The sequence below is a fragment of the Pelobates fuscus genome, chromosome 9 (assembly GCF_036172605.1).
Source record: "Pelobates fuscus isolate aPelFus1 chromosome 9, aPelFus1.pri, whole genome shotgun sequence".
NCBI classification, from domain to species: Eukaryota; Metazoa; Chordata; class Amphibia; order Anura; family Pelobatidae; genus Pelobates; species Pelobates fuscus.
The window spans coordinates 24,488,559-24,632,737 of NC_086325.1; the positions used below are offsets into that span (position 1 = coordinate 24,488,559).

At 42.8% G+C, this 144,179-nt stretch overlaps 3 protein-coding genes across 7 annotated transcripts; 2 read left to right on the forward strand and 1 right to left on the reverse strand.

Annotated features, from left to right (window-relative positions):
• Window positions 1-219: 219 nt before the first annotated feature.
• Window positions 220-36,278, reverse strand: RXRB (retinoid X receptor beta). Of its 4 annotated transcripts, none has more exons than XM_063431560.1 (10): window positions 36,245-36,278; window positions 12,351-12,589; window positions 10,282-10,435; window positions 9,388-9,567; window positions 4,668-4,834; window positions 4,089-4,218; window positions 3,865-3,997; window positions 3,040-3,131; window positions 2,117-2,222; window positions 220-2,010 (listed from the first exon to the last, which is right to left on the reverse strand). In XM_063431560.1, the coding sequence occupies exons 2-10, from the start codon at window positions 12,492-12,494 to the stop codon at window positions 1,863-1,865; spliced, it is 1,254 nt and encodes a 417-aa protein (XP_063287630.1). In that variant the 5' UTR covers window positions 12,495-12,589; window positions 36,245-36,278; the 3' UTR covers window positions 220-1,862. The 4 variants fall into 4 exon arrangements, with proteins under 4 accessions (XP_063287630.1, XP_063287631.1, XP_063287629.1 ...); XM_063431561.1 differs by lacking the exon at window positions 36,245-36,278 and adding an exon at window positions 13,318-13,416; XM_063431559.1 differs by lacking the exon at window positions 36,245-36,278 and adding an exon at window positions 13,070-13,310 and having other exon boundaries at window positions 4,668-4,819.
• Window positions 36,279-59,655: 23,377 nt separating this feature from the next.
• LOC134572541 (protein SPT2 homolog) lies at window positions 59,656-108,418 on the forward strand. The gene is made up of 10 exons (XM_063431564.1): window positions 59,656-59,758; window positions 70,954-71,082; window positions 89,543-89,671; window positions 94,070-94,240; window positions 95,637-95,807; window positions 98,811-98,963; window positions 102,946-103,041; window positions 103,200-103,346; window positions 106,529-106,666; window positions 107,991-108,418. Exons 2-10 carry the CDS (start codon window positions 70,960-70,962, stop codon window positions 108,054-108,056), a joined length of 1,194 nt encoding a protein of 397 aa, XP_063287634.1. The 5' UTR covers window positions 59,656-59,758; window positions 70,954-70,959; the 3' UTR covers window positions 108,057-108,418.
• A 16,857-nt stretch (window positions 108,419-125,275) lies between these two features.
• Window positions 125,276-142,685, forward strand: KIFC1 (kinesin family member C1). Of its 2 annotated transcripts, none has more exons than XM_063433286.1 (17): window positions 125,276-125,403; window positions 130,349-130,480; window positions 130,892-131,009; window positions 131,096-131,155; window positions 132,629-132,661; window positions 134,605-134,824; window positions 135,613-135,790; window positions 135,989-136,156; window positions 136,331-136,453; window positions 136,869-136,985; window positions 137,124-137,297; window positions 138,864-139,031; window positions 139,870-140,008; window positions 140,338-140,477; window positions 140,768-140,841; window positions 142,233-142,308; window positions 142,577-142,685. In XM_063433286.1, exons 2-17 carry the CDS (start codon window positions 130,349-130,351, stop codon window positions 142,619-142,621), a joined length of 1,965 nt encoding a protein of 654 aa, XP_063289356.1. In that variant the 5' UTR covers window positions 125,276-125,403; the 3' UTR covers window positions 142,622-142,685. The 2 variants fall into 2 exon arrangements, with proteins under 2 accessions (XP_063289356.1, XP_063289357.1); XM_063433287.1 differs by having other exon boundaries at window positions 125,277-125,403; window positions 130,349-130,465.
• Window positions 142,686-144,179: the final 1,494 nt, after the last annotated feature.

Sequence of the window (144,179 nt, forward strand, 5' to 3'; positions counted from 1 at the left end):
ATTAAGGGGAATGGGGGGAGGGGGAGAAAGAGTTCCTACCGTACATATTAATATACACACACACACTGCATTACTCTCACTGCATCCAGCCTGAAAGTTCACAGATTATCGGTATCGGCTCTTAGAAAAAATCAATATTGGTCGATCCCCAATAAAATATATCTATATGGGTGTTTGGTTGGTTTGTTTTTTTTAATAAAAATGCCAAAGGCCACAAGATTGAGCTAAATTCTCTTTAATGTTCATTCCAAGCAACGGGAATAATGAAGGAACGCAGATAATGGGACGGGGCAGCGGGAGTCAGGGTGTGGAAGGGGTCTGAAACCCTTCCCACAAGGTGCTTCCCCCGCAGTGTACTTAGCCAGGTGAGGGTGAGCCAGGTGCTGATGCAGTGCTCTCCATTTGTTAGGCATATGGCATTGGGATTTATACAGAAAGGGGCAAAATGTGATACATAAAAAACAAAAAACAAACACATTGTAGATTGGTAAATGGGAAAGAGGTCAAAGGGATGGGGTGGGGAGTTTGAAGAAGACTTTACCCATCACCTACTTTAATGATCATGACAGAGAATCAGAGGAGAAGGTGGTAGGCAGACATTTTAAACAGTTCTAGCAGCAGAAATTTATCTGGGGTGTGCGGGTATGGATTTTAACACCCACAAAAAACCTCACCATAAAGAGACACCCCATTTAAAATTTGAAGGGAAAGGCTTGATGAAACCGTTTTTTGCAACATCACATTCAGCAGGCATAAAAACCCACACAATCTGAGACCACTGGCAGAAAACATTAAAACGGAGGGAGGTGTACACATATTCCCTCCAGTACGCAAATTCTGTGCAATACGTTCACTGTTCCAATAAAACCAAAATCTTATTAAAACAGAGCAAAACAAGGGGAAAAAGGCAGTCATCCCAAGCCTACGGTCACCCTCACCCCCCTAGAGAACAATAGGGCTGAGAGGACCCTATTTTTCTTCAAGGCACCCCAAAAAAGCGGAACAGTCCAAACCCCAAAGAGGTTAATGAGTGTACCCAAGAGATTTAGAGTTCTCTGTTCTGATTACAATGAACTCTACAGCTTTTTTTTTTTTTCTTTTCGTTAAACAAGTGCAGTAATTAAATAGGGCACCACAAAATCAGGGAGAATGGGAAAGAAAATCACCCCATTAATAATGTCCACTGATTAAATAGGACTCATTACATGTAAATCAAAATTCAGAAGCCTACCCACCAGCTCCCCTTATACATCCCACAGTTTAACATGCTCTCTTGCATGGCTGCTTGAGCAGTCTCTTCCCAGCTCATCTCACAACAAACTTGTTTTGCCTGCCAATAGATACATATTGCTCTCCTTCATAAAGTCCAACCCTCTCAGAAGAGTTTTCCTATTTCCCAAATTTTATCTTGAAGGCAGGCAAACATGGCAAAAGTGTGTATGCATCTATAGATGGAGGGAGCTCTCTGGATACATCCAGCAAGGTCAATTGTCTCCTTAAACATAGCCTCAGCCCCTGGATCAGATTCATGGATATTGCATAGGAGTTTCTCTCAAAATGAAACAATATATCTCTCGCCCACGTCAGATTTTAAAAATGGAAGCCATGTCTTGATCGGTGGAGGCCGCCATCTAAACAGTTTTGGACAATCATCGCTGTGCCTGCAAGAGTGCACCTTCCATCTTTATAAGAAAGCTTAAGAGGGTTTATAAAGAAATGCCTCAGAGAATTGAAGGGGTTGTGTCTAGGCATCTGCTCTGTTCAATCTAACATCCCCATAAGGAGGCGGTCTACAGGAGTGTGTGATCCAGGATTTGTCCTTGAGGGTGGAGAAACAGTTTTTAGTTGACTCAAGCGGTCTCTCAGGATAGCTGGTGAGGTGCCTCCAACATCTCCATCAAAAAGGTGTCAATTGGAGTGTCTCCAATAAGTTTGAAGAAGAAGAGATGCTCTAGGCATTTGAGACCGATGGACCGCAGGGCAGGGAGACGGAGGAGCAACTTCGCAAACCTTAATGGACAGAAAGACATAGGTAAAGGGCACAAAAACATAAGACACTCCTACCTCAGCCCATACACTAAACTCCACTTTAAACAGACTTTTCCACTACTCTCACCTCCCCTGCTGGTCTGGGTATTTCTGTTTGCAATAGGATTCCAATGATGCATAAACCTTCTCTCTCAAAACCTCCACATCTCCTGGATTAGACAACCCCTTGGCATCTGAAAGGAAACAAATGGGTTAGCTCTGATCACACCTGTTTCACATGCAAAGTTTCCACACAGAAGACTTTGTTCAATCACATACATACACCCATTGTAACAAAGATGATAATACAGTGATGCAACTGGCTGAGTGTTCTCAGTTATAACATCACAGAGGTCCCATACATTCCACGTTTATGACATTGGAACATTTTCTAGCCTTTCCTGGTGCAGACACGGACTCAAAAATTTTTTTATTTTTTTTTAAATAAATAACTTGGCAAGGAATGTCCATAACTCAAATTCTGTGTATCTCACTAACCTTTAAACAAAAGGCAGGGCATGCACAGTCTCTCATATGGACCGTATGCTCTTAGATCAAACAGCAAAACTTTGTATTCCCATCTTTAAACACATGTGAGGTTGCATGAGGTAAAATATTCTCAGGTATTATCAAGCCACTGACTATTGTGTGTAACATGTTTCAGTTTACAAAACCAAACTGTGTACAAAATACTTCTATTTTGTGTGATCATATGGTTTTAATATGTGATGCTGTACAGTCTGGATCTACAATGATATACATCTGACCTTGTATGTGATATTATACACTCTGATATCACTATCACAATTCCAGAGAGCTCCATTTCTTCTGTATTTCACACTTTGACACGCTCACACATTCAATCCTACAAAGTCTGGACATTTTTCATAACCCTGATATCCTGTGCATAGGTGTTAAATAGCCTGGTCTGCTGTGTTACATCCCTGAATTTCCTCACATACCTCATCTAGCTCACACAATAAACCTGCTATACAATATTTGTAATGATACCTGGATTAAACAAAATGATTGCTCGCAGACAACCCAGCTCAGTTTTATCCATGCGCATGTCTCTCATCTTAGATACAAGTTCAGTCAGGACCCTGCAACAAACACAAAACATCATCTACACAGCAAGGTGGTGGAAAGGACATATAGGTTATAAATAAATGCAAACAGAATGTATAACGTTAGAGTGGAATGTACACTACTGGTAATTTTCAGGCAGTAAAAGCTATTTTTGTGTGAACTGTCCCAATTTACGTATTCTACTGCATACAAACCTGTGTTCACAGAATATTGTTGCAAAGAAAAATAATGTTCAATGGATTTGTGATCCAAGTTTATTCTAGCGCAGATCAAAGATATTCTTTACTGCCATCACAATCTGAACTTGTGCCAATATGGCACATCCTGCTTAATCAGCATCAACAGCTCAATGGAGCCCAAATGTCACCTAAAGAGTCCACTTACAAATAGTATTTTTTTTTTTTTTTTTTAAAGCACAGATTTTTGCGATTGCACCACAGACAATGATTTGATCATTAAGAAATTAAAGTCTATATGCCACCATAAAACATCATTTACGGTTAATAAATTCTATTTCAGATTAGCATTATTTAAGTCAGATGGGGATAACGACATGGAACCTCATTATGGTTACTATAGAGTCCAGGGATAGTCACAGGGGTCATTTCACTCCCCTCCATCCCATAAGTTTAGAGAATTTGCTTGGCACCTAATACCATGCTGTTTGCACTGTAGTAAGGTCTTATGTGGATGTTTTGTAGTGCATCACATTATCCACCAACCAGTGTGCACTGTGTATTTTATTACCGGTCAAAAATGGCTCCAACCCCAGCGCTGTGTGCACTGTTGCGATGAACATGCAGACCAGTAGCCAGAAGAATCCCATCTTTGACAGAGATGGAGCGGTGAGAGAAGGAAGCTATGAGAAGTTCGTTCCATCCTGAAGGAGAATAAAAAATATGAATGAAAGATCTGGGGAACTAGTGGGGAAAATAATCCTATTCATAAATTGACATGAAACTGCTACTTACCAGCTCTAAGTAGAATAACCTGATCATCCAGCAGCAGCTCAGAGAAGTGAGGGATTCTCTTGGCCCATTCGACAAGAGTGAATAGTTGTTTGTCTGCAGCTTGACAGATGTTGGTAACTGGATCACTGGGCTAGAGTGGGGAAGATAGAAAAAGTGGGGATAAAACAGGGAGGGGAAAAAAAACTGCCAAAGATAAACAATGCAATATAGAAGTGAATCCTCAAGCTGTTGGGTGATTTCCAGTTGTTCCTCAGAGATCTGCCCTAGGAGTACCATTTGCTATATATAAGATGTGGAAGGAGAAGGCAGTAATAATTCCAGTTGTGATCGGAGCAGTCGGGGCTGTAAACTAGGAGAATGGATTAAACAAAATCCAGGTGCGACATCTAAGATCTCTGTTAAGAAGAGTGACGTTCCAGGAACAACTAAGATACTATGCAGAAACCTCACAGTACAATGTATAGACTGGATATTTCCAAACAATTTGCAGAACCCTGCAGTAGCTTCACTTCTGTAGAATTGGACTGATGTGGACTTCTATCCAACTCCATACTTAAAAGGACATGGGTAATTACTCACTGATCCTCCACCCTCTAGGCTCTGGTCGCTCTTCTGTTCCACTGCTAGCTCTGCCTCCAAGATTTTCTCAACAGGCATCTCTTCATTAATAGCCCCACTATATTCCGCCTCTCCTTCACGTTCCCGTCCCCTCTGTCGTTCCTCTTGCACGGCTGGAACATAAATAGCTGGAATTCATTAAGTGGACACAGATGTACAAACAGGACACAATTTGAACCATTTCATGGCAGAATACAGACAAAAAGGAGCAACCGGGGACACAAAGGGAAACAGAAGCAAAAGCTTCACTACAATCATAGATATCGTGTGGAAATGCCATACCCATGTCGGTTTACAAAATACAAGCTCTCTAGCAGGAGACAAACCGATGCACAATGTGGGCAACAGCACTACTAACTGTGTACGGTATGTCCTAAACCATCTGAGCAGGATCTGAGATTGCCCATGACCTGTGATTTGACCTTTGTATTCAAATTGTATTTGATATTCACAAGGATCTGGTTGCAATTAGAATACTGTAAATGATGCAATTGTATGGACAACAGTCTGTACACAAGATCTTTGTTTGCTCATTTGTTTATGTGCTTGCTATGCATCAAGTTTCAGGTTAATTTACTGCTATGTTTTACTAAAGCAAAAACAAACCATCTTCACAGTGAATGAGAAACTATTTGCTTATTTATAGCTCTCTCTTCAAAGGTAAAAAACAAAAAAGGGAACATTACACTGATACTTGCCTGTGTGCAATTCTTGTGAAATATGTAGGCAGGATCAACGCTGGTCACTTCATGTAAATGACTTTCATGTATTGAATCAGCAAATATCAAGACCTGTGATTGCACTACTGTTCTTCTAGAACACACTTTTATATAGCAGTGCCCTGAGCTGTATAGACCACTTTTCATCAGTTTTAAATTGGATACCAAAATTCAAAAATAAATAAAATATTGAATTACTGGTCATATGCGACAGCCTTTTATGTAGCACTGGAAAAGTCTTGTTTTGATGAGCTAGTTAAGGATCACAGTTCCAGAATTCACGGATAACATTGTATGGTGCATGTAGCGGACAGTAACACTGTCAGTTTACTGACCTAGAGCTTGGAGACCAAAACAACTCCAACGTTTTGGTCCTTGACCTTTCTCAAGGGCGATCTCCCTTGAGAAAGGTCAAGGACAGAAACATTGGGATTGTTTTGATCTCCAAGCTTTAGGTCAGTAAACCTTGTTTATATTTTATGGGTTTTTGGTAAAAGCACTTTATGTCTTAAGCACTTTAACAAGCATGCAGATTTGAACATTTAATAGTATTATCTGTATCTCGGTTTTGCACTTTTCCATTAAATATATCTTTAATAAAATTATCTTTGGTGTGCTTGGGAATTATTTGTATTATATGAATGTTCAGTACCTGGTGAGGGAACAGGTTTTTCCTTTTAGGCACCCTGTTTGTTTCTTTCTCATTGCCACACCAAAAATGACCCATACTGGTTGAGCTTTTACTATAATATTTTGTATGCATTATCTTTGAAACAGGCCAATATCCTTAACTGTGTGAGCATACGGATGTTTATTGCATTAAATGACAATGTATCAAAACGGGCTGGCAGCAAGTTCCAACAAAACCCACAAAGCATGGGTGCAGAAAAAGCCATTTCACTGGGAGTCTCAAATTGAAAAATATATTGGGACACAATGTCAGGCATACAATGTAAGTCATAGGATAGTGTGGCTGAAATGGTCAAGCATCCAGTGTGACAAGTCAACTTTTGATATTTAAGATTTTCAGTTTTTAAGTAAGATTTTTACAAAAGTACTATTTTTTAGTGTTGACCACTAGAGCATTTTACTTTTTTTAAACGGTCTATGCCCAATAGCTAGCATGCCTCTGGATTTACACATGAAAGTACCCGGGCCCAGAGTGAAATAGCATTGCTAGACAGAATAAAACACAACTAGGCATTTACACTGGGAAGGGAAGACTCTAGATGAAATTAAGAAAATAAGGAGGTACTTCGCAATAGCGACTTTGCCACGGCCAGCAGGTAATATTAGGTAAACACACTATTGTGGAATGCAGACATACCGGAGAGTGCAAAGGGGAGGGAGTCGATAGCAGGACAGCGTGGGTTATAAATAACAGCATGCAATATATTTAAAAAGTGGATGACACTAGATGTCTAAAAGATATTAAACACTTATATGAATGTGCAAAGATAAGGAGATCTTTAAAGAGTAACAAATGAAGTGTTTTTTTTCTCTTTGGTCAAAGCCCTATACTAAGGGAAATAAAAATAAAAAAAATAAAAACCCACACCCTTGTGATCTACCACAGAATTTCATAATAGTCAGGTTGTGTCTGGTAAACACTGCGGGCTGCTAGACTTTACTTCCCATCGCAGCCTTTAAAAAAACTATAGGTTAATTAAGGTTACAAAAATCTCAAGACTGCTTATTTTACACATGTGTAGTACTATTAACCAGTGGTGGTCACCTCCTGGAGTTCTGGCATTTAAATGGAAAACAGAAATATAGTCTACAACAGCTGATGTACTTAAATGTAGCAATCATGAAGTGCTAGAATAGAACAGATAGGCCATCACCACTTATTAGTGTGAACTACAAAACAATCGAGGCAGGAGGGGTTGGCATGAGATATGTAATCGCACACCATAGAATAAATCTCAGTAACAAGAAGATTATACAGCTAGGGGAGGATACGGAGAGTTGAAATCTACCACATTCATATTTTAAATTTAATAGACTCAAACAGACTAAGAAAATATTTGTTTGGATTGTGCAACTTTACTCTTTGCTGATGTCACCAAATCAATCATTCTCCTGTTAACCAGAGACACTCCCACATTCTAAAAGTACAGTCTGTACTTTAAAGGGACAGGCACACCAACACAAGGCACTGTAGCAGTTTTGTATACTGATCAATGCATTCCCACGAAACATCACAATTCTAATGTCTTGTCACAGTTGTGTACATGTAATGAATACATGTTGAAGTTAGGGGTGGACTGAGACAGGTAGCTCTGTAGAATATAATAAAAGACCTATTAAATAGCAAATGAATAAAGAGCTCTAATGTGTGTATCTCACACACACACGCACACACGATAACCTGCTGCTAAGGCCAAACAGCATTGCACAATAGCAAACACAAGATACTGCCATTTCCAATTAATAAACGTTTTTATTAAAATCACCTCTGCTCCAATCTCTTTGCATTTTCTTTATACCCATCAAGACAGAAAGACAGACACACACCAAGAGGGGTTTAGGCACTAAAACATAATCGTGAAGCAGTTTTGGTGTATAGATTATGCCACTGCAGTCTCACTGCTCAATTCTCTGCCATTTAGGAGTTAAATCACCTTTGTTACTGAAGCCCTAGCCACACACACCCTAGCTGTGACACTTACAAGAATATAACGGGCCTTAGTAGATATGCCTCTTTTTCCTGTACAGGTAAAGTTTATAGTTTGAATTTTCCTCCTTTTCTTCTCCCCCCCTTTATTCTATCTTACTATGTCTTTCACTCATAGGTCTTTTTTTGGAGGGGGGTTGATAGATTTTCTCTGATTGTGAGCAATTAGTTTGGGAATTCCTATTATTATACAATTCCTCTATAAATGTATCAGTATATGCTACTCGTGGTCTTTTTGGGGTTGATTGGTTTGCTCCTTTGTGAGCAACTTGGTTTGAGAATACCTATTACTATACAATTCCTATATATACGTGTCATTATTGATCAGGTGCTACCAGGAACTTATGTGATTATTCCACTGGAGGGCATATATTCTGCATTCAAAAGACATGAGACTACAGTCTTGATAAAGTCTCAAGAGGAGACGAAACGCATAGACTCTCCGGGCGTGTTTTTACCAATTTGAGATATTTGACATTGCTCCATTAAGGTGGCCGCGGCTTACCACACAACTCGAGCTTAGCGTGCTGTTCTGCTTGTGCAGCAGTTAGGCGTGCCTGTCGTACAATGGACACCTTACTATATCTGTGCGCTGCAGCGCCTGCTGGATACCATTGGGATCACCTCTGCATGGCATATATCCAGACTACAGCATCCTTTCAGACATGTGGAGGGACGCCCCACGGATAAGTACCAATTTTTGCTATTGACTATAGATAAGATTTTTTTTTTTTACTTATTGTCTGCAGACTTAGGTGGTTCTTATTGAGCTGTGGTTTACTTTCGGATCACACAGTTTTTAGTTTTTTTGCTCATTGTTATTTCACGGTTTAGGTGATCCTACCCAATTATGGGTGAAAGTTAAAATTTATAGCATTCTGTTTCCTTAAATTGTCTCAGTGGTTTGCCACACTTTGACAATTTTGGGACCAGTGTTATATCTCTGTTGCAGTTGTTTTTACAGCATTGCAACTAGACAGATACCACTCTGATCGCCTGTTTTCATAACCAGCGTTTACTGATCCTTTTAGAGTGGAATTATCTCTTGTCTGTGTTTTCTCTGTTATTTTAAACATTAAAATAGTGTTTGTTCTATATTATCCCTGTGTATTTATAGGGGCACTCGCACTACTCTATATTCAGTATTCTCGGTTTCAAGTCGCTTGTTTGTGTGTGAAGCAGCCCCCGGTTATCCATTATTTTTTTAGATCATATTTATATTACAGATGACCTACTATATTTTAGTTTTCTTCCACTGAAATATATGGACAACATAAAAACATACCCTCTCTTTTCATGCCGGTAGCGAGGCACTTCTGATATCTGCAGTATTGGCAGCGATTTCTCTGCCTCTTGTCTACTACACAGTCCTTGTTGTCTCGACAAGTATAGGTCAGGTCCTTCCGGATTGTACGTTTGAAGAATCCCTTGCAGCCCTCACAACTATAAACGCCATAATGCTTCCCTAAAAAAGGAATAGGTGAGAGACAAACAAACAGTTTAATATTTGGAAACATATCGCTGCTGCAAAATACTTTAAAAGCCTGACATGGGCCATAACTTCACTCACACTGAATTTTAAAACATGAAAAGATACAACGGTCCTAGCAGTATCACCCAAACATGTTACTGCACACAGCAGATTCCACTAACTGCTCCTGTCAAACAGGAAATTTAATTCTCACCTTAGTAATGAGGAATAGACTAAACAATGTAAATATTACATATTTCACCTGAACACTTAAGGGTCAATGGCATGCCTGGAATGCAAAGATACAAAGAGATACAAAACCTTACAAAGAAGCATCTTAAACCGACTAGGCCATTGTGCCTTACATCTGACCCTAGGACATATCAGCAGGCCAGCATTTAAACAAAACCTTTGCTTTAATAAGGTGTTCTAAACCAGTAACTAACACACTCACTAAACTCTGAGTTTCCAGGAATTAAATTAGACATGAATCAAGAGGAGGAAATAAATAATAGCAGATGTGGAGAAATTCTTATGAAAATTCGGAATTTAGTAGATAATCCTGATATTCTGTCATTCTTATTTAGACACTTGAAAACTGGCAGATATATCCTAAAATTCTGGTCTCTTGCTGTGTACAGAAGAGAGTTTTGAAGTGCATTGTGCTAAACCCTGTGTATACCAAATACTTTTGTTCTGGTATCTCACCTGATGAGCGGTCCCCACATATCGCACACAGACGCTTCCCACTGACTGCCCCTCCATTGGGATGACCTGGCATTCCTCTCATGCCCAGTGGAGGCTTCACATCTTCTGAAGAGCTAACATTATGTAGACCAGAAAGGTTTACTGTGGAATTTATCTGTAAAAGAGTATATTCAAAAATTAATTCAGTGTGAAATTTGCACAAAAAAAAACACATTACACAAACCATGTCATGATTGGAATATATCTGGAATTTTTTCATCGAGAGGATATAGTAAGAAGAAGAAAAAAAAAAAAAACCCAAAGCTTTGGGAAAACATTAAATAAAAGCATAGAACAGGGCTCAACAAACCCAAACGCCAGGAATTTTGTCCTGGTGCTTGAGATTTGTTGGCCATTCAGCCCCTAAGGCTACCGGCTGACAGAGGAAATGGGCGGCTGGGCTGGCTGACCAAGCAGCCTGCTCAGAGAGAGCCAGGGAGCTGTCATGTCCCTGCTCTGCTCCCTCGCGCACCCTCTAGGGATGCTGGAAGCCAGAATATGAGGTCTCTCCGGCCAAGGCATCACTAAACCAAAAGGAAGAGATGCTGGGTGGACACACATACATACATGGGTGAGGGAATGTCTAGGTAACATGCCCCCTCCAATCACATGGGAAAGATATTTTTATTCTTTTTTTTTTCACGCCGTACCTCTGTAACCGCAGCTGGCCCCGCCTCCAGATCAGCTACCGTGATAATCTCAGCCAATCCAATGCTTTCCCATAGGAAGTCATTGGAAGGCTATTGCGCATGCAGTGAATCAATAGATCTCTATGGAAAACATTCAGTACCTCAATGCAGAGCGTGGAGATGTTGAATTGAGGTGCTGCACACTGTAAAGCACTGACCCAGAACGCACCTCTAGAGGCTGTCTGAGTGACTGTCACTAGAAAACAATGTAGTCAGTGTTTACATTGAAAAGTGTACTGGGGCAGGCTAGAGGCACCAGAACAGATGTTGTGGTTCTGGTGACTATAGTGTCCCTTTAAGAATTGTATTTATGGCATTGAAAAACTGTCCCCTAACTTTTTTAGCTGGCTGCTATATTCCAAGCAAATTTGTCATCCTCTGGCATAGTACAGTGACCCAACTGCACATACCATTCTGGATTAGAAAGAAAAAGGTAAACAGCTGCAAGTTTACTTTTGACTACACTGGACTAGTGATGACATCTGCAATACGTAAACCATGTAGCCACGCCATATTGCTACCAAGCCAGTCTCTCATCCCCACTGGTCAGCATTTATGCATTATCTGTATTTTTTTTAAAGATTAAGTTTCCTTTGCATTAAACTATGATAATTTAAATATCTGTACTACTGTCACCCCAACATTTTATTTCCAATTTAAAGGGACACTCTGGACCTCTAAAGCATTTTAGCTTGATGAAATGCTTTATATATTTTTCAAATAGATAACAGGTCCCATTACTTCCTGGTTGGTCTAGCTCAGATGAGTTACAGTCAAGAGGCAACAATTACCCAGAGCACCTGCCTTGCAAAAACTTTTCATTAAGCTGCAGTGGGAAGTCTGTAACTGGACAGTCACAAGACATCTGGGTTGGGGAAGGAGGGGAGGGCTTGCAAAGGCAATAGGAAAGAGAACTGCAGCTTTTGCAAGCTGTTTATAGATATACAACTTCCAAGCAAAATGCATAATTAAATGCATTTGGGGATATCTGCTAAACATGGATTTTTTTTTTATTTCTTTTGTATTTGGGCTGTGGAGTGTCACTTTAAGGCCGTAAGCCTCCTTTTCAATGCTATTTATTGGAAATAAAATGCCGCAGTATGTAAACACCATTCATATAAGAAACACTCATGAATACTCCCTATTAACTGGAACCAAGGATATTGATGGGCATAATTCTACAACAATTGGCAACAATAAGGAAATCTTACCCCAATATTTTATTTTTAAACTGCTGTAGACACACATTGTACATATAAAATATTAGAATCTAAAATATGCAGACCTTTACAAGCTGACATTAGCTCCATATACGCATAGTATTACATTACGATATATTACCTGCGGACTGCTGACTGGCCCATATCCTATAGATGGTGTACCTGGTATACCAGGTGAACCCACAGAACAGTTTATAACAGGGAAAGGAGAGCCCAGACTCCCAAGGGGAGAATTCACAGACGAGGTCATTGCAGATCCAATCATTGAAGGGTGCAGGGGAGCAGAAGGAGGAGGAGGGGTGCCGCTGAGTGAACGACCCAAGGGTGGGCTGAGAGATGAAGTGTCAGGGCTCTGGCACACTGTGGAGATAGACAGTATAAACAGATTAGAAATATTTGTACAAACCGTGCATAAATAGAGAAAAACACAAATCCTGGTGAAATGTCTAAACTGAGACCACAAACTGTTACTAAACTAACAGGAACTCCCCTGATGTTTTGACAGCCATGAAGCTGGCCGAGAGTTGTGGGAGTTGTGGATCTCCAGCTATTGTTGTCGTCCCCCCATAGACAGCCATGAAGCTGGCTGAGCATTGTGGGAGTTGTGGATCTCCAGCTATTGTTGTTCTAGGTTTGCCCCCCTCCCCCCATAGACAGCCATGAAGCTGGCTGAGCATTGTGGGAGTTGTTGATCTCCAGCTATTGAAGCTGGCTGGGCGTTGTGGGAGTTGTGGATCTCCCTCCCCCCGGCAGGCTGTGTCTCAGATCTGCATTACACACTTGCCCCGGTCACGGCCTATCAGAGGCAGGCTGTATGGGGATGTCTGTAAACACACTCACCCCGGCTGTCTCCCATCCCGTCCAGGCCTTCACTCTGGCTCTATAGAGTACAGTAAGGACACTCCCCGGGGCCCCACGCACGGTATACCGGGCTCTACTCGCCGGCCTCAGCTCATTATGCTAATAAGGCTGCATACTGATGAGGCGCCGCCGCCAGTGACGCAGTTTCCGGGGTCTCCTACGGTCACCCCGCATCGGACCCGCTGCTACCAGCTCTCCCAGCGGCCCCCGCGGCCCCAGACACTTACGGAAGCGGAAACGCCGCCATACTGCTACACCCAGAGGCCACTTCGTGTTGCAATCCCGCGTCACTTCCGGCGGTATCGGGGCTACGCGTGCGCACTGGCACATTTGTCTTGTGGTGAAAGCTGGTGGACGCGAGTCCTCAGCACCCGGAAGTGGCCTGTGTAGCCGTCAGGTAGAGAGTCTGCCGGGCACGCGCATGGCCGCCTTGTCCGGTCAGTAGCCGGGCTGCGTATTGTCCTGTCAGTAGCCGGGCTGCGTATTGTCCGGTCAGTATCCGGGCTGCGTATTGTCCGGTCAGTATCCGGGCTGCGTATTGACCGGTCAGTATCCGGGCTGCGTATTGGCCTGTCAGTAGCCGGGCTGCGTATTGTCCGGTCAGTAGCCGGGCTGCGTATTGTCCGGTCAGTAGCCGGGCTGCGTATTGTCCGGTCAGTAGCCGGGCTGCGTATTGTCCGGTCAGTAGCCGGGCTGCGTATTGTCCGGTCAGTAGCCGGGCGGCGTATTGTCCGGTCAGTATCCGGGCTGCGTATTGTCCGGTCAGTAGCCGGGCTGCGTATTGTCCGGTCAGTATCCGAGCTGCGTATTGTCCGGTCAGTAGCCGGGCTGCGTATTGTCCGGTCAGTATCCGGGCTGCGTATTGTCCGGTCAGTATCCGGGCTGCGTATTGACCGGTCAGTATCCGGGCTGCGTATTGTCCTGTCAGTATCCGGGCTGCGTATTGTCCTGTCAGTAGCCGGGCTGCGTATTGTCCGGTCAGTAGCCGGGCTGCGTATTGTCCGGTCAGTAGCCGGGCTGCGTATTGTCCGGTCAGTAGCCGGGCTGCGTATTGTCCGGTCAGTAGCCGGCAGGTAGGGAGTCTGACGGCCGCCTTGTCCGGTCAGTAGCCGGCCGGTAGGGAGTCTGTCGGCCGCCTTGTCCGGTCAGTAACCGGCTGGTAGGATAGTCTGCCGGATGTGCTGCCGGCTGGCCGGCTGTAGACGGGCTGCTTGTGATGTTCTGTCTTAGTAACCCAGTGGGTGTATGGCCGCAGCCGGGCCGAGCAGAGATTATCCCGCATTGCTCGGGGCACGCACTGGTCTGGGTGCAGCGCCCTATAAAGCCATTACCCATGGTAGACAGCCACCAGCCCACTGATGGAAAACCTTTTTGAGCCTGAGTGCCCAAACCGCAATACATGACAACTATATTTACCTCACAGTGGCAACACGGCAATAAACCTGAGTACACATAGACTGCTGAATACATACACACAAACACACACACAGACTGCTGAATACATACACAGACACAGACTGCTAAATACATACATACACAGACTGCTAAATACATACAAACACAGACACGGACTGCTAAATACATACAGACACAGACTGCTAAATACATACAAACACACAGACTGCTAAATACATACAAACACACACAGACTGCTGAATACATACACACACACACACACAGACTGCTGAATACACACACACACAGACTGCTGAATACACACACACAGACTGCTAAATACATACAAACACACACAGACTGCTGAATACATACACACACACAGACTGCTGAATACATACACACACACACACACCGACTGCTGAATACACACACAGACAGACTGCTGAATACACACACACACACAGACTGCTGAATACACACACACACACAGACTGCTGAATACACACACACACACAGACTGCTGAATACACACACACACACAGACTGCTGAATACACACACACACACAGACTGCTGAATACATACACACACACACAGACTGCTGAATACATACACACACACACAGACTGCTGAATACATACACACACAGACTGCTGAATACATACACACACACACAGACTGCTGAATACACACACACACAGACTGCTGAATACATACACACACACAGACTGCTGAATACACACACACACAGAGACTGCTGAATACACACACACACAGAGACTGCTGAATACACACACACACAGAGACTGCTGAATACACACACACAGACTGCTGAATACACACACACACACAGACTGCTGAATACACACACACAAACAGACTGCTGAATACACACACAGACTGCTGAATACACACACAGACTGCTGAATACACACACACACAGACTGCTGAATACACACACACACACAGACTGCTGAATACACACACACACACAGACTGCTGAATACATACACACACACACAGACGGCTGAATACATACACACACACACAGACGGCTGAATACATACACACACACACACAGACTGCTGAATACATACACACACACACACAGACTGCTGAATACATACACACACACACAGACTGCTGAATACATACACACACACACAGACTGCTGAATACATACACACACACAGACTGCTGAATACATACACACACACAGACTGCTGAATACACACACACACACAGACTGCTGAATACACACACACACAGAGACTGCTGAATACACACACACACACAGACTGCTGAATACACACACACAGACTGCTGAATACACACACACAGACTGCTGAATACACACACACACAGACTGCTGAATACACACACACACACACACACAGACTGCTGAATACATACACACACACAGACTGCTGAATACATACACACACACAGACTGCTGAATACATACACACACACACAGACTGCTGAATACATACACACACAGACTGCTGAATACATACACACACACACACACACACAGACTGCTGAATACATACACACACACAGACTGCTGAATACATACACACACACACACACACACACACAGACTGCTGAATACACACACACACACAGACTGCTGAATACACACACACACAGAGACTGCTGAATACACACACAGAGACTGCTGAATACACACACACAGACTGCTGAATACACACACACAGACTGCTGAATACACACACACACAGAGACTGCTGAATACACACACACAAACAGACTGCTGAATACACACACACAAACAGACTGCTGAATACATACACACACAGACTGCTGAATACATACACACACATACAGACTGCTGAATACATACACACACAGACTGCTGAATACATACACACACTGCTGAATACATACACACACTGCTGACTACATACACACACACTGCTGAATACATACACACAAACACACACACACACAGACTGCTAAATACATACACACACACACAGACTGCTGAATACACACACACACACAGACTGCTGAATACACACAGACTGCTGAATACACACAAACACAGACTGCTGAATACACACAGACTGCTGAATACACACACACACACAGACTGCTGAATACACACACACACACAAACTGCTAAATACATACACACAGACAGACTGCTGAATACACTGTGTGCAGAATTATTAGGCAAATGAGTATTTTGACCACATCATCCTCTTTATGCATGTTGTCTTACTCCAAGCTGTATAGGCTCGAAAGCCTACTACCAATTAAGCATATTAGGTGATGTGCATCTCTGTAATGAGAAGGGGTGTGGTCTAATGACATCAACACCCTATATCAGGTGTGCATAATTATTAGGCAACTTCCTTTCCTTTGGCAAAATGGGTCAAAAGAAGGACTTGACAGGCTCAGAAAAGTCAAAAATAGTGAGATATCTTGCAGAGGGATGCAGCACTCTTAAAATTGCAAAGCTTCTGAAGCGTGATCATCGAACAATCAAGCGTTTCATTCAAAATAGTCAACAGGGTCGCAAGAAGCGTGTGGAGAAACCAAGGCGCAAAATAACTGCCCATGAACTGAGAAAAGTCAAGCGTGCAGCTGCCAAGATGCCACTTGCCACCAGTTTGGCCATATTTCAGAGCTGCAACAACACTGGAGTGCCCGAAAGCACAAGGTGTGCAATACTCAGAGACATGGCCAAGGTAAGAAAGGCTGAAAGACGACCACCACTGAACAAGACACACAAGCTGAAACGTCAAGACTGGGCCAAGAAATATCTCAAGACTGATTTTCTAAGGTTTTATGTACTGATGAAATGAGAGTGAGTCTTGATGGGCCAGATGGATGGATTGGTAAAGGGCAGAGAGCTCCAGTCCGACTCAGACGCCAGCAAGGTGGAGGTGGAGTACTGGTTTGGGCTGGTATCATCAAAGATGAGCTTGTGGGGCCTTTTCGGGTTGAGGATGGAGTCAAGCTCAACTCCCAGTTTCTGGAAGACACCTTCTTCAAGCAGTGGTACAGGAAGAAGTCTGCATCCTTCAAGAAAAACATGATTTTCATGCAGGACAATGCTCCATCACACGCGTCCAAGTACTCCACAGCGTGGCTGGCAAGAAAGGGTATAAAAGAAGAAAATCTAATGACATGGCCTCCTTGTTCACCTGATCTGAACCCCATTGAGAACCTGTGGTCCATCATCAAATGTGAGATTTACAAGGAGGGAAAACAGTACACCTCTCTGAACAGTGTCTGGGAGGCTGTGGTTGCTGCTGCACGCAATGTTGATGGTGAACAGATCAAAACACTGACAGAATCCATGGATGGCAGACTTTTGAGTGTCCTTGCAAAGAAAGGTGGCTATATTGGTCACTGATTTGTTTTTGTTATGTTTTTGAATGTCAGAAATTTATATTTGTGAATGTTGAGATGTTATATTGGTTTCACTGGTAAAAATAAATAATTGAAATGGGTATATATTTGTTTTTTGTTAAGTTGCCTAATAATTATGCACAGTAATAGTCACCTGTACACACAGATATCCCCCTAAAATAGCTATAACTAAAAACAAACTAAAAACTACTTCCAAAAATATTCAGATTTGATATTAATGAGTTTTTTTGGTTCATTGAGAACATGGTTGTTGTTCAATAATAAAATTAATCCTCAAAAATACAACTTGCCTAATAATTCTGCACTCCCTGTACACACACACAGACTGCTGAATACACACACACAGACTGCTGAATACACAGACTGCTAAATACATACATACATACACACACACACACACAGACTGCTGAATACATACACACAAACTGCTGAATACATACACACAAACTGATGAGTACACACAAACCGCTGAATACATGCACACAGACTACTGAGTATACACAGACCGTTGAATACATGCACACAGACTGCTAAATACACACACAGAGACTGCTGAGTACACACAGACCGCCGAATACATACACACACAGTCCGCTGAATACATACACACAGACTGTGTATTTAGCAGTCTGTTTGTACTCAGCATTCTGTGTGTATGTATTCAGCGGACTGTGTGTATGTATTGTAGCGGTCTGTTTGTACTCAGCACACAGTGTGAATACAAGCACACACACAGACTGCTGAGTACACACAGACTGCTGAGTACACACAGACTGCTGAGTACACACAGATTGCTGCGTACACACAGACTGCTGCAACGACGGGAACGACGGCCGACCTGAACCAGCACAGAGGGGCATTAGCTCGGGACCCAGGTAATTGACAGAAGGAGTTTTTAACCCATTCTGAACCCAAAGGGTTTCCTGGCTATTGTGCCAGGAAAACAAGTTTGTTTTCTAGGCACTATAGTTTCCCTTTAAATTTTACTAAAATAAGACTGATAGTTATTTGTCCCATTACTCTGGTGACCTTCCATGAAAGTCCCTGCCATCCCCCCATCCCTCTGGTAAACCCTTCGCTGTCAGTCCCCGCTATCCCCCAATCCCTCCGGTAAACTCTTCCCTGTCAGTCTGGCTATGTTATTGCCATATGTATGATGACACAGTTTGCAGAGTGATTTGTTGCATCGTACAGAAGTACGTCAATTTATTAAATAGCTACAACCATTAATTTCAGATGAACCCACTTTTAAAAAAAATATTTCCTGAACCCGTACTAGCATTAAAAAAAAAAAAAACGCCTAACCTGAGACAGAGATTGGTCCGCAGCAAATTGACCACAGAACAGGAGCTCACACAGAATGGCACTGTATGATGCAACAAATCACTCTGCAAACTGTGTCAACATTTATGTGGCAATAACCACAGCCAGACACAGTAACAAATCATACAACATTAAGGGATCATATTCGTGCACATCTGCGAATATGGTGCTCATGATACAGTGTACAGTGTGTGACAAAGGTTGCTACATTGGAGAAACTGGCCTTACACGCATCTCAAAATGAACCTGCACAGACACTCAATCAAGAACCACAAGGAAAATGGATATTATACCCCTGTTGGTCATCACTTCACCCAGACTGGTCACTCCATCCAAAACCTCAGGATTAAAGTTCTTAAAGGGAACTTCAAAAACTCTCATGAACGAAAGACATTTGTGATGAAAATTATCACACATTTCAACACCAGAAATGAAGGACCTAATGTAGACTCTGGCTTTCTCACACACTACCAAAACTTTATATAAACACACATCTTAATGTCTTCCTTAGTTATTTTTCAATATTCTCGCTTCACCTTTATTATATCAATTTATATACATACATATATGCATCCATATACTTGCATGCCCTGCACTGCTGTTTTCTTGTTTTTTGTGGGTTTTTTTGTTTGTTTTTTAACTAGCTTATTGACTAGCCTCTGTTTATTTACTTTTTCTGACTATTCTTAGCCAACCTGCACCTTTCACTTTCAGGCACATCTTCTGCTATTTATGACACCTCACTCACCCCCTTTCCCTCCCCTTCTCTAACATCAGTTGTTTTAAGTGTTAAACTCCATCAGATTGATGAGTATTGCTTCAGACCTGAGAGGAAAACTCTTGAAAACTTGTCTTTGAAATATTATTTTAGTCCAATAAAAAAGGTCTCATTGCATACTGTAATACTCTGATATTTTGGCTATATATATATATATATGAAATGCAATAATCTCCTGTTCATTTGCAATGAATGAGCATGCATGCCCAAGAAATCGTGGGGTAAATACTGGTCAGTATGCATGTGGTCATAGACCAAGTTTGTTTCTATGATGTCAACAGAACACCACAACAAACACTTCTAATACATCAACAAGTGTGCATGCGCATTTCACCTTTCAGATTTCCCTACCTGATGGATGTACAAGCCAGCTGATAAAAGAACGAACATGTGTGCCGTATGCCCCACATATTTCCCTACCTGATGGGCATACAGGCAAGCTGCTAACAGCTGATGTCATGTTTCTTCCGGTGGCTGCACTGCCACACGCATGGCCACTGTGAGTCCATCAGATTTCCGTACCCGACCTATGTACTAGCACGCATGCACAGCACTGATGCCGTGTCACTGAACGTGATGATGGTATGTTTTGTTTTTTTACAGAACACCAAGAAGCCGATCTATCCCTACTTAGGGGCAGCACTAAAGAATAAACATCTATAGAAACTATACATCAGGTTATGACGACGTGTTATAGGCCCATCATAGTTAGAAGGGACAAATGAAACGGGCTTGCTCGGTCTCAGTCGGTCTGATTGAAGCCGGGGAAGGCATTATTTGATGTGCTGACCTAACGTGACTCCCTGCAGAGGGTGTGGCAAAACGGCGCCCTGATCATAAGCAGGTGGTTTCCCTTGTGGATAAGCTAAGGAGTACCAACATGGTGGCCCTTCCGGTATCCAACTATTGTGTCACATGGGTGTCTATTGATGATAATCTGACATGTACATTATCATATTTCCAGTGCTCACCTTAGTGACAATTTGGGGAGTCTGTTTTTTGTTTAAATACATTGTTTTAACATTTTTAGGAGAGGTTAAGGCTTCATCTGGCTGTCATCCCTGTGATGCACTGCCTAGCAGAAAAACAAAAGCCTTTCACATGCAGATATACAGTATTATTGCCGACCTAGGTGAACATAGCACAGTGAGGTGTAAAAAGCAGACCTATAGCAATGTGACCTGAGTATCCCTTTAAAAAGACAGGATGCAGACAGCAAATCTTAGAGAGTGGCAAAATCCCCAACTATCACAACAAAATAATCCATTCTAAAAGTCACAGCAATAAAAAATATATAAATAAAAAAGGTCATAAGTAATATTTCCTCAAATAAACAGAACCATAGCCCACAAGCACAAAACACCAGATGGTTTTGGTTTTTATTTTTTCCCTTACTGTTACTTTTTTTTATTACTGTATTTACCTGGCATCACCAAACAAATATTAAACAGTCACACTCAAGCATTGGAGTTATTGCTAATTTTTCATGTATTTTTTTCATAAGAAATGTCTGGACGCAACTTCAAGCACTCTGAGGTGGCGTTTGCCTACATGGAATACTTTGATCCGTGCGGCTTATTAAACATGTTGTGCTGAAGTTGTTTATACCTCATGCGGGAGCGTGTGGTAACCTGTTGCTTGTGCTGATAAACAGCCTGTATGAAGAGATTTACAAGAGAAGAAACAAAGACGGGAGAACTCATTGGAAGCAAAGGTTTACTGGGGATAAGATAAGATAGGATGGAACAGACTCATGTATAAACAATAGAAATATAGAAACGAAGAGGGAAAGGGTATCGGAGGTGGATAAAATATTGGTACCCCACAATCCGAACCTTTCCAGAGCTTGGAAGCAACCCAAAAGTAAATAACTACTAAAACATAACCTCTAATACATATAATATAATAACAATAGAGACGTAGAGTATACACCTCGTAATTGATCATAAAACGCTAGCCAGCGTCATGGTGACAATACCATCCAATAGTAAGAAAAAGGAAAAAAATAGAAACCAAATAATGAATAAATAGAAACTAATAAATACAAAATGACCAAGTTAGCCGAAGCAGGAAATTACAGTAAGCTGCTCCGGTAAAAGAAAATTGAATAGAACAAAAAAAGAGATACTAACAACTAGTGGAAACAAATGTAGCTAAAATAGGCATGAATAAGTATCCATAAGAGATAGACTCCTAAGAAATAAAGCTCGGGAAAGGTTTGGATTGTGAGGTACCAATATTTTATCCACCTCCGATTCCCTTTTCTTCTTCGTTTCTATATTTCAATCCCAATAGGAGTTAACCCCCACGTTATTGAAGCAACCTGACACACTCTCTCTGGCTACACTAATCTTGTTACTTCGTGTATAAACAAGAACTAAAAGTAATTAATTAAGATGGGGAGAAGGGTACCGATATGGAAAATGTGGAAAAAGCTAAGTGACAGAGTGTGAGGCAAGTGAATAGATATGGAAGGGTTGGAAACTGACCATCTTATGAAAAAAAACACCACAAACAACAAATGCTTCTTCTAGTGCAGGCATAGGCAACCTTCGGCACTCCAGATGTTTTGGACTACACCTTCCATGATGCTTTGCCAGCATTATGGGTGTAAGAGCATTATGGGGGATGTAGTCCACAACATCTGGAGTGCCAAAGGTGACCCATCCCTGTTCTAGTGTAAGGATTACAAATCTGTATTGGCATTAGGTCGTCCCCTTTCAATGCTTTCCTATGGGGATTTAATGGATGCTGGATGTCCTCTCGCAGAGTGTGCCAGGAAGGGCCTCTACTGACTGATTGACAGCCGCTAGATGCAGTCTTAGTCCTGCAATGTTGTCATGAGCTAAAGTGGTATGGGTGCCTATAGTGTCTCTTAAACGTTTAAATAAAATCACATTGAACAAAGTTAACCCATTAAATGTATAAGGGTGAAATCTTTGACTGATTTTTCCCTTAAAATGGTACATAGTGAGTTAAATTGACCACAGTCTCCAAATCATTACATTAGAGCTCACAATTTCAACCCGGTAAAATGTAAATTCAACTCTCGCAAGAGTTTTCAGTACCGTGTGAAAGCAGCAGCGGTACTTCCGAGATTATGTGTGCAGACCAAGGCTTTTTTGTCACTTTTGTAAAGTATGCAGCTATATATAGTGTTGGTTTGTTTTTTAGTACACATAGGGCTTTCTTCTGATTCCCCAGATGTAAACACACAACAACATTAGCAAAATCTGATGTGTTGAGAATACAAGAAACACATATTCTACTTCCTTTGTAGATTAAAATAAAAACATAATAATAAAAAACAAAAATGTAAAAAGTGTCTTACTCCCACTGTGCAGCTGCCAACTATGCCTCCTGTGACATCTGTAGGCTGTCTCATTTTTTCTTGTCCAATTAAATGGTTTGAGAAAAGAAAAGCATTGGTAACAAGAAGTGTTTGCACTGCAAGCACCGCTCTCTTCCAATCAAAGGCTTTCATACACACACTGCATTCACTATACACACACTACATCCATACACAAACACAATCTATATTCACAATACATACTGCATCCACTACACAAAAACTCAGCATTCACTACACACATACACACTGCTTCCACTACACAAACACAATCTACATTCACAATACACACTGCATCCACTATACAAACACAATCTATATTCACAATACACACTGCATCCACTACACAGACACACTCTGCATTCACTATACACACACTACATCCTTACACAAACACAATCTACATTCACAATACACACTGCATCCACTACACAAACACACTCTGCATTCACTATACACACACACACTGCATCCAGTACATAAACACACTCTACATTCACAATACACACTGCATCCACTACACAAACACAATCTATATTCACTATACACACACTGCATCCAGTACACAGACACACTCTACATTCACAATGCACACTGCATCCACTACACAAATACACTCTGCATTCACTACACACACTCTGAATCTAATACATACAAACACTACACACACTCTGCATTCACTATACACACATACACTGCATCCACTACATAAACACAATCTACATTCACAATACACACTGCATCCACTACACAGACACACTCTGCATTCACTATACACACACTACATCCTTACACAAATACAATCTACATTCACAATACACACTGCATCCACTACACAGACACACTCTGCATTCACTATACACACACTACATCCTTACACAAACACACTCTACATTCACAATACACACTGCATCCATTATACAAACACACTCTACATTCACAATACACACTGCATCCATTATACAAACACACTCTGCATTCACTATACACGCACACTGCATCCACTACATAAACACACTCTACATTCACAATACACACTGCATCCACTAAGCAAACACAATCTATATTCACTATACACACACTGCATCCACTACACAGCAGTGGCGTACTAAGGGAGGGGCGGGGGGGGCGGTCCGCCCCGGGTGCCATCCAGTAGGGGGGTGCAACACTCTGTCCCTCCTGCTGGTCCTCTCCCTCGCGGCTCCGGCGCTCAGTGAGTGAGTCAGAGCACAGGGAGGGGATTCCCAGCCTGTGTTCTGAGTCATCACTGAGCACCAGGGATGCTGTTATGGAGTGTGCCAGCAGGGGGCGCAGAGCGTGTATTCTGCCAGGTTTCTCCCCTGCGGCCACTCTGCCTGCACCTGCTGCACTGCCTGGGCTGGGATGGAGAGAGACAGCCCCTGAATCATGGTAAGACAATATTATTGTAAATTCACTCTCACCCCCTCCCTCAGTCACCCTGTCACCCCCCACTCAGTCACCCTGTCACCCCCCCTCACCCTGTCACCCCCTCCCTCAGTCACCCTGTCACCCCCTCCCTCAGTCACCCTGTCACCCCCCTCAGTCACTCTGTCACCAGTCACCCTGTCACCCCCCCTCAGTCACCCTCTCACCCCCTCCCTCAGTCACCCTCTCACCCCCTCCCTCAGTCACTCTCTCACCCCCTTCCCTCAGTCACCCTGTCACCCCCCTCAGTCACCCTGTCACCAGTCACCCCCCTCAGTCACCCTGTCACACCCCCTTACCCTGTCACACCCCTCAGTCACCCTGTCACCAGTCACCCCCCCAGTCACCCAGTCACCCCCCCTCAGTCACCCTGTCACCCCCCTCACCCTGTCACCCCCCCTCAATCACCCTCTCACCCCCCCTCAGTCACCCTGTCACCAGTCACCCCCCTCAGTCACTCTGTCAGTCACCCAGTCACCCCCCCCCTCACCCTGTCACCCCCTCAGTCACCCTGTCACCAGTCACCCCCCAGTCACCCTGTCACCCCCCAGTCACCCTCCCTCAGTCACCCTGTCACCCCCCCTCAGTCACCCTCTCACCCCCTCCCTCAGTCACCCTCTCACCCCCTCCCTCAGTCACTCTCTCACCCCCTTCCCTCAGTCACCCTGTCACCCCCCTCAGTCACCCTGTCACCAGTCACCCCCCTCAGTCACCCTGTCACACCCCCTTACCCTGTCACACCCCTCAGTCACCCTGTCACCAGTCACCCCCCCAGTCACCCAGTCACCCCCCCTCAGTCACCCTGTCACCCCCCTCACCCTGTCACCCCCCCTCAATCACCCTCTCACCCCCCCTCAGTCACCCTGTCACCAGTCACCCCCCTCAGTCACTCTGTCAGTCACCCAGTCACCCCCCCCTCACCCTGTCACCCCCTCAGTCACCCTGTCACCAGTCACCCCCCAGTCACCCTGTCACCCCCCAGTCACCCTCCCTCAGTCACCCTGTCACCCCCCCTCAGTCACCCTGTCACCCCCCTGAGTCACCCTGTCACCCCCCCTCAGTCACTCTGTCACCAGTCACCCTGTCACCCCCTCCCTCAGTTACCCTGTCATCCCCCCTCAGCCACTCTGTCACCAGTCACCCCCTCCCCAGTCACCCTGTCACCAGTCACCCCCTCCCTCAGTCACCCTGTCACCCCGTCACTCTGTCACCAGTCACCCCCCCAGTCACCCCCGTCACCAGTCAGCCCCTCCCTCAGTCACCCTGTCACCCCCCCTCAGTCACCCTGTCACCCCCCCTCACCCTGTCACACCCCTCAGTCACCCTGTCACCAGTCACCCACCCAGTCACCCCCCCAGTCACCAGTCACCCTGTCACCCCCCCCTCAGTCACCCTGTCACCCCCCCTCAGTCACCCTGACAACCCCCTCCCTCAGTCACCAGTCAACCCCTCCCTCAGTCACCCTGTCACCCCCCCTCAGTCACCCTGTCACCCCCCTCACCCTGTCACCCCCTCAATCACCCTGTCACCCCCTCCCTCAGTCACCCTCTCACCCCCCCCCTCAGTCACCCTGTCACCAGTCACCCCCCTCAGTCACCCTGTCACCCCCTCCCTCAGTCACTCTGTCTCCCCCCTCAGTCACCCAGTCACCAGTCACCCCCCCCCAGTCACCCCCCCTCAGTCACCCTGTCACCCCCCCCAGTCACCAGCCACCCCCCTCAGTCACCCTGTCACCCCCTCCCTCAGTCACTCTGTCACCAGTCACCCCCTCCCCAGTCACCCTGTCACCAGTCACCCCCTCCCTCAGTCACCCCGTCACTCTGTCACCAGTCACCCCCCCAGTCGCCCCCCTGTCACCAGTCACCCCCTCCCTCAGTCACCCTGTCACTCCCTCCCTCAGTCACCAGTCAACCCCTCTTTCCCTCACTCTGCTACCTGTCACTCCCTCCCACGCTCTGTCAGCCCCTCCCTCCTACGCTCTGCCACCTGTCCCCTCCTCACTCTGCCAACCCTATCCCACAGCACACTATGTGCCTTACAATGCCCTACACACACTACATCCCACCCCCACACTATGTGTCTTACCCATACTACATCCCTATCACCCCCCTTTAACATGTCATATAATACCCACACTGCCATAATCCCCTCCCTGCTATATACCTCCACCGTATCATAATACACACCCTGCCATACACCCTGGCCCTGCCTTGACATAATATCCTCTCTTCCATATAACACCCAATCCCATTGTTCCCACCCGTGACATAAAACACCATATACTCACCACCTCACCTGCAGTCACCTCCTTCAATCCACTGTGTGCAATGGCACACACTGTCATAGTATCCACCACACTGTCCCACCCTGCCATATACCTTTCTCCTGATAGTAATACTCACCCACTTACATATACATCCACGTTGTCACATTCCCCCAGACAGATAGGACAGATATATACTGGAAGGCAGTGAGATGAAACATTTTATGGACCATATAGGAGTTTGTGTACGCCCTGCAGTAAGCCGGCAGCCGGGGTATGACGTCATCCTGGCATCGGCATCACTACTGGTCGTGCAAGTGAGCTGTGAAGGAAGAGCACAGAGATCCCAGCCCAGCAGCAACCGCTTGTCACTCCCAGAGTAAGGTAGGGAGGTTGGTTGGACCTCTTAATAACTAAATGCGTGTGTATATCTGTGGTTGTGTATATGTTTAGTAGATAGCTCCCTAATTTGGTGTCCTTAAATATGTCAATCCCACATAAGGATAACAAATAAGTGAGTTATTTACTAAACAACCTAAAGATTAAAATTAAGAAAAAGGCTTTTTAAATTTTGATCTTTTAGCTATTTAGTAGAGAATTCCCTAAATTGGTGCCCTTATGTGAGATTCCATATGTAAAGATACCAAATTAGGGTGCTGTTTAGCAGATAGCTCCCTTATTTGGTGTCCTTAAATATGGCAATCCCACATCTCAGCATCTTGCCAACACTACACACAAACACATCCCTGCATTCCAGTGCAAACACTACATACAAACACACCTCTGTATTAAAACATCACCATTATATATAACCACACCACTGCATCTCGCCAACACTCACACTTACTCCATACAAAAGCATGCTTACATTGAAACATGCAAGCACTGCTCAATGCTACATACATTAAAAAAATGTGGGTGTTTTGTACATTTTAAAGTGCGGGGGGGGGGGGGGGTGTGCCAAAACTAGGACCCGCCCCGGGTGCCATATGCTCTAGGTACGCCCCTGCTACACAGACACACTCTACATTCACAATACACACTGCATCCACTACACAAACACACTCTACATTCACAATACACACTGCATCCATTACACAAACACACTCTGCATTCACTATACACACACACTGCACCCACTACATAAACACACTCTACATTCACAATACACACTGCATCCACTACACAAACACAATCTAAATCACTATAGACACACTGCATCCACTACACAAACACACTCTACATTCACAATACACAAACTGCATCCACTACACAAATACACTCTGCATTCACTACACACACTGCATCCATTATACAAACACACTCTGCATTCACTATACACACACACTGCATCCACTACATAAACACACTCTACATTCACAATACACACTGCATCCACTACACAAACACAATCTATATTCACTATATACACACTGCATCCACTACACAAACACACTCTACATTCACAATACACACTGCATCCACTACACAAACACACTCTACATTCACAATACACACTGCATCCACTACACAAACACACTCTACATTTACAATACACACTGCATCCACTACACAAATACACTCTGCATTCACTACACACACTCTGAATCTAATCCATACAAACACTACACACACTGCATTCACTATACACACTGTATCTAATACACACAAATACTACATACACTCTACATTCATTATACACAATCTGCATCCACTACTCAAACGTACAATCTGCATTTACTATATACATTGCATCCATTACACACACAAGCTCATCCACTTTACACACAGACTCTGGATCCATTATACAAAACACACTTTATCCTTGTGGGCAGGACCCAGAGCTTGAGCTGTGTCAGGGGCCCCAAAATTATTTATGGCTGCCCTGGCAATAATACTCACAGTAATGTGTGTTTAAACGGCAAAAATGTGTTTAGAAATCAGTCTGTAAATACGATACATTTTCTTGCAGTAAATTACAATTCTAATTAGAACAGCCCCGCCCCTGGCCACATCCCCACTCCTACCCCTAAAATTTTAAAGGGACACTATAGTCACCTGAACAACTTTAGCTTAATGAAGCAGTTTTGGTGTATAGAACATGCCCCTGCAGCCTCACTGCTCAATCCTCTGCCATTTAGGAGTTAAATCCCTTTGTTTATGAACCCTAGTCACACCTCCCTGCATGTGACTTGCACAGCCTTCCATAAACACTTCCTGTAAAGAGACCCCTATTTAGACTTTCTTTATTGCAAGTTCTGTTTAATTAAGATTTTCTTATCCCCTGCTATGTTAATAGCTTGCTAGACCCTGCAAGAGCCTCCTGTATGTGATTAAAGTTCAATTTAGAGATTGAGATACAATTATTTAAGGTAAATTACGTCTGTTTGAAAGTGAAACCAGTTTTTTTATTTTCATGCAGGCTCTGTCAATCATAGCCAGGGGAGGTGTGGCTAGGGCTGCATAAACAGAAACAAAGTGATTTAACTCCTAAATGACAGTGAATTGAGCAGTGAAATTGCAGGGGAATGATCTATACACTAAAACTGCTTTATTTAGCTAAAGTAATTTAGGTGACTACAGTGTTCCTTTAAGTGTCCCACTTTGTTCATTTTAAATTTTGGCAGGTATGGAGTGAGAAATAGCTGGTAAATTGTATCTAAACTGTATCTAAATTAGCAATAATTTATTTTAAAAATATGCCATGTAAATGTACACATTCCCAGCGCTGCAAATGCATCAAAAACATCTGCTGAAAAGGGAAGGAAAAGATCAGGAGATTTAGGAAACCTTAATTGTGCAACTAGACATCCTTTGAGTGAGCTAAGGAAAATATTTTAACCCTTCAAGTGGCTACTGACATACTCAAACATTTCACAGGCAATAAAGAAAACAGACTGACAGCTGTAGGGGGTTGTTTTATAACAAAGTCCCTAGAGTTCTAAGGCCCTCAGAGCTAAAAGTGGGTACAAGGCACAATCTGTACCATCAAGTTTGAAATAATGAAAGCTCAGATGGTGCTTTGCATGACAGGTAATTTTGGAATTGAACAGCTTAGGTAAAATTATCTGAACTAGAAAACAGCTGTGTTTAGTACAGTATTACATGCACTTAATCCATATATTTAGCAAATATGTGTTTGGGAAGTTTAAAGGAACACTAACATGACCCTATAGTGTTATAACCACCATCTAGCTTGTCCCCAAATATAGTAAAATCTTACTGCTATTCAAGTCCGCAGCTGCTTGCTCTGCCCCTGATCTGCCTGCTTGGCTGACATCATCAGAAGTGATTCTCTGAGCCAATTACAACACTTCACCATAGGATTGGCTGACAAGGTCAAGGAGGCAGATCAAGGGCAGAGCCAGCCAACACAGTCCTGGCCAGTCACCTTCTCATAGAGATGAATTGAATCTAGGCATCTCTATGAGGAAAGTTCAGTGTCTGCATGCAGAGGGTGGAGACACTGAATGTGCAGCACTGCCCCAGGAAGCACCTCTAGCAGCCACCTGAGGAGTGGCCAGTGGAGGTATCCCTAGGCTGTAATGTAAACACTGCATTTTCTCTGTAAAGAGAGTGTTTACTGCAAAAAGCCTAAAGGGAATGATTCTACTCACTAGAACAAATAAAATAAGGTGTAGTTGTGTGGATTTTTAGGGATCCCAGTAACAATCTTTAGACCTGTTGGCTGACTGACTGATCCCTTCCTTTGTAAAGGCAATAGAAATCACATTGCAGGCTCCCCTTCATTGAGGTGGATACCTGAAAATGATACAATATATACACACTAAAGTAATATAGATACGTGAAACCTAGGTGTTCCCCAGGTGTACCTCACAGACACCAAATGAACCAAGGTAAAGAGAGAAAGTGGGGAAAAACCCCAGTACACATATGAAATTTATAATGAAATACAATACAACCTGGTATTAGTAGGCTTGTCACCCCACCAGGGATTAATACGGAAATCTAAAGACATATACACACCCATGTGTCATGTATTAAATATTCCATGTACATACATATACAATTAATTTAAGATGTTCTATTTTCTGTGCAGAAAGAAATGAAAATGACCACAGATCCCTGAAGAAGTCCACCACCCGGACGAAATGCGTTGGACACCTAATTGGAACTTTCCAGTGGCTTTTGATTTTATTTGTATTTGTTTTGTTTTGAAACTTTTTTGCTGGCATTAAGAAGATCCACCAACTTTCTTTCTACCTGGTTCCACATATGTGGAGAAATGCCCAGATTTGCTGCCTGTTTGTAAGTGCAACTTTAATAAATCTTCTATGATTTTACTGTACTTCACCATATGTGGCTCTCTTTCTGCATCTATTTAACCCCTTAAGGACCAAACTTCTGGAATAAAAGGGAATCAAGACATGTCACAGAGGAGACCTGCCTGGAAGGAGAGCGGCAGCCTGGTTAGGTAGAAAAGCTCCAGAGAGATCCCAGTCAAGCCTCGGCGACTGGGGTTGAAGCGTTCCAGGCTCTCTCCCCAACGACTAGGAAGTGTATCGGGCGGAGGTACTCGGTCAGAGTACAGGAGCTCCGTCACAACATCAATAGGCTAAATTGTAGGTTACTGTGGCGGCCACCCCGAGAGGATGAGGGGTTTCACCGCCAGAGATGTTTTTTCCACCTATTCAGAGTGATGCCTTCCAAATCCCAAGGTCGGTATAGCTGTGAAGCTCTTACAAGAGCTGGTGATTATAGCAGGTATAGCGGTTCCCTACAAACATGAGATGAGACTCTATGTTGAGGGTAAGCAGGAACTAATTTATTGGTGGCCACACTGGCCTTTTATGACAATCCCCATGCAAGGGGCACTCTCCTCTGGACCCGAGAGTAAACCACAGTAAAAACAGATACATCATCCCATTGGCTCTCAGGTCCAGGACACTCCCATACAAAGTAGGTCAATCCCTCCTCTGTACCTGGGAGATAATTGAGTCAAGCACTGTACTAAACTCAATTATCTCCAGGCACAAAAAACATAATTTTCAAAACATATTAAAATACCCCTAAACCACATGGAAACCCCAATATAGTCATATCCCCCTGATAGCCACGATCTGGGAGACCAATATATCCAAATATCACCCAAATCGGTTCAGGGGTTCAGGATTTCCATAGAAGTCTCAGTTTGACCGACCGCACATGAGGCTCCTGCCACAAAAGAGTTCCATGAAATCAGGCTGTCTGGTCGGTCTCTTTCTGGGGTGACAAAATAGAAGAAAAGTATCAAACGTAACCGTTCGTGAATACAGTCAGTCAAAAGTTCTGGTTTGGGAGCTTGCTCGCCATTCAGTTCTCATGTATTTTGCTGTACTTCTGTGGAAGTGGAAGTTCTAGCGGAGTTCACGCCGTCGAGTGGCCGATTTTAGTTCCATGTACTCGACGTCCAAACATCAATGTAGGTGTTCGAGGCTTAAGATGGCCATACGAACAGCAGCCACCCAGCCAACCGCTCAGAATGTTGTTATAATTGCGGTTACGGAGGTGCGAACACAGGTGACAGAGGTTAATGGGCAGCACACGCCTGCCCTGGGTGGTCTGGCTGTTTGGTAGTATGTTCGGTATACAAAATAGATTGGTCTCAGGTGTTCATATACCGAACTCTATGGAGTATATCAAAATAAGCAACAAAATTCATAGCCTGTCATTCAGGGATAGGGAATCCGTCACAGTTTCTTTCTAACTTTAACCCCTTAAAGGACCACTCTAGTGCCAGGAAAACATACTCGTTTTCCTGGCACTAGAGTGCCCTGAGGGTGCCCCCACCCTCAGGGACCCACTCCCGCCGGGCTCTGGGGGGAGGAAGGGGTTAAACTTACCTCTTTCTCCAGCGCCGGGCGGGGAGCTTTCCTCCTCCTCCTCTTCTTCCTCGCCGCGCTCGCCGCGCTCGCATTCAGCCGGTCGCATAGAAAGCATTCATAATGCTTTCCTATGGACGCTTGCGTGCTCTCACTGTGATTTTCACAGTGAGAAGCACGCAAGCGCCTCTAGCTGTCAATGAGACAGCCACTAGAGGCTTTGGAGGCTGGCTTAACCCTCAGTATAAACATAGCAGTTTCTCTGAAACTGCTATGTTTATTAAAAAAAGGGTAAAAGCTAGCTGGACCTGGCACCCAGACCACCTCATTAAGCTGAAGTGGTCTGGGTGCCTAGAGTGGTCCTTTAAGGACGGAGGACGGTTCAGGACCGTCATCGGCATTCTTGCGTTGCCGACCGGTGACGGTCCTGAACCGTCCTAACCGTCCAATGTACTTACCCGATCGCCGTCGTTCCCCCGGCGGCGATCGGCGGTGCTCCCGGTGTGGGGAGACTGCCTGCAGCCCAGACAGTCTCCCCATGGCGGTTTAGGACCCCTGTGGCCATGTGATCGCCCAACAGGGCGACCACATGGTCACAATAGGTGTCCAAGTATCTGCCTGCAGGGGGACTGTCTGTGCTGACAGGCAGTCTCCCTGCCAGTGTAAAATCTGAAAAAAAATTAAAGTGAAAGTTAATAAAAAAAAATATTATTATATATGTGTATATATATGATATATAGACATATATTATACCTATATAATATGTCTATATATCATATATATAATGTCATGCTAAGTGTATTTTTATATTAATATGTACATATATTAATATAAAAATACACTTATAATTAAATTACACACGTATATATATAATATATATAATAACTATATATATTGTATATATATATTATTATAAAATACGAATAATAAGTAATTTAAATTAAATAAAAAAAAATTAAAAATAATAATAAAAATGTAAAAAAAAATATATATCTATACGAAATTTTATTCTAACTGTATTTTGATATTAATATATATATATTTATATCAAAATACACTTAGAATGAAATTGTATATATATCTATGTATATATAAATAAATAAAAAGAATGCGAACTATTCATATGTCCATATACAAAATTACATAAATAATTATATAAATATACACATAGACTTCAAATATATAAATATGCATATATATTTAAATTCTACGTGCGTATTTATGTAATTTTTTACATAATTAAGTTATTTTATTGATTGCAATTTAAGGGACCTGCCTGCCAACCCAGGCCGAAAGTCCAGAAAATTTAATTTGCTATCACTGTATTTTACCCTGTAACGTTCTACGACCCCCTAAAACCTGTACATGGGGGGTACTGTTTTACTCGGGAGACTTCGCTGAACACAAATATTAGTGATTCAAAACAGTAAAACATATCACAGCGATGATATTGTCAGTGAAAGTGACTTTTTTTGCATTTTTCACACACAAACAGCACTTTTACTGATGATATAATTATTGTGATACATTTTCCAGTTTTGAAACACTAATATTTGTGTTCAGCAAAGTCTCCTGAGTAGAACAGGACCCCCCATGTACAGGTTTTATAGCGTTTTTGAAAGTTACAGGGTCAAATATATGGGTCAAATATTTTTACATTGAAAACAGCCAGGTTGGTTACGTTGCCTTTCAGAGCGTATGGTAGCCCAGGAATGAGAATTACCCCCATGATGGCATACCATTTGCAAAAGAAGACAAATCAAGGTATTGCAAATGGGGTATGTCCAGTCTTTTTTTAGTAACCACTTAGTCACAAACACTGGCCAATATTAGCGTTCAATTTAGTTTTTTACTTTTTTCACACACAAACAAATATGAATGCTAACTTTGGCCAGTGTTTGCGACTAAGTGGCTACTAAAAAAGTCTGGACATACCCCATATTGAATACCCTGGGTTGTCTACTTTTAAAAAAATATGTACATGTGGGGTGTTAATTAGCGATTTATGACAGATAATAGTGTTACAATGTCACTATTGATACATTTTAAAAATGTATGTTTTGAAACCGCAATATCCTACTTGTACTTATAGCCCTATAACATGCAAAAAATAGCAAAAAGCATGTAAACACTGGGTATTTTTAAACTCAGGACAAAATTTTGAATCTATTTAGCAGTTTTTTTCATTCGGTTTTGTAGATGAGTAAAAGATTTTTCACATAAAAGTCAAAAAACGTGTATTTTTTTCAATTTTTCATCATATTTTTTCATTTTTTTAAAATTAAATTACATGAGATTATATAAATAATGGTATGTAAAGAAAGCCCCTTTTGTCCTGAAAAAAACAATATATAATTTGTATGGGAACAGTAAATGAGAGAGCGGAAAATTACAGCTAAACACAAACACCACAAAAGTGTAAAAAGATGCCTGGTCGCAAATGTACAACATCGCAAAAACAGTCCGGTCCTTAAGGGGTTAAAGGCACTATAAGTTCCCTAATGCATTTAGTACATCATATATCATGAAACATACATTTCTTTAACTTCATGGCTTTTACTTTTTATGTAACATCCACCTCTGGTCTGCCTGCGCTCCACAGCACATACACATTATACACATGCACACATATACAAAACTGCAAGCACAATATGTAGATAGAATTTTATGCTCTCTCAAAAGAAAACTAGTTATAGAAAGCATGACGGGTACCCTTTAAAATACAGTTAAAAGAAATAGTAAAAAGAAGAAGTCTGAATAATTTGTTAAAATACACAAGTTAGGTAATTTTCATGTTCTTTTTTTACAGAATGTGATTTACAAAAATATGACGGCCCCTCCTTGAAGGAACACTATAAAACAAGTATTCGTAATGCTATAGTAACCCGTTCACTGGTTTGGGTACCGCCCCCCAATATGTGAAGGAAAGAGTTTGTTTAATTACTTTTTCTTATTCGTCACAGTGATCTATCCGCTGCCAGCCCTGTCTACTTGACTGACATCATCAGTCTTCATGATCTCAGCCAATCCAAAGCTTTCCTATAGGAAAACTCCGAAAGGCTAGTGTGCATGTGTGGGAAAATACCATGCTGTGCCCAATTGTTTCTATGAGAACATCTGATTAAAATAGTTAGAGTTTAACTTGGCTATTGGGAAGAAAGTGCCTCCTTTGGGTGTCAGAGTGGCAGCCACTAGAAGCACGTCAACCCTGCAATGTAAACATTGCCGTTCCTGCAAAATGGCAATATTTTCTATTACAGGATTAAAGCAACAGGGCACATCACAGGAGCACTTCATTGAGGTAAAGTGTTTCTGGGTGCCTATGGTGTCCCTTAATGGAAGCATTCCTATTTATTTTTTTACTAGCTTACCTTAAAGAAATGGGGACACATCTCCTTTAAGAGCACTCGATGCACAACACAACCACAGAGTATTTCAGTTTTAGGAGATCTCAATCTACACCCTACCCTACATGTTCCAGCCAGCTAAACCGGTTTCCAGTCAAATAACACAGAATACTAGCAAAACACACATAAACTATATTTTTACAGCCTCTTCTACAATACCTTAAACAATGTGCAGCCATGTATATTCGAACAAGACCCCAGAGGACAGTAGAGTTTAACTCTTTCAAGACTAAAGTTATGCACGAAATATCAGGATATAAAAGGATTTCCCTAACCCCTAGTCGGTCATGAAAATCTCATAGAAATCTGTCACAATTGTTTTTTATTGAAAAGAAAACATGACATACAATATAGATTATGTGCATATTATTTTGAAATGTACTCATATAAATAAATACATTACATCACTGCATTTCCTGGCTTACACTAATACCTCCCTCCACGCCCTTTGTAAGAAGTTATTTTTTTTTAATACGGTTTGACTTTACCAGGGGTCAGCTGGAGACAACCTCCACTACCACGGTTTGACAATAGGAGGGAAGGGGAGCCGGGCACAGCACTCCTAGCTGTCACCCAGCATCAGGGAAGGGAGAAAAGGATTGAAAATGCATTGTGAAAGCAAGATTAACTGCGTTTGCTCTGCACTTTGATGAATTTCAGGAGGTTTAAGCCCTTATGCGAGTGCTGCAACAGAGCTCAGTGTAAGGCAGCTTGTCTCTCTGGCTTGCACGCACTGGGCTGACACCCCCTCTGTTTCCGGAGGGCTCTTCATGCCTACACTTCCGATATTGCACCTGATAGAGTTGTCAGTTCTGCTTTTTTGACTTTCGGTGCAATGCTTCCGATCTGCCTGTCTACCCAAACACCACTCATTTACATGCAGGTTTCCTGTTTGCTTACAGTCACATCAAGCACTGTGGCCTTAGAAGGCTGTGTCACTTGGTACGGCAGGTCGGCCTGCTGTATGGCATGCAGAATAGTGAAATATTGCAGTATCTTAATACCTTTTTTATTGGACTAACAGAAATGTATGCTACAGGGTATATGAGTCATAGAGGCCTAGTGTTGCCATTTACCAGAGCATCACAGAAGTCTGATGTGAATTTTTAACGACCATGCATCAGAGCACAGCGAGGCTGCTAGCCAGAGTATTTTGGGAAGTAAAATTAACTTCTGTCACTGCAGATTGTGTTAATATGCCGGCAGGATGCATATCCTGATATTTGGCACTGCATAGCTCAGGAGTCAATAGAGATGTAGATAAAGTGAGTGCGGTGACTGAGCCGCGGTCTGAGCTCTGGGCCCTGGTTTAATCGTAAAGTGCCTTTGGTCACCTTGTGGTTATTTCAGCTAGGACTCTTGGACAATTTCATACAATCAAATTGTGAATGTTTTATGTCGTGACTTCCAACACTTAAATTGGACAAAGAGGGACACTTTAATATTGGTGAATTTTAAGGGTGTGAGTGGTGGTTTTGTTCTGAGAATGTTTAGAAGACTTACACTTAATTACACTTTATGCAACTAAAACAATTTATTTAGAACAATGTATCTTATTTACACAGACCTTTTCTTTCTTTTTTTTTTAAACACAGATTTTTAAACACATTTACAGCTTAATGTAGTTGTTCTTGTGTCCCTTTAGAGAAAAGGCAGTGTATACATTACTGCCTAGGAACACCTCTAGTGGCAATCACTGAGAGAGCCACTAGAGGTGCTTCCTAGATCAGTGCTGATGTCCAGCATCTCCACACTCTGCATAGAGACTGTGAATGCTCCCCATAGAGATGCATTCATTCAATGCATCTGTAACGGAGCTCCGTGTACTCCGACCGAGTACCCTCCGTTGATGGATGCTCCTAGCGCTCTCAGAGGACTCCAAGCACTGCAGACGACACCACAACCACCGCAGGCTCCACAACCGCCGTAGCTTAACTGGAGCCGCGCCGTCTTCCTTCCACCCTGGATCGGCTTCTGTCCTCCAGGACCGTGTGGGGAAGACCTCTCCTCCAGGAGAGCGTAACAGGAACAAGCTCTTAAAAGAGCTAAGTGATTAAGCTCAGGGGAATATGCAGAGCATAGCAATCCCCAGTGTGATACAGCTATTCCCTCCAATAACGAGACAAGGCTACGTTTTGAAGGGTCAAGAAGAACTGAGGACTGGAATACCCAGCTTGCTTTTTATTAGGATTCAGTACAGAAATAACACACCCAGGGGGAGGCATAAAATCACCAATCCTGTACAGGGTACAACCCACACATCCCCTCCCTTCAGAAAACCAGTTAACATAATTAAAACGTACATTATTTTACCCAAGTTCTGGATGTACCCCAAAAACAGGGGGTACAGCTTTAAATCTGGTATCCCCAGATAGCCCTTGTTCGGGGGACCAACATACCTAAAAATCAGTCAATTCGGATAAATGGTTCGGGAGATACAGGGTTCCAAAGTTTTGACCGACCGCACAGACCAACTAGCCGAAAATAGTTCCATGAGTTTTGGCCTTGCGGTCGGTCTCCGTTTGTAAGGATGAAAAGACATGAACTTCGTGCCATCCAGTCGAATCTCGGTGTTCGCTGAAATCCCCATAGACGATTAAGCATAACTACCGAACGGTGGGACGTTCGTTTGTTTCAGTACGAATTTATGGAGGTCTGGAGGACTCAGCGGTGTTCGCCTGTTCGCGTATCCGTTTTTAGTTCCATGCGGTTACAGGCAAACACCGCTGTTCGTGAGCAAGATGGCCGCGAACACGTGTAAAGTCCCGAAATGGCGGCCACCTATATTTTACACACGGAATTCGTACTGAACCATACGAACGGTTTTACTACCGAATCCCAACAAGGCATTTAAACATCTTCTATGTGTCCATAGTCTCTGTACAGCCCATTTAAAGAGCCACAGACAGCATAATGAAAATTCATTAAGCCCAGATATAGTTTTTTTTTTTTTTTGTAAATCTTTCTTTTATTGAGGCATTCGTGAGGGGTACAGAATAGAAAAAGGGAAATGCATGGGTAGTCATACGAGTGGATTAGTACAGCGAAAACAGTGTGAATTACATTTCCAGAGTGGTATTGCCTCATTTTTATGTTTTGGTGAGACGGTAAACGGGAACACAATTTAAACAGGTTAACAGTAGATACTATATGATAGGTGCGACCTTATCAATATAAGCAGTTATACAGGAACGTGCAGGCTGATTGACATGAGCAAAGGCTGATCTGTTAGAGCTAAAGAAAAACCCTATCGGCTCGAAGCCTAGTGCTAGTGCCGACTGCCTGGCATGTAAATTAAGTTACCTTGCTGGTCTGCCTGGGCCCAACGATCTATACAATTCAATAGTGCTTAATGTGTAACTTGCAGGGCGGTGCATTTTACAAGATACAGTATAGTGCCCCCTGTTGCTAATCAATTGTATTTCGAGTAATGTCAGCATGTAATGAAGAGCAGACGTGTTAAACCAGACAAAGCAAAGCTCTACCTGAGGGGGTATATACATAATATGAGTTGAGTTATATGTGATTGAGTAAGGAGCCGAGCATTTTGTAATAGACAAGCTTCTCTTGCACCTGTGCAATGGTTTATGTTAGTACGATAGTAGGTGCTACGGCAAACGCTTACAGTACTCAGCAGAGCAGTATGTAGTAAACCCGACATGGCATGTATTCAGCAAGCTATGAAGTAACAGTGTATTAACAGTAGTGGTGGACATATTAGGTTATACATGCATACAGTCTCGTGAGTCAAGCTAGTTAGACACTATAGGGAACGTCACTCAGTAAGGGCAATCCGCTAAAACAATGTTATCAATACAGGCATACGCCAAAAATTGTCTAGAAAGTCACTGGTTCACACATTTCTACATTGGACCCAACTCCAGCAGGGTGTGGGTCGCAAAAAAAAGAAAAAGAAAAAATCAGGTCTACTCAGAACTAAACTAAAAGATGAAAGCAGTGTGTAACCTCAAGGAATTCAAGCAAACTCCTGCACCAAAATTAAGTATGACACAGAACAGTATCGTGAGAGTCAGAGGCAAGCTGTAAACTGCCGCGGGTAGGATATACATGACAGTGATGCCAGCTCTGTGTAATCCCACGGCTGGGAGACCAGTCCATGTCATCCAATGCCTATTCTCGGCAGAGTGGCTGCAGGATCCTCCAGGTCACGGGAGGTGGCAGAGCGCTGCATGCGGATCGGGGTCTTCCTCCGGCCCCAGGCCTTTAGAGAGGGCTGCATCATTAAACCACAGGCTCGGTGGCTACGAGAGTCCGAGGCTTTCCCGTATCGGGTGCAGTGGGAGACCCAGTTGGTCATCCGCCGCCAGCGGCGGGCGGTCTTCCTGCGAGGTGGGCGATGCTTTAAGGGCTTTCTCCTTTGGGCCCTCAGCCTGGGTAGGTAAGTAGGAGCGCCCGGGAGCAGTCGCTCCGTCCGCAGCCCATCTCCTGTCTTCTCCTTTTCTGCTTGGACTGGATTTGAGGTCATGCGCTGTTCCAGTAGTGCCCAGAAGCGTTGAAAGCTATTCTCTATTCGGGTGAGTATACACTCCGCCACAGTGTTAATGTTTCCATCGTGTGTTGCGGATGGCGGGAGCGACGTAGGCCCCACCGCCATCTTGTTAGGGACTTCGCTTAAAGTGGAGGAGCTTTGTTGAGCTGCCGGGGGCCCTGAGGGTGGTCGTGCAGGGCCATCGGGGACCGGGATAACCCCCACCGGTCCATAGGGGGGGGTGACAAGGCCAGTGAGACAATCCGTCCGGGATCCACACCAGACTCTCAGCGGTTGAGCTGGACGGCGGCCGCCCACCCCGCTCCCCGCTGCAGCAGGCCGCAGGCCCCGGGCACACGATCTCCCCGCTGGGGTGCACATCTGTCGGATCTGAGGTCTTCAGAGTAGGCAGTTTGTCGTCGTGAGTCAGCTGGCAGATTTTCCAGTGAATTTAGGCAGGTTTTCCGCTTAGTTTTTGCTCGTTAGGTGAGAACAGGCAGGAGCTCATCCAACTTGCGACCGACCAGCATGGCGGACCGGCCCCGCCCCCCCAGATATAGTTTTTAACGTGCAATATGTCCTGGGGCCATAGTCGTAGGGCAGGAGGCTAGCCATACGTTTCCTACAATGCCCAGTGGCAAATGGCAGTTTGTCACTGCATCTCTATGGAGGAGATGCGGATTGGCGCAGCATGGTATTTTGCCATGAATGCACAATAGTCTCCGAAAGCATTGGATTGGCAGAGATCATCAAATTGATGATCGCAGCCAAAGAGTTGGAGTGGGATAGGACTAGCTGCAACGAGACTGGCACAGCGTGAAAATAAGGCAAGTAAAATCACCTTTTTAAAGGCAGGCAATGTTTTTTTACTTGATAACCCTTTGGCTGCCAATGTCTATAAACTGTACCCCTCATATTAGCAAAATGTTTGTAATTATTATAGTTGCTGTTATATCAAATATGTACGTTTTTCTCTGTCCGATCTCCCCATTTTCTCTTCCCCAGGTTATCCCTGCTCTTTATTTGTCCCAAGCTTTTCTGTCCTAGGCTCCCCTACCCCAGGCTTTCACTGCTTCTCTTCTGCCCCAAGTACGTATATGTATGTGTGATATATATATATTGTACATACATATACTTACAGACACACATACACACTGACAATCATGCAGATACACAGATACAAACACTGACACACATGCGGATGCACAGATACACCGATACACACACTGACACACATGCAGATACAAACACTGATATACATGTTGATGCACAGACAAATACAAACACTGACATACATACAGATACACACATACAATCACAGATAAACAGATACAAACATTGACACATGCAGATGCACAGACACAAAGATACAAACACTGACACACATACAGATGTGCAGACACACAGATACAAACACTGACACATATGAAGATGAAGACACGCAAATGCAAACAATGACACACACATGCTGATACACAGACACACAGGTACAAACACTGACACACATGCAGATACATAGACACACAGATACAAACACTGAAACACATACAGATACAGACACACAGATACAAACACTGACACACATGCAGATACATAGACACACAGATACAAACACTGAAACAGATACAGACACACATATACAAACACTGACACACATGCAGCTGCACAGACACACACACTAACATACATACAGGTACAGACACACAGATATAAACACTGACACACATGCATATACACAGATACACACACTGACACACATACACACTGGAGCTATGTATCTGCATGTGTCAGGGTGTGTATCTGCATGTGTTAGTGTTTGTATCTGTGTCAGTGATTCTATGTGTCCATGAATCTGCATGTGTGGCAATGTTTGTATCTGTTTGTCTGTACATCTGTATGTGTGCCAGTGTGTGTATCTGTATGTCTGTCAGTGTATCTGTTTATCTGCATGTGTATCAGTGTGTCTGTACAACTGTATGTGTGTCTGTGCATCTGCATGTGTGTCACTGTGTATGAAACACTGTCACACATACAGATACAGACACACATTGACAAATACAGATGTATAGGAGCACAGATACAAACAATGCCACACATGCAGATACATAGATACAAGCACTGACACACATGCAGATACACATACAGATGTACTGACACACATATACAAACATTGCCACATGCAGATACACAGAGAAAAAGATACAGGCACACTTACTGACACACATGAAGATACACAAATACAAACATACTGACACATACAGATACACACAATTATAAAAAAACAGATATACAGGCGCACAGATACAAACACTGTCACACATGCAAATACACAGATGCACACTCTGCCACACGTACACATGTACAGGCACACAGATACACGCATGCTGATAAACAGATATACACACTGACACACATACATATGTACAAACACACAGATACAAACATTGCCACACATGCAGATACACAAACACACACATACAGACATGCAGACACACACTGACACACATGCAGATACAAATCACTGACTCACCTACAGATACACACACTCACAAATACAGATACACACACTGATACACATACAGATGTACAGGCACACAGATACAAACACTGCTACACATGCAGATGCACACACACACACTGATACAGACACACAGATGCAAACACTGACACATATACAGTTGCAAAGACACACTGATACACAAATACAAATACTGACACACATACAGACACACAGATACACATACTAACACATACAGAAGTACAGACACACATACAAACATTGTCACAAATACAGATACACAGACACACATGCAGATACACAGATACAATCACTGCTACACATACAGACAGTCACACACACTGATAAACATACTGATGTACAGGCACACATATACAAACACTGCCACAAATGCAGATACACAGATGCAAACACTGACACACATGCAGTTGCACTGACACAAATGCAGATAACAGATACAAACACTGATACACATACAGATACACAAACTGACTCACATACATATGTACAGAAACACATACAAACACACATGCAGAAACAAAAATACAATCACTGACACACATGCAGGTACAGAGACTCTGATACAAACACCGACACACATATATATGTACAGACACACATATAAAGACATACACACTGACACACATACAGATACAAACACTACATGCGTGCAGACACACAAAATACACACAGTGTAGTATTCATGTTTATTTGTTTTTTGATATTATGAGGCTTTAACGGGGTTAACCTCGAATAACTGCACCCAGGATGTGATTGAGTGCCAGCACACATTGTAGTTGTGCAAAATACACACATGCAGGTCACAATTTTAGCCACCCTCCAGTTTCTTTCCTTTTAGGTGCTGGAGAGTGGTCTTTGCTGGTTTTGGCTGGTGGGAGTTGGGGGGGCTTGTTCTCCTGGTCCAGCCCCCACTCCCAGCTAGCTGTCCAACCCCCTCCCCACGGCTTGGTCTAAGTGAGCTGGGAGGAGTGCATGGGTCAACCGATGGACCCGCAGTTCGCAGCCTGTGTGGTGTGGCGGCACCGGTGGCAGAGCTGCCATTACCGATTTCTTTTTTTTTACCCCCGGGGGCACCGGGTTGTACACATTGGGGTACGCATACCACGTGTTGGGAACCCCTGCTCTAAACCATACTTTGGGTCTATTAGTTTTTGTGAACTAACTTTGTTTCATAAATATTTTGTTACAGACGAATGTCTATCTTATTTGACTGGTGATGCATGGAGAGTTTGGAATAAGGAGTACACTGGGGGATGGAAATGAAAAACTTTATTATAAACTGGGTTCTGAAATCGAGGTCTTTGCATTACCCATTGTTCATTACAGGCATTGGCTGTTTATCCAGTGTTTTTGCCCAACACACCTCGCGGCAGTCCAGTCATTGCTGCCTTCATTGAAACTTTGTTGTTTAGACGGGATGAATCGCACATCTTTTACACAAAACCAGGTTAAAGGTCCTTTTGTATAGTACTGACTAGCATTTAGTGTGGTTGTGGACTACGTTACCCATAATTCTCTGCCAGCTGAAAATAAAATAGACCAAAACAGCTGCATAGAAACTCACATGTCATTTTATCATGCAACGGATAGAGCTAGCAATAAGCGAATGAAAAAACTGGGGGAGGTTATTATCATCACCTCATCATCATAATGTTACCTTGCCTGCATTATTTTTATCCAAGAGTAAGCCAAGTAAAATAGCCAAATTGGAAAATTTCTACAGCTATTTTGGCTGTACAGAATTTGATTTTCTCCATGATTTAGTGAATCACTACCAGTGCTAAGGTAGAGGAGACAGCATGCACTATGCTAATTTCATTTAGCAAGTTAAGCATTTAGCTCAGCCTTTACCCAATATATGCAAGTGCAGTATTGCAGACTGTGTGCTCCAACTAAAAGTGGAAAAACTCATATCTGAAAACCAGTATAGGTTGATCCTATCACCAGGGGCGGACTGACCAGTCGGGCACTTCGGACATGGTCCGAGGGCCCGGCTGGGAGGGGGGCCCGCCGCCAGAGCCGCCATCAGGGGGCCCGGCGGCAGGGCCGGATTGCCCCACCGCGGCCTCGGCATCTGTGCATGTAAGTGCCACCGGGTGGCCGGTCCGGTGGCACACTGAAGGGGCCGGGTACATGCTGGAGCCGCCGGGCCGGGTGGCAGCCTCGCCGGTCCGGCGGCACTCCTGTCAGGCTGTCAGTAACGCTGAGGACGGAAGGAGGGGAGGAGCATGTCTCTCTCACATGCTCCTTTGCGGTTCCCACAATTCCCAGCACAGGATGTGGGAACCGCAAAGGAGCATGTGAGAGAGACATGCTCCTTCCGTCCTCAGCGTTACTGACAGCCTGACAGGAGTGCCGCCGGACCGGCGAGGCTGCCACCCGGCCCGGCGGCTCCAGCATGTACCCGGCCCCTTCAGTCTTCTCTTGGTAAATGGGAGGGGGAAAAATAAAACAGAGAGGGGGAAAAGATAGAGGCAGGGGAAGAAACAGACAGTGGGAAAATAGAGACAGGGGGAGGGGAAGGAAAGAGACAGAGGGGGGGGGGGGGGGAGAGAGTGACACAGGGAAAGGAGGGAGAAATAGACAGGGGGGGGAGAGTGAGACACAGGGGGAGAAAGAAGGGGAATAGAGAGATGGTGGAGGGGGGAGAAAGAGACAGAGGGGAAGAGAGATGTGGGGTAGAGAGAGACACAGGGAAAGGGGGGAGAAAAAGACAGGGGATGAGAGATGTGGGGTAGAGAGAGACACAGGGAAAGGGGGAGAAAGAGAGAGGGGATGAGAGATGTGGGGTAGAGAGAGACACAGGGAAAGGGGGGGAGAAAGAGACAGAGGGGACGAGAGATGTGGGGTAGAGAGAGACACAGGGAAAGGGGGAGAAAGAGAGAGGGGATAGGAGATGTGGGGTAGAGAGAGACACAGGGAAAGGGGGAGAAAGAGACAGAGGGGACGAGAGATGTGGGGTAGAGAGAGACACAGGGAAAGGGGGAGAAAGAGAGAGGGGATGAGAGATGTGGGGTAGAGAGAGACACAGGGAAAGGGGGGGAGAAAGAGACAGAAGGGACGAGAGATGTGGGGTAGAGAGAGACACAGGGAAAGGGAGGAGAAAGAGACAGAGGGGACTAGAGATGTGGGGTAGAGAGAGACACAGGGAAAGGGGGGAGAAAGAGACAGAGGGGACGAGAGACACAGGGAGAAAGGAGAGAGACCCACAAGGGGAGGGGGAGAAAGAGGCAGAGGGGGAAGAGAGACTGGGAAGGAGAGGGGAGACATGGACACAGAGGAGCAGTGAGGGGGAGAAAGAAACATACAGAGGGACTGGGGGAGACAAAAAGGCACACAGTAGGGCTGTATATATAATTGGTGGATCGCCCCAGCCGATCTCTCTCCCCGGTCTGCAGGCACCGTGCGGGCAGCTGGCAGGGAGGGAAGAAGAGAGGACCCGGGAGCTTAGCCTGCAGCTTCTCTGGGTCCTTCTCACGCAAGCACAGAGCGTTGCCGCAGTTACCACGGCAACGCTCCGGCTCTCGCAAGAGTGAACTCTAGCCCTGGAGCTACGGGCTAGAGTTCACTCTCAACACTGCGACCACCAGGGATTCCTGGTGGTCGTAGTAGTGAGAGTGAACTCTAGCCCCATACAAACACTGCCCCCCCACACACACACCATACACATTCACTCACTGCCCCCCATACACACACACTGTCCCCACACACACCCTACACATTTACACACATTGCCTCACACACACACATACACAGACCCCCATACACAGCCCCCCATACTAACATTGCCACACACACCCTATATGTTCACACACACACACACACACACACACACACTGAACCTTTCACACACACTGCACCCCTCACACATTGCACCACTGCTCCTATACCCTACTACAGCCCCATATCCCAGCAGACCCCAGGTAAGTTTTCAAACTGTTCTTAAACGGTTTGACTACTTACTCTGGGAGGGGGTCCTGGCCCTCCTGGCACCATAACCACTACACAGAGCAGCAGTGGTTATTGTGCATGGATTATTTCTTTAAATAATCTACAAGTGCCCCCGTAGCCAGCCAGCCAGCCCACAAGCCAACCAAGCCACCAGTTAGCCAGCCCACAGGCCAGCCAGGCCAGCAGCCAGCCACAGGCCAGTAGCCAGCCCACAGACTTACAACAAGCCACAGGCTTACAGCCAGCAAGCCCACAGCCTGCCGGCAGTAGCCAGCAAGTCCACAGCCTGCCGGGAAGCCACAGCCTGCCAGCCGCAGCCAGCAAGCCCACAGCCTTCCAGCAACAGTAATTAAGGTAGGATGAGCCAACTTGGCCTAGGTATCAGCAAGCTATGTTGTGTTGCTATATTGTAAATAGGAACCAGAGTGTTGGAGAGACCCCCCTCCAGGCCCCCATTAGACTCCATTGTAGTCTCTAATGGGGCTCGAGTAGATTCTTTCTAACACTCTCTAAATAACACTGAGATAGCCTCTGCTAGAAAGACCCCCCCCCTCCATGGCCCATTAGCCCTCAATTGTAGTCTCTACTGGGGCCTTGAGGGGATTATTGCACTTTTGTTCCTTGTGTCTAAAGATTGTGTAGGGTGTGGCTGGAGGCGGGACAAGGGTGGGGCTTGCTACGGAGCATGGGTGGGGCCTGTAAGGGGGCCCTTGATTTATTTTGCCCGTGGGCCCTGAGGGTTCTCAGTCCGCCCCTGCCTATCACACAGACAAGATAATCCTGATTTGGAAAACAGCTCATTGCTCTGTGTACCCTGAAGGCTCAGAATCTGCACCAAACACAGCATTTACCTAATTCCTTAAAGGTTAATATATTAAGTGCCTTTAAAATTCAATCACAGGCAGCATTCTGTTTTTGGTTCTCAGATTAAGTCTGTTCATGCTAATGTTTAAAAACAAGATCATAGTTTAAAGCGACATTATTGCCTTGTTTCCACTGAGCGGAACGGTTCGGGTCGGTACGGTTTGGAAGGTTTAGAATGGTCCAGCCTATTCAGGTGAGCGTTTCCACTGCAAGTTGGACCGCCAGGGGGCTCGCGGGATTTAGACCAAATGCCTAGCGTGGCATCACACTAGTGCGACAACAAACGTGACGCTACAAAGAACAACAATGGAGGTCATCCAGCAGCTCGTCTTTGCTCTGCTTGGCTTTTGGTTCTTTGTACAGGGAGTGCAGAATTATTAGGCAAATGAGTATTTTGACCACATCATCCTCTTTATGCATGTTGTCTTACTCCAAGCTGTATAGGCTCGAAAGCCTACTACCAATTAAGCATATTAGGTGATGTGCATCTCTGTAATGAGAAGGGATGTGGTCTAATGACATCAACACCCTATATCAGGTGTGCATAATTATTAGGCAACTTCCTTTCCTTTGGCAAAATGGGTCAAAAGAAGGACTTGACAGGCTCAGAAAAGTCAAAAATAGATATCTTGCAGAGGGATGCAGCACTCTTAAAATTGCAAAGCTTCTGAAGCGTGATCATCGAACAATCAAGCGTTTCATTCAAAATAGTCAACAGGGTCGCAAGAAGCGTGTGGAGAAACCAAGGCGCAAAATAACTGCCCATGAACTGAGAAAAGTCAAGCGTGCAGCTGCCAAGATGCCACTTGCCACCAGTTTGGCCATATTTCAGAGCTGCAACATCACTGGAGTGCCCAAAAGCACAAGGTGTGCAATACTCAGAGACATGGCCAAGGTAAGAAAGGCTGAAAGACGACCACCACTGAACAAGACACACAAGCTGAAACGTCAAGACTGGGCCAAGAAATATCTCAAGACTGATTTTTCTAAGGTTTTATGGACTGATGAAATGAGAGTGAGTCTTGATGGGCCAGATGGATGGGCCCGTGGCTGGATTGGTAAAGGGCAGAGAGCTCCAGTCCGACTCAGACGCCAGCAAGGTGGAGGTGGAGTACTGGTTTGGGCTGGTATCATCAAAGATGAGCTTGTGGGGCCTTTTCGGGTTGAGGATGGAGTCAAGCTCAACTCCCAGTCCTACTGCCAGTTTCTGGAAGACACCTTCTTCAAGCAGTGGTACAGGAAGAAGTCTGCATCCTTCAAGAAAAACATGATTTTCATGCAGGACAATGCTCCATCACACGCGTCCAAGTACTCCACAGCGTGGCTGGCAAGAAAGGGTATAAAAGAAAAAAATCTAATGACATGGCCTCCTTGTTCACCTGATCTGAACCCCATTGAGAACCTGTGGTCCATCATCAAATGTGAGATTTACAAGGAGGGAAAACAGTACACCTCTCTGAACAGTGTCTGGGAGGCTGTGGTTGCTGCTGCACGCAATGTTGATGGTGAACAGATCAAAACATTGACAGAATCCATGGATGGCAGGCTTTTGAGTGTCCTTGCAAAGAAAGGTGGCTATATTGGTCACTGATTTGTTTTTGTTTTGTTTTTGAATGTCAGAAATGTATATTTGTGAATGTTGAGATGTTATATTGGTTTCACTGGTAAAAATAAATAATTGAAATGGGTATATATTTGTTTTTTGTTAAGTTGCCTAATAATTATGCACAGTAATAGTCACCTGCACACACAGATATCCCCCTAAAATAGCTCAAACTAAAAACAAACTAAAAACTACTTCCAAAAATATTCAGCTTTGATATTAATGAGTTTTTTGGGTTCATTGAGAACATGGTTGTTGTTCAATAATAAAATTAATCCTCAAAAATACAACTTGCCTAATAATTCTGCACTCCCTGTAGTTACAATACATGCCGCACTGTAGGAGACAAGGTTCCGAGTGGCGAAGAGAAACACAGCCGAAAAGTGAAGAAAACTTCTGGCTTGGGTCTTGAGCCGGGAAGAGAAGTACACCTTTGTGCAGCAAAGACAAAGACGGCAGCGCTATAGGGTGCGAAAATGTATGCCATGCATTTTTGTCATGTAGTTCTACTCATATACATGATGCTATCTGTCTGTGTGAAGTATATTATGTTGTATTATATTTGACTTCATAGTGATATGGTGGTATTAAGTTATCTGTACCATCTGTGTTTTGTTCTTTTTTAGATGCTTCTCCTTTTGTCAAAGCAGCGCCGCCGACCAGTCATTTGGGCTCTCTGCCGCGCCAATGAGTGGTGGGATGTGACTGTCCCGGGATTCACACACACACAGTGGGTGCACAATTTCCGAATGTCGGAGGAAACATTTTCATACCTTTGTGCAAGGCTACGTCCAGCGATGGAGAAGCAATGCACCAACGTCAGAGTCAGTTTGCCTGTGAGGAAAAGAGTTGCCATTGCACTGTCAAAGCTGGCTACCAACAGTGAATACAGAAGTATCGGTCATCTTTTTGGTGCAAGTAAATCATCAGTGTGCCGGTGTGTGCAGGACTTCTGTAAGGCTGTTTGCACATTGTTAGTTCATGAAATTATTCATTTTACGGACCGGGAAAAGCATAAAGACATGGCTGACTACTTTGAGAACAGGTGGGGCCTTCCACAGTGTGTTGGTGCTACTGATGGGTCACGCATACCAATAATAGCACCACAAGAATACCACACCGACTACTTTAACAGAAAAGGCTGGCATTCCATCATCCTCCAGGGAGTAGTGGATGGAGAAGGACTATTCTGGAGTGTGAATGTAGGAAAGCCTGGGAGTTTGCATGATGCTCAGGTTCTACGATTTTCCACATTTTGGGACTTGGGCAAGGAGGCCTGTACCCTGTTTGCACTAAGAACATGGGGGGGTGAATCGTACTGGCGCTACTGAACGACGTGGACGGACCATCGTCGGAAAAGGTTGAGATAACATTAGAGAGTCCCTCAACTGTATCTGAAAATGCAAAGATCACGAGTTTGATACACAAACAACGAGAATAATACACAATGTTAACGGTTAACTATCTTAAATGGCAGTTAGCATCAGGTAGTAAACAATGAGATGCTAGCTACCCTACCCTTTCCTTCATTCCACTCTACAAATAAATGTGTTGTGTTTCCTTTCACTGTGAAAATAAATGTATTGTGTTTCATTCCACTGTACAAATAAAATGTGTTTTTTGTGCAAAGAGTAAATGGTTTTGTGCAGTGATTTTTATAAATGGTTAGCAGAGCTAAAGCCAATGCCAAGTGGGAAAAATACTTACCAACGGGCTCTATAATGGATTCGAGAAGTGCAGACACCGAGTCCAGACCTCCCTCCCTGCCTTGTTTTGCCGGCCTGTGACCGTAAATGGCATCCATGGTGTCGTACCACCTTTAGGTGCTTCGACTGTTTCCACTACGGTTGTTAGTGTTAATTTTTTTATATTGGCCTTTTAGCTTCTTCAGCTTTGCCCTACACTGAACCGACGTCCGTTCTTAATGTTCCTCTCACTTCTTTTTTAGTGGTCGCCCCCTACTCCAGTGTTCCTTTTCCCTTCCCTCTCCTGTACCTTAATGCCCCCCCTTAATGTTCCTCTCTCTCCTAGTGTTCTTTCCTCCCATAGTGTTCTTTGCACCCCGTCCCATAGTGTTATTCCACGTCCTATAGTGTTCTTTCCCCCCCCCCTTCCCTGTCCCATAGTGTTCTTTCGCCTCCTCCCCTGTCCGATAGTGTTCCCCCCATCCCAAAGTGTTTTTCCCCCGTCCCATAGTGTTCTTTCCCCCCCTTCTCTGTCCCATGGTGTTCCGTTCCCCCCCATCATGTCCCATAGTGTTCTTTCCCCCTCTCCCCTGTCCCATAGTGTTCCTTATAAACCCTCCTCCCCTGTCCCATAGTGTTCTCCCCCCCTCCCCTGTCCCATAGTGTCTTTCCCCCCCTCCCCTGTCCCATAGTGTTCTTCCGCCTCCTCCCCTGTCCCATAGTGTTCCTTAACACCCCCCCTTCCCTGTCCCATAGTGTATTTCCACCTCTACTCCACTGTCCAATAGTGTTCCTTAACACCCCCCCTCCCCTGTCCCATAGTGTTCCTTAACATCCCCCTTCCCCTGTCCCATAGTGTTCCTTAACACCCCCTCCCCTGTCCCATGGTGTTCTTTGACACCCCCCCTCCCCTGTTCCATAGTGTTCCTTACAACCCCCCTCCCTCGTCCCATAGTGTTCCTTAACACCCCCCTCCCCTGTCCCATAGTGTTCCTTACAACCTCCTCCCCCGTCCCATAGTGTTCCTTACAACTCCCTCCCCTGTCTCATAGTGTTTCTTACAACCCCTCTCCCCGGTTCCATAGTATTCTTTTACCGCCTCCACTGTCCTATAGTGTTCTTTTACCCCCCTCCACTGTCCTATAGTGTTCCCCCCCCCCCGTCCCATAGTGTTCTTCCACCCACCCCTCTCCTCCCTTGGTCCACGGTAAGTCTCCTACCTTTGTTGTAGCGTGGCTGTGCGGAGCAGAACGGGGTACAGGAACTTCAGTTTCCTGTACCTGGCCGGACTGACAGCAAGTGCTCTCTCAGGAAGTGCTCTCTCATTGAAGTTCCTGTACCACGGTGCGCACTGTTCTGCTCAGCCACACTACACAGAGTGCCTGGCAGGAGGGATTGCTGTGTGCCCACCTCCTGGCGGTCACTCTATTCTAGCTCCCCCAGGCCGGCCCTGTTCACATTACACTCTAGGTGTCACATTCTAATGATGGCTTTTTCCTTTTTGTTACCGTTCCTTTAAATGCAGTTCTGGTTTTCAAATCTAGTGGCCTCCCTAGCCACTAGTCACCTCAGTCCTCACCTGCATAGGACTAATTACTTCAGCTACAAAAGGTTACACCCAACTAACCTCGTGGCCATTACGTTGAAGTTAGTGTCCAGACCAAGAACTTCAGATCCTGGCTCCTGTAAGAGATCCTGTACTATCCTGCATTACATCCTACTTGAATGACTACAATCCTTTTACCTTCCTAAACTGGATCATTATCAACGATCCTGTACTTACCTGCCTGAATTGCTTCAACCCTGCACCGTCCTGTACTTGCCTGTATTACATACCTGCCGGAATTGCTTCAACCCTGCACCAGAATTACCTTGATAAATCCAACCTGCAAAAACGCACTATCTGGACATTACTGAAAATTTGATTTGCACTTTTGGTTGTTTACGTTATAGGGCATATTGCCTTAATGATTATTTCTTCCTTTTGCTTATTATTATCTCAACGGAAATAACTGTTATAATGTCAAAGGATACAAATAACTTTCTCCTCTCTCTGCATAGAGATACTGAACTTTCCTCATAGAGCTGCATTGATTCAACGTATCTCTATGATGAGATGCGGATTGGTCAGGGCTTGTGCTGGCTCTGCCCCTGATCTGCCTACTTGACAAGCTCAGCCAATCCAATGCTTTCCTATGGGAAAGCATTGTGATTGGCTCAGATCATCACTTATGACAATGTCAGCCATGAAGGCAGATCAGGGGCAGAGCCAGCAATAAATAATAGGTTAGATTTTACTATATTTAGGGGGCACAGGGAGGGCTAGATGGTGTTTTTAACACTATAGAGTAAGGAATATATGTTTGTATTCCTGACCCTATAGTGTTCCTTTAACATAAAACTACAAACAGTAAAAAAAAAAACCACTGTGTCTGTTAGTTTGTATTAATTGTAGAAGGGTCCAGTATAATTGACTGAATTCATACTGTGCTATTGGAGCTTTAAAGGATTACTCCAAGAACCACGCCCATTTCAGTGATTTGTAGAAGTCATGGTGCTTAAAGTCTGTACATGGCCAGACTCACTTCTCTAGAGCTCTGGCTCTCCAATTTGAAACCGTGACTCAATCGCTCTAAAGCGACACAGAAACCATCATGGTCCCGCTACAGACAGACACTCTAGCCAAGAGCCAAGAACTCCAAGAACCGTCCTAAGCCCGAAGTGCAACGGCCTGACAAGCAGCCACCTTGATTGCGAGCGGCGGCCTAGCATGCCTGGTAATTGGGGGAAGCGGACGATCACCCGGCCCGGTGAGCACATCTGGCTGTCGCATTTCTGCAGCCCCATCACCCCCCCTCCCCCCGCCTCTGGATCGGTGTTTGTTATGCCGGTCCCCACTGGCAAACAGACTCTCTCATGACTGTTGCAGCATTAGCACCAAACTGTAGCGGTTCCATGCGGTCAAGATGGCGGACGACTCCTCTCTCCATGACAGGCATAGTACTCACACTGAGCAACCACCACTTGACTCTGCTACATTGCTCCTGTGGTGTCCGGCTGACATACTCACCCACTCCTGGGCAATGTAGAAGGCAAAGCAAGAAGCCTCACTGCCTCAAGCTGTGGCAGATGAACATGGAGGAAGAACGCGGGTGCAGAGTGGGCCACCTCCGGGCACTAAACTGCTCCCAGCATGCAGACCCGATGCTACAAGCCCTCCCGGGCCGAGGGCCACTGGTGGGTGAGACCCCACAGCATTGGCCACACAGACAGGAGACCAACCGCTATCCGACGACATCCCAGCGGGGCCTTCTCCTTCTCTTGATAGGAGACGGTCTTCTGAGTTCCAAAGTCAGTGGCTCCCAGATGTAGGCCTCTACACCGACCTGGGGCTGGAGGGAGACCCTCCTCTGCACCCGCCTGACTGCCTTCCTTCAACCCAGCGGAAGATCTGACCACAGCACCTTGAGCTCAGGCATCGGCTGACCTGCTGTAGCGAACCAGCATACACTCTGGGACTCTTGCACTACCAACTGACTCCATTGGGGTACCTGCAGCATATCCAGCCGACACAAACTTGATTATACTCTATACCAGGGGTAGGCAACCTTTTAGCAGCACTGTGCCGATATAGGATTGTGATGTCCCGTAGCGTGCCGGTCCTATTTTTTTTTAAATGAGGTGTGTATGCTGCCGTATTCTGCTTGTGTTATTTTTACTGTAATTGCTTTGTATCGTTGTATTTGTGCGTATATGCAGGGCCGTCTTTAATATTGACTGGACCCTGGGCAAAGCATTTGTTTGGGGCCCCCTGGACCCTGTCCCCCCTCCCCAGGCGTGCAATCACGTCCTCCACCTCAACGCAGTGGCGGACCTAAAGTAGAGAGGTGCAAGAATTTTTTTGGGTCTCCCTGTTGCACGAGTGATTAAAAGGTAGATCCCCATCTGTCGTGCAACTCCAGTAATGCATTGACAGCTGGGGCTCTACCATTTACCCATGTTTCCAAGTCTTAGCACTAAGCGTTTTTTGTGTGTTTGAATGTAAACAGGTTTTTGTATGGAATATGTTTGTATGTGGTGTTGGCGTGACTGCAAGCATGTATTTGTGTAGTGTTGGTTTTTGAATGCAGGGGTGTATTTACATATACTTTTGGTGTGTAACACAGACATGTGTTTGTACGTAGTGTTGAAATTTGAATGTAGGGGTGTATTTGTGTGTAGTGTTAGTGTGTGAATGCTGAGATGTATGCACATATACACGCACACAGAGATATATATACACACTGAAACACACACACAGACATACTGACATACTGACACACACACACACACACACACACACACAGATATACTGACACAGATTTACTGACACACACACACAGACATACTAACACACACACACACACACACAGACATACTGACACACAAACATACTGACACATACACAGATATACTGACACACAAACATACTGACACATACACAGATATACTGACACACACACAGACAGACATACTGACACAGACATGGTGACACACACACCTGACCTAGTGACACAATCAGATATTCCGACACACACAGACATACTAACACACACACTGACAGACATACTGACACAGACATATATACTGACACACACAAAAATTACACTTTTAAACCCACCCTCCAGTTTCCTACCTTTCCTGCTGGTGGCTGAAGGTGTTGGGAGTTGGGGTCTGGATCTCTCGGCCAGCCCCCCTCCACTCTGCCTACTCTTCTTTCCCGCACGCTCCTCTCTTTGTGGGAGGAAGTGATGCACGGCCGTCACTTCCTCCCAGCCTGTTGCCAAAAAGCAAGGGGCCCGCTTGCGCTGTTAAAGCGCCTCAGTGCGCCACCGGGCCCCTGCTGACAGAAGCCCACCGGGTGGCCTTTTGTGCACGGGCCACCCGGTGGGCCTCCTTAGTGTGCGGATTACCGGCCGGGGGTTAGAAATAGTTGAGGCCAGCGGGGCTCACGGTGCAGCTGCCCAGTTTGCCCCACGTTAAAGACGGCCCTGCGTATATTAGCTATTATATTGTATATGTTCATGAGTAGTTTATGGTATTGTGTATGATACATATGAATGTGAGTTGTGTATGGGGGCTGCTTGTGGAATTGTGTGAATGGATATGTCACATTGTGTGTTTGGTAGTATGTGTGGGGGCTGTTTGAGGTATTGCATGTGAGAGACTGCATGTGGGGTTGTGTGCATGTATGTGGATTGTTAGTGGTGTTGTGCAGATTATGAGTATGTTTGTGTGTGGGCTGTCCGTACTATTTGTATGAGGGATTACACAGGAATGCAGGATTCTGCATTCCTGTGTATATCTAGCAGTCTGGGTGGCTTCCCTGGGTTCCAGTGGGGTCCAGACCGGCCAGGTACATGTCAAAGACAGGAGCTGCAACAGCAACTGCGTGCTGCTCTACTACTGTGTGGATTCCTATTCACAAGTGCTGGGAGGAAGTGATCTGAGATCACTTCCTCTACGTGCTGCAATGCATAAATTGAGGATTGTCCTTCACCACCTTTTCGGATTAGCAGATATCTGAAGTTTTACTGGGACTCCTGATAGGCCAGAGCTTATTTGTCTCTAGCAGCCTTGAGTGCCGTGCAAAGACACCTTGAGTGCCGTGCATGGCACTAGTCCCGTAGGTTGCCTACCTCTGCTCTATACTATATATCACTGCCTTGCATCCATGAGTCGCATATTATACCTGCAGGAACGGTGTTAGATTAGTGTGCATCCAGGGGCTCTTACCTCTACTACTCTCTTGCTGATGTCCTATCTTCCTAATCCAATAAGTTAGCTCACTTAGCATGTTCTAGCCTGTTCAACCCCTTAAGGACACTTGACATGTGTGACATGCCATGATTCCCTTTTATTTCAGAGGTTTGGTCCATAAGGGGTTAATCCTAAGCACACATAACGCAATCTCTAGCCTGACACATTTCATATATCGATGTACCTGCTATTGTTTTCAAAATGTGCTAGCTAACAGAATTTCTTATTAGAGTGACAGCCTGACGAGTCAATACCTATAAAATTGTGCACGTTTTTTCTCATGTGTCTCAATATTATAACTTTGTTGCTCAGCTTGCGGACTGCTCTTGGGGCACCACAAGCGTGTTGTACACTTTTGCAGTGCAAAAAAACACCCCAATTTTTAATAAGCTTAATTGCTGGAATTAAAAGACCACGATTTCATCTTTACTAAAAAATGTTCACAACTAATTTTCCTGTTAAAGATGGGAAATAATTATATTAAATATCCAAACAAAGCTTCAGATGTATTTTATAAATGGGAAAAAGAAATGGAAAAAAAATGACAAATTCTTACCTTACCTTAAATTCTTACGTATGAAAAAAAAAACAATAGGGAAAAGAAAAGGAAAATATCAAATAAAGGGATAAAATAAAATTAGGGACTTTCGATGACTGACTGGACTAAGATGTTTGTATGTTTGTATTTCATGTGAATCATATTGTTTATGCAGCCCTTCCTTTGAAGGGTTGCACATTAAGTAAAGCCCTTTCGTATGTCTGATGTCTTGTAAATGTATTTTTCGCTGTTTTTGATTTTATGTAGTCTTTGAAATAAATGAATAAAAACATATATATATATATATATATATAAATATCCATCTGTATTATTTTGATAATAGAGTACAGAAACAATCCTAGTATGTTTATATATTTGCCATCTTCGTTGTTTATTTGCTAAAATCCTCTAAAAGCTCTTTAAAGATTCCAGTTTGAGTACTTCGAAATGTATTGGTACACCTGTAACACAAGTGACTACCACAAGGTGTCCTCGGCGTTCCTGGTAAATAAGCAGACATAGTTATTGCAGTTTAACTTTATTGCAATGTTTGATTTTACACTTTCCCTTCAGGTTTTCAGTAGTACAAATCAGACTTCGTAAGATCTTCACATTCATTGACTATATACAGAAAAGAAACTATGAAAAAAGAAAAAATAAGAGTGAAGGAAGGTCTGCTAGATGTGCGGCAAATTGATCATGTGCAGCCTAGGGAGGGGACAGAAAACATGGCTGAAAACAGATTTCACAACCCAATCTCCAGCTACATCGAAGAGTGACTGCCATTTCCAGAGACAGGACAGTTACAAGATTTACATACCCGGCAAAATATAGAAATTGAAATAGAATAAAAATAATTTGAAATTAATTTTAGCATGACTAAAAAAAAATTATTATTGAGATAATTTTTTATTAATTTATTTTAATGTACTGTCTGAAAAGTAGGACAAGAGCTGCGCGCTCATTCAGCCAGTCCATAGGAAAGCATTCTCAATGCTTTCCTATGGCCCTGGCGTCTTCTCACTGTGAAAATCACAGTGAGAAGCGCCTCTAGCGGCTGTCAATGAGACAGCCACTAGAGGCTGGATTAACCCATAGGTAAACAAAGCAGTTTCTCTGAAACTGCTATGTTTACAGCAGAAAGGGTTAATCCTTGATGGACCTGGCACCCAGACCACTTCATTAAGCTGAAGTGGTCTGGGTGCCTATAGTGGTCATTTAAAGGGACATTATAGGGACCCACACAACTTAATTTAAGTGGTCTGGGTGCAGTGTCCTTATTGCACTTAGTGCATGGCATGCGTCAATCTGTAACTCCTCACAGAGATGCATTTAATCAATTCATCTCTATGGGGAGTGTTCAGCGCCTTCATGCAGAGCTTGGAGACACTGAACGCAGGTACTGCACACTACGCAGCACCGCACTAGTGTTGGCCGTCTGGGTGACTGCTACTAGAGGTGTTCATAGGCAGCAATATAAACACTGCCGTTTCTCTGAAAAGGCAGCGTTTACAGTGCTCAGCACTCAGCCTACAGGTATACCAGAACCACCGCGTTAAACTGTATTAGTTCAGATGACCATAGTGTCCCTTTAATAAGACATCTTATCGCCTCTTTTGATTGTCTTATCTGCTTTAATGTTTCTTATTTCCAATTTTTACCCTTTGTGTGTCTTACAGCCCCCTCTGTGTGTCTCATTCCCCCTCCCCACTCCCCCCCCCCAACCCTCCACGTGTCACATTCCTTCCCACCAATCCCAGCATGGCTCTCCTGTACAGGGAGGAGGGCTAACAGGTGCTGGTGGGCGCGGCTTCCAGCGTCACGTGACCGCAGCGCTCATCAGGCACATGGCGTCACCAGAGGGCGCTCGGCGGAAGTGACGTCGTGTAACCGGACAGGGGGGGGGGTCGAGGCGGAAGAGCGGAAGCTTGTGCGCTGCAGGAAATAGTGATCGGAGCGCGGGCTGGGAGTAACATTACCGAGTGTGATAGCGGCAGGACGTGTGGGCGGGTGAGTGCGCTGACTATCCATACACCGACCGACCGAGAGAGAGAGAGAGACACTCACTACATAATAATAATAATAATATATAATAATATAATAACTGGCCAGCACAACAGAAACCGCCCGGGAAATCTATTAATTCAATACACTGATAATAACATGGGATGGCGGGAAAGGGGACCAGCTACATGATATATATATATCCTAATAAAAATAATATATCAATACAAATTAATATATACAAAACATAATAAAAATAATATGTCTATACAAATTAATATATAAATATATATATAAAACATAATGAAAATAATATCAATACAAATTAAAATGTGTGTGTGTGTATATATATATATAAACATAATAAAAATAATATCAATACAAATATATATATATATATATATATATATATATATATATATATAACAATAATTAAAATATATAATTAAAAATGATATATATCATAATAAAAATGTATAAATATGACAATACAAATTAATATATATGAATTATATATAAACATAATAAAATAATATATCAATACAAATTAATATATAAAACCTAATTATCACTAAAAATGTGTGTGTGTGTGTGTGTGTGTGTATATATATATATATATAACAATAATAAAAATATATAATTCAAAATGATATATATATCATAATAAAAATTTATAAATATGACAATACAAATTAATATATATATATATATATATATATGAATTATATATAAACATAATAAAATAATATATCAATACAAATTAATATATAAAACATAATAAAAATAATATATGACAACACAAATAAATATATAAACATAAAATATATAAAGATGACAACACAAATGAATATACGTATATAAAACATAATATATAAATATGACAATACAAATTAATATATATGTATAGAACAATAATACAAATATATAATTGAAAATTATATATATCTATCATAATAAAAATGTATAAATGAGACGATACAAATTCTTATATATAAGAATTATATATGATACTTGTATATAAATATTAAAAATCTATAAACATATACAAAATTATATATATAAAACATGATATATAAATATGACAACACAAATTAACCCCTTAACACCGCAGCCAAATGTACAAGTTGTGAACAGAACAAAACGTAAACAAAACCTGGCATTTACGCTATATGTCTGTCCAACCGTAATTCACCTCTTTCATATTAAATGCACCCCCCCTTATTATATATCATTTTATTCAGGGGAAACAGGGCTTTCATTTAACATCAAATATTTAGGGATTGAACAGAATTTAATATAAAAAATTTATAAAAAAATGGGAGAAAAAAATAATTTTTTAATTTTTTTTTGTTCTATGTGACATTTTAACTGTGGATGTCAAAATACTGTTTGCTTTTACTGCAATACAATACACATATTTGTATTCAGCGATGTCTCACGTGTAAAACAGTACCCCCTATGTACAGGTTTTATGGTGTTTTGGGAAGTTACAGGGTCAAATATAGCACGTTACATTTGAAATTGAAATTCGCCAGATTGGTTACGTTGCCTTTGAGACTGTATAGTAGCCCAGGAATTAAATTTACACCCATAATGGCATACCATTTGCAATAGTAGACAACCCAAGGTATTGCAAATGGGGTATGTCCAGTCTTTTTTAGTAGCCATTTGGTCACAAACACTGGCCAAAGTTAGCGTTAGTATTTGTTTGTGTGTGAAAAATGCAAAAAACGCCAATTTTGGCCAGTGTTTGTGACTAAGTGGCTACTAAAAAAGTCTGGACAAACCCCATTTGCAATACCTTGGGTTGTCTACTATTGCAAATGGTATGCCATCATAGGGGTAATTTTCATTCTTGGGCTACCATAGGGTCACAAAGGCAACGTAAGCAATCTGGCGAATTTTAATGTGAAAAAAATGAAACACAAGCCTTATATTTGACGCTGTAACTTTTGAAAACACCATAAAACCTGTACATGTGGGGTACTGTTGTACTCGGGAGACTTCGCTCAACACAAATATTTGTATTTCAAAACAGTAAAAAGTATTGCAGCAATAATATCGTCCGTGTAAGTGCTGTTTGTGCGTGAAAAATGCAGAAAACGTCACTTTTACTGGCGATATCATCGTTGTAATACATTTTACTGTTTTGAAACACTAATATTTGTGTTCAGCAAAGTCTCCCGAGTAAAACAGTACCCCCCATGTACAGGTTTTATGGTGTCTTGGAAAGTTATAGGGTTAAATATAGTGCTAGCAAATTAAATTCCCTATACTTTCGGCATGGGTTGTCAGGCAGGTCCCGCTAATTGTAATTAATTAGGATACCTAATTATGTAAAATTATTACATAAATATATGTGTAGAATTAATATATGTATATATATACATATGTGTATATATACGTATATATATATATAATTTTTTTTTTATATTTTTATTTATATATAGGTATATATATAGTGATATATACGTATATATTTATGTATATAGATATATATATTATGATATATATATTATTTTGTTCTACGTGTATTTTGATATAAATATATATATTAATATCACAATACAGTTAGAACGAAATAACACATCTATATATTTTTTAATTATTTATTTTTAAATATTTTTTTAATTTTATTTTTTTACGTATTTACATATATATTTTTTTTATATTATATATAAATATATATATAACAATAATTATATATATATTTAATCAGTATCAGTCTACGTGTAATTTGATATTAATATATATATATATATATATATTTATTAATATTTAAATACAAGTCGTGTATGTGTAAATGTGTGTGTGTGTGTGTGTGTGTATGTGTATATATATATATATATATACTTAGATCATATATATATATAATACATATGATCTAAGTATATTTTATTTGTAACTGTAATTTTTTAAATTTATTTTTTGAACTAATATTTTTTTTTTTTTACAGGACAGGGGGCAGAGACAGTGTCAGCCAGTGATTTCACATCACTGGCTGACACACAGGATCAGTGATCACAGTGACTGCCTGTCACTGTGATCACCTCCTGCAGATTGGGTAATTGACCACAGGGGGGAGTGCCTGGGTGGTACAAGCACTCCCCCCTTCCAATCTGCAGGGGGATCACTGTGCCAGTTACATGTGTCAGCCAATAGGCTGACACATGTAACACTGATCGCAGTGACAGGCTGTCACTGCGATCAGAGAGCTCTGAGATCGCAGTGACAGCCTGTCACTGCGATCTCAGACTTAGCAGATCGCGGTCACTGACCCCAGGGGGACTGCCTGGGGGGCCAGGTAAGTCCCCCGACCGCGATCTGCAGAAGGGGAACGCCGCCGGCCGCATGTGTCAGCCGATTTGAAATCGGCTGACACATGCTTAATACTGGTCGCAGTGACAGCCTGTCACTGCGATCAGAGACTGCAGATCGCGGTCACCGGCCACAGGGGGGGTTGCCTGGGGGGCCAGGCATCCCCCCCGACCGCGATCTGCAGCGGGAGAATACCGCCGGCCACGTGGGCGGCAATAAAAGCGAGGACGTAATATTACGCCCGCCGGCGTTTAGAGCCGGTTCCTGCAGGACGTAATATTACGTCCTCCGGACTTAAGGGGTTAATGACAATAATAAAAATCTATAAACATATAATACAAAATTATATATATATATACAATAATTTAAAAAAAATGTAAATGTTGAAATTCTCTGACTTCCCACCAATTCTCATTTTAGTTATGAATTTCATTTTCAAATCTCCCTGTCATTGTCAGAAGCTTGGCTTACACTTGAATGGATACTGTAAGTGCCAGGAATACGAAGCTGTATTTCTTGCACTAAAGCTCCCACTGCCTCCACCCGTGCACATCCACCGACGTGAATGAAGGTTTTAAAACCCATAATTTACGTATCTTACTCCAGCACCAATGTCCCTCTGCGCTGGGTTGCAGCTCCACTTCCTCCGACATCGCACGAGGAGCAGGCACTAATGCGCATGCGCGGCAAATGCCGTACGTGCATTAGCTTTCCCCGTAGGAAACCATTGAATCAATGCTTTCCTAGGGGCGAAAAAAATCTGACGCTGGAGGTCCTCACGCAGAGCGTGAAAACGTCCAGTGTCGGTTACAGGTCCAAAGGTCTGTTTGGATCCAGGAAGCGCATCCAGTAACTGTCTGGGAGACCGCCACTAGAGGCAGACTTAGGGCTGCAATGTAAACATTGCAGTTTCTCTGGAACTAATTACAATAGGAACACTGTACCCAGACCACTTCAATAAGCTGAAGTGGTCTGGGTGCCTGTTTTCTCTTTAAGAACAAGGCATTTTCACACTGGGATTTTATTGAATATTTTACAATCCTTATGTGTGCTACAGCAGTATAATACTTTATATGTTGCTCAGCTGTATACCTTGAGTACTTTTGCCAGGTATATGTGGATGTTAAAGGGGCAAATTTGAGTCTCAGCCATTTCAGTGTTGTGGTTTTTAAAAAAAAATATATATTTTTTTAGGTTTTGTTTTAATAAAAACTTAAAAAGTGACGCTGGGTCCATGTCCCATTTTGGAAGGTTGCTGTAGAATAAGGAAAAAACATTGAGACACTATAGCTCAATCTGCTGCCCCAACGTTTCGGCACTTGGCCTTTCTAAACGTCAGGGCTTTGTTGTCTCCAGCTCTAGGTCAGTGTACCTTATATGTTTTATATGGGTTTATGATTTTAGCGATAGCACTTTATTGATATGCATGCAGCACTATACATATGACTGAATTTTCTTGTATTTCTGTTTTTGCACATTTGCATTTTGACTCTAAGCATAAATTAAAGAAATAAAAACTATCTGTGCAATAACTATTGGTGTTCTTGGGAGTTATTTTAGTAGAGGTATGTTATAATTATATAGAAGTGGTTCCCCCTGTTGAGTAATGGGTTCATTAGATTCCAGACAACTGTCCCACTACTCCCAACTTCATCTGGGCAACCTGGTGGATCCCGGTGGCTCTCTTTACCTTCATATACTCTGAAGGTATACGCATACTCTCTGCCACTTTCACATAATTTGTGCAATTTAATCCCATACACCGTTATCTTTAGGCTTCGGTGCACTGCTGGAACTCCAGTCTTCACTTTATATTTCATGAGGGACTCCTATATTTGGTGGGAGGTTGTGCCAAATTCTTTATTAAATTGGGAAATTAGCAATGCATTTTGTATAGATTATCATACTGTAGATTACTTTTTTGGGGGGCTCTTTAAATGATTACTAAAGTGCAAAAAACGCAGTATGGCTTCATACGTTGGCCTACTAATTGTCTTTAAAAAAAAACAAAACACTACATTCCACAATTTCCAACTAAATTCCTCACAACCCAGTTGACTAACTTAATTAAAACTAATAAAATAAATTCAATTTAACCCATGAGGATTAAAAACCAAAATAAAAACAATCTGATCACAGTAAAATACTGTGATCAGCATTATGATCACTGCAGGTAGTGATCAAAGGGCAGGGAAAGGATTCATTTTTTAAAAAGATTGCCGTAAAGGGTGTTTAGATACTTTTAAAACACTTTAGTTTTTTCAGGGAGAGACAGTACAATCTGTCCTTCTTCACTTGACAACTCACGCAGAGGTGGAGGGAGGCGGTTTAAATGTTCCAGCAGCTCCTTGATTGCTGTGGTTATCTGTCACAGCGATCACATGTGGTGGGACTGCGTGATTGACTGCTGCAGGTCTGCCTCAGACATCGAGGCAGTCAGCAACAGCATTAACACAACGATCACAGTGACAATGGCGATGTGGTGGTAAATGACAAAAAAAAGTCTGTCATGTGCCCTTAATGGAACACTCTAGGCACCTAGACCACTTCATAGTCCCACGTAGCCCTGCATTGTAAATAATTTATTTTTAAAACTATTTTAGCCTAAGATTTGTGAGTTGGATTTAGAATGACCGCAGCCCGCTGGAGTGGTTGTGGTGCTCTCCCAGAGTAACTAGACACCATTTAAGAAGTTGCTGGAACTGAGCTAATCCCAGTGGTGCAGGAGACCTTATTTGAAGCAACTCTATCTACAGTAAATTTTAAGTGTTTCATAAAGATTCTTTCGTTGAAATTCCAATACAGTTGAAACGTATCATAAGACAAAGCCCGAATTTGACAAAAGGTAACGTGGAGCTTTCGCAATCACATTATTTTTTCAGCAGTGGTGTTTTGTAAAGACCGCCAAAGATAACAGACACTTTAAGCTTTATACATGCAAAAAATAATAATAATTTACTCCTAACTGCTAATATATTTGCATTGAACCCAGACATCCCCATATGGTAAAATAAATAAGTTAAAGTTAAATGCTAGTAACATGTGACTTTATTTTAGTGAATTTATATTATACCCTATGATTACTTTATATCAAAGTTTGGGAAAAGAAAAACAATGTAACCACCTCTGTTATCCATCACCAAAATACAAAAATAAATAGAAATAGTATGCAGGATCTGGAGCTAATTCAGTGAATTCAGCTGAAATGGTAATGCAGATCTCCAAAAACAGAGAGAGACAATATTGCCAATGGGACATTATTGGCACCCAGACCACTTGATCTCATTGAAGCAATCTGGATGCAGTGTCTGCATCTGTTTAACCCTGCAATGTAAAATATAGCCTTTTCTGAGAAATGGGGGAGACCGTAAAAAGTGAGAGGGGCCACCTAGTCTGGGGGGGAAGGTGACCATTAAAGTGGAGAAGAAAGCGGAACAAGTGGCCCTGTGATAAATGTTTGGGTCTCCCACTTACCACCAAGTGTATTTTACAAAAAAAACTTATATTTTAACCTAAAGATAGTCAGCCCACGAAGCAAGTTAGCCAGGAGATGCACTTTTTTTTTCTCGCAAACAATGTAGCAATGCTAGAGGCTTTGCATCTACAAGGAACTAGTTACAGTGAAGTGATGCTTAATCATTAAATTCATGAATTGGGACGTTTGTAGTTTTTATGTAATAGGGATGAGTGTTGCTATGTCCTTACACTAGTGATTCATGCATAGACATATTATTGGCATTTATATAGCGCCAACATATACCACAGCGCTGTACAACATTCGTCTTATCATCCATAGGGACATATTTAATAACAAGGCTAATATAGTGGCACTGTTCCCAGAGAAGTACTTTCCATTAATTCGTTTAAAACCTTAATGCAAATAGATTAATATTCTTTCATGCAAGAACTCCTGAATATTTTCAGTTTGAAAGTGGCAGTGTTAGCATTCATTGTTTTCCTTGTTTACTGCTATAAAAAAAGACAAAATTAAAAAAAAAGGCTGAGAGCATGTGAAGTCAGCAGCCTATCAGTTTCTCTGATTTCCTGATTAGCTCACAGCTTTTCACTGCGTAGGAAAGTGCTTTATGAACTTTTTTTTTTAAACAATCTTTATTGAGAAATCATTTCCATACATATAAAGGATAACAAAAAAGAAAAAACAAAAATAAACCAACACAAAATAAATTCATTCCTTTAACCCCAATTTTTATATCTGAATATTCCTCACCCCGATAAATTAAATATATATATTTTTTTTTTAAAGAGCCCTTCGCCCTCAGTTTAATTCTCAGTACCCTTGTTGATACCATCCTCCATACTTCAATTCTGCATTATTTGGTTGTCATTCTACCTATTTGAAATAAAACTTGAACCAGAGTTGTCATTTCTGGGCGTGTTTTTCATAGGGTTGCTATCCTCGATTTCAGCAACTTCTCTCACTTACACAAATGGTTGGACAAAGTAACGTTGGAGATTAGGGATGCACCAAAATGAAATTCTGGACTGAAACCGAAAATGACGTTTCCCCAAATTATTTTAAAATAGTTTTCTATAATTTTTATTACTATTAGGCTTTTTAATTGTTAGCAACTTACAGTGAATTTCATATTTAAGCTATAATAATTAAACTGGGGGGGGGGGGGGAAATAGTTTTCAGTTTGGCTAATTTGGCCTAAAAAAATAGAAATTCCATTTACTTTCACTTCCTCCCAGTTGACAGCGAAGTAATAACCCTGAATTTATTACTAGGTCAAAGAGGTAGCTGTTGTAAAACTGCAACTCCCATGATGCTCTGTGATCCTAAAGGGTGAGAAAGCATGATGGGAGTTGTAGCTATACAGCACCTGTCACTGCAAGCTCTACATGTGCTGTCCAGGTTCGGCCTTCTCACCCCCACTACTGCTGCTCTCTTCCCCCAGGCCAACAGGGGTGCCATCTCCCCCATAGACAGTTGTTTTCTCCCTCCCAGTGGAGGTTGCAGCTGCTGGGGATGTCCGGTGGGGTCGTCACCCAGTGCTGGGATAAGTCCCCCGAGGAGCTGAATTACGTTGCCTGGAAGCCGAGCTGGCAGTCCTCCACTCAGCCCTCCGCACCCGCGTCACATGATCACCCAGTGCAGGCATTCTACGACACCTGCCAGAAAGCGTGCTGCAACACAGGGGTTACAAACACTAGAGAATGCTACTTCTGTGCACTACTTTCTCTGGTGTTTACAACTCCTGTGCGCTGCATGTTTGACGGTCAGATAAGTCGTTTTTATATATCTGGCAGCTCACTAATCTGGGTTTTTATTGTGGGACAACCAATGTCTGGTCCTCTGCTAGCCTGAAGCCGGACTAAAAGAAAAAAATTAACAACCTGCCAGGGGGGTGTAATTTTCGGCACATTTGGCCCATTTTCGGCCGGAAATTTCGGTGCATCTCTATTGGGGATACCTTAGACTTCCAAAGCAAATGAATAAATCTGAAATAAAAAATGTATACTGAGCCATTGATAGACTCGTATGGTATAGGAGGACGTTCTCGGGTGGTAATGGAGCTTCACCCAAAATTATTTCCATGGCCCATACCCCCTTCCAGTAGGCTGTTAAAACCTGACAAGACCACCATATGTGCAGATATGTTCTAGGGAGTTCAGTACAACGTTAACATAATATTGATTGTGTGGGAACATTTTTACGTAAGCTAGCCGGTGTACGATACCAAAATTAACGTGTTTTGTCATTTATTTATTGAGATCTTATTCAATGCTGTGCTCTGGTGATTAAGTGTCAGAATCTTGGACCAGTGTTCCTCTGAGAGAGAAGTTCCTAGAGTCTCCTCTCAAAGACTTCTCGACTGGTATTGTCTTGTATGAGAAACAATTAGTACATTGCTGATATACAACGCGCAATTGATTTGCCACTGTAAATTGTACATGCACAAATTGCTGAGTTATAATTTATTGGCAATACAATTTAAAGAGGACGTTTAAAACGGACTTATCCGTGTATTTTACAAATAAGTATTTGTGAGTTGTGAAAACAAAGATTAAATATAGGAATCCACACCCCTTTATTGTGCAACTGGGAGCATCCATCTTAGTTCACTGTCAATCATATTTATAAGCTACCTCCTTTTTTTTTTCAACCTGGCAGTCAGCATATAGAAAACATGCCGAGACAAGGAGAAATGAAACAATACTTTTATTTCTCCTCTTCGTTTGCAATGTTTAACCTAGCTGTGCCTTGTCTGAGCTGGATTATGTAATTTGGCAAATCTATAATTATAAACTGAAAAGAAAATCGAGCATTTAACTTAAGCTATAAATGTTTTTCAATATTTCATATAGTGTTTATTCCAGAGACATGACCGTTGTGGATTGTGCCAGCCGAACTGCCACCACGAATACAAATTAAGTTGCATAATCTAGAAGAATAAAGTTCGTAATTCTGTCATAAGGTGTTTACTACAGCCTGGCTTGGACTGGTATCAGGCAGACTCGGCAAATGCCCGGTGGGGCACGATGGCTATGGGCGGAGGCCGACAGGGGACATTAGTGTATCTCCCCTGCTGGCCCAAGCAAAGCTGACCCTATCCAAGTGCTAACCCTGCTGTATGCCATAAAGGGCTTGTTCAGAGAGGGGAGACATTGCTTGTAAACCCTGGTGGTCCAGTACTGAGTTCACTCCTCTCCTTGGAGTAACCGCGGCCATGCTCCGACCTTGCACAAGCAGGAACCTGGCGGAGCTGCTGGCTAGATGCCTTTGATTCCCCCTCTACTTCCTCTGCCAGTTCCCGCATTTCATTGCCTTTAAGCCACTGGGGAGATCACCTGCCTGTCATGGCAAACTGCAGGGCTGGTGCTTGGATAGTGTCAGCCCTGCATTATTTAGTAATAAAGTTTATCAATAAATGTGTTTATTTATTTTTTTTAAAATGAGGGGGGAAAAGCACATTTGCTCCCCAACCCTACACATATATACACACACACACACACACACACACACACACACACACACACACACACACACACACACACACACTTTAAGCCTTTCACCTTTACGCACTTACAAACACTGCACCCCTTTACACATGCACCCCTATACACATGCACCCTGCATCCCTCACATATTGCACCTCTGACACACACAATAGATTACCTGTACGGAAACACACTCTTTATAGCCCCTACACACACACACCAATACACACACTACAGCCCCTACACACACCAATAAACACACACACATTATCTCGCTTTGTACCGCCCCTAACCACACATATTACACAACACAACTGAAACCGATCTATTTGTCTCTGGTATCCCACTTATGGAGACACCAGAGACAAGTCGAAAGCATATTTTCTTGTGTTGTGCAGTACAAATACAACATGCTCACTTTGAGGGGGGGGCGTGCTTGTCATTGGTGATGACAAAACACCTCCCACTCTGGCCCTTTCCTGTTCTCACTGAGCTGGTGTGATTTTAGAAATAAATAAATAAAATGCTTGGACCAAAGTTTTTCCAAGTCCGGCCCTGACTACAGCATTGCTGGTCAGAGTGAGATAACATCCAATATAATATGCTTGTGGTTTATCAGGGTTTGACCCTCGATGTTGATGCCCTGGATGATGTTGTGCTAAATGGGGAGTATCACTTGACAATGCTGGTCTGCTAACAAAAGTATTTTCAAGATTTATTCCTAACATTACCTATGTGCTTCAAACAATTCACAAGAGTGGATAGGAGCTCTCTAGAACAGAGCTGATATAGTGACAGTATTAATCGATGTAGCGCTGCACTCTTTGTATATACATAAGTGCTGTATGAACGTATAGCATATCTTTGTTCCTTCACATGGTCTTCATATCATGTATGTTTTGTGTGTTGCCTTACTGCAGATAACCATGAGTGCAACCAGTGTATTGTCCAGTGCAAAGAGGAAGAGGACAAAACCCCATAAACTAGGACAGAAAAAAAGAACGTTTTCGAGGGGGGATTCAGATGAAGATGCGGTGCCAGTGTCTGAGGTAAAGTATATTGTGCAAAATAAAAATGCATTAAAGAAACACTTCCTTACAGCTTCCTATAGTGGTTATGGTGCTCTGGGGCCCCCAATTCTTTTTTTTTTTTTTTTTTTTTTTAATTCTTTATTTTTGGTATGACATTGTTATACACACATGCGTTAAAACATAAGTTACATGGCATATTCATCCGTTTACATTGGTTTGGAAACAGATCATGTTTCGGTTTGCATTTGAATATACCGCGTCTGCAGTTCGGGTGTAGTTACTTAGGTTTGCATACATTCGCTTTTTGGTGTCATTTTTGTACATTTAGATAGAGCATAGTAAGAACACAGTAAAAAGAAACATAGTAAAACATAGTAAAACATATTAATATCATGCTAGGAGGGTCATGTCTGTTGGCTAAAATTCTTACTCCGGGTTCAGTTCACTGATTTATACACCTTCAAACGTTGCGGAGTGGCCGGATATGTAAGGATCATGACCTCTCGTGGTTGTGGATGGATAGACTTGGACTGTCCCCTATCCACAAAGTTATGGTGAAACAGGGGGGTGGGGGGGGGGTGGGTTCCTCATGGTGGAGGTCGGAGCGCCGTGATGGGGGGCTCCCTTGGTGTCGGCTTGGAGTGTTGGGTCTGCGGGGTGGCCCTAGTATGTTCTCCTTTTATATCCCCCAATCACCAGCCATCCACAATTCCCAGATTTTTTCGTAGGTTTTTATGTTGCCTCTCACTAGTGCTGTGAGGTTGTCCATAACCTGTATGTCTTTTATTTTGTGGTGGGGCCCCCAATTCTAAGCAGTCACACTGTTTAAAAGCTAAGCCCTGTAAAATAGAGCTGACGTATGGGTTTAGAGCCTCAGCTGATCACACTCAGCCTGTGAGAGTCCTGAGACACGCTAGTGCCTAATGAGAATTGCAATGCATTTGCACATTGCCGTTGTGCGTGTTATCCAAAATTAATATTCACATTGAAAAAAACAGGATGTTTTTGGTATCACTCCAATGGCCATTAAAGTGTAAGCTCACCTTCCCAGTTAAAACAAACCTTTTAGGAGAGTTTTACAATAATAATTCACCTTGCTGCTATCAGCCTTCAGAGAGGGATATTCTTATGAACCCGGACACACACATTAACCTTTAATAGGACACACATGGACACGCACAGCACTGTAGCAAGAATGTGTAATACAGAAGCAAATACAAACACAAAATGAAGCACTGTGATTCAAACTCTCACTGCTCTTGTTAGGCAGTTAGTGTAGGACTCCTCTAAGAGGTTTCCCTTGACTGGACAGATGAGCTTAAATTGGAGTCCCCTTTAATGACATGGGTGGCGGTGGCGGGCCTAAAATAACAAGGGGGTGGGGGGAGCATAGGTTGGGGGGAAGGTGAGGCCTAGTCACCCTTACCTTATAGATGTTTTATTTTTTTCAGCCCCCAAAAAAGCCATAAATCCAGTGGAAATAATAAAATTAAAAAAATGGCTGCTCACTGGCTGCTCCCTGTTTAGTAGATATGCCCCTACTCACGGCATCCGGGAGTGTTTAATCTCCCTTATGCTAATATGGGGGTCATATTGACCCCCATAGAATAACAGTGGGCATAAGGGCGGTTTCGGAAGTCCATGACCGTGCCGCTTTAACAAAATGGTAATAGATTTAAAATTTGAATGGGTTCCTCTTGTTGTTTACCTTGCTTAGGTATTGGGTTTATACTTTCATGGAGAATATATTATCTATAAAAAAAAAGGTTATTAAAGACTGGAAGTGACACATCATTATTATTTTTTTTAATGAATTATATGGATTGTGCCAGTAAGTGCAAATTTATATCATATATGGTAACAGTGCCCTAACTTTTCTCCTTTATGGACCCAAATTCCTTCCTTATCACAAATATTTGACAAGCTTATACAAATGGACCCCTGATAATTTTTGCTTTCCCACCATATAGATGCTCTAATGAAAAACCTGCCCAGTCCATTGATAAGACACTGCCCCCAAATTACTATAAAACATGTGATTATTAATTATATTAAGTACATGAATGCATCTCATAATACAAACCTGCCTTTTACAGATTATGGGAACTATTATAAGATCAATATATTATGTTAACCACATGAAAATTACCCACTATTCTGTACCTGCCATTAGTAGATAATCGGAATTCTGGCTTTCCTACACTGTTGTAGGAAAATCTCATGTAAGAGATCTCTCTCTCTATTAACCCCTTAAGGACACAGCTTCAGAAGCTTGTCTTTCACTTAATGACACAAGCATTTTTTGCATTTTCTTGCTGTATGCGTTCAACTTCAATTTGCATCTCTCTCGTTTATTGCACCGCCACATATTATATACTGTTTTTTAGAGGACAGAAAGGGCTTTAATTTGATGTAACATATATATATATATATATATATAAATGCTTATTTATTATTAAAAAAAATACAGAAAAATGCAAAAAAAAGGAAAACATTTGTGTTTTTTGTAAAGTTTTTGCAATAATAATGTGTGCCTAATTAGTGCAGGTTAAAGAAAGTAATTAAAAATAAATTCATTTAGGTGTTCTGATTTACAGAATATATAATGTGTCTGGGATTTTAAGTTTTTTTTTGGTAGTTACATGTCACAAAGCACAAGGAGTAAAATAAACTTTTTATGTGGAGCGATTTTAGAATTTGGTATGTTTGTCTTGTAAGCTTAATAGCCATAAAAGAAAACAAAATTGCCACACAAAAGTATATATTTATATAAAGTAGACACCACAGGCTATTTACCTAAGGTTGTTTTGACACTTTCTGCGTAGCCATTTCACCGCCAACCTCTGCTAAATATTGGAGTCAAATTGTGTTTTTGGGGGGTTTTCGCACACAAACTTATATATCGACGGAAGGTTAAATGGCGCACAAGGAGGAAAATATATGTATAGCGAGCATACACAATATAAATCGAAACAAATAGCTGCAACTCACTGGGAGTCCTGGTGAGATCTCCTAAGTGCTAAATAGGTAATAAGGAATAGTGAGTGCGCTTACAATAAATAAAATACAGTGTTAATCACACCTAAAAAATCTGAAGGGCATATAACACATTTGATTACAATGCAATAATACCAAAGTGCTATAGTGCTTTAAGAAATTTACACAATATGTGGAGTGCCAAAGTGCATATATGTGCAGACAAGGGATATCCAATATAAATAAAAAAAGGACTGATATACTTGCAGAGCTTCTGGAACAAATAATACACGGCTCTGTAATACAAATAATACAACACCTAGTGCAATATGTTTGTACAGTGCAAAATTAACAATAAATAAATAGGTATCTCACTCACAATGGTGGAGTGGTTGTAGTACCACCCCAAACTATCAGGCTCCAGGGAGGATCAGCCCCCAGTGATCGTGGGATCCACTCAGTGTAGAAAGAACGTGGGCCAATCCGGATATGTGTAAACCAAGAATTTCTTTATTACCAATGCATAAAAAGATATAAAACACCAGTCTCCTGCAACCTGCTACCGATAGTCCGAGAAAGAGAGAGAAGGTCTATAATCAGAGTGTCCTCCTCGCAGCTCAATCCTCATGGATACACGGTGTAGGTGCAAAAACTTCCGGATTGTTCAGATGCAATGCATTTCTCCCCTCCCACGGGGCTTTTTCAAGCATAATCCACGTTCCTTGGGTCTTTCTTTATATAGGCTAACTAATTAGTTAATTTGGAGCAGTCCATTTCAATTAAGTCCAGGAGTATACACATAAACTCCAAACATTATAATAAAAGGAAGGTGTGAAAGAAATAAAGGAGAAATTAAAAAACCTCAAATGCAAATATTCAATAAATATATACATATAATTCCAGCACAAATACATGGTTAACTAGATGCATCGTATAGTTATATTCACCTCATCTGTTTAACACCCAATTGTGTAACAAAAGTGCAATGTGCGGTGTACATAGAATATACCTTCTTAAAATCCATTATATATCTATCAGAAGATCTAAAAAATTATTATATAACTACATATTTAAAGCTAAAAACTACATATAGAAAATGTATAGAGAGAAATTTATAGAGAAAAATATTGTTGGTTAAAGTGCAAGGCTTATTATTCCCAATTGCAAGACACAAAATGAGAAAACAATTATTTATTGTATAATCACTTATGATGGAGATATGTATCCACAGCTTCCATCTAGATACTCAGTAGTAATTTAAGTGAATTCTCTTTTAACAAAATCAAACTAATTATACAATTTAGGGAAAAAGCTTTCCAAGTGGTATATCCGCTAAACAACGGATTTCTCTTTCCCCTTTTTTTCTTAAAAGTTCAAAGACTATAGAGTGATATTGTGAGGATACATAGAATTCAGTATCTTATAAGATAATTAGAAAGAGATGACAATACAATAACTTAAAATTACTAAAAAACATCCTAAAAAATTACTTTTATAAAAATGTCTATAAATGTCTAAAAATGTCTATAGAAAGCTACTATAAAAAATTAAAAAGATCGAAATCAATATTTAGGCCAGTAGGGGACATAGTATCGAGGTAATAGACCCATTTCATTTCCTCTTGGCCAATTTTTCTAATAAAGTCACCTCCCCTCCAATTAGCAGTAACCTTCTTTATGGCCATGAAGGAGAGAGCCCTAGGGTCTCCGTTATGTACTTTATTAAAATGATCGGAGACGCTATGGCTTGTTACTCTTTTACGTATATTATATACATGCTCTCTAATCCTTTTGAACAGTGGTCTTGTAGTTCTACCAATATATTGCAAATGACATGTACACTGTAAGAGATATATTACATTACTACTGTGGCATGTCATATGTTCCCTGATCTTATAGGAAGTTTTCGTGCTCTCTGATTGGAACTCAAAGAACCTACCATTCCCTACTTGTTGTGTGCTTTTGCAGCCTAAACATATCTTGCATTTATAAAAACCAGAGATTTCCCCAAATGCATTAATACTTTTTTGTTTTGGTTTGTCTTTAATGTAACTATTAACCAGAGTACTCTTGAAATTGGGAGCCCCTCTGAACGTTAAGAACGGTTTTTCAGGCAACAAGGGTCCCAAATCTTTATCTGTCTTGAGTATATTCCAATATTTATTGATAATACGTCTAACGTCTCTATGACGTGAATTGTAATCAAAAAGAGTAACAAGCCATAGTAACAAGCCATATAATCAAAAAGAGTAACAAGCCATAGCGTCTCCGATCATTTTAATAAAGTACATAACGGAGACCCTAGGGCTCTCTCCTTCATGGCCATAAAGAAGGTTACTGCTAATTGGAGGGGAGGTGACTTTATTAGAAAAATTGGCCAAGAGGAAATGAAATGGGTCTATTACCTCGATACTATGTCCCCTACTGGCCTAAATATTGATTTCGATCTTTTTAATTTTTGTGTCAATCAATTTTTATTCAGTAGTCAAAAGGTAACAAAAATAGGCATAGTAAATACAGTTTTTGATCTTTACAGTGGTGACATAGTTAGACAGGTATACATGAGGTTAGCTATCAGTACACATTAGTGGGGTATGTTTGAGTGGTATTCAGGTTAACATAGTCTTTCAGCTCTGAAATGAGGTCAGTTTCTGGTATGCATGAACACGATTTTGTGGAGGGGCAAACCTCCAGGACAGGTGTCATCTCTTCTCCATATACGTCAAGGTTTGTGTGTAGTCGCAAAGGTGAAAAAGCCCTTTAGGCGAATGTTATCCTAAGCTAACATTTTAGTGGGTGCGTTTGGCATTAGCCCTCTTGCGGTCAGCCTCGTCTCCATCCCTGTAGGATGTTGCTCATTTCCTGTATCTGTTCGGGTGTTTTTGTCTCATGTCTTAGTTGTGTTCTGGCTTAACGATGGGTAGTCCGACCTCTCTTATTATCGTTCCCCAACCACCCTCTTCCCGTTGGTCTAACGGTCCTGTCTGTACTGTAGATGTCATGGGCATCCCTGTCTGTGTGGTGTGGTAGCCAGGGTTCGCCCTATTTCGGTCTCGTCTAACTCTCTGTTCAAGGTCCAACCCGTCGGGTTGTGCCGTCTCTCGTCTGGTGTGTCAGGGAAAAGGGGGGGTGCAGTAATGGGTGATTGTCGGGGTAAGGGGTTGAAGGGGAAGGGTAGGGGTCAATGAAGCTTCTGGCCAACATCCCGGGTGAGGTCCCCCCGGGCGTGCTCTAGTTCCATGTTCGGACAGCGCACGTTTAGGTCACACGTCCTTTCGTTCTGGGCCCAGTCCTCAGCGCCCGGCATGTCTCTGTGTCTTTATGCTCTTCCCGTGGAAATGTAGTGCCTCCACGGGTACCATTGTAGGGCGCATTTGTCAGAGCGTCCCTGCAGGGACGCAGTCAGTATTTCCATCTCGTAGATAGATTCCACCTTATCAACCCATTGGCTATAAGTGGGCACCGAGGTCCTATTCCAGTGCACGGGGATTAGGGCTTTTGCGGCATTCAGCATATGGATGGTCAGTGATTGTTTATATTTCCTGATGGGGACTGAGGTGTGGTGAAGGAGCATCGTCATAGGCAATAGGGGGAGATCGCATCCAGTTATTTCTTTTATTTTCGAATTAATCTGTCGCCAGAATGGTACCAGTCGGGGGCATGACCACCATATGTGCACGGTCGTTCCCACAGCTGAGTTGCATCTCCAGCATGAGCCTGCGTTGTTGGCGAAGTGTCTCAGGATATCAGGCGTGCGGTACCAGTGGGACAGTAGTTTATATCCGGTCTCCTGGACCTTAGAGCTAATGGAGCATTTATGGGTGAGTAGTACGATCTTGTCCCATTCTTGATCCGTGAGTTGCGTGCCCGTGTCCCTTTCCCATTTGCTTCTGTGGCCCAAGGGGGTGTTGTCTATGGTTTCTCGTAGAGTTTTGTACAGGAGTGACACTCCGTGGTCCAAGTGAGCTCGATTTGTACACAGCCGCTCGAAGCTGGTTAGTTGTCTGTGGAGATGGTTCTGACCCGCGATTCTGCCTATATACGTCCTCACCTGGTGGTAGCGGAATTCGTCCAGTTGTGTGGGTCGTGCATCTCCCAATAAGTCGGGTAATGGTCTGAGCGTTGCTCCTGTGCACCATCGGCTCACATAAATCCAATCGGGTTGCGGGTAGCCCTGGAAAGCTGCTGGGGGTAAACCTCCTGCCAACTCCGGGTTGTGGGTGATAGGGGTCAGGGGGTTCGGTGACGTGGTTAGTCGCAGAGTGTGGCGGGTTTTGCACCATGTCTTGAGGGTCGCGTCGATCATGGGGTTGTCTACTCTTAGTTCCGGGAAGGTGGCCTGGCCCAACCATAGTTTAGATGGGAACTGGCCTTGTGTTTGCTGGAGTTCCATCGCCACCCATTGTTTCGGGCTGTTACTTACGTGCCAGTCTACGATCCTATGCAGGTGTGTGGCTTGATAATAAGTTTGAGCCGACGGTAGTCCCAATCCGCCGGCCGTCTTAGGGCGTTCCATGACAGTCTTACGGATGCGTGAGGGTCTGTGATTCCATACAAATCCGCGAATGGTCGAGTCCGCGTCCTTGAAGAATGCGTGTGGTATAGAGATGGGCAAGGTGGCGAAGAGATATAGCAGCCGTGGCAGCACGTTCATTTTGACCGCGTTAATACGGCCAAACCAGGTGATGTAGCTCGTCGTCCATCGCTGCAGGTCCTGCTTTATGCATTTTAGGAGGGGAAGGAAGTTCAGCTGGTAGACCTGTGATAGGTTTTTGGGCAGCCAGGTACCTAGGTAACGCAGTTTCTCTGTGCACCAGGAGAAGGAGAATTGGTCGCTGAGTCTGCGGGCGCCTTCTTCCTCCCGCATTATCGGCATCGCTTCCGACTTATCCAGGTTGAGCTTCAGGTTGGACACTAATCCGAAGCTGCGGAATGCCTGTAGGAGATTGGGGACGGAGATCAGGGGCTGTTCAAGAAAGAACAGCATATCATCCGCATATGCCGCTACTCTATGTTCCACCTTACCTATGCGGACCCCCGTAATGCCCCCATCCCGTCTGACCGCCTCCAGGAATGGCTCCAGGGAGAGGGCAAACAGGAGGGGGGACAGGGGACATCCCTGGCGAGTCCCGTTACATATGGGGAACGGTCGCGATAGGCCTCCGTTCACTCGGATCCTAGCAGTCGGTGTCGAGTACAGGGCGGAGATCCAGGTGCGCATATGTGTCCCAAAGCCGAAGTGCCTTAGTGTCTCATTCAGGTATATCCAGTCTACTCGATCAAACGCCTTTTCGGCATCTGTCGAGAGCAGTACTGTATCTCGGTCTTTGGATCTCACGTAGTGTATAACGTTCAAAGCGCGAATGGTGTCATCTCTGGCTTCTCGCCCCGGGATGAAGCCGACCTGATCTGGGTGTATTAGGTCTGGTAGGATCTTGGATAGTCTCAGGGAGAGCGCCTTTGTGAACAGCTTCAAATCTGCATTGAGCAATGAGATCGGCCTGTAGCTGGAGCAGAGTGTGGGATCTTTCCCATCTTTAGGGATCACCGTGATCGTTGCCGCTAGGGTGTCCGATGGAAAGGCTCCGCCATCACGTAAGGCATTGAGGCTCGTAAGGAGCTTGGGCAGGAGGACCTCTTGGAATGTCCGCAGGTATGTCAATGGGAGGCCGTCTGGGCCCGGTGCTCGGTGTGGTTTTGAATGTTTCAGGGCTGCTGTGAGTTCCATTAAGGTCAAGGGTCCGTCCAACTCCTCCGCAAGGTCCGGTGTGAGCTTGCGCGAAACGTTTTGTGATAGGTAGTCCGACACCCTCCGGCTATGAAGTCTCGCTGCATCTCCTGTTCGGGCCTGCGACTGGTGGTAGAGGTCCTTGTAGTATTCCCTAAAGGCTTCCATAATCCCCTCAGGCAACCTCGCGGGTCGACCCTGCGGGTTGTGGATTTTGAGTATGTGCTGTGTTCTCCTCTTTTCTCGGAGCATTTTCGCTAAAAGCTTGCCGCTCTTATTGGAATGCTCGTAGAAGAATCTCGCGGACTTCCGCAGGGTGTGTAACAGGCCTTGAGACAGGTGATCGGCCAGTGCCCTGCGGGCCTCCGTGAGTTGTAGGTACACATTGTCATCCGCAGATGATTTGTGGGAGTCTTCTAGGCCGGCTATTTTTTGGGTGAGATCGGAGATGATTTTGTTTCTGTTTTTCTGTCGTTGTGACCCCAGGGCTATGAAGTGGCCTCTGATGACACACTTATGTGCCTCCCATAGCGTCAGGGGGGACATGTTCTCCGTGGCGTTTGTGTCGACATAGTCGGTGAGGGCCCGGCAGGTTGAGACCCGAGCTTCCAAGTCATCCAGTAAGGTCTCATTAAGTTTCCAGTGACGTTCCGCGGGTCTAAACAGCGGGGATTTCATCCGGATTTGGATGGGAGCATGGTCGGATTGCTGCATAATTCCAATTTTCGCTTCCTGGAGGTGGGTCAGCCGTTCTTGGGGCAAAAATACATAATCAATTCTGCTATAGCGCTTGTGGACCGCCGAGTAGTAAGAGAAGTCTTTGTCTTCTGGGTGAGCGACCCTCCAGCAGTCTTGGAGCCCTGCTTTGGTTAAGGAGTGTCTCATGGAGCGCAGGCAGTGATCTGGGATCGCGCTTGTGCCGGTTGAAGAGTCTACGTTTGGATCTAGCGGGGCGTTGAGATCCCCAGCCATGACCAGCAGGCCCTCCCGGAATCTCTCCAGTTTGGTCAGGGTTTTAGCCAGGAAGACGTGCTGCTTGCGGTTAGGGCTATATACACATGCGAAAGTATAAGGGATGTCAGCAATGGTACCCTTTAGGAAGATATATCGACCATCTGGGTCCTTGCATGTATCCGTGAGATTGAACGGTATCGTGTGCGCGAATAGTATCGCCACCCCTGTCTTCCGTGCGTCTGGGTGATTTGCAAAGTAGCCTTGCGGAAAGCGCCTATTTGACAGAGTTGGCGCATCTCTCTCTCTGAAGTGCGTCTCCTGCAGGAACGCAACGGACACTCTCTCAGCCCAGAGCCTACGCAGGAGCTGCGCACGCTTCTCGGGTATGTTGAGCCCGCGGACATTGTGCGACCACAGTGTAAGCTGCGCCGGTCGGAACTGTGCCATGCCCGGTGGGTATAGGGTCCTAACTCAGGGGTGGCCCGGCTTCGGGGAGTGGGTAGGGGGAAGAAGGGGGGTTGTCGGGGAAATGTGTACGTCTGGGGTTGGGTAGTCCGTGGGCGTAGTCAGAGCAACGTCGAACCTCGGTCAGTTGGGTTGTTCGGGGGCCGTCTGTGGGTCGTCCCTCTGAACTCTGGCCGGTATTTACAAAGTAGGTCGGTTGCGTGGGGTGCGCGGAAGGCTCCCTGCAGGGTATGTCGTCCCTCTGTGTAGGTTGTGTAGTTCGCCGTCTCCGTCGGCTCCCTCCTCGCCGGTAGTGGCAGCTGCGGGGTAGTGTATGTCTGTTAAGTGGGCCCTCCCGTCTCGGGCCGTGCGGGAAGCAGTCGCCCCCCCCCCGGTCTCGGTCCGCCTAAGGTGCGGGGTTCTGCGGCCCTCACCTCTGTGGGGTCTCCCGACTCATCTGGAACAGTTCAAGTCAGTCTCAACGTCTCTCTAAGTCTACCGTCAGCAGATAGTGTGTCAGTTCTCTGTCCCACTCCCTCCCTCTCGGGCCCGTGCAGGGACATGGTCAGTGGAGGCCCTAATTCTCTCTGCTTCTTTCTATGAGGTGTGTTGTATGGGGGGCCCTTGACGTATATGGCCGGGGAGACTGATCGTTCGGCAGATAAGCGACTCCTATAGTGAGCCGCAGAAACAGTTTATGTACATATGATAAACATGGCAAGGTACGGTGTTTGCCTGAGAGATAAACCCCTCCTATCCTGTGCGTGAGAGACAATTTATATACAGATTATGCAAATTGCTAGTTAAGACGGTAACGTGAGAGTTTACTATCCCTATTCTGCGCTACATAAACCGTTAAAGTACCGAATATGGATATCGGTAAGTAAGGTGATAACATGAGAAATATACAATTCCTATACCGTGTAACAGAAACAACGAACGGACAAAGTATGCACATTTCTAGGTAAAATGATAACAGGGGGAATAAACCGCTCTTGTTCGGTGCTATGGTAGCAGATAGGGAACATGTTGGTTACCGTGCTAAGTAAGATGATGGCTTAACGGATTAAATAAACATCTCCTAACCTGTGCATGAAAGACAATTGATATACAGATTATGCAAGTTGCTAGGTAATACGGTAACATGAGAGCTAACAGTTCCTATTCTGCGCAACATAAACAGTGTATGAGCCTAATCTGGGTCTCTGTAAGTAAGGTGATAGCATGAGATATATACAGTTCCTTTACCATGTAACTGAAACAACGTATGGGCAAGGCATGCATATTTCTAGGTAGAATGATATCAGGGGAGATAAACCGACCTTGGTCGGTGCTAAGTTGGCCGCTAGGGAACATGGTAGTCACCGTGCACGGTAAGGTGTTGGCTTAGCGGATGAGTCGCACCGTTCAGGTGCAACATGAACATCACAGGCATACATTATACATAATCTTTCCATAAGTCCCCCAGAGACGCAGTCACCCCGCTCCTCGTCCAGACCAGCCACCGTATGCTGTTGGTAGGCGACATAGCCTGGGTTTGGGTCTGCGGTGCAGGGTGGGTGCGTGTCGTTCCACCCACTAACCTCCCTCCCCGTCTGACACTCTCTCCTCCCGGACCCCACGTGGTCCCTATGGCGCCTATTCCTTATACAACGACAGGTAGGATATTCAAACCTCTATGTGAGCCCGTGGACCTGTCGTCCTCTCTCGGGGGAGACCTAAGGTCTTGTGTCCAACAGTACTTTATATATACGTGAAATTGTCCGGGAACCGTCTCATAAACAGCAGTCCTCAGGGGTATCTCAGTCCCACACCCCGTCCCCCGCCCAAACCTCTCTCTCTTCCCGGGGGTGGAGATACGATCTGTGTTGGGTGATTCCGGTGATGTCTGGCTTGTGTTGCTAATACCCCCCCTGAGCCCCCTCCCAAATCATCTAATGGAACCCACGGGCCTACGGGGTAGCAGTGGTTTGGTGTGGTGAGGGGGGTGGTACATACCCTGGCGGGATTGTCTCAGTGTCCTTCGGCCGCCATACGTCCTGTGGGTTCCTGGTGAGGTGTGGATCACCTGGGTCCCTCTCAGGAATCATCCGTGGAGTGTCAGGAGTAGAAACAAAGGTGGAAAAAAAAAAAGGGGGGGGGGGGGGGGGAGATAGAACACCGCTTGGGTGTTCAGCCGAGCGGGGCTTCCGTGCCTCCGGGGGGGGGTCTCGTTACTTTTACTCCTCAGGGGCCACTGGGCCTCCTCTGCGTTGGTTCGGCCTTGAAGTTGCACCTTCACGTAGGATGTCAGCCGGAGCATTCGGGCCGGTGGTTCTGGCCGGAGGGAAGTCCAAGATCCAGTTTGCCACGTGTACGTCGGGCAGATCAAGGGCCCGTAGGAAGCGAGGGATCTCGTTCGGCCATCTCAAGGTATGCCAGCGGTTTCCCGCCCGGGCCTGCAGACTGAACGGGAATCCCCATTTGTATGGGATCCTCTTCTCCTGCAGAATAGAGGTGATTGGTTTCAGGGCTCGCCTAGCATCTAAGGTGAGGGTGGATAGGTCGTGGAACAGCGTTATCTGTGCTTCTTGGTAGCGAAGTGAGCGCTGGGTCCGAGCCGCTCTCATGATTGCCTCCTTCAGTTGGAATGATCGGAGGCAGCAAATTAGGTCTCTAGGCTGGCCGTCGGGGCGCGGAGCTCTGAGCGCCCGATGGGCTCTTTCAATGCCAAAGTCCGGCGGTGCTTCAGCTTCGAGGATTTGGGTAAAGAGGCCCTCAAGCAGTTCCTTGGGTGTTTCATCGTCCGACTCCGGGACTCCCCTGACTCGGATATTACAGCGCCGGCTCCTGTTTTCCAGGTCTTCAACCTGGCGCCTCAGATCCAGCAAGATGTTGCCCTGCCTCGTGGCCGCTAGTTCTGCCGTACGTTGATGTTGTGAGGCTTGCAACTGGTGTTCTTCCAGGTTGTCTACTCTTTGTTCCAGAAGAGTAAGGTCTTGCCTGACCGCTGCAACTTCTTCCCGGATGGCGGTTCGGAGTTCGGCCACAAGGTCCGACTTGTCCCTGCGTGTCAGCATATTGGCTGCTATCTCGGCCAGGTCAGCGGAGAGCTTAGTCAAGGCGTCTCCAGGGGGTCCTCGGGTAGGGGATCCTCGTGGGGAGCCCGCGTAGCTACTCGAGCTCGGGGATGTGGGCGCCATTTTGCCGGTGCCGCATGGCACGGACCGCGGAATCGGTGAGGACAGGTACTCGTCCATCGGACCCGCGGGAGGTCCCGTGGGGGGGTTTGCCGGACCGGGAGTGGCCCCACGCTTGGTTCTCCCCATCAATATAGGGGGATATTAGGCTTAGATTCGGTGCTTCGGCGGATCGGGGCCTAGGAGCTCAGCGTGTCTGCGTCCTACTTCATGCTCAGCCGAGCCACGCCCCCCTTTTTAATTTTTTATAGTAGCTTTCTATAGACATTTATAGACATTTTTATAAAAGTAATTTTTTAGGATGTTTTTTAGTAATTTTAAGTTATTGTATTGTCATCTCTTTCTAATTATCTTATAAGATACTGAATTCTATGTATCCTCACAATATCACTCTATAGTCTTTGAACTTTTAAGAAAAAAAGGGGAAAGAGAAATCCGTTGTTTAGCGGATATACCACTTGGAAAGCTTTTTCCCTAAATTGTATAATTAGTTTCTGATTTTGTTAAAAGAGAATTCACTTAAATTACTACTGAGTATCTAGATGGAAGCTGTGGATACATATCTCCATCATAAGTGATTATACAATAAATAATTGTTTTCTCATTTTGTGTCTTGCAATTGGGAATAATAAGCCTTGCACTTTAACCAACAATATTTTTCTCTATAAATTTTTCTCTATACATTTTCTATATGTAGTTTTTAGCTTTAAATATGTAGTTATATAATAATTTTTTAGATCTTCTGATAGATATATAATGGATTTTAAGAAGGTATATTCTATGTACACCGCACATTGCACTTTTGTTACACAATTGGGTGTTAAACAGATGAGGTGAATATAACTATACGATGCATCTAGTTAACCATGTATTTGTGCTGGAATTATATGTATATATTTATTGAATATTTGCATTTGAGGTTTTTTAATTTCTCCTTTATTTCTTTCACTCCTTCCTTTTATTATAATGTTTGGAGTTTATGTGTATACTCCTGGACTTAATTGAAATGGACTGCTCCAAATTAACTAATTAGTTAGCCTATATAAAGAAAGACCCAAGGAACGTGGATTATGCTTGAAAAAGCCCCGTGGGAGGGGAGAAATGCATTGCATCTGAACAATCCGGAAGTTTTTGCACCTACACCGTGTATCCGTGTATCCATGAGGATTGAGCTGCGAGGAGGACACTCTGATTATAGACCTTCTCTCTCTTTCTCGGACTATCGGTAGCAGGTTGCAGGAGACTGGTGTTTTATATCTTTTTATGCATTGGTAATAAAGAAATTCTTGGTTTACACATATCCGGATTGGCCCACGTTCTTTCTACACTGAGTGGATCCCACGATCACTGGGGGCTGATCCTCCCTGGAGCCTGATAGTTTGGGGTGGTACCACAACCACTCCACCATTGTGAGTGAGATACCTATTTATTTATTGTTAATTTTGCACTGTACAAACATATTGCACTAGGTGTTGTATTATTTGTATTACAGAGCCGTGTATTATTTGTTCCAGAAGCTCTGCAAGTATATCAGTCCTTTTTTTATTTATATTGGATATCCCTTGTCTGCACATATATGCACTTTGGCACTCCACATATTGTGTAAATTTCTTAAAGCACTATAGCACTTTGGTATTATTGCATTGTAATCAAATGTGTTATATGCCCTTCAGATTTTTTAGGTGTGATTAACACTGTATTTTATTTATTGTAAGCGCACTCACTATTCCTTATTACCTATTTAGCACACAAACTTATAACAAAGAACTTCTCATGTGTATTTTGTAAAGTTGGTGTGTGCTATTCCTGTACAAAGTTTTATTTTGTGTTCAGTTACACCTGCTGAGTAAAATGACACCCCCATTGTATGTCTTTGGCACTATTTTGTGAAGCTACAGTGCCATATAGGAGACCTGTCCTTTTCAGTATTCACAGTAGAATTTTGAGAGACGGATTTAAGGAGCCTATGCTTCCATTTGGGGTATTATAACAGTTTGACTGTTCATAAAAACCCCACAAAGGCCTACCATTTGTAAAAGTAGACACTCCAGGGTATATCATAAGGTGCATATTGTGCCTCAGCATGCCCCCATTTTTTCACCAATATATGCCAAAGTATGTGGTAAAAAATAATTTGGGGCATTCTTTTACATACGGATTGCATTTTTGCTGGGCATTTTGTATATTTCATATGTGCCACTAAGTTCAAAACCTCCAAATTATGCTCAGCTAAGTCTTCTGGGTAAAAAGACATCCCCAATGAATGTCTTTGGCACTATTTTGTGAAGCTAGAGTGCCATATAAGAGACCAAGCCATATCGGTTTTTACAGAACTTTGAATTTTGACGCTGGGCCTATGTGCAATTTCCAAGCATCTCCGCAGGTTTTAAATTCAAACTACCCCACAAAGGCCTACCATTTCTTAAAGGTAGACACCCCAGGGTATTTCAAAAGGCATATTTTGAACCTTAGCGTGGGATCATTTTTCTGCTAGCTTGTACCATTTTGCAAACCTTATGTGTACCACCACTGTGTACCACCACTCTATAATACTTTATATCTTGCTCAGCTATGTCGGCTGAGTACAAAAATACCCCCGTATGTACCTTTGCCAGGTATATGTGGACATCGGAGGGGCACATTTGGGACACAGCCATTCCATTTTTTTTTCAAACTTTAAATTTTTACGCTGTGCCCATGTCCCATTTTAGAGTATTTTACCAGGCTATATAATCCAAATACATAAAGCCATACCATTTCTTAAAGAAGACATCCCAGGGTATTTCAAAAGGCATATTTTGAACCTTAGCGTGGGATCATTTTTCCGCTAGCTTGTACCAGGTGTAGTGGTAATGAGCGTTATTAAATGTATTTTTAACTTTTTAAAACTTTTTTTACTTTTTAAAACTATTTTTTAAACTTTTGTTTTGCTTATTAATTTTTTTAAAGTTTCCTAAACTTTCGTAAAACGTTTTTTTCAGATTTAACATTTTTCTAAGCTTTTTTTTTTTACCGTTAACCCCTAACTAGCAGTAAGCAGCACTAACAGTAAATTCCCCATTTTCCCATAACTCCCACCCACCCCAGCTAGTAAAATATATATTTAATTATACAATATTTAAATTAGTTAATTAAATAAATTTAACCCCTGAGGGTTAAAAAAATAAATTAAAGTTAATCGTCAGGGGTTAAAAAAAAATTAGATCACAGTATAATACTGTGATCTGTATTTTGATCACCGTAGGCAGTGATCGACTGGCAGGGAAGGGGTTAATTTTTATTTGGACTGGGTAAAGGGTTTATTTTTTTTTTATTTTTTACTTAAACGTTATTAACTTTTTTTTTTACTTAATTTTTTAACTTTTTAAAGCTTATTTTAAAACTTTTTTTTAACGTTAACCCCTAGTTAGCCTAACACTAAATCCCCCAATTCCCCACTAACTTCCACCCTCCCCAGCTAGCTAAATTTATAATTTTAAAATATTTAAATTAATTAATAAAATAAATTTAACCCCTGAGGGTTAAAAAAAAAAAAGAATTAACCCTCAGGGGTTAAAAAAAAATCCGATCATAGTAAAATGCAAACCCTGCCAATTGATCACTGTAGTCAGTGATCAATTGGCAGGGAAGGGGTTAATTTTTATTAAAATGGGTAAAGGGGGGTGGGATTTTAATTTAACTTTTTTTTTTTTTTACACACAGGGGGCAGGATCAGCACTGATCCGTCTCCCTGCACTTCACAGTGAACCCGGAAGTGCAGGGAGGCGGAGGTGAGTATACAGAGCACATGTGCCCGCTCTGACATGCTGTCAGAGCGGGCACATGTGCTGGGACAGCCCGATCCGGTGCTCCTGGTCTGCCTCTAAGGCAGAGGCAGACCGGAGCACCATTAACCCCACGATCGCCGCGATTGCGGCGATCTGGGGTTAATTTTACCGCGTGACGGACAAGGTCCGTCACCCGTCGTTAAGGGTATCCCCAGGATGACGGACCTCATCCGTCACCCGTCCTGAAGGGGTTAAAGAATCACTCCACACACCACGCACTGCAGCTTGCTGGAGTACTTTCTGTGTATGGAATATCCCACCCTAATGGCACTTTATAAAAGTGCCTATTTCACTGTGAAATCAACACCTTTTTTTTATATTTAAAGGACCATTATAGGCACCCAGACAACTTTAGCTCAATGAAGTGGCCTGAGTGCCAGGTTCCCCTGGTTTTAACCCTGCAGCTGTAAACATAGCAGTTTCAGAGAAACTGCTATGTTTACATTGAAGGGTTAATCCAGCCTCTAATGTTGTCTCCCTGACTGCCATTAGAGGCCGCTTCAACGATTTTCAGTGAGAAAATCTCACTGACTCTGGACTCCGTGAGGATTGAGTAATGCTTTCCTATGGGTGGATTTGAACGCGCCCGTCTGGCTGTGCATGCGCATTCGGCTCCACTCGGGAGCTGACGTCGGCAGGGGGAGGAGAGGTCACAAGCACCGAGGGAGCCCGGTGCTGGATTAAGGCAAGTGGCTGAAGGTGTTTTAACCCATTCAGCGCCTGGGGAGGAGGGGACCAATTAACCCTATAGTGCCAGGAAAACTGGTTTGTTTTCCTGAAACTTTAGGACCCCTTTAAGAAACATTTACCTGGCTGTCAAACAACCATGGAGATTTTCTTCCTCCTTATGTTAGCTCCGCTGAGCTAGTAGAAGTGGCAGGTGTGTCTGTCTTCTCCCATGAGTCAGTGTGAGCGCCCACGCACACCTACGGGGCTCTGTTTTACCTGACTGCTTCTTCCACACCCCACATCTCCTGTGTTCCCTCTCTCATTCGTCCACGGAGGTGTACATGCGCTCCCCTATATACTTTTTGTGAGCAGGGTTGTGTGAATCAGTCTTTCACGCTTCCAACCAAACAAGACCCACTGTTTGACACACACAATCTGTCCAATCCTTTGGACAGACCGTTAAAACTATTGTGGTTAACTTTACTGTAAAACAATACAATATACTTGTATTTCATGTTAATTAACAAGTCACTTGTCCACTTTCCCCTTTAAAATTTATTTGCTGCTCTATAGCTTAAGTTGTTTTTCCTCCATGTAGAAATAAATATATTTTGACCTATATTTTCTTGTAAACAATTTGAACTCCACTGGCTTTTTAGTCCTTCAAAAATCTCTTTACACAATGCACTCCAACCTCCTCAGACACAGAGAGTTTGCAATGAGGATGATCAGAGGGACCAGGAAAACCCCCCGGCACACGCAGCCAAGGAGAGTACATCCCACAGAAGGCGGAAGAAAGGAAGCAAGGACAAGCCCTTGACCAGTGTAATGGTAAGAGTATAAATGTCGGTGTCTCTTCTCCCCCTTTCTCAATAGTTCCAATTTCTTGATAGTTCCCATGTCTTTGCTTTCCCATTTATACTTTTCTCTCCCTTCTTTTTTCCTTTTCACACCTTCCACACTTTTCTCTCCACATTCGCTATTCTTCATCTCTTGTTCCAGCAGTAATAAACCTCTGCTTTAATAACCGATTTTACACATTCTTCCTTCCATTCTATCTTCGTCTTTAGGTTGAAGTGGTGCACATTGTATGTGTGTTCACACATGGCAGAAGTGCAACCTGATCCATAGATCTTGTTTTATTTTTATAACACAGGGCTTGTATCCAAGCTTGTCAGGATAAAAAGCAGCTGTTAAGCATTGACAATACCAACAGCTGGTAGATGTTTGCGACAAAAGTGTTCCACGGTGTACTCCAATTATTTGGACAGACAGTTACAACTATTGTGGTTAACTTTACTGTAAAACGCGGTGGGGCCTGACCGCCATGCTGACAGGTCGCATGGCACAGAGGCTCCTGCTGAGTTCAAGTTAAATGGCTGCTGTACTGTACTTACTGCCCATAATCAGACGGAGTAGTCCGCTAATGTGCACAGGAGAAGGTTGGCGCCACCATAGAATCCAAGATCGGGAGTTTTGGGGCTCCTGCGGTACGAAACTTTGGAGCCCATTGGGCCAGGGGGGTTATTCCGGTTCCCACTGGAGGGAGCCGATGCTTAGCAACATACATCAGCGGGGAGCGCTTGGCACATGGGCCCATGTGCTTTGACAACAACATGGTGGCCTCAGAGTACACATGGGGCGCGATCACACTCACTGCTCGCAGGCTGCATTAAAAGCAGAGACATTTCACTTTGAGACCCTGCATTATTGCAGCGTAACTCTTTTATAACCAGATGGAGTAATCTTTGCTTACCTAGCTTCCGTACCCAGAACCTAGGCCTGGTCCCCATGACTGCCTTCCTGGGCCTTGAGCGCCTAGAGGACATTCCTTGAACCGCAGCCCTAATCCTGGATGGAACACACTTGCCAGGAATCAAGTTGTCTGCCATAAATGGCACCGAAACCGAGGGTGCAAGCAGTCGGCTCAAACGGCGCCCGGGGCTGGCAAAGTGGCACTTACTGGACTTACCCTCTCATCAAGATCCAGCTCTCACTAAACACATGTCGGAGGCAGGAAAACCAAGTCCGGTGGATCCGGCAAGCCTGACCGCATACCGTCTCCAGCAGCTTGGAGGAGCTGGGCCCGGGGGAGCAGCGTGACTTTCCCAACAAGACTTAAGTTGTGTTTTTTTATTTTTGTTTTTTTTTCGTTCACTTCAGCTGAACTTGTTACTATCTTGATTACACCAATTTGTTTTTCTTAAAGCGTGCACTCCAGCATATTGATGAGCATCTTTAATGTTCTGGTTATTAATATCTGTGCTCTCAGTTAAATTTACATCGTAAAATACACAGCGTTAATATTATATATTGTAATTGCCCATTTACTCGACACAGCTACTTTGTACAGAGATAGCATGTCAGCGTTTATCGGCTAGCACAGCTCATGTAGAAAAAGGGGACTACAGTGCATTCCATGCTTACAGATGCAATATCATAGCCCCCATGCCCATTAGTACGGTTAAATATCTAAGATGATCGTGCCTGCCTAGTCGGCCTGTATCGCATATAAAACGGAACAAATTAGTTTGTTTCGATCAGGAGTTATCTGCATGTTGTATTCCGGCATATAATCATATGTACTAACTGTTATTTATTTCTTTTGTACTGTATTAACTATGCCTCAATGAAAAATTTGACCAAAAATAAACGTTACTGTGAAACAATACAATATACTATGCCTTGGTAGATAACGATTTCATGTTGGCATCCCCTCACAGATCTTGAAACTCAAGTGATACTACCACCAAGCATTTTACTACATAGCACATTGAATGTGCATAAAGTAAACGGTGTATTTCTAAATTCAATGCTGTATCAACTCCATCAGGGCCTGTAGTGTGCGATTGCACACCTCTAAGGCTGGCCCAGAATTTGCCACTCTCATTTGGTTAACGACCACTGTCTGTTTTCTATCTGCCTATTCTTTAGTTTTCATCAAACTGTTAATCATATTCAAGTTGTACAATGGAAACTGTCACACTACATCATTGTGACAACAAATGAACCATGCCTATAGTGCAGTGTTGGGGGTACACACATTTCTAAACCTCTGTTGAAGGCAGCTACCAAACCGTTTTTAGGTGTTTGTGCAACTGGGAAGTATGGATAAACTTGTCATCCGCTACCTGCATGCTACATGTAGAAACAAGCTACAATGGTGTATTGTGGCATTCAAAAAGACTGCAAACCTTCATAAAACGCCTATCAAGTTTTACCGTACATAATTTTCTGTACTCATCCTGATGGATATGGACAATCTCTAAGCATTAACATCCCCTGATTGTTCTCTCCTTCTATACTTTATATAATCTTTCTCAATCTACTTTTTGGCAGATACAAAATCTTATATCACCATGATTCACTGCTGAAATGTATACCATGTTTGTGTTTGTCGGTCATTTGTACAAACTAAAAGTGTAATAGAAACATTTATCCTCATTTAGCCGGGGGGCGGGGCTGGGCGGCCATGCCGACAGGCTGCAGGTCACTGGAGCTCCTGCTGAGTCAGGCTAATTTTGGGGGAAATACCCACCTTATGCTGCATGAGAGCTCTGGAGGTTCGGGGAATGGAGTCCTGCATTGTCCCGGTGTAGCTGGAGCACCTGTTACCGGGTGACTCTAGGTCCTGGAGAGACATTTTGGGGCTTGAGACCAGAGGCCTACCCAGGAGGAGAGCGGGGCGGACGGCCGCTGCCTCGCATTCCAATCTGGCTACTGTGTTATAGCTGGCGTCCTCCCGGTCTCGTTCCCCCCCCCCCTCTGGGCTGGCGGGGGTTATCCCGGCCCCCACCAGGCAAGATGTCATCAACACCCAACTACAGGGCGACTAAACATCGAAGGTAAACGGCTCCCACGGGGCCTCCTTAAAATGGCCGACGGTGGCTTAACAACTCCACCAGCCTAAACATGGAGAACCCCCTAGGGCGCACAGAAGCAGACTGCTCCACCACAATACGCCTAACCAGCGCTCCCTATCACCAGGACCAGAGACTAACCAAGGGGGTGTACCCAGAGAAGGCATACCCAAGCATCGACCCTAATACAACGCAGCCTGCACCTGAACACAGCGGCTTAAGTGGCACCGCGTTTGCACCCACCAGACGACCGGGAGACCCAGCAATCCGCAACCACGGTGCCCTCTGGCAAGCCTTTGGGACTCAGAGGACCTTCTCATAGGGACTATCCCCAAGAATGGGAATAAACTGCCTTTCAACATCCCCTATGCAACCAGAGCCGGAGGCGACCCAACATCCCACGATGACTGGCACCTAAGGCACACTCCACGGAACCTACCGACAGTCTCAAAAGCGGTTACTGCGGCTGCATTTTATAATTAAACATACTGCAATGTCATTCATGTTATAATCACCGTTATAAGAAATGCCAGTTTGTTTTTTATGCCCAATTCTGACGATGACATAGTCTACCCTGCTTTGCCTGGTGGTATATTACTTTACTTTTACACTTAATTTAGTTAAGCTTGTTACTATATTATTTTCTAACATGTCAGCAAGTCAATCTGTATTTAAGCCTGTACTTATAACCTTACCTGACACACAAGACTAAAGCTCATGAAAGCGTAACTTAGCATACAAACTACAACTTAACCTTTTTTTTAAATGTACAGATATCTCCATGCCACTAATGTACAAATGCTGTGTATACATCTCCTAACTCTGCCATTGTGGCATGGTCAAACGATCTGTAAATCTCAAGCAACGCTCACCCACTGTTTATATTTTCTCTTACAAATGTAAAAAAGTGCTGTATACTCATATGCCACGTTATGTTTCAACTGTTCGTTACATTACTGCTTGCGACTGCTATTGTGGCTGAACAAGCCTATTGTTATACCATGCACAACAAAAATAAAGAATTAAAAAAAGAAAAACATTTATCCTATTATTATAGAGATCCTACTAGAAAAAAAACTATCCTTTTTAAATATATGAAATAACAAAGTTGACTTCACAACAACAAAAAATAGGAAATGTACACTATAATTATAATGGATCTCAGAATTGTTACTATGTAATATGTGGGGTTAGAAGATTGCCTTGGTGTCCTTTTCAAAACGCATTTTCTATTAAGCGCTAACAAATTACACTTTCTGTATTTGTTGCTAAAACTGTTTTTCTGTTGTGAATAGCCCCTGCCCTTCATTAGAGTGAAGTTATAACCTGAACCCTTGGATGTTGTCTCACTTATTGCAATCTGTTTCAGGCTGCCAGAGCAAGGGATGAAGAATATGAGAGTAAACAGGAATGTGCAACAGCACACCCAGATGAGACTAGCACACCCCAAAAATGTCCAGACACACATGAAGGAACCCCCAGAAGTGGAGGAAGGCCAAAGGGAAGCAAGAACAGGACATTCTCTGGTTCTCCTGAAATAGTGAGTGCTGTCTGTATTTCTCTCTCCTTCACTGTCAGAGCATTTGATTTCATAAGAACCAAATTGCAGAGACATGGGGTTTTGTAATAGGTGTGCACATAATGGAAACCCCAAACTTTTACATTAATATCAAATCCATCATGAAAAATAAGGCTAGTCTTTCTGGTCAGAAAATATTGTCTGTTTTACAAGTGCTAATATCTGAGTAATATAGATATATATAGATAGATAGATAGATACAAAAGCTCTTGCACTCCCACCATTCATCAAATACCTGGTGCTTGGATAGCTTGAAAATATAAACAGAAAAAATACCAGCACTCCTAGGTTTTTTCCAAAACGAAGATTTTCTTTTAACCCCTTAAGGACCAATCTCCTGGAATAAAATGGAATCATGACATGTCACACATGTCATGTGTCCTTAAGGGGTTAATCCAATAACAGAGATCGACGTTTCAGCTCTATTACAGAGCTTTCATCAGGACATTTAACAACAATTAAAACATGAGAAGACTTATATAGGGAGCTAAAATCAAGGTAAGTACTCACTTTTACAGCTGATGCCTATTCCCCATTCCCGCCCGACACGCTCAGGTTGTGTGTTCGTGTACTTCCGGGTCTGAACACGTGATCGGCAATTGCAGAGAGTCCTATTGGACAGGCTTGCCACGTTTCCCGGGTAACCATGGGCATATTACCTCATTGGCTAAACCCCCGTGTACTGGTGCCGTCAGGGCTCAAACTTCATCATAGCCTCGGATTTCCTGCTGCCTATTGCCATGACAACCTGAACGCAACCGGGCTGGTATCTGAGGAGACAATAATCGGAGAAGTAATAAAAGTGGACAGAAACCTGAATACTGTACTTTAACATAAGCAAGCAATTAAATATGGTTTAGAAAAAGTGCATTATCGTGCCAAATAATTTTTCATTAATTCTAAGGAGCTAATTAAGTATAAGCTCATTCAATGTAAGTGAAAGGGTGATTAAAGCTGCAAATCAGCACATATATAATAAAGTGCTTATTGATATATTTCATAGATTCCTAAGCTGTGTCTTTTTTTTATAAATGTTAGTGCTAAAAAAGTTTTTTGTGCAAAAATATTTTTTGGGTAAACAAAGTGCAAGTGCCAAAAAATATTAATTATTAATCATTAACCAATAGGACATCCAACTCGACGTCTGAGGGTTCTTCCAACAATTAATCTTTACTTATCTCCAAAAAATCCTGTTGGTGTCCTTTTCAAAACGCATTTTCTATTAAGCGCTAACAAATTACAGTTTCTCTATTTGTTGCTAAAACTGTTTTTCTGTTGTGAATAGCCCCTGCCCTTCATTAGAGAAGTTATAACCTGAACCCTTGGATGTCGTCTCACTTATTGCAATCTGTTTCAGGCTGCCAGAGCAAGGGATGAAGAATATGAGAGTAAACAGGAATGTGCAACAGCACACCCAGATGAGGCTAGCACACCCCAAAAATGTCCAGACACACCTGAAGGAACCCCCAGAAGTAGAGGAAGGCCAAAAGGAAGCAAGAACAGGACATTCACTGGTTCTCCTGAAATAGTGAGTGCTTTCTGTATTTCTCTCTCCTTCACTGTCAGAGCATTTGACTCAGAAAGCTTGCACTCTGCAGAGTAGCTCTGTAAATCATTGCATTGAAGCCTATTTGTTATATATTTTCATAAGAACCAAATTGCAGAGACATGGGGTTTTGTAATAGGTGTGCACATAATGGAAACCCCAAACTTTTACATTAATATCAAATCCATCATGAAAAATAAGGCTAGTCTTTCTGGTCAGAAAATATTGTCTGTTTTACAAGTGCTAATATCTGAGTTATATATATATATATATATATATATATATATATATACATACATACATACATACATACATACATACATACATACATACATATGCCATTTGGCCTGTATTTGTGGGAGGGGCTTAAATTGGTTCACTCCCCTATATAAGGGACACCCCTTACCTGACTCATATCGCTTGAGGTCAGCATCAGAATGATTTCCTCTTCTGGGTCATCCAGACGCCATTTTACCTGATTACTCCATGAGGTTTTCTAAGCAGTGCTGTGTCAGGAATCCAACCACAGGCCTTTCCGGCCTACCATCTTCTTTCTTCAATCCATCGCCGTGGATGGTGTCCAAGTGACTCACAAACCGTAAGTCGACCCACCCGTTACGCCAGGCATCAGTCCTACGGCACCATGCACGGGTCAGGTCCTCACTTTACGGCTGCATTTTGTCCAAGTCTGTTCTAAAACCATTGCATGTTCATGCATATTATTCGTTTAAACCCCCTACCGGTCTTTGGGTGTACTACAGGCTTAGACATTATATTTCATGTACAATCCAACGAACCACTGCATTTTCACCTACACACTGACCCCTACCAGTCGTTCGGTGTACTACAGGCTTCTTAGACATTATTGCATTTCATGTACAAACCAACAAACCACTGCATTTTTCACCTACACACTGACCCCTGTCGGTCATTCGGTGTACTACAGGCTTGTCAGACATTATTGCATTTCATGTACAAACCAACGACCACCGCATTTTTCACCTATACACTGACCCCTATTGGTCATTTGGTGTACTACAGGCTTCTTAGATGTTTTTTGCATTTTCATGTACAAACCGATAAACCACTGCATTTTCACCTACACACTGACCCCTACCGGTCATTCAGTGTACTACAGGCTTCTCAGACATTATTGCATTTCATGTACAAACCAACGAACCACTGCATTTGCGCCTACACACTGACCCCTACCGGTCATTCGGTGTACTACAGGCTTCTCAGACATTATTGCATTTCATGTACAAACCAACGAACCACTGCATTTGCGCCTACACACTGACCCCTATCAGTCATTTGGTGTACTACAGGCTTCTTAGACGTTTTTGCTTTTCATGTACAAAACAATAAACCACTGCATTTTCACCTACACACTGACCCCTACCGGTCATTCAGTGTACTACAGGCTTCTCAGACATTATTGCATTTCATGTACAAACCAACGAACCACTGCATTTGCGCCTACACACTGACCCCTACCGGTCATTCGGTGTACTACAGGCTTCTCAGACATTATTGCATTTCATGTACAAACCAACGAACCACAGCATTTTCGCCTACATGCTGACCCCTACCGGTCAATCTGTATACTACAGGCTTCTCAGACTTTTTCACTTCATAAGCAAACAAACTAACATGTGACATGTCATGATTCCCTTTTATTCCAGAAGTTTGGTCCTTAACCCCTTAAGGACACATGACGTGTGTGACATGTCATGATTCCCTTTTATTCCAGAAGTTTGGTCCTTAAGGGGTTAAGGGGTTAAAGGGTATTTTTACCATACAATCAGCATTTCTGACCCCTACTGGTCAACAGCAAAACTGTCTTCACATGTCATATACAATTTTCCAGCCAATATAAATTACTCATAAGATTGTTTTAAACATAACCATAAACCATAAATTAAACTCCAGCACGGGCTCAACTTCAGGTTTAATTCACAATAATTTACATTTCACATCAAGACTAACAGTGGTTCTATCAACACTGCCACCTATAGGTCTGTCTAGTACATTGACAATTTTCCTGGGGTTTTACAAACCCCAAAACACTGACACCTATAGGTCAAAAGACAAACAACATTTCACATACCAATCAGTATCCAACTACACTGCCACCTATAGGGCACTCGGCAGATCTCCAGTGCACTTGCATTTTACAACACCATGTTCACTGACCCCTACCATTCAATAAGACATACAACAATTCACATAGCAAGTACTATATCAAACATCTGGTATAAATACATATATTATTACACAGTAGCAGACGCATCTGTATATACTTAACTGGTAATATAGTTCACATACATTTTTCACAGCACGCTGCTCACACAACAGACTTTCCCCTAGCAAGGGGACATACAACATACAAGGTGGGGACAGACCACTTTTTCACTTGTACATACTGCACTTAATGGGTTAAGATTGATACATATTTAATCAGTATGGCTACGATGTTTAATATTTACACATCACGGGACTTTACTTTTCACATATACTGTAAGTATTAAGATAAGCTTGGTCTATGCCACATTTCCTTATGCCATACGGTTTTATCCATTCAGGTTACAGTTACTACTAAAAAACCTATACAGATTGTCAGGTTCAATACCATACTACCAGGTACATACACCTTCTCATGTAGTTATCCATCTCTTACCTTCCCTGAGGCTGAGCAGTAAAAAAAGGGAGGAACAAATCGGAACTGGCCAATACCAAATTGGGATAGGATCCTAATATGGGAAGGCAGGGGGCAATATTAATACAATTACAAATCTTTATTGAAAACCCTTTGGATGTTAGAGGTAGGAAAAACAATTGGAGTACCGACTCACAACTCTTCTACACTTCAGCTCATGTCTTAAATGACTTACATTAAACATTTTGTGGCCTTCCTACCCTGCTTTGTTGTTTGATTTATGTTATTTGTGTATCATTGTAATATTGCTCAGGTAATTTGTTTAGGTGTTCAGAGCCAGAAACGAACAAGATCACAAAAGTTCTCCTCATGAAACGTCGATCTCCAAATCAGAGCATCCGAATGGAGGGGACATTTCTCCTAGGGGAAGAGGACGACCTAAAGGAAGTACGAAAAAGATCTACCCTGCATCCTTGCAGGTGAGGAGAATTCTGAAATTGAAAGTGTCGTGATTACCTTTATAGAAAATAGAAATTTTTTTTTTTTTTATAATTCTTTATTTTTCATACGATAGGTAGAGCAAGTTTAATACAAATTACAGGCTTGCGCAGAAGCCATTCACGAGAATAACATTCTTGGAAATACAATATGTAACATAATCTCACATGATAAGCCTCTTTTGAATCCCTTTGTGCCTTGCCTCCCATCGAGGATTTTGTATTTAATCTAGGCAATGTAGCTTAATAAGGAACCCTAATTCTACACACTCCAGTAACATCTTTAGGCTTCCTCGTTTCTCCAACTGTGTAATCATGCCTGGGTGATGAAAAAATTAAGTAAAGAGAAAACAAAAAAGGAAGAACATCACACTTGTAAACCATGGGGCGAGAATAGACATATGTAAAGAGGTGTGTAATAAGAAGTAAGACCAGAGGAGAGGAGAAAAGTGAAAGAGAGGAGAGAGAAGTAATCTGAGAAAGTGTGAGGGGTTGGGGGGGGAGCGAGGCCATCATAGTCCAGGTCGCCACGGGGTCTCTGTTTTGCTGGTCCCTAACTTTTACGACTCCCCGATCCCGGTCAGTCTCCACTGGAACCCACTAAACTATTGTCCCATGGTTCCCAAATTCTATGGAAAGTCACGGTCGTCCCCTTCAATCTAGCAGTCAGGTCGTCCATGATTCTGCATTCCTGTATTCTGGATATCACCCCTCGAAATTCTGGTCCCTCAGGTGAGAGCCATGCCGTTGCTATTGCTCTGCGTGTGCTTAAAGTTATCGTGTGCACCAGTTTTTGCTCTTTTTTTTTTTTTTTGTCCACCCCTCAATTGATCTATTGAACAGGTAGATCCATGGGTCCATGACCAAAGGTTTGCCAAACGTCTGTTTCAGTAAGTCCTCCACTGATTTCCAAAAGTTGTGTATTTTCGAGCATTCCCACCACATATGGATGTACGTGCCTCGTGTTCTGCAGCCCCTCCAGCAATCGTCTGTATCTATCTTACGCATTTTGTGTAATGTCACTGGAGTAGTATACCACCTGAGGCTTGGTTTTCCATTCCTGCTCCTGGAACGTGACGCATATGGAAGTGTTCTTGTTTGCTTCCCATATCTCCTGCCATTCGATCCCTTCAAGTTCTTCCCCTAGGGCCGCTTCCCATCGATCAGCGTACTTCAATTTACCCCATTCCTTAGTTTCGGTTGCTAATAAGAGCATATAAAAGCGTAATCATACCTTTGGGGGCGTTTCCATCCATACATAATCTCTCGTAAAAAGATAGCTTTCCTTGTGCTGCTGCTTTGATATGGGGTCGTCTAGCGAAGTCTCGTATCTGGACATATCTAAAAAAAAAATCTGCCGGGGTTAAATGGGTACTTTGTTGGAGTTCTTCGAATTGTATGACTTCCCCATTTCTATACAGTTGGTGGAAGAAAATAGAATTTAAAGTGGAACTGCCCCTTACTATTTTGCAGAACCCTGTAACTAAATTAAGGTCAGTTATAGGTTGTGCTAAAAAAAAGTTTTATTTTTGTATTTACATCATGTCCGGCATTTCTGCCCCAGCCTGAGAATAAACGATCTATCTAAACCTCATGGTGCCATGCTTGTAAAAGTCTGCAGTGCTGTAAAATGTTTTGCTGTTTTCAGCAGTGTAACCCAGCCTCATTAGCCACACCCCCTCTCACAGTTCAACATGTTCCTGATTCCCAGTCTCTGAAAGAAAGGTACCTTGAAAAGAGACATGTTATCTAGTGTAATGAATGCTCACCGCACAGACGGCACTGCAGAGACATGGCTACAGCCCATATGTGCTCCTCTCCCTACCTCCCTGTAGTGCAAGGAATACATTCCATTCCAGACTCTGTCAGCCAGCCTCCCTAGCCAGTGTTAACCCCTTCCCCTGCCAGCCATCCTCCCTGCTGCCCAGTGTTAACCCGTCCTCTGCCAGCCATCCTCCCTGCTGCCCAGTGTTAACCCGTCCTCTGCCAGCCATCCTCCCTGCCCAGTGTTAACCCCTCACCTGCCAGCCAATCTCACTACCCAGTGTCAACCCCTTCCCCTGTTAATCAACCCCTCCAGCCCCTGTTAAACTCCAAGTTACCAGCAAAAAGCATGTTATTTGTCTCTTTGCTGAGGTCTTGGAATCCATGCAGGTTTAAGTCATGCTAAGGAACCATATTCAGCGAAGTGTATTGCCAGTGGAACAATCTAGTTAGTATATTTTGTAACAACCAGAGCATACACCCGCAGTGTATCCTGGGCTGCCAATGAGTTTGTTACCAAGCAAACGTAACCTTCAGAAGTTAGCGGTGGAGGTTAAGCAGGCCTAAACTAGTCCACCTTTAGTGCACAGGGCCATATCGTCACACTTACCATCAAGTCTTTAACTTGTTTTTTATTCACCTACTGACTATGCACAATGACTCAACCCCTAGTGTATTTGTGCATGTTCCAACCTCCTTCCACTTATAGGGTTGGGGCAAATGTTGCATAAAATATCAAGTATGTGTTTCTCATACCCTATGGGGAAAGGTTCAAAGGGACATGATGGTCACCAGAACAATTAAAGCTTATTGTATTTGTTCTAGTGATAAAAATCATTCCTTTCAGGCTTTTTACAGAAAACATGGTCTTTTCAGAAAAAATGCAATGTTTACATTACATCCTAGGGATAACTCCACTTGCCACTCCTCTTAGAGCAGGGGTTCCCAACCCAGTGCTCAAGTACCCCATAACAGTCCAGCATTTAGGGATTACCTTGTTGTGTCTAAGGTGTTGTTTTTTTTCTAAATTAGTTTTTCTTATAAACAACTGGGTAATCCCTAAATCCTGGACTGTTAGGGGGTACTTGAGGACTGGGTTAGGAACCACTGCCTTAGAGGCTTTAGAGGTGCTTGCTGGTGCAGTGCTGCACACGGTGCAGTACTGCTATTCATTGTCTCCACCATCTGTATGGAGACGATGAACTTTCCTCATAGAGATACATTGATTCAATTAATCTCTATGAGGAGATACTGATTGGTTAGAGCTGTTTGATTTGTGCTGCCTCTGCCCCTGATCTGCCTGCTTGACAGTCTCAGCCAATCCTATAAGAAAGCACTGTGATTGGCTCACAGGATCAATTCTGATTGTCAGCTGTAAGCAGGCAGATCAGAGGCAGCAGCTGCAGACTTGAATACAAGTAAGATCTTACTATATTTAGGGAGGCAAGGGGGGTGAATGGTGATTTTAACAAGAATACATGTTTGTGTTCCTTTAGTGGGATTCCCTATTCTGAAATCAGCATAGGGATTTCCCAGATTATCATTTTCTAATCAAAACATTTTTGCAATACTTAAAATTTGTAGCAAGTGTCTTTTTTTTTTTTTTTGTTTGTTTTTTTGTGGTTGTAGGGGGCTTTTTTTTCCCTTTTTTTTTCCTCTAACTTATTTTTATTGATTTAAAGCGGTAAATATATGTGTGTGTGTGTGTATGTAGTCAATCAGGAGCACTCTCTTGGATTTTCAAACGGTGTTTAATCAAGTGTTAGTAAATGACATCAACGTTTCGACCCTACAGGGTCTTGATCAAGATAGTAACAACGTGCAAAAATATATCTTGATAAAGACCCTTAGGGTCGAAACATTGATGTGATTTACTAACACTTGATTAAACACCGTTTGAAAATCAAAGAGTGCTCCTGTTTGACTACATTTATCTACTGGCTTGGAAACACCCCGGTAATATTGCTCTTTTTATTTATTTTTTTGGGTTGAGTGCCAGTCTGATATATAGATATATATATATATATATATATATATTCTCCGTGTCATCAGCAAGTGTACGACAAGTAGAATAGAATAACCGGTAATATCGGTATAGGGGGAAACAATTACATACATGTATAGTAAGGTAAGATCATTTTATGTAAGACTGGTAGATATATTTAATGCTAAAACATGTCTAATCTGATATCTTCTGCAGGTTTCAGGAAAGTCCAGTGGGGATGGTGCCCCAAAACGTTCGAGAGGTAGACCAAAAGGAAGTCCAAATAAAAAACCTTCAAGGGCTGCTTTAATGGTAATGGCTTAATTTTAAAAAAATTAAGGTTCTCTGGTCATATTTTATCGGGGAAATGTTTGCTTCATTCTTCAGCATGCACTTCTTTTCTTGAAACCATAATTCATAACTACATTGCTCTCTTTATTCATATTCTCACAACCTGATCTTCATAACAGTTGAAATATGGAATCCCAAAGTTGGGGAGAGGAAGACCCAAAAAGTTACTGGCAACAAATGGAGCAGTGACTCCGAAACGAGGAGTGATTCCGAAACGAGGCCGGGGTAGACCAAAAGGTGCTGTGAAGTCCCCATCGACCACGAAGGTGAGACAACTTACAATGGAAATCATGATTTCTGGGGTGACATTGAGAACTGAAATATCTTGCCCTCTGTGACTGGCTATAGAGAGAGAAACTGCATTGTCCAGATTGGTCTTTTAATTATCCCGTTATTGGTTTTAAAAAGAAGAATCATTGCAATAAAGTTAAACAGAAGAATCTAGAAGTAACTAGCTTTTCTGACATGTAAGGCAGTAACAAATATTTACAAAACACAAGGATGCACAGCAATCCACAATAAGAAATATGAAATCTTTATTCTGTATAAATAAACAGATCACAAACCTAAAGTGTAAGGCTAAATAAACACAGCCGTCCACGTGTCACAGGAACCCCCTAGTATTTTGGCACCCACTGTTTCCTTTCTCAAGGGAATGTTACTATCCGTTGTTTATACAGAATGAAGATTATTTAAGATTACTTAGTGTTGATTTCTGTGCATCCTTGTATTTTGTAATTAATTTTGGTTTTGACACGGGGGGGGGGGGGGGGGGGGAGAGAGTATCTCATTTCGATTGCATCCGTTCTTATTTACTTTTGAACTATTATTACCTTTGTATGCTTTATTATATGGAAAAGGCAGTAACAAATATACCATGACACCAGAATGGATCGAGATCTGGGTTACTTTATAGATATCCAACATCTCTGTAATGTTGCCCTACATCCTTTTGGAAAAGTAAGATACAAACACAACTATTCTTATTCAGATGGTCTTTCGTATTAAATACGTTTTAAGAATACATGAAACAAAAAAAAAATCTTAGGAATTTTTCTTCAAAAATGCCATATATAGATCCCTGGAAGTCTGCACGTAAACAGTCATTACATTTTCACTTCTCACACTGAAACAAACCTACAAATAAAGAATGTTACGAAAAAACGTTCACTTCTCGTTTTTTAAAATCTGTTTCATTAAATGTTGCTTAATAATACATTTTAATGTATATAGATGTTTTATTTATTAAATGTTTATCTGGCCGTGTAGCCAAGTTGTGCCAAACTGTTATCTGATGCATTCTGGCTACTGAGACCGATAAAACAAAAAAAAAAGTAACATCTCAAAAAAGAGGGTGAGTATGTGTTGAAACGGATGCTAATGACATCATAGAGAACATGTACAATACACAGCACACCTTCATTAAAATTAACCCTTGTTGTGAGAAATTCTATAAATCCAGGTAGAGATTTAAAACACCACATTTGTACAGGAACAACCGAGGAGGAGGAGATGGTGAGTAAATAGTATGTACAAATATATACAAAGAAAGACACTGTATCAATCCACATAATATAGGACCACTGACTCCTGGCCCAAGGATAAGTGCATCGTTATAACCTTTTATAAGGTTAATCTGCAGGAAAGAGGCATTCAGCTAAACTCCGTGAGACTTGGACATCTTAAAATCATATGCAAATAGATACAAAGGAATATTAACATAATTAAACACAATCACATTAATTACCACAGGGAATATAATAAGCATATTATAAACTGATCATAAACTAAACGGGTGATGGATCAGTAGAAAAGTCTGTATGCCTTTAAAAAATCAAATCAAAAGCAAGCGTTCTCATTTAATGCAAGTGAAGATAAAACGCTTTGAGCAATTCTGCCTCTCGGTTGCCTTATTGTGGTAGAGCCGGGACATGATTTATGCCTATAAATCAGACAGGACAGTGGGTGCCCTGCATCAGCAAAGTGACATGCCACCGTTCTCTTGAGGATATCACGTGCCAGAGCTGCATAAATTGCCAATCTGTGTCCCCTTATCCCATCTCTGAAATCATTTGATGTCTTCCCAATATACATAATATATAATCACAGGGGCAGATAATTTGACATACCACGTGTGGTACTGCAGGCTATACATTGCCAGATTTTAATATTCCTTGCGGGTTCTAGGATAGAAAAAAAAGATTTAACAATGTGTGTCTTTCATTTATTATTACTATGAAAAATATGGAATACAGACTCCTCTATATGCAATATAATAATAATGAATAAAATCACTTATTTCAAAAAGTTAAATGCACATAAAACCATTGGATCTATACTTCCATATACCCATTAAAATTGTTGCAGAGTCCAAAGCAGTCTTTGGGGAGTAGTCCTATTAGGGTTACTTCAGTGTTTCTACTGTGTTCCAGCGTCTTTGAAATACTATGTAACACTGTATCTGTTTGTACCTTAAAAGGATACAAGAAAACACTTCATAGCGTAAAACTGTTATTTAATTAAATACATGTGAATAAACCCTTTCCCCCCAAAGGGAACCCTTACATGCAAAAATGGTGATACTTATTTCTAAGATATCACAAATAAGCATACGTAGAAGGAGAGAAGCTGTTACCGCTCGTGGATCTAATGTTTAAAAACTCCCGCTCAATCTGCCCGTTAACAACGTTCAGTGCCAGTCCCGGGAGGATCTTATTGGTTATATGGAAGTATAGATCCAATGGTTTTATGTGCATTTGATTTTTTGAAAGAAGTGATTTTATTCATCATTGCTATATTGCATATAGAGGAGTCTGTATTCAAAAAAATGTCATAGTGCTAACCAATCTGTTTTTTCCAAGTAGAGCGCTTCCACTTATCTTTACATCTGAACTAAAAGAGATTTTTAAGGAAATTTTTTTTATTATTATTTTTTTTGTGGATAGCAGCTATTTTATTTTCATTTGTCATTTCTCAATATTGTATACTTTTATAAGAATTGCGCTCTCCTAGTGTGTTTATATTTAGGTTTCATTTATTATAAACTTTTTTTTAATTTTTTTTTTGTTAAGTGAAAATTTGCTGACCGTTATCGTTTTAATGTGGAGATTTTGCAGGGTACTTTATATGGCTGTTTGAAGAAAGGAATTCCTTGTAGTTCCTGAAATTATTTGTTAGCACGTACAAAGACTTTCTAAAGCATTATCTTCTGTTCTTTATTGCACAAATCCTTGCTTTGACCTAAGTGATGCTGAACTCAGCCACCAGTGTTCGTTTTTGGGTGATCCTAATGGCCGCACTGCACCAAAGTGATTCTTTTTAAAGCTGGTTACAAAAATATGATCTAAATATATACTAAGTGAGGATTATTAAAGTTGATGGTGTGGAAATGACACACACATATATATATGTGTGTGTGATATTCAATTTTTTTTAATTATTGTTTCAGATTGCGGGCTCTGGACTAAAGAGAGGACGGCCTAAAAATCCAGAACCAGACTCTCCTCATTCAGCAAATTTAACTCCTAAACGGCCCAGAGGGAGACCAAAGCTTGTGGTGAAACCTGTAGCTGTCAGCAACTCTGAGGTGAGGAAACCTAGAGAGACACTGTAGGCACTGTAACTGCTTTATTTCATTGAAGTGGTTGTTGTGTATGGAGTAGTCTGGTACGATCCTTCCATTCAGCATTGAAACTTTTTTTTTTTTTGGCCATGTTAAGGCTAAGTCCCCAGCAGGCAATCCTCTCTGTGCGGTTTGGGCTAATGAGGAAGTATTACCCTGAGCAGTAGTGGGTGGTTGTGATTGGCTGAGAGTGTCAGCTGACCACTTTCAGACTGTCACATCACCCATTGCTGATATGAGTTGGTATGGTTCTTTCTGCCTTAGCCATATCTACAGTAGTGGCTGGGCTGTGGGGAAGCCAGACGCCTTTACTTACTGTGAAACTGCACAAAAATGCTTTTACTCTTAATAGGCAAAGCGCCAGGATACTCAAGATACAATAATTAAATGTGATGAAATTGTTAGTTTAGTTGATGTGCCTAAAAAGCACAAAACAGAAAGAGGAGGGCTTCTATGGTGAAGTAAGTTTATTCAAAAATGAGTAACAGAATACAAATCTGCTACATTAAAAATAAAAATATATAAATACAAAAACAATGATATATATATCTATCTCTGTGGGTACTTTAATCAAATACAATCCCCTGTGATACAAATCAACATTCCGAGACACACGATTAAAGGGACACCATAGGCACCCTGACCACTTCAGCTCATTCCTGCTTGCTAGGCTACTTTTGGTCACCGACCTATACAAAACAAAACCTAAGCTTGAAAACGACCTCCCGAGAGATCTAAAAGTTGCTGTACAAGCTCCCAATAAATCTGCTTATACTTTGAACCTTGAGTGCCTGGACCATTCTCTATCTGCCAATGTATGACCTAGACACTATTTTATGAAGTTTCAGTGCTCTAAAGAGACGTGATGATTTTAGGTTTTTACGTGTGAATTTTCATAGATGGTGTTAATGGGTCCATTTTCCATTTTGAAGAATTTTAGCAGGTTGCTAATTCAAACTACCCCACAAAGGGATATTTTGAACTTAGCGTGGGGTCTTTTTTCGTTAGATTGTACCAAATGTTTTGGAAATAAGCATTTTTTTTTTAATTTTTTTTTTAACCACTAACAAGCCTACCACTAAAATTTTTAAGTCACACCTAGATTTAAATGCACAGCTCACCTTATATAGTTCATTTTGTACACATCAAATATGACTATTTAAAATGTAGGAATTAAAAATATTTTTTTACTAGTCATAACTTAATCATGATGAATTTTCCTTATGCCTGTACTTTTAATCGGATATCCGAAAGGGCTTTCAAATCGACTTTGACTTCTGTTTTAAAGGAGGAAGATTCTGGATCGTGCAAGGACAATGATGATACAGCCAGTGGGAATGAGGATAGTCCTTGAAATACAAATGTGTGAAGTCCACCTGCCCATCCCTTCATTTTTACGTCCATGCCAACTAGTGGTGGAAAATAGAATGCAATGGATGTCTGCAAAAAGAACTTTTAATTCACCCCTAAAAAATGATAAAAGTGGTTTAGATAATGAATTTCTTAGACAAGCTTGTTTACTTATGGAGAAAAATAGACAGTGTAACTTTGAAGATATATTTTTTGTTTTGTTTTTTTTTAATGTAGTTGAGGTTTTTAATGTGATGTGTTTTAAAGTTGGTAAATCTCATTGAGAACAAAAAAAATAAAAATCGTTCAGTGTATTTTTGCTGTTGCATCTGAGCTGGAGGGTGGGGGGTCAACATTTATTTTTAATTTTTTTTTTTTTTTTTTCCTACGAAAAAGCAAAACTAAAAAAAAGTGGTTTGTTTATTATAGATGTGTTGTATCTTTATATAACCTGACTGGATTTTACTCTGTCTGAAAGTTAGTTTTTTTCATTCAACTCATGTCATGTTTTTGTTTTTTGCCATTAATACATTGTTAACTGGTAATATTTGTCATATGGGTGTCTTTATTCCTTGAGATATCACTGGCACCAGATAAACGGGTTGGGATCTTTAAGGGGAAATCAAGGAAACACTACAAGCACTAGAGCATGCCGCAGTTATGTTACAAGAGTGCCCCCCATTTACTTGACCGTTTGACTTCTTACTCTGGTCTGCTGGGAGCCAATCACATCCTCCATGGATATCTGAAAGTTAATGGTAGGAGTTTCTGTAAGTTCTCCTGCACTAAGCCCTGCATAGCTCAATGCAGAGAGTTTCCAGCTCTCATAGAGGATGTGAGGTCAGATAGGTTCTCAAACTATAAACAAACCGTTAGACTACTTATTTGGTGAGGGCACTTCTGGCCACTACAATCTTTTGTAGTAGTTATGGTGATTGGATGTTTTTTTTTTTGTTTGCAAACTTGATGTCACACAGACCGCACTCCATTATGGCTCATCTCTGAGAGGTGCTTGGAAGTAGAGAGACATCTTAAAATGGCTGAAATTGTAAGACAGCCCCTCATAGCTGTCAGTGAGGAAGTCCTAACCCAGCAGCAGTTTCTATTGCCTGATGTGTTTTCTATAAATTGGAGTGACTTTTGCAACTGAAGCTCACCTTTCTGTCCTCTGAACTGCAGAGTGTGCATGCTCAGATCATTCCTCTCGATTAATGAACAAAGCTAACTAAATGGTGAACCGGGCTGTGTGTAGTTTGATAGTGCTGTAGTTGGCTAACATTTTGAAGTGCAGTTTCACTAATCCTATTTGAATGGAGCTGCTTTCCGGTGATAGACCTCTGCTGATTGATGGTTTATGGGATTAGTGCAGACTCGATGTTTCTGATTGGAATGTCTCTTCCTGGTGAGCATGTTGGTCTGCCTGTTCCCCCGGGAGCCTCTCTAAGCTGTGCAACTAAGGAACTTTGACAGTGTGTTTTTATTTTGTATTTAAAAATATATATTTTTAATGTATTATGTTTATAATGCATTCAAAAATTTACATCACTAATTTTTATCCTCAAATCTATTTATTACATTTCTAAAGCTGTTCTGCTTCTGTTTTCTGCGGATGTAATTTTCTGATGGATATTATTTTTGATAGATATATATATCTATATCCAGTACTTGCACTCCTGTAGATATAATAAGCGCCCGGTGCTTGTCAGCAAAAATTATAAGTCTATAGAAAAATAGCACTCCAGGGACTAGATAATATTATGGTGAAAAACTTAGCTTTTATTTAGCAAGATGCCACAGTGATTACCGTTTCAGTTCCAGTACAGAACCTGGATGCGTTCCAGCTGTAGTATAGGAGTCTGCTGGAAGGCATGGGGGCGTTAAACAATACACGCCCCCTTCGTTCCAGCACACTCCTATACTACAGCTGGAACGCATCCAGGCTACAGCAGCAAGACAGACAGCTGCAAATGCATCTATAACCGGCTCAAATTTTGCCGCTAATTTCGGCACTCCGCTATGGCAATCACAGGGGGCAAAGGGTAAGTAACCCGTGTGTACACTGTATGAAATAATTATGTATGATATTTAACACTTGTTTGTAATCCTGCACCTTTATCCTGATGAACGTTCTGTACTGAAACGGTGATCACTGTGGCATCTTGCTGAATAAAAGCTAAGTTTTTTCACCATATTATCTAGTCCCTGGAGTGCTATCGCGTGTGTGTGTGTGTGTGTGTGTGTGTGTGTGTGTTTACCAGTAATATATACAGGGAGTGCAGAATTATTAGGCAAGTTGTATTTTTGAGGATTAATTTTATTATTGAACAACAACCATGTTCTCAATGAACCCAAAAAACTCATTAATATCAAAGCTGAATATTTTTGGAAGTAGTTTTTAGTTTGTTTTTAGTTATAGCTATTTTAGGGGGATATCTGTGTGTGCAGGTGACTATTACTGTGCATAATTATTAGGCAACTTAACAAAAAACAAATATATACCCATTTCAATTATTTATTTTTACCAGTGAAACCAATATAACATCTCAACATTCACAAATATACATTCTGACATTCAAAAACATAACAAAAACAAATCAGTGACCAATATAGCCACCTTTCTTTGCAAGGACACTCAAAAGCCTGCCATCCATGGATTCTGTCAGTGTTTTGATCTGTTCACCATCAACATTGCGTGCAGCAGCAACCACAGCCTCCCAGACACTGTTCAGAGAGGTGTACTGTTTTCCCTCCTTGTAAATCTCACATTTGATGATGGACCACAGGTTCTCAATGGGGTTCAGATCAGGTGAACAAGGAGGCCATGTCATTAGATTTTCTTCTTTTATACCCTTTCTTGCCAGCCACGCTGTGGAGTACTTGGACGCGTGTGATGGAGCATTGTCCTGCATGAAAATCATGTTTTTCTTGAAGGATGCAGACTTCTTCCTGTACCACTGCTTGAAGAAGGTGTCTTCCAGAAACTGGGAGTTGAGCTTGACTCCATCCTCAACCCGAAAAGGCCCCACAAGCTCATCTTTGATGATACCAGCCCAAACCAGTACTCCACCTCCACCTTGCTGGCGTCTGAGTCGGACTGGAGCTCTCTGCCCTTTACCAATCCATCCATCAAGCCCATCAAGACTCACTCTCATTTCATCAGTCCATAAAACCTTAGAAAAATCAGTCTTGAGATATTTCTTGGCCCAGTCTTGACGTTTCAGCTTGTGTGTCTTGTTCAGTGGTGGTCGTCTTTCAGCCTTTCTTACCTTGGCCATGTCTCTGAGTATTGCACACCTTGTGCTTTCGGGCACTCCAGTGATGTTGCAGCTCTGAAATATGGCCAGACTGGTGGCAAGTGGCATCTTGGCAGCTGCACGCTTGACTTTTCTCAGTTCATGGGCAGTTATTTTGCGCCTTGGTTTCTCCACACGCTTCTTGCGACCCTGTTGACTATTTTGAATGAAACGCTTGATTGTTCGATGATCACGTTTCAGAAGCTTTGCAATTTTAAGAGTGCTGCATCCCTCTGCAAGATATCTCACTATTTTTGACTTTTCTGAGCCTGTCAAGTCCTTCTTTTGACCCATTTTGCCAAAGGAAAGGAAGTTGCCTAATAATTATGCACACCTGATATAGGGTGTTGATGTCATTAGACCACACCCCTTCTCATTACAGAGATGCACATCACCTAATATGCTTAATTGGTAGTAGGCTTTCGAGCCTATACAGCTTGGAGTAAGACAACATGCATAAAGAGGATGATGTGGTCAAAATACTCATTTGCCTAATAATTCTGCACGCAGTGTACTTTCCTAGGGTGTGGCTTGTATCTGAGATAGTTGGAATGTAATCAACATTAGACAATTAAAGTGATCATTCCTATTTGTGTGCTAAACGTGCGTATGTGTATAAAGTCAGAGCCTACTTCACCATGTAAAGGTTGACTTTCAATGTGTTCTAAACAGTGACATTTAAATTCTGTCAATATTTTGCTCATATTTTCACAAGAGCAACAAATTTTAGAATGGTGGAAAAAATAAGAAACTTAAACTATCTATTGGAAAGATTGATAAATCCTTTGCATCACCAAGAAATGATGCGTCTTCTAAAATGTCAGGATACAAAGATGAGCTGAGTAATCTTAGGACTAGATACTGGAGAGAACAGAACAACCCACAGCAGTATTTAACTGAAAACAAAAAAGGGTTATCCACTATATACATTCACTTGTATGTATATAGACACATTTAGATACAAACAATGACACACACTGATACCCAGGCATACAGATGCAGACACCCAAAAGACACAGGTCAAGATTTTAGACTCCAGGTCCAATCTTTTGGGAGCAGGAGGGTGGCTTCCATGGCTTGGGCTGTTAGTTCATTCTGACCGATAGAGATGGATATATAATTTTTTGTTTGTTTTTTAATTTTCAGTAGTTGCGTTTTCACCCCCTTTATATTAAAATTAAACCCACATCTGCCATCTATGAGTAAAGGACATTAGATGCTGCCGGTTATATAATAGGAGTCCCCACCTGACATCTATAGGTGAAGGCGGATTGGTATACTAGCTCCCCATGTTGCTAACCACGGAAGACATTATTATGCCCCTTTTTCTAAAAATGTTTTTATTTATTTACTAACCCTAATGCGCTGCTCACTGGGGGGGGGGGGAAGTGTCTTTCTAGCAGCTGATAAATCTATGCCAGGTGAAATGCGTTGGTGATATTTATACTGATTTAAGTTATACAACTTTTTTTTTTTTTTTATTGTATTTGTGCCTATTAAAGGCTTTTGTTTAAACCAATAACTGCATCCACTCATTCAACGACCTGATCAGTTACTCTAGTGGTGGGGATTATTCAACCATAAGCCTGTTTCCCTTGGAGTAGGGTTTCAGATTCAATATTGGATACTTACAAACACCCGTACGTCTAATGCATCTCCACTGGAGTTTTTATTTTGTGTCTACTTTTTTTTTAGTTTACATTTATAGCTAGTGGATTTACACCTGCTCTCCGCTGGGTGAGGGTGACATCGGCCAGCACTATCTTCTCAGAGCTAAAGTTTAAATAGCTCTGGAAAATGTGAGTGATACCGGTTACTGCTATACAGACCTCAAGATTTCAGACCCATTGTATATGGCCATCTTGTGCTTTCTTTTCATTATATTAAAATACTGTGACTATATCCATTTCAGAATTTCCACACATTACCGTTAAGACTGCTACTGCACACGAATTGTAACATTCATCTGGTTTATTTGATTTTACTTTCAAGCAAGAAGCATTATTTTAATATGGTAATATAGATATATGTAACCCCACCCCCACCATAGGTTATCTTGTTTTTTTAAATGAGGTGTTTGGCTAGCAAGTGATCAAGAGTTAACCCTCACTTTGCTAATGGATAACTATTTGATACCCAAGGCTATAACGGCATAGCAAACACAGACAAGTCCCTATTAATGAGAAACAATATAGGAAAATCACATGAATAAAAGAAAATATATATTAGGAAAAAAAAACTATTATATAAGTAAAATATAAATGGGACTTCAAAAACAAGGTGGATTAAAAAGAGCTTTAATATGTTTACGAGCAGATACTGAGGTCAAATGCACTCATTGGTTTAGGAAACCTACAGCTGGTTGGATCAGTTAAGTTAAATTATACACGGAAAAAAAAAAAAATCCTAGATCTGAATGAATTAAATATGCTTCTGAAATACCTTGTTCTTTACCTAGTTGAATGTGCTGACCACAAAATCACACACAAAAAAAAAAAAAAAAAATGGAAATCAAATTTTCCAACCCATGGAGGTCTGGATTTGAAGTCACACTCAAAATTAAAGTGGAAAAAACACACTACAAGCTGATCCAACTTTGATGTAATGTACTTAAAACAAGTCAAAATCAGGCTCAGTAGTGTATCCCCTCCACGTGCCTGTATGACCTCCCTACAACGCCTGTGCACGCTCTTGATGAGGTGGCGGATGGTCTCCTGAGGGATCTCCTCCCAGACCTGGACTAAAGCATTTTCCAACTCCTGAACAGTCTGGTGCAACGTGACGTTGGTGGATGGAGCGAGACATGATGTCCCAGATGTGCTCAATTGGATTCGGGCCTGGGGAACGGACGGGGCAGTCCATACCATCAATGCCTTTGTCTTGCAGGAACTGCTGACACACTCCAGTCACATGAGGTCTAGCATTGTTTTGCATTAGGAGGAACCCAGGGCCAACTGCACCAGCATATGGTCTCACAAGGGGTCTGAGTATCTCATCTCGGTACCTAATGGCAGTCAGGCTACCTCTGGCGACATCATGGAGGACTGTACGGCCCCCCAAAGAAATGCCACCCCACACCATTACTGACCCACTGCCAAACCAGTCATGCTGGAGGATGTTGCAGGCAGCAGAACGTTCTCCACGGCGTCTCCAGACTCTGTCACATGTGCTCAGTGTGAACCTGCTTTCATCTGTGAAGAGCACAGGGCGTCAGTGGTGAATTTGCCAATCTTGGTGTTCTCTGGCAAATGCCAAACGTCCTGCACGGTGTTGGGCTGTAAGCACAACCCCTACCTGTGGAGGTCGGGCCCTCATTCCACCCTCATGGAGTCTGTTTCTGACCGTTTGAGCAGAAACATGCACATTTGTGGCCTGCAGGAGGTCATTTTACAGGGCTCTGGCAGTGCTCCTCCTGTTCCTGATACCGGCGAAACTGACGGAAGCCAAGCACAGAGAGATGGACACAGGTTTCTTCAGGAAGGAAGAGATCTTTATTCGATTCACCGACCGGGACTCAGAGGGACTAATGTCACCAAAAACAGCTAAAATATGAGCCCTGGTCGTACAGTGTAGGCACCTTATATAGACATATAGCTCCTCCTATAATCAGTTCCACCTACATGCACTCTTACCCAATCAACAGAATAGAGACTAAATACCTGTTTGACCACTTGGCTTGCCCAGCACAATGGAGGAGGGGAATACTCGTATATCCTGTATTCCTACACATGCTCCTTACACTACTGATTGTATCGTTGCCACGTGCAACCGACCGACACATCAGCATATGCACGTGCACATACCACGTGGCAATCTCGGCCTACTAAATTTATTTTTACCGAGATTCCACCACATTCCCCTCTTTGATGCCTCTGATATTTCATAATTCCAGATGCATCACTTAATCAGAGTTTGCTTACACCAGACTAGACTTTGCGACTCTCTAGAGATATGAACCCCTCAGCATTCCTCTTCCTGTACGTGTTCTCCTTGATTTAGAGCCTCGTACCTGCAAACAGCCATTATCTGTGCAGCAGCCTTTCTCTCTGCTATATTCTCTATAATGCTCTGCACAGACCCAACTATCAAAGGAATCAAACACGGCAGGAGGAGGCACAGCATCAAGATTAGCATGACTCCACCTACCAGTGCCTTGAGTCCTCCAAGCTGCTCGTACCAACTACCAAACCAACTACTCGGATTATACCCTTTCCATACTTGAGTAGGCACATGTGCTAGTTTAACCATATGGCTAGTAAGCTCAGCTCTTGCTTGCCCTTCATCATCTATTTGAAGACAACAATTGCTTAGATTAAACTTCCCACATACACCTCCCTCTACTGCCAATAGGTAATCCAAGGCTAATCTATTCTGGTAGAAGGCTGTCCTCATCCTAGTCTTATGCTTTGCTAGGAGATTAAGCGCTTGTGATGTTTCATTGGTAATTATCTCAACCACTGCCTGTAATCTTATGATTCGGTTGAGCATGTATATTGGGGTTCTGTATCCATAAGTACCATCCTCTGCCCACGTCGCTGGCCCATAATAATCTATAATACGCTGGGGAGGCCATTCATTATCTTCCCAGGTACCTATCTCTACGGGTCCCCTTTTCTTTCTATGATTTACATCATACACTTTAACTCCCAAAGTCTCTCCTGTTTGGCAACAAGAAGAAGGATGGTTTGAGCATACCTAATACACATGCCCCTTCCCAGTCCTGTGGTAACTCCGAATAGGCTTTCTTACCACAGATCCAGTACAAATTTGCTGGGGCTTTCCAACTAGATGTAGCAGATAGGTCAAACCACACATCCTTTAAATTGATATCAATTGCAAACGGATTAGGTGGTTCTGAGACATTTGAAGCTGACCACCAAGTTGTATCTTTTGTACTATCATTATAAGCTTTTTGCCCTAGACAAGTCAATTCTCCTACAGATGTATTAAACATTATTCCTTTCGTTGCTATGCAAACATAACCTATAATGGAGGTCTTTAACCCCTTAAGGACACATGACATGTGTGACATGTCATGATTCCCTTTTATTCCAGAAGTTTGGTCCTTAAGGGGTTAATTGCCACTCAGATTTACCTCTAACACTCACTTGATAATCAGTTTGAGAAGATGTTATCTGTTCAACTGTCTCAGAACCGGAATACATTATCTCCTTTGCTTCCCATGGCCATTGGTCTCCCATATTAGTACCTCCACACACATAGCAGTTGGTTACATTAAGACTACCAGCAATGCTCTCGGCTAGATCTATAAATAAGTTTTTCGCATTATGGGGGATCTTATTTTCCACACTCATCTCCTCATAGAAGGAATGAGAGACCTGATGAGTCTGGGTTGCCACAGTATCGGTCTCTATTCCTATAAATAATATTGTTCCAGGATCCAAACCTGTTCCATATATCTGGAACCCAAATAAGTTCCCAAACCTATCTATAAATCGTTCTGGGTCATTGATAAGTATATGGACTGGGTTACACTCCCTAGACTTACAATATGGCTTGGTAGGCAACTTAGTGACGATCATATCCTTATCTACTGTCTGTCCCCAGGTTGCCCACCCCACACAGGACCAATACGGACAATAATTGTATTCTTTATTTGGGCATTTTGGATCCATATATTTGTACTTACTACTGGGGCAAATATATTTATCATTAGACCCATACGTTCTTTCCCATTTAAGATCACCACATACATTCCACGGTTTTCTACCACCTGATATCGCCTTGCATGCATCAAATAGCAAAACACCTGGAGAATGTACGGTTTCTAGTATGGTCTTATTTATCAGGGTCCCCTGTGAGTCTCCATTCCGAATAATCAACCAAATTGTACGAGGTTGATACTCAGGGCTAAAACACTTAGGTTCTCCTGCTCCTAAATGGCATACACTATAATCTATGCCTAAGTATCTACACTTAGATACATGTCCTTTACACTCATACTGTGAATGCCAAATAAGGGTCTGGGAAATGTGATTGCCTGTTATCGTAGTCTTAATGCAAACCTCGCAGCCTGGTGTGTCGGTACCTCTAGCTTCCTGAATAATTAAAAACACACACACACATATATACATTATTAAACACATCACTCCTGACATCTTTTTCATAACTCTTCGACCGTGCGATGGCACCTCAGCTTCCAGGAATGTGAGGGCTGCAGGGAATGGAGTCCTTCTGATCCTCACTTTCCTTCACAGAGATCCCTTCAAGACACTCTACCTATGTAACGTAGGCAGGTGGTCAGGCTTTATTATGGCCGTCAAAACACCTACTTGCTGATCTCTATAGTTACTCTAGATGTCCCAATATCTCCTCGTCACTCCGACTGAGTTGCACGCTTCAACCGGATCTTGCAGGGATTCTCAGGATCTGGTGTAGCTTGCCAAGAATCTGCTGCTGCTGGTTTAACCCTGGAGTGATGAATCCACGGAGTCACTTCAGCCACCTTTATAGCTGTTGGGGTAGACAAAAGAACAACATAAGGACCCCTCCACTTTGGCCCCAACGGTACACTGTTCCACTCCTTTATCCAAACTTGGTCTCCTGGATGATAAGAAGGGACAGGTGGATAAATATTCACAGGTAATCTATCTTGTACCCATTTCTGTACCTCCTCCATAGTTTTACCCAACTCTACAACCTGCTGCCGGGTAATTCCTTCTCCCAACTGACTCAAATCCCCCCTTAAGTTACTAAGTACGGGAGGTGGACGCCCATACATAATTTCAAAAAGGTGAGAGACCCATCCTTCTGGTAGGTGTACTACGAATGCGCAGCAGAGCTATTGGCAAAAGAACATTCCACTTGAGTTGGGTTTCTTGACACATTTTTGCCAATTGGCTCTTAATAGTTCTGTTCATCCTTTCCACTTTCCCAGAACTCTGAGGCCTATATGCCGTATGAAGTTTTCACTTAAAGGACCACTCTAGTGCCAGGAAAGCATACTCGTTTTCCTGGCACTAGAGTGCCCTGAGGGTGCCCCCACCCTCAGGGACCCACTCCCGCCCGGCTCTGGAAAGGGGAAAGGGGTAAAAACTTACCTTTTTCCAGCACTGGGCGGGGAGCTCTCCTCCTCCTCTCCGCCTCCGTTCCTCCCCGTCGGCTGAATGCGCACGCGCATTCAGCCGGTCACATAGGAAAGCATTCATAATGCTTTCCTATGGACGCTTGCGTGCTCTCACTGTGATTTTCACAGTGAGAATCACGCAAGCGCCTCTAGCGGCTGTCAGTGAGACAGCCACTAGAGAATTAGGGGGAAGGCTTAACTAATTGATAAACATAGTTTCTCTGAAACTGCTATGTTTATAAAAAAATTTGTTAACCCTAGCTGGACCTGGCACCGAGACCACTTCATTAAGCTGAAGTGGTCTGGGTGCCTAGAGTGGTCCTTTAATACCAAGCATATGAGTCAGTTGTTGTAGGCACTGGTGAACAAAGGCTGGACCATTATCCGATCCTATAGAACATGGTAGTCCATATCGGGGTATTATTTCCCGCAACAGAAATCGCACAACTTCTCCTGCTTTCTCTGTACGAGTGGGACATGCTTCTACCCAACCTGAGTAGGTGCACACAGCTACTAGTAGGTAACGATGTCCACCGGATTTAGGCATTACCGTGTAGTCTATTTGGAGATCGGACATAGGGAGCCCTCCCATGTACTGGACTCCCGGTGGTTTCACTGGACCTTGCCTTGCGTTGTTTTTGGCACATAACACACATCTTCGTACAATGGCTTGAGTCAAGTTGGACAATCTTGGTATGTAGAAATGCTTCCCAAGAGATTCTTCCATACTATCTCTCCCGGAATGTGTCCCATTGTGATAATTCTGGACAATTTCTACAGCTAGCGATGCTGGAAAAACTATCCTTCCATCTTCTAACTGATACCAATTATTCTCCAAATATTTTCCAGCTTCAGTCTTTAACCACTCTTCTTCTTGAGCTGTATAAACTGGAGTCCACTGAGACAGAGGGGTCGGTATGAGAGCAGCTATACACTCCACATATTCCTGTTGTCCCGATTCAGCGGCACGCTTGGCTGCATTATCTGCTATCCGATTTCCTTTCACCACATCACCATCACCTTTCAGATGCGTTTGACAATGTATGATACCAACTTCCTTCGGTTCCCATACGGCTTCCAATAGTTGTAATATTTCAGCTGCGTACTTGATGTCTTTACCCTCTGAGTTCAGTAGTCCTCTTTCTTTATACAAGGCTCAATGGGCATGAGTGGTTAAAAACGCATACTTTGAGTCCGTATAGATGTTTACCCTCAATCCTTCAGCTAATTGTAACGCTTGTGTAAGTGCGATTAATTCTGCCTTCTGTGCCGATGTTCCTTTTGACAATGGCCGAGCTTCTATCACCTTGTCTATGGTTGTCACTGCGTATCCTGCGTAGCGAATCCCTTCTTTCACATAACTACTGCCATCTGTATAATACTGGACATCGGGGTTCTGGATGGGAAAATCACGAAGGTCCGGTCTGCTTGAGAACACTTCATCCATCACCTCCAGGCAATCATGTTGACTCTCAGTAGGTTGTGGCAAAAGGGTAGCGGGATTCAAGGTATTGACAGTCTCAAGATGCACTCTCGGGTTCTCACATAACATAGCTTGATACTTAGTCATACGGCTATTGCTAAACCAATGATTGCCTTTATAGTCTAACAACGTCTGTACTGCGTGCGGGACTCGCACATAGAGTTCCTGACCCAGAGTGAGCTTATCAGCTTCGGCTAAAAGCAGGGCGGCGGCAGCTACGGCTCTTAGACAAGGTGGAAGACCACTGGCCACTGCATCCAGTTGTTTAGACATATATGCAACAGGTCGTTGCCATGATCCCAAGTACTGTGTCAGTACTCCCACAGCCATCCTTCTTTGCTCGTGTACATATAAGTAGAATGGACGTGTATGATCAGGTACTGAAAAAAGAAGATAGGGTCGCACTCAATCACATCAATTTAAACACAGGGTGCTACTGGGCAAGGGTCAGCAAAAAAAAACCAAGAAATGTATGCATATAGAAAGAATCCCAGGCACTCACTGTGATTGTTCTTCAAGCAGGTTTATTGCAACGTTTCGACCTCAACGTTTCAAGCTTGAAAAAGACCTCATTGAGGTCGAAACGTTGCAATAAACCTGCTTGAAGAACAATCACAGTGAGTGCCTGGGATTCTTTCTATGTGTATGATCAGGTAGACCTAATGCTGGGGCGCTCATCAATGCTTTCTTAACATCCTCAAATGCCTTCTGCTGTTCGATGGTCCACAGGAAGGGATAGTATTCTGTGCCTTTTATGGCTGCATAGAGGGGTTTCGCCAATATCGCATAACTGGGAATCCATATCCTGCAGAAGCCTGCTGCCCCCAAGAACTCTCGCACTTGTCTTCTATTTTTGGGTGTTGGTATTTGGCATACAGCTTCTTTTCTCTCTGGCCCCATTATCCTTTGACCTTCAGAGATATGGAATCCCAGATACTTGACAGTTGGCTGGCACAACTGAGCTTTCTTCCTCGACACCTTGTATCCTGCCTTCCAAAGAATGTGCAGTAAATCATATGTTGCTTGCTGGCATATCTCTTTTGTAACTGCCGCTATCAACAAATCATCTACGTATTGTAGTAGTACACATTCTCCTCTGTGGACACTCACTTCTCCAATGCCCTTCTTCCCTACAGTATGCGCATTGGTTCCTACTTAAAGGCTCCCTATTCCACTTATTCTCGCTTTTCTCAGTTCCCCTATACACTTCCTTTTCCCTTCTATCTTCACCTGCGATAGCTACTGCTAACATATCTGCTTTCCTTCTCATCTTTCGTTCTTCTTCCTTTTTTGTCTCTGTCTCCCTATTCATATAAACCTTATTCGCTATCTTCATTAGTTGAATTATAGACATCCCTACAAACCCTTCTAACTTTTGTAATTTTCTATTTATATCTCCATAGGCCTGGCTGACAAAGGCAGAGTTAACCATCCGGAAATTCTCAGGAGCCTCTGGATTAAAGGGGGTATCCAACCGGTATGCCTCCAATAATCGATCATAAAAGGCACTGGGCGACTCATTACATTTCTGCAATACCTCAGCCGTCCTTGACATATTGATCGCCCTTTTCCCTCCGGCTTTCGTGCCAGCAATAATGGCGTCCCTGTAAGCTCTTAAATGGGCCATATCTGCGCCATTAATATTCCAATTCGGATCTGCGTTTGGATAATGGGCTGCGGCCCATGCTGCCTGGTTGGCCTGATTTTGAGTATGGGCCACTTCTTCAAGCTCTTTAATTGCCGCCTGATTTATCCGAGTTCTTTCCTCGTTATTGAACAATGTCATAAGTAATTGCTGGCAATCAGCCCAAGTGGGATTATGCGTCTGAATTATAGAGGTAATCAAATCTGTCATGGCTTGAGGTTTATCTGTGTAGGAGGAGTTATGGGTCTTCCAGTTGAATAAATCAGTAGTGGTAAAGGGAACGTAGACAAATACGGGATCAGCATGTTGTAACTGGCCCTCACCGTTAATATGTGTCGGGCCCGGTTTCAGTCGGAGAGGCATTTGATAATGTCGGGGTTGGAGGGTACCGGTCAATTGTCGGGTTAGTATGGGACTTTGTTGAGGGAGGTCAGTTATGGGTTCCGGTCGAGGGGTAGTAAGACGAGGGGAAGGGGACGCTTTTTCTTTACTGAAGGGAAGATCAGTAAGTAGAATATTCTGGGCCGGCTGGGAGGAGCCTGACCAGGAACCAGAAATGATGCCAAATCTGGATAGGTGGGGTTAATAGGGGTAGGTACCGGAAGGGGAGGGTTTAAAACAAGTGGGCTAGACTCTGAGCTAGAGGAGGGGGTAGGTAGAGACAATGGAGCAAGGGGAGTAGTATTACTAGCAGCACCTCCTCTTCCTCTTCCTGTAGAGGAGGAGTAAGGGGGCGGCATAGGGAACTCTGACTCAGGGGGCGTGTCCAGAATGGGCGTAATCACGGCCTTGGTGGACAAACGAGTTCTGGCCAACATGAGGATAGATTGCTCCTCGTGGCATACCCTGATCCATTTTGGCAAGTCATTTACGTCCCGTTTCCAACAATCGATATACGAAAACTGGCCGTAAATTTCAGGCCTATCCGATACAGCCACGTGTATGCGCTGCACCAGATTGAGATCAAGGACTACCACGTGGAGGCCATGCAGCCACCAAGGCAGGCCTACTACATAAAGTAGTCAGGCGTGTTGGGGACATCTTTACTCCAAAATCATGTACATTGTATCCCTTTTTAAAGTTCTTTAACATACATTCTAAGGGATCAATGATCTTTGAATCCGACGCACCCATACTTAGCAACGGAGCGTCGTCTCCAACAGAAGCAAACAAACACACTTCCAACAGTCACACTTGTTCCCCTTGGCAACAGCACCACGTGGTACAGTTACTAGGCCAAACACACACAACAAAACATACAGGGAATTCCCGTACGCACACAGCTGTTACACCAGTCACTAAATAACTATTACTGTACCTTTTGGCGAAACTATACAATCACCCACGTTATAATTCTCAATATTTAAATTACCGGTCTATAACACACCCTAGTAACATCGTCTTTACAAACAGTAGTTATAGTACGATTAGCATTGGTTAAAGTACAATTTTAAAGTCACAGTTCAGTTAGTAGTGGTTATGATGTTAAACATACAACATAAACGACAGTTATTAGTGGTTATTTACAGTATCAGTAATTATAATACATGGTTATGGTACCGTGCGCTATGATACAGTTACACACTATTCACACTCTCGCTAGATGGCAGAGCTCATGCTATCTAGCAAGATATACACTCTACTACAATAATTTTAACACATTTACAGTTTCTCAACTAATCTATTGGCCAGTACCTCGAGGGACTACCTAAAACAATTTACATCCGTTTTGGTTAGCCGTCGCTGCCCAAGCACCACATATAGCGAACTAGAGGGCGGAATTTACACAAAACCCTCTTAGTCTATCTACTCTATCAATAGTCTAGTGGGTTCCAAATTTACACGCCTTCCCACTTAGCCAAGATAGGTTGAGATCTAGCGGACAGAATATACAACAGGCTCCGCTTAGTCTCCCGGTCCCTCCGACCTAGCGAACGAAATATACACCCTAGATACGCTAATCTAGACAAGACACTGGTGTCCGGCTTGGGCTATTTACACAGGACCCAGCCTGACTCCAAACCAAGATTAAACGGGCTGACTACAGGGCGTTTAATTACGAGTGGTGCACCTTCGCTCCTTCCCTCTACTGAGGGGGCCAATTCCATACACAATACAAACCCCTTATGGGCCTACCGCACAATCGGTATCCAATACCCCTAGTGGGTCCACCGTCTAAAACAGTAGTCGTCTTACCTCCTCGTTCCTGAACCTGAGTTCACACTCATCAACGGGGGCACCCCAGCACTTACTACGTAGAGGCCGATGATCTCCTGGACAACAGACCAGTGGTGCCGAGACGAAGGGAGGTCCACGCAAAAGTTCAGGGGTGCAGCCGTAGGGAGCGTGGGCAAAGATAGACCGTCTCACGCCTCTGCTCTCAGCTACAGTTGAACGATGAAATTCCCGGCCAATGCACCAAATGATACCGGCGAAACTGACGGAAGCCAAGCACAGAGAGATGGACACAGGTTTCTTCAGGAAGGAAGAGATCTTTATTCGATTCACCGACCGGGACTCAGAGGGACTAATGTCACCAAAAACAGCTAAAATCTGAGCCCTGATCGTACAGTGTAGGCACCTTATATAGACATATAGCTCCTCCTATAATCAGTTCCACCTACATGTACTCTTACCCAATCAACAGAATAGAGACTAAATTCCTGTTTGACCACTTGGCTTGCCCAGCACATTGGAGGAGGGGAATACTCGTATATCCTGTATTCCTACACATGCTCCTTACACTACTGATTGTATCGTTGCCACGTGCAACCAACCGACACATCAGCATATGCACGTGCACATACCACGTGGCAATCTCGGCCTACTAAATTTATTTTTACCGAGATTCCACCACATTCCTCCTTGCACAAAGTCGGAGGTAGCGGTCCTGCTGCTGGGTTGTTCCCCTCCTTCTGCCTTCTCCACGTCTCCTGATGTACTGGCCTGTCTCCTGGTAGCGCCTCCATGCTCTGGACACTACGCTGACAGACACAGCTCGCATTGATGTGCCATCCTGGATGAGCTGCACTACCTGAGCCACTTGTGTGGGTTGTAGACTCTGTCTCATGCTACCACTCGAGTGAAAGCACCGCCAGCATTCAAAAGTGACCAAAACATCAGCCAGGAAGCATAGGAACTGAGAAGTGGACTGTGGTCACTACCTGCAGAACCACTCCTTTATTGGGGGTGTCTTGCTAATTGTCTATAATTTCCACCTGTTGTCTATCCAATTTGCACAACAGCATGTGAAATTGATTGTCACTCAGTGTTGCTTCCCAGGTGGACAGTTTGATTTCACAGAGTGTGATTGACTTGGATTTACATTGTGTTGTTGTTTATTATTCCCTTTATTTTATTTGAGCAGTGTACATCAGAATAATAGGTGTGACTATAAAAGCAAAAATACTAATATAGCTAATATCACCAGGAAGGAGCAGCACACCAGAATCCGCCAATAGGTATTCCTGGCTAATAGGATAACGGAAAGTGCGGTGAGTGCTGTTTTTATGGAGGATAGGGCAATACTTTAGGTAACGGCGCAGCTACATGACATCACATCCGCCCTCACTGATTCCATTACCCGCCCTATCTTGTCGCGTTTTCTTGACGTCACATCCGCTCCCCGACCAGCGCCCGCCTACCCTTCGCGTCTTTATCTATTCTGTTTTAAAAAACAGTTCTCCAGCCAATAGGCGGCGGGCTTCGTCGCCGTTCTGCGCTGCCATTGGTTGTGGTCGGACAGCAGGCTTGGTCTCCGCCAACCGCCGCCAGGTTTGAATTTTGAGCCGAGGGAAGGATCGGGACTATAGCAGCCGGAGCGGGCGGTGATCTCATTGTACGGTAAGTGCCCGCCTGGTACATCCCATACTGCTCAGCCCTCGGGGAGCGCTCTCCCTGCCCCGGGGGGGTGGCCGCCATTGGCTTCACAGCTGCATTGACATTACTCTCAGCCAGCTGGGAGCCTGCCTGGGCATCATGGGAAATGTAGTCCACAGACACCTGGGGAGCAAGCACTGGCCCTCTCTGCTCTGGGGGTTACTGGTACACCTGGGGAGCCAGCACTGGCCCTCTCTGCTCTGGGGGTTACTGGTACACCTGGGGAGCCAGCACTGGCCCTCTCTGCTCTGGGGGTTGTTATAATGTCTGGGGGTTACTGGGGAGCCAGCACTGACCCTCTCTGCTCTGGGGGTTGTTATAATGTCTGGGGGTTACTGGGGAGCCAGCATTGGCCCTCTCTTCTCTGGGGTTGTTTTATAATGTCTGGGGGTTACTGGGGAGCCAGCACTGACCCTCTCTGCTCTGGGGGTTGTTTTATAATGTCTGGGGGTTACTGGGGAGCCAGCACTGACCCTCTCTGCTCTGGGGGTTGTTTTATAATGTCTGGGGGTTACTGGGGAGCCAGCACTGACCCTCTCTGCTCTGGGGGTTGTTTTATAATGTCTGGGGGTTACTGGGGAGCCAGCACTGACCCTCTCTGCTCTGGGGGTTGTTTTATAATGTCTGGGGGTTACTGGGGAGCCAGCACTGACCCTCTCTGCTCTGGGGGTTGTTTTATAATGTCTGGGGGTTACTGGGGAGCCAGCACTGACCCTCTCTGCTCTGGGGGTTGTTTTATAATGTCTGGGGGTTACTGGGGAGCCAGCACTGACCCTCTCTGCTCTGGGGGTTGTTTTATAATGTCTGGGGGTTACTGGGGAGCCAGCACTGACCCTCTCTGCTCTGGGGGTTGTTTTATAATGTCTGGGGGTTACTGGGGAGCCAGCACTGACCCTCTCTGCTCTGGGGGTTGTTTTATAATGTCTGGGGGTTACTGGGGAGCCAGCACTGACCCTCTCTGCTCTGGGGGTTGTTTTATAATGTCTGGGGGTTACTGGGGAGCCAGCACTGACCCTCTCTGCTCTGGGGGTTGTTTTATAATGTCTGGGGGTTACTGGGGAGCCAGCACTGACCCTCTCTGCTCTGGGGGTTGTTTTATAATGTCTGGGGGTTACTGGGGAGCCAGCACTGACCCTCTCTGCTCTGGGGGTTGTTTTATAATGTCTGGGGGTTACTGGGGAGCCAGCACTGACCCTCTCTGCTCTGGGGGTTGTTTTATAATGTCTGGGGGTTACTGGGGAGCCAGCACTGACCCTCTCTGCTCTGGGGGTTGTTTTATAATGTCTGGGGGTTACTGGGGAGCCAGCACTGACCCTCTCTGCTCTGGGGGTTGTTTTATAATGTCTGGGGGTTACTGGGGAGCCAGCACTGACCCTCTCTGCTCTGGGGGTTGTTATAATGTCTGGGGGTTACTGGTACACCTGGGGAGCCAGCATTGACCCTCTCTGCTCTGGGGTTGTTATAATGTCTGGGGGTTACTGGTACACCTTTGGGAGCCAGCATTGACCCTCTCTGCTCTGTGTGTTTGTTGTTTTGTGTTTCATGTAATATTCACTGATATGGACTGTAAGCTCTCTACACTGGGTGTCCTATATCTCAGAATTTGGGGAGTAAAGAAAGGGTTTTCTAATCCCTTTTTATCTACCAGAGGGCACTATAGTGTTAGGAACCTGACAGACTTGTATTCCTAACACTATAGAATCCCTTTAAACCCTATAACACATAACCAGTTATATACCTGGGCTTTGTGTAAGCAGCGATCATATGTCATGGTTTCAGCAGTTCAGCTAGCACACTAAGGGGGCCCCGCAGTTAGGGCTACCCGATGATGTTTCCTTAGGGTACCTGTCAGCAATGTGCTATGCATGAGGAAATCCGCTTTGAAAACCCCCGTAGAAAAACATGTATACATTGGGTCCCCCACCTGCCAGCTGACGTCGGTGGGTAGGAGCAGAGGCTGAGTCAGAACCAGCACCGAGGGACATTGGCACTGGACTCATGTAAATGGCAGAAGGGTTTTTTAACCCCTTCTGTACCATGGAGGGGGGGGCACTATAGGGAGCTGTAGTGCCAGGAAAAACAACTTTGTTTCGCTGGCACTATAGTTTCCCTTTAATAGCGTGACCGGGTCGCTATAATGACGTACGCGCTTGGCGGAGCGGAGTGGGAGAACCTCTGACTCCCAACAGCCTCAGGCAGCCCTATTGGATACCAGGGAAGCCACCCTCCTGCACCCTAAAGATAGGTAATGGGAGAGTGGCTTAAAAGGTGTACATTTTGCATGCCTGTCTATATGTGTTTGTGTATGTGCGTATCTCTGTGTATCTGCATGTGTACCCCTGTATGTCTGTTTACATTTATGTATGTCAGTGTTTGTATCTGTATGAGTGTCGTGTGTTAGTGTGTCTGCATTTGTGAATCTGTGTCAGATGTTCTTACTTACACTATCCTGCCAATGTCCTTGTTGTATTATTAGTCCCATCTCTTCTGAAAATAAGATCAAGCTAGTGGATTTGGCCTTTAGCTCCACTGGAAAGGTGTAGAATCGGACTTTCTGATCAAGGTAGAGACAGATCTCACCAAACACAAGGGCTTGTGCATTAGAATTTAATTTTATTATGTTTAGGTTGCTGTGAAATTCCAGCATTCTGATCTTTTCGTGATTCTAACTTCATGGGAAGTGGCAGTATACTGTATGGTTTGACAACTTGGTTGGGTGCCCTGCGGATGCAGCCCTTGCTACCAGTCTTCTTCTGCCTGAGGTCCTGTATGACAGCCTAGCTGTGTAGTGTTAACCAGATTCTCCTGCTGGAAAAGTGTGGAATCAGGGGTTGCGGATGCAAATAAAAATAGGTTATACAATTACTCTCTAGTGTATGCTTTGTTTGTAGTGTATGATGCCAGGGTGTATCTGGTACCCTTTTCCAGTTATGTGTCAAACCACAAACAAATTAAAGGGACACTATAGTCATTAGAACAACTACAGCTTGATGTTGTTGTTCTGGTGAGTATAATCATTGCCTGCAGACCTTTTGCAGTAAACCTGGTATTTTCAGAGAAAATGCGGTGTTTACCTCCAGTGACCACTCCTCAGATGGCTATTAGTACTGCACATGACACATGACTGAACTATCCTCATAGAGGTGCATTGTTTCAATGCATCTCTATGGGGAGATGCTGATATGCCAGTGTGGCATTTGGCTCTGCTCACCAGCCCGTCTCCTTGGCTGCATTCATTAGAATTGACAATCTATTTCCTATGGTAAAGCATTGTGATTGGCTGAGATCGTCACCTCTGATGTCAGCCAAGGATGCAGATCAGGGGCAAAGCCAGCACCAGTAGACTCTAATAAAGGTTAGATCTAACTATATTTAGGGGGGGGCAGGGCAGGCTAGATATATATATATATTTTTTTAATTAATTTTATCAGTATAAAAGATATGACACATTAAATCAACAAAAGGACAAACAAGGGGGGGGGGGTAGAGAGTCACACTCTCTGGGGGAGAAGAGAGGCAATTCAGTGGGCCCTCAAGCGCGCCTAGGACACTTCCCTATAAGAGTAGTTTACAGAGATTCTAATATATATAATTTTTTTTTATCAAGTTATCCCATAAGTCGAAACGATAAATTTTTGTATTTAAACTAGTTAAAACAAAGGTTTCCACTTTTAGTTGGTGAGATAATTGTGCCTTAATTAAATTAAGGGGTTAATTTCTACATTGTCTTTAAACCCCTTTATCTTGTTTCTAATATCTATAGCTAATAATTCATTTGTTAAGACGTAGAGAAGCGGCAACAGTGGGCAACCTTGCCTGGTGCCATTTGAGAGGGTAAACCAGTTTGTAGAAAATCTGTAACTTATAATTTTTCCTGATAAGTTATTATATATAGCTTTATAAAATCTACCTGTAAAACACAAACATTTAAGGGTGTTTGCCATGAAATCCAAGCTGACCCTGTCTAAGGCTTTCTCTGCATCCAATGACAGGGTCAGCAAAGAGGACCTCGTTCACAAGCAATCTGATGGATATTTAGTAATGGGCGAGTATGACTTAAGGATGATCTACATGTATCAAATCGGATATGACCATTTTCATCCTATGAGCTAGCACCGCAGCGTACATCTTTATATCTTCATTAGGAGTGAGATAGGTCTATAGCTCCTGACATCTTCTGGATTTTTTTTTTTTATCTGGTTATGATGTTACCTCTCAGGAGGTCCTCGGGTAGTAAGCCTTTATCGGAAAACTCATTAAAGGCAGTTTTTAAATGTGGAACTATCTCATCTTTAAAAAAAAAATGTTTTTTTTTTTTTGTGTGTGTGTAAAACAAAAAAGTCCCAAAAGGCCATCTGGGCCCGGCCTTTTTTAGGTGCTTAAAGAGTACCCTCCCTGCCAAACTCACCCGCAAATTAGATAGGGTGCTAGATTCAAGAGGTTCAAGAATACAGGTTTGTGTTCCTGTCCCTTTAGTGTTCCTTTATGGGACCCCTCACTGCCAATATCACTAATACAGTAGTCTCACTGATACGTTGGCAATGTCGAGGCTGCTAGTTTAGGGCAGCTAAATGTGCATCGAACCGCTGAAATATTTTTAGCAGTTGATTTTAGCTGTCTTTGAATGTAGAATATTCTAGGTAGTATGAGGATTCATGGTTTGGGTAGGGTGTATATGATGACACCAGTTCATATTAAAGGAACATTTAAGTCACCTTGATCACTTCATTTTAATGAAGTGGTTCTACAGTTTGCCGTCTTACAGACAAAATAGAATCTAAAGTAGTGAGAGCAAAGCTGCTTGACCTTTTTATTTTTTATTTCTTTCATATCTACCAGTTTGTCTAAATGTCGTTCATCCCTCTCTTTCAAAGTCTTTATTAACCTGACCTTTATTTCTAATTCTCAGATGGACAACTTGGGAGAGAAGAGGGCAGCAGCAGCAGCCAAGATGGCCTCCCGTCTGCCTGTCCCACCGAGCAGAAAAAGAGCTTTGAGTGATGAAAACGTGGAGCAGATGGCAAGGGTAAAAGAGCAGGGGGTGTGTGTCATATTAATTATGGTCTTTTATCTCCGCAAAAAAACAAACTTTTTCATTGCAGATAAAAATTAACTGGCATATCTAGTATACCTTCACCTTTTTAATAGCAGAGGTTTTATTTTGTCCTACACAGTGTAGCAGTGTGTCTGACCTCATCCATTGTGATCTCTTCTGCGCTGATAGACTCTACCGCTTCTTCTGGGTGTTTCCCACAAGTTTATAAATCACAGGTTTCAATGAGACTTGGTCAGAGTACAAATACAGCATAAAGTTAGGCATAAATTCCCATCAGCTGCTTGGGTCTCCCTGTTTTAGACCAGTTTACTGCATTTTATTATCATTGTTAAAGTGCTGAGGAGAGGGGTAAAGGGATTATGTATTTTAACTTTTCTTTTAAATTCCATTTCTCAGAAGAGATCCAAAACCACCTCCCCAGATGACACAATGACTACAGTACATGTGGCAGCAAGCATTGCCACATCTAAGCCTCGTTCCGCTGTAGCAGCTTTTCCGAAGCCGCCAGTTATAGGTATGTAACAGAACTCTGGCAGTGCCATTATTGTCAATCAATGTTAAATCAGTAAAGTAGTAATTCCACATCACTGTAATTCACAGGACGGCAAACATTGGCAGTTATCAGGCCCAAGAATCGGAACGTTGGGGTTAACTCTGCAGGTATGTGCATTGTGAATTTGTCTTTATACATTAGTTTGAAATGAAGGTAGGCTTACTTGTCTAATATTGGAGTGGTGGGGGGGGCTTAATGAAGCTGTTTTGGTGTATAGATTATGCCTCTGAAGTTTCACTGCTCAATTCTTTGCCATTTAGGAGTTAAATCAATTTTGTTTCTGTTTATGCAGCATTAGCCACACCTTCCCTAGTTGTGACTGATACCGCCTGCATGAAAACAAAATGGTTTAATCCTCAGATGTAACTTACTTTAAAAGCTTTTATCTCCTGCTCTGTAATTTTAACTTAAATTACATACAATAGCTATCGACAGAGCTGGCAATGAGAGATTTTAAATTAAACAGAATTTGCAGTAAAGGAAGAGTAATCATTAGTTGACTCTTTACAGGAAGGCTGTGTAAGTCATATGCAGGGAGGTGTGCCTAGGGCTGCATCAACAAAGTGATTTAACTCCTACCTGAATAGTGAGATAGTGGCATTATCTATGCACCAAAACTGCTTCATTAACCAACACCCAGTTATAACTCTAATTTAAAGGAAACTAAGGTTTGTTTGTTTTTTATTTCTTTTAAACCTTATGTTTTCTTTGATACGTTTTTTATAATGTCAAAATGCTTACTTTGAATTTATTCTCCAGGAACACGGTTTACAAAGTTAAGAAACAATTTTTTCATAAATGTTCTTGAATAAATAGTCCAGTTTACTGTTTAATGATCGAAAGAGGGGTCCGTGCACTTTATGATGTGACTTTGGACACGAAAGACATTTCAACTCCATTCATATACTTCTGTGCTTGGACTTTCTTTCTATCTTGCTGGAAAAAAGGTCATGCCACCTTAGAAGATTCACGACTATGCATGTTCAGCCCTTAACCCCTTGCTTCTTCAGTTGTGGCATGTGTATGTCTAGCCTGTAGTGTGGTCTGTCAGTCCAAGTTGTACTTGTACTATCACATTTGCCATATACAAATTGTGCTGAACATGTGCTTGCCTAGGGTGTCCCTTGAATGGATACTAAAGGCACTGTTTCATTTCATTGAAGTGGTTTTAGTGTCTGGAATCCCATATCGCTTGCTTATATTCAGTGTTAAACAGATTTGTTTTACATTTAATGCACAGTCACAGTCGATAGCAGCCCTGCTGCATTGGATAATCCGGGAGAATTATGCAGAGCATCAATCTGCATCTGTCATTGACCACTTTAAGCTTATCACAGGCACCAACAGTGTCTCTTTAAATAGCCATCATTTCAATACTTTCTCATTTGTTTACCACTTACACTTTATAATAGTTTGAATATGGCATTCAATTTACTGAATGATTACAGGATGGCACAGTTTTAGTGTAGTTGTACATTGGATTGGTGTTGTATAGATAAATTAGGAGCGCTGTGATTTGTAGTGTATTCAGTGATTCCTTACAATAAACTGGCATGTAAATCTGTTTTCATGTTTCACAGCAAACTCTGCGAAATCTCGACTCAATGTGTCAGGTAAGACTACCTCGTCATATGTTTTGCTTTCTTGTTTTCTTGCGTCTCTCTCGTCTGCCCTCTCCCTCCCTCTAAAACCAATGCAGACTATGGTGTTAAGAATTTACAATTTCAAGTAAAATGTATTATGGTAACACAAGGTGTGGTAGACCTCTCTGCCTTTGGGTTTTTATTTAAAACCGAATTTGTCTGTCCGGCGGTTGCCGGTTGTTCTTATGTTTCCTGCTTGCAATTATCAAAAGACGAACAGACTCCCGAATGGCAGGCCACCCAGCAGGGAAGTGTGCTGCTCGTTAACCTTTCATCAAAAGACGAACGACAACCACCCAGCCGACCATTCGGGATTTGGAAGTGTCTGCGGTTAACCACAATGTTAATGAGGGCAGAAAGGTTAACGAGCAGCACACTTCCCTGCTGAGTGGCCTGCCATTCGGTAGTTTGTTCGTCTTTTGATGAATGCAAGCAGGAAACATAAGAACAACTGGCAACCGCCGAACAAACAGGCGAATTAGGTTTCAAATAACCCAAAGGCAGAGAGGTCTGCCACACAAGGGATGTGTCACCTTTCACATCATAGCTATCTCTATATCTTGTCCACAAACTCAAGAATGCACTTTATTTTTCTAATTCTATTTGAAAATCATATGAATTCTAAATTTAAAATTTATCATCAAGGTATATTTATTACTGTACATCTATTGTTCTGTGCTTGGGTTCTGGTTGTCTCATGCTTATGTTTAGAAATTTGTATTACTGACAATTCTCACCTTTGTGAATAATACATTACTTGTGTTGTCTCTGTGTGCTTGGGTTATAGCTGTGTGTTCTCTCACTGTTGTGTGCTTGGGTTATAGCTGTGTGTTCTCTCACTGCTGTGTGCTTGGGTTATAGCTGTGTGTTCTCTCACTGTTGTGTGCTCGGGTTATAGCTGTGTGTTCTCTCACTGCTGTGTGCTTGGGTTATAGCTGTGTGTTCTCTCACTGCTGTGTGTTCTCTCACTGCTGTGTGTTCTCTCACTGCTGTGTGTTCTCTCACTGCTGTGTGTTCTCTCACTGCTGTGTGTTCTCTCACTGCTGTGTGTTCTCTCACTGCTGTGTGTTCTCTCACTGCTGTGTGTTCTCTCACTGCTGTGTGTTCTCTCACTGCTGTGTGTTCTCTCACTGCTGTGTGTTCTCTCACTGCTGTGTGTTCTCTCACTGCTGTGTGTTCTCTCACTGCTGTGTGTTCTCTCACTGCTGTGTGTTCTCTCACTGCTGTGTGTTCTCTCACTGCTGTGTGTTCTCTCACTGCTGTGTGTTCTCTCACTGCTGTGTGTTCTCTCACTGCTGTGTGTTCTCTCACTGCTGTGTGTTCTCTCACTGCTGTGTGTTCTCTCACTGCTGTGTGTTCTCTCACTGCTGTGTGTTCTCTCACTGCTGTGTGTTCTCTCACTGCTGTGTGTTCTCTCACTGCTGTGTGTTCTCTCACTGCTGTGTGTTCTCTCACTGCTGTGTGTTCTCTCACTGCTGTGTGCTTGAGTTATAGCTGTGTGTTTTCTCTGTGCCGTGTGCTTGGGTTATAGCTGTGTGTTTTCTCTGTGCCGTGTGCTTGGGTTATAGCTGTGTGTTTTCTCTGTGCCGTGTGCTTGGGTTATAGCTGTGTGTTTTCTCTGTGCCGTGTGCTTGGGTTATAGCTGTGTGTTTTCTCCGTGCTGTGTGTTTTCTCCGTGCTGTGTGTTTTCTCCGTGCTGTGTGTTTTCTCCGTGCTGTGTGTTTTTCTCCGTGCTGTGTGTTTTTCTCCGTGCTGTGTGTTTTTCTCCGTGCTGTGTGTTTTTCTCCGTGCTGTGTGTTTTTCTCCGTGCTGTGTGTTTTTCTCTGTGCTGTGTGTTTTCTCTGTGCTGTGTATGTAGGTTCTAGATGTGTTGTCTCACTTATGTCCTTGCTTTGTTTTTTTTTTTTTTAAAGTACCCTCTCAACCATCGACCACTGCAGCTGATAAAAAGAAACGTGCTGCCTGGGATCTTAAGGGTCAGGTTAATGACATGAAGGACAAAGTCACAACCTTCAAGAGTAAAGTACAGACGCTGTCAGGGGAGAATGCTCGTCTTCTAACCACCAGAGAGCAGTTACAAAGACAGACGGAGGCCCTGACCTCTGAGAATTCCAAGCTGAACCAAGAGCGACAGTGAGTTCACTCTCAACTTGATATTTAATGTATCGTGTTTACTGCTCATCGACAGTAAACCTGATGGGAAGTCTGCTGACCACCTTTCTCGGTGTGGATCTCAGTCACTCTTGTCCTGTGCCTTATTTACAGTTCCACATCTATCTCAGATGAAATGCTGGGGACACTATTGTCCAACAATAGCACCCCTCCTACGCATTGGATGGACTTATCCTTTTTCCTACTTATACCTCCATATTTACTAATTCGTGTTTCCGTTTCCTTCTCATAGTCCTCATTGTATCAGCCTATGATTTTAAGTGTAATTCTAGAAAGTATCTGTATTGTCTATGATGCCATTTATGAACGGTTTGACGTTTACCTCGGTTTCTCTGGTGCCCACAGTCGGGTTCTTCTTTACCGATATCTGTAAAGCTAAAGTTTTCCTTCTCCTTTTAGCATTGTCAATTTTGTCCAACTTTGGATGGAATTCATTGACTGGGGAGTGTCAGCTGATACTCTAAGCCAATAAATCCCTTTCAATCATAAAGTTAATAGATCCAGCTAATGTAGAAAAGGAACTCTAGCAATATCTAGCGGTGCAGAGGGGCTGCTCCTTGGACACCCAGGGGCAACCAGGTAAGTGTCAATTTAAAACTAGTTTGCCTTATTACTGTCAGACAACGCTAGGGACCTCTGGCACTGTAAGCCCTACAGCACACTATAATGGCTATGGTACTTGGAGTACCACTATAAGCCGACAATTCGATTTTTCTCCCCTGATATCATACTGTTCCTTTTTTGTACAGAACACTTGCATCAAAGCTGCACACCGAGCAACACAAAACAGCCACATCTGAAAAGGAGATTGCCCGTCTGACTGAGCTTTCTCAGAAGCTGGAAGTGGAGCTAACTGCTCAAAAAAACCTCTCTGAAGATTTACAGGGAGCAAACCACAGTCTGACACTACAACTGAAAGATAAGGAGGTGGGTTTGAAGTTAGTTTTTTGTTTTTTTTCCAATATCCTTGGAAGAACACTGCAGGTTATGGCAAGGTCTCATGTTTCCTTGGTAGAACACAAAGCAGGTGTGATTTCTCAAATCTAGTGTCAGGAGTACATGTTTGTATTCCTGACACTATAATGTTCTTTTAAAGACTAATGATCTCCCCTCTCTATGACACAGGTTAAACTGCTATGTGTGCAGGGAGAGAATACTGTGCTGCAAAACACAGCGAGGGACCAGAGTCAGGAGATTGCTGCTCTTAAGTCAACAATTGAACAGAGAGATACACAAATCCACACTCTGGAGACTGAACGAAGACGCTTGCACAACATGGTCCAGGAACTGAAGGTAAGCTTTGCTCCGGAATCTACTCTTGGACAGCTGAACCTCAAATGTTTTAAAGGGAGAATTTTAAATAATGCTGATACAAATTGAGTTTGCACTTGTAGTTTTTTTTAATGATTGATTTAGTTTGATTTCTCACTTTACGTTTAAATGTCTATTGTCTGTGTGATCCATTAGGGGAACATTCGCGTTTTTTGTAGAGTTAGACCAACTCTGTCCACTGAGAGGACTCTGCCGGCCAGTCATATTGGCTATCCAGCAAACGATGAGAAGGCGATTATTTTATCAAAAATTGAAGAGGTAAAGTATATTCAAGCCTCCACGATGGCCATTGTGTAGTTTTGGGCTCTAATTTCATCCTGTCCTGTTCAATATTAGATCTAATACTCTTTGTATGTTTCTCAATATTGATTGAATTATTATTTAAAACGTGTGGCCATATATTAAAACTACTAAAGTTTGACATGGCAGTTGGTTTGTAATAAACTTCCCTTGATCTCCTACAATCAAATTCCTCCGCTTCTCTGAGTATTGTTTGAAATCTAGTCTACTGGAACTGCTGTGAAAGGGTAGCAATCCTGGCACAACACAGACTCTTTATAATTACCTTCTATATTTTTCAGGGTATTTCTGTATACAATTTTCTCAATACATTATCCGCACCACGAACTCTCTCTCTTAACAAGTCCTATCTCTCTTTCTCCTGATCGCTCAGTCTCACGTTGGACGAGAAAAAAAAGAAGCCGTAAAGTATGATTTTAACTTTGACTGCGTTTTCCCCCCGTCCTGCACTCAAGCCGCTATCTTTGAGGAAATCTCATTATTGGTCCAAGTAAGTATCACAGATGGAAGCCTGCTTGTTTTAAAGGGACATTACAGGAACATGTTCACCTTAAGCACACTGCATATCTTCTATGCCCCCCACCCCAGTTTGCGATGAATTACATCATCTTTGTTCTGTTTCTCTTAGTCAGCTCTGGATGGATACCCAGTGTGTATATTTGCGTATGGCCAAACCGGCAGTGGAAAGACATACACTATGGAGGGGCCTGATGATCTTTCGATGAACACCATGGGAATGATTCCCAGGGCTATCCAACAAATTTTCCAGAGTGCGGAGGAGCTGAAAACTAAAGGATGGCAGGTAAGTGAGAGGATTGCATGCTGAAAATCACAGGTGGCCAATAAAGTAAATCTTCAGTAGTTGAACTTTAAAACCCATGGGGCTTTGCCAGTCTTGCTCTATTTTATTTATTTTTTTTATTATTATTTTTGCTGTGCAGAGGTAAACAATCGTGTCATGCCACAACAGCAGTTAACACAAACGGCATAATACATAGCTAACATGGAAAGAGGCATTTAGGGAGAACATTTTTTTAGGAATATGACAGGCATAGAACCATGCAAAGAAAACCGAAGAAACATATTTAGCCAAGACTAGTGATACACGCTTGTGAACGAATAGATTATGATAAGTGTAGAGCTCCTAGCATGGTCTTGTTGGGCAAGATGAAGTCCTAACCTCTGGTATAAAACGTGGCTACACTGTACTATTCCACCATATTAGGGAACAAATGGCAAATTAAGGTAAACTCAGTGCTCGTTAGGGTGTTGGTGACCAGTGTCTCTGGGTGAATGTTGCTGAGCTTCAGCCGATGCCCGTAGGTGGCATAATTGCTGCACGGCCAGAGATGGCTTTGCTCCAGAGTCAGGTGCCCCTCTAGCCCCAGGTCCGAGTGAGAGCCAACAACTTTATACCACCGACTGCTTCTAGAGTCCGAGCCTGTCCCTGTCATTGGGCGATCGGAGGATGTGGTAACAGACCACTTGTCCTTGCCTTCAGTAACACTTAGAGTGGGTCGTGGTAGCCAGTTAATCGGGTTTAATATCCTTATAGCGATTTTAGCAATGCAGGAGCTCCAGCATTTCACGTCTGGCTCGTTTGAAGGTCAGGGCCTGCCCCCCCAGTCCTGCTCTAATTTTTAAAGATTGTTTATAAAAAATAAAAAGAGCACTGGGCACAACTTAGTTTAAAATACCCGTCATGGAGAGCTGAAACAGTCTGGTCACTGCACCCCAACCACCAACATTGAGATCATCATTCCTGATGATTTCTGGTCCAAAGTACTATATTTCATACAGATGCATTTGTAAATCTAAACCACTCAATGAGATCCCCCCAATCTCTCATGAGAATAATTAGCTGTTTAGTATCCTGCTTTGTGTTCTGACCTTTTGAAAATCAGTGGATGGAGGTTCCTCTAGGGGCAGTCTGTCTGACAGCTAGTAGGGGTGTGTGTGTTTCAAACAAATGTGTAAACCGTTTCTCAGAGCCCTCCGGTCCACCCCACCCGACCCGAAGTGGTCTGAGTAACTAGTGTCCCTTTAAAATAAATGACTTGTCACTAGTTGCAGACTTTCTCAAAATAATTAATATATCCATGATACAGGGCTTTATAGTCTACCTTTGTGATATGTGTATAATAGAAATTAAGCCTACTATCCTTTATTTGTATAAACTTGTTACCCTAAGTCCATTAAATAAGTGTATTTAATCTGGAACCAGATGATGCACATTAGTGTTTTACCAATATAATAGTGTTTGGGGGTAGTGTTTATTATTTTCTTTTATATATTTTATTTATTTAATTGATCCATGTATATAAATATATATATTTTTCTCTGTTGTGTTTCCTTTTCATTTTTTTAGTACAAGTTCACTGCCAGTTTCCTAGAGATTTATAATGAGACTTTACGGGACCTGCTGGTGAGCCGTCCAGATAAGAAGCTGGAATACGATATCCGAAAGGTCAGCACGTCGAACAACAGCGTGTATGTGACCAATCTGCGCTATGTGGAGGTCTCCAGCGAGGAGGAGGTGAGACTTACAACAGGCAACCTGTTGGCGTATAGATTAGTAGTAATCGCATGTGAGCCCTCCCTTAATTTAATAATCCCCTTCACAGATTAATTATTTCAGTGCATTGTTTATACAGGGCTTTATGGGGCAGGCTTGGAGCACGTCTTTAGAGACTGTGGTGTAACCATACTGGGGATGCTGTTTAATCCACAGCATCCATCATATAATGAACCACCAAATGAAGGACTAGTTCCCGTAACTTTAAAGAGGTTATGTGGCCAAAAATAAACCGTTTTATCTGCTTCTATATAGCTGCTTCCTGTGTATGAATTTATTTTCTCCTGATCGCTCACGTTCTCCTAAAACAAGGTGTGTGTATATGTATATATGTATGTGTCAAATAGACAAAACTCCACAGTAGGCAGAGCTTAAATAAAGGTTTCTGTTGACTTCTCAGATTTACCCACAATCCATCAGTAAAAATCAGTCTTAAAAAGGGGCAAACGGCAGACCTCATAGGCAGAGTACAACAAAATGACTGCACCCAGATATTGGTAAAGATAAATTTAGATCAAGCCATGTGTCAAGTGGAACTATGAAAATTACATTTAAAGGAATAAAATAAAAATAACAGGACAACTCTAAGTCCCTTCTAGCAATTATGTTAAAATGGGTTTGAAAAACAAAACCGGGAGAATCTCCTGTAATTCCCATTGCTGTGCATCACATATTGAGTGTGGAGGAGAACAATGCAGATATTTAGTGATGCATATCTTATATTATATTATCGCCTCTGGGATTTAGGGATTATAGTAGAGCTATTCTTATTGTTTTATCTCCCTTCCACCTTTTGTAGGTTAATGAACTTCTTCTGATGGCAAAGGCAAATCGATCTGTGGCAAAAACTGCCCTCAATGACCGTTCATCTCGCAGCCACAGTGTATTCCAGCTGAAGATAGAGGGCGAGAACCTGACACGGGATATCAGGACATCATGTAAGTCTGAACCTGAGCCCTCTTTGAACACCTGTGAAGTTGTGTTTATATGAACTATAGCCTTTTATTTATTTATTTTTATTTTACTTTCTAGTTCTTTTCTTGCTTATTTCTACTAATTTTGAATTCCAGAGTAGTCGTGTACTGAAATGTTATGTCCAAATAGACCAACACAAAGGCCACTATGTAAAAATAATTTATTTTCACAATGGTTTATAAAAATATGTAACTTAAATCAAGACCTTGTATATCCTCCCTGAGTGTGCCGTTACTTCATGTCATTTGCGTACATGCGTTTGGAGGTGTCACAGATTGTTTTATGTTCCTAGCGGTGCTGAGTTTAATTGACCTTGCTGGGAGTGAGCGTCTGGATCGGTCACTTTCAACAGGAGATAGACTAAAGGAAACACAGTCTATCAACACATCCCTTTCCACCCTTGGAATGGTCATCACCTCGTTGTGTAACAAGGTAAGAACACACACACTGTGAGCTCCCTCGCTTGCCATTAACTGTCAATTCAGCACAAATGGATTGGGGTATTCTGAGCAGAATGCATTGGCCAACTGATTGTCTGCTGCTTTATTTCCATACGCAGTAATTCTAATGAGACAGAAGTGTCTGTACGGTCCTGTCTGTCTTTATTTTTTTATTTTTTATTATTCATATAATTCAACTTAAGTAGAACCATTCGTATCCTAACAGTCATGGGAGCAGCCCATACAACTGAAAAGTCATTGTGATTTTCTGTCTCTTCACAGGATTCTCACATCCCTTATAGAAATAGCAAGCTCACTTACCTTCTGCAGAACAGTTTGGGTGGGAATGCCAAAGTGTAAGTATCTGTATTCATCTAATTAAATGTCACATGATCTAACATGCAGCGGAATGTCATGCTTTACAGCCTTCCTGCGTTCTACTCACACTTACAGCCTTCCTGCTTTCTACTCACACTTACAGCCTTCCTGCTTTCTACTCACACTTACAGCCTCCCTGCGTTCTACTCACACTTACAGCCTCCCTGCGTTCTACTCACACTTACAGCCTCCCTGCTTTCTACTCACACTTACAGCCTCCCTGCGTTCTACTCACACTTACAGCCTCCCTGCTTTCTACTCACACTCACAGCCTCCCTGCTTTCTACTCACACTCACAGCCTCCCTGCTTTCTACTCACAGCCTCCCTGCTTTCTACTCACACTCACAGCCTCCCTGCTTTCTACTCACACTTACAGCCTTCCTGCTTTCTACTCACACTTACAGCCTTCCTGCTTTCTACTCACACTTACAGCCTTCCTGCGTTCTACTCACACTTACAGCCTTCCTGCTTTCTACTCTCACTTACAGACTCCCTGCTTTCTACTCACACTTACAGCCTCCCTGCTTTCTACTCACACTTACAGCCTCCCTGCGTTCTACTCACACTTACAGCCTCCCTGCGTTCTACTCACACTTACAGTCTCCCTGCGTTCTACTCACACTTACAGTCTCCCTGCTTTCTACTCACACTTACAGCCTCCCTGCTTTCTACTCACACTTACAGCCTCCCTGCTTTCTACTCACACTTACAGCCTCCCTGCTTTCTACTCACACTCACAGCCTCCCTGCTTTCTACTCACACTCACAGCCTCCCTGCTTTCTACTCACACTCACAGCCTCCCTGCTTTCTACTCACACTTACAGCCTTCCTGCTTTCTACTCACACAGCCTTCCTGCTTTCTACTCACACTTACAGCCTTCCTGCGTTCTACTCACACTTACAGCCTTCCTGCTTTCTACTCTCACTTACAGACTCCCTGCTTTCTACTCACACTTACAGCCTTCCTGCTTTCTACTCACACTTACAGACTCCCTGCTTTCTACTCACACTTACAGCCTCCCTGCGTTCTACTCACACTTACAGACTCCCTGCTTTCTACTCACACTTACAGCCTTCCTGCTTTCTACTCACACTTACAGCCTTCCTGCGTTCTACTCTCACAGCCTCCCTGCTTTCTACTCTCACTTACAGCCTTCCTGCTTTCTACTCTCACTTACAGACTCCCTGCTTTCTACTCTCACTTACAGACTCCCTGCTTTCTACTCTCACTTACAGACTCCCTGCTTTCTACTCTCACTTACAGACTCCCTGCTTTCTACTCTCACTTACAGACTCCCTGCTTTCTACTCTCACTTACAGACTCCCTGCTTTCTACTCTCACTTACCTTTTAATGTCATGCTTTACAGACTGATGTTTGTCAACATCTCTCCACTTGAAGAAAACTTGGCAGAATCTCTGAATTCACTTCGGTTTGCCAGCAAGGTGAGAGGGAGCAGAATCCTTTCATGGTTTAATCATGACAACTGTGATCTGTGTTTGTGCATCTGAAGTAATTGTTCTAATCGGCCAAAATGAAATGCATGATCTCCCAAACGGCTTTACTGAAATCTATGTATTTATAATTATTTCACACTCCTGTTGAGGGGCCCCTCTTCCTTCTTGTAATTTCTGATTATGCTGCCAATCTTTTGAAATGCTTCCTCTTAATAGCTCCTTCATTTATATATTTTTTTTTCCTCTCTCTGTGTAGGTAAATGAATGCGTAATAGGCACAGCGCGCGCCAACCGCAAGTGAACTGGACCAGATTTTTTTTTTTTTCTTCATGTCTAGAATTGTTTATATGCAAATAAGGGTGAACAGTAATATTATCAATTTTAAGAATCTTTTGTGTGTGTGTTTTTTTTTTTTTATTTTATTTTATTTTTTTTCTGGCCTCTTTCTACCCCATGTTGGGATTCAGAAGAGACATTTTAAAACTACCCTCTGTTCATCCTTTTTTTTTTTTTTTATGCATATTAAACGCTGGACTGCTTCCCATTGTATATAAGCCTGTAAGGTCATGTAAATATGAAATATTTTTTTTATCGCTTAGTTTTTGTTTTTTGACGAGGAACCCTGTTCATCATGTTGTCAAACTATCCACTTAAAAAAAAATATCCTTTTTTCCATTCTGTGTATTGACTCTATGTAATGTACATCTCTTCTTATTGTGTGTAAATATAGATCCATTCCCTCTTTCTTTGACTTCTTGCTTTCGCTAAAAACCCTGAAAAATTAAATATTACTAGTGAATGGCACTTAAAACGAAATACTGTGATTTCTAAGTTACAGGTTGTCTGGAATCAGTCAGTGTACGGGGATTACTTAAATTAGAACTGGCGTGCATGTTATTATTCATGGAACTATCTTCTTCTCATGGGTTTGTGTTTTTTTAGGCATAGAATGTACGTTGCAGAAATATGAAAAATGAGTTTTAGTATAGCTGCTATGGTTCCCCTATTTACTCCTATAGAATTTAGCAGGGCTGACTATACAGATATCTGTGGCAATAATGTTATATAGTTAGTAAGAGTATCTTTTTAAAATCTAGATATACTTAATGCATTATAATAATTTGCAGTAGAGTTTATAAGATTAAAGTAATGGATCCATTATATCTTTATTTAAAGCATAATATTTATCAAATGTTGGATCTGTTTTCATGTTCTGTTTAAAGTTTGTGCTAATGCAAAGAAGAAATGATTTTATCGTCTAAGTGTCCATCAGAATGTTAATTGGCGTCTAGTACGTAAGCTCACCTACCATGACACCGTGTCTTCAACATCAATCAACGTACATAGCAGAAGCAGTACATTAGCATTCTGATATTACACATAAAATAGACCTTGCATTAACAGTGACTTGAAAATGGGATCTAATTTGCCCTAATAGTCATATTTTGTTTTGTTTTTTTTTTTTTTTAAAGTGTGAATCCACTGTAATGAAGCTTAAATAAATGTAATTGTCTTATATAAAATACCTAATGTTTCAAAAAAGAATGAACCCTGTGCCAAGGACCATACCACAAAAATGGGTGAGGTTTACTTACAGATAAGACAAGTGTTTTATTTTACATAAAATAGTGTTTTTATATAAAGGACAATATTGTCTATTGCAATCTACAAAGAGATCTCTTCTATTAAAACGCCCAGAGACTGGACATGTAACTTTATATATCAAATCTAATTTTCACCACTCCTCCTTGGGTCTGCAAATTATCCATGTCCTGCTCTCTTTCACGTTTAAGGCAATCGGACAAATTGTCAATTGTTTAAAGTTCCCACTAAGCTAGCACTGCATGGCTTCTCTGAAT

Coding starts and splice junctions, on each gene's coding strand:
- KIFC1 (XM_063433286.1), top strand. CDS start 130,349: ATGGACAACTTGGGAGAGAAGAGGGCAGCAGCAGCAGCCAAGATGGCC. Junction 131,156..132,628: donor CGTTGGGGTTAACTCTGCAG/GTATGTGCATTG, acceptor CATGTTTCACAG/CAAACTCTGCGAAATCTCGA. Junction 136,986..137,123: donor AAATCTCATTATTGGTCCAA/GTAAGTATCACA, acceptor TGTTTCTCTTAG/TCAGCTCTGGATGGATACCC.
- RXRB (XM_063431558.1), bottom strand. Junction 9,568..10,281: donor ATGTGGGGACCGCTCATCAG/GTGAGATACCAG, acceptor TTCCTTTTTTAG/GGAAGCATTATGGCGTTTAT. Junction 2,011..2,116: donor TACCCAGACCAGCAGGGGAG/GTGAGAGTAGTG, acceptor CTGTCCATTAAG/GTTTGCGAAGTTGCTCCTCC.
- LOC134572541 (XM_063431564.1), top strand. CDS start 70,960: ATGAGTGCAACCAGTGTATTGTCCAGTGCAAAGAGGAAGAGGACAAAA. Junction 95,808..98,810: donor TCACTGGTTCTCCTGAAATA/GTGAGTGCTTTC, acceptor TAATTTGTTTAG/GTGTTCAGAGCCAGAAACGA. Junction 98,964..102,945: donor TCTACCCTGCATCCTTGCAG/GTGAGGAGAATT, acceptor TATCTTCTGCAG/GTTTCAGGAAAGTCCAGTGG.